The 144179-nt window shown below is 40.6% G+C and overlaps 3 protein-coding genes and 1 non-coding gene across 4 annotated transcripts in view; 3 read left to right on the top strand and 1 right to left on the bottom strand.

Annotated features, from left to right (window-relative positions):
- Positions 1-7673, top strand: part of LOC145402788 (uncharacterized) — a 41780-nt gene extending 34107 nt beyond the window's left edge. Inside the window, exons 14-20 of the mRNA XM_080274728.1 lie at positions 597-823; positions 2593-2676; positions 4628-4819; positions 5501-5569; positions 6426-6519; positions 6793-7198; positions 7469-7673. Of these exons, the coding sequence (XP_080130854.1) occupies positions 597-823; positions 2593-2676; positions 4628-4819; positions 5501-5569; positions 6426-6519; positions 6793-7198; positions 7469-7575 (1179 nt within the window). The 3' untranslated portion in view covers positions 7576-7673. The remainder of the gene's footprint in view (positions 1-596; positions 824-2592; positions 2677-4627; positions 4820-5500; positions 5570-6425; positions 6520-6792; positions 7199-7468) is intronic.
- Positions 7674-20950: 13277 nt separating this feature from the next.
- LOC145409158 (xaa-Pro aminopeptidase 3-like) lies at positions 20951-31483 on the top strand. The gene is made up of 7 exons (XM_080279686.1): positions 20951-21011; positions 23075-23238; positions 24214-24366; positions 26380-27022; positions 29331-29572; positions 29833-29953; positions 31144-31483. Exons 1-7 carry the CDS (start codon positions 20954-20956, stop codon positions 31314-31316), a joined length of 1554 nt encoding a protein of 517 aa, XP_080135812.1. The 5' UTR covers positions 20951-20953; the 3' UTR covers positions 31317-31483.
- Positions 31484-38042: 6559 nt separating this feature from the next.
- On the top strand, positions 38043-119421 carry Srrm234 (Serine-arginine repetitive matrix 2/3/4). Its single transcript, XM_080274674.1, has 14 exons — positions 38043-38106; positions 38249-38354; positions 39982-40124; positions 52199-52318; positions 65167-65463; positions 66680-66736; positions 72522-72665; positions 73427-73508; positions 85094-85149; positions 91632-92207; positions 95056-95226; positions 96013-96252; positions 117657-117700; positions 119201-119421. The coding sequence occupies exons 2-14, from the start codon at positions 38259-38261 to the stop codon at positions 119419-119421; spliced, it is 2247 nt and encodes a 748-aa protein (XP_080130800.1). The 5' UTR covers positions 38043-38106; positions 38249-38258.
- On the bottom strand, positions 53227-53329 carry LOC145390032 (U6atac minor spliceosomal RNA). The gene has a single exon (XR_013895566.1). It is a non-coding gene; the product is annotated as a U6atac minor spliceosomal RNA (small nuclear RNA).
- Positions 119422-144179: the final 24758 nt, after the last annotated feature.

Genomic DNA, 144179 nt, shown 5'->3' with positions numbered 1-144179 from the left:
ATTATACTGGCCTAGTCTGGAACCCACAAATCTAAGAGAGGGTAAGATGGAAAAAAAAGAATTATAACCATATTTGTAAAAGTACCTTTTGGTGGAGAACAGACAGGATTGACTTGCTAATATCATTTAATGTTTGTGCAGGATAAGTGTCAAGAAAACTGTTTAACTGTCTGGATTATAACTGTGATGAAATTTATGTAATCTATCTGCTGCACAAATGTGAATGTTTATGTGAAGCTGCAGAATGTGGTGAAAGTTTTTTGGCATATCAGATGGAGCCAGGATTCCGGGGGTTTGAATGATGAGTGAGTGGAAGCGTGGCCCATTGGATTGGGCAAACTTTGGCTGTCTGGATGTTGCTGCTCCTCACCCTGCCCTAGGGTGGGAAAGGAGGTAGGGATGATGATGGTGATGATGATGATGATGAACAGTGTGTGCAGGATGAGAGTGAAGAAAAAATGTAACTATGTGCCAGATAAGTGCTATGAGTACCATTTGTGTGGAGGATACATGTAAAGAATACCATTTAATCTCTGCAGGATAAGTGTTCCTATCATTTATAAAGGCTCCAAAGTATCATTTAACTTTGTGTACAGGATAAGTGTGATGAGAGTGGGACAACACCTGGGGCTGAGAGCACTGGCTACGGTTCTCATCCTGCCTCTGAGCACGAGTCCAGGGCGGGTGGGGGAGAGCCTTGCCAGTCTGCCACTCAGGGGTCCGAGGCTGGGTCAGCAATGGGAGCACCGCAGAGACAAGCCACCGCCAACGCTGCTGCCAATGCTGCTGCCACGTTACCCACCTCACGCTCACCCACGGAACAGTGCGTTTACCCTGCATTGCTTGTTCTCTGGAATGCTTTCTACATGCACATTTTGGGTCACATTTTAAGAGGCTATAGAGATTTTATAACACATCTCTCTTATTGATTTATTTTGCACATTACTCCTCAGTATCATCCTGTATGTTATTAATGCAATCTGTGTTAATTTTAAGCAACATAAATCACATACAACAGAATGGTAAGGTAATATGCAAAATAAATTGTTAACAAAGAGGTGCCATAAAGCCTTCTGTGCCACTGTAGAATATGGCTCATTATTACACATGGATTTAACATGGTCATGTTACACAAAGTCCTCATTATAAGTCAGAGATGTGTAATAATTATATTATTAACAATCTTGTCTTTTGTCTTTCAAAAGCACCAGTTCTTCTTCAAGGCATTCACTTGTGCTTGACACTTGTTTACATTAAAAAATTATGGTATCACAGCCTTCATCAGTGGCAGCAGTTAAGCCCTATAATCATCCATCATAGCACGTCTCTCCAAATTGTACCTTTGTAATAAGAGAAAGGCCCTGAGCCGCCCCTTACAAGAGTGAACAGAAGGCAACTATACCAGAATGTCAGTTTTTTCCGTGCATTTGGTGCTGTAAATTCTGGGACATCGTATATCAATTTTATTGGTAGAAATGGAACTTTTAATACTTTTTTAAATATATTAATGGCAAATGATAATAATAGAAAAAAACAAACAAAAACAGGTGACTTGTATTGAGGACCACACATTTTCCCAGCACTCTCGTCAGATCTTTTATTATTGGTGTTTTTCTCCAGCTTATGATAGTTTTATTTTCACATAAATTTTCTGTCCACATCACACACACACACACAAAGAAAGAAAGAGAGAGAGAGAGAGAGAGGAGTTTATGCATTGAAAGGCTTAACTCACTCTTAGCTTGTATGAGTAATGTTTTCAAACACCAGTTTTGCCATTGTTGTTATCCATCAGTATAATACTTGGAAGCCCACTTGATGGCATACTTGGGAGCTTACTAATAGATGCCTAATCAACATGGTTTTAGTAATTGGCTGCTAAATATGCAGCAACCCCTAAACAGCAGAGCATATCACCTGGGTTACATTTCTGGATCATGTTTTAATTTTTTTCTTCAATGCCATGCTATATGGCTGCTCTCCTATCATCCAAGCCAGTCTTGTTGGGCCAGTGGACAGTAAGATTGACTTGCTCCACCTCTGTTGAGTCTCAGGGACCCTCAGGCCTCCAAGATTACTTTTGCGTCAAAATAACTGAAAGTTACTTTGCTTCATCTCATTGCCACAGCAAGATAATGAAAGCTACGGAGATGTCCTCGGTGTCAGCAAAAAATTGTAGGCTTTATTCATTTTTTAACAGCAGAGTACCCCTTCCATGAAAGAAATATGAGTTGAAGGTGAGCTTACAACTATGCCTGCTGTTTAGGAGTTAACTAATCCCACAGATGTAATGTAAGTGCACTAGAACTCTGAAGTCAAGGTATTTTGAAACTAGATTTAATAGGGTAGTTACTTATTGTTTTTTGGCATTCCAAAGTTTTGAAGCTTGTGTTGAAAAGCTGTTTCTTCCTAACATACCCTCCCAGATTAGGATTTATAGTTGCAGCTTAAATTTTTCATTTTTTATTTTTTTCTGCATTTTAGTCCTTATATTGCAATTTTTTTTAGGGGATCATTTGAATATAAAGTATTTTTATCTTGCTTTATTTTTTTATTTCATTTTTTATTAAGTGAGTGCTGTCCTCTTTGCAGGGCAATACTGCCTGGACACTATGCAAATCTACAAGAGAGACTTTATGCATCCTATTTTGAGAGGAGAATGCCAGAGATTAATAGGTAAAGTGTCCCCAAGTTTGTATTGAGCCTTCCCACCTCACTGTGTCATAGGCCTGTATTTCTTTCTTGACTTAGGAGTTTTTATTACCTCTTTCTCAGCTGTGTATTTGTTATACAACGGCATAATATTCTTCAGCGTGTTATTTATGTTCATATCGGTAATATCATCATCATCCAATCCTATTTAGCCCCATAAGGAACGTAGGAGCCCAGGGCCAGGCATATGGTAACTTACAAAAGAATAATGAAGCTGTATAGTGGAAAGTGTATCGCAGAGGCAGAAATGTTATAAAAGCTCCAAAGACAAATAAAGGCCATAGCTACCAGGGGAGCCAAACTTAGGTCCATTCCATGAATATGCAACATCCTGCACTATCCCTTTGACTGTGCATTTCTTTTACTATAATTAATAGTATTTGCTTTTTATTATTATATATGAAGAAATGTACCGACTAGAATATCTTCATGGTTTAACGTAGTACCTAACCAGCTCAGCTGTGCGCTTGGTACTAAGGCTAGCAAAAGTTTGCGTATTAAGAATTTCATGTACTGTACTCTACAAAGACAGAAATATTTCTCCTCAGAATTTCAAGACTATTTGAATACACAGTTCTGTCCTGTTCATAATTTTGGTTATTTATATGGCTCTTGTTAACCTTTTCAATCTGGGTGGTGTCCCCCCTCCCTCTGCCCCCATATTTTTTTTTTTTTTACCAAACAATTTTATTCAGCTCAGTAATGGCCTTTTTTTATTATTATTATTTTTTTTTTTTTTAATTTTTTTTTTTCCGAACAACTTTATTCAGCTCAGTAATGGCCTCTTGTACTGACTGGGTATATGAAAACTGTACTTGTATCTAAATCCTCCAATTGAAAATATACGGTATATGTACATACGAGTTATTTTAGTCTGAGTCAACCATCACAAGGTGGTAAGAATAATTTAGTGAGGATACCCCTGGGTTCAGAGGGTCATTGGATTTGTCAGTGGGGGTCACAGTAGGGTGGAACTGTTGATTTTTTCTTGGTTATTGTTATTTTAACAAACTTAAATTGGATAATCAGATGCATATTGCATCCTCAGTTGTAGCTTTACTCTCAGATTTAAAGCATCACTACAAACTTCATGCAGATGCTTGAACATGAAATGGAATATATTGAGTAATGGTTTATAATGAGTCAGTTGCTTGGGTTAGCTTCTTTCAGTGTGTATTATTTAATTTTCTTGTGGTTGGAATTCACAGGTCACATTTCACTGGATACTCTCTTCATAGTTTTAGGATGATGGTGATGATTGTAGAATGAACCAGTTGTTGTCCAAAGATGCTAATAACTTTTATTATAGCTAACAGTTTTATCTCCACAATTACTACCCAGCTGATGCATTTTGACTGTTGTCATCATGATTGATTTCACTTTCCACTAGAAGTTAGGGGTCTAGAAGTAACCATACTCTTAGGAAAAAGCATAGTCAGTCAGCATTGAAGTAATTATAACAAAGATTAACTCGGCCATAATCAGGTATAACCTCCTAGCTTTTGACTGTTATATGTCTCATTACCCTGCTGTCACCACTCTCAGAGATGAAGACTATTGGCAGTTCTCATGACCATCCGCATATTGTAGTTGATAATTCATGTCGGTGGACTAGTGTCATGTTGTTCTTTATGTATTGCATGATAGAAAACATGAGCCAGTATTTAGTTCAATGTTCACAGATAGTGTAACCCATCTTGCACCCATATATCCACCCTTCTCCATCATGGCGGGTGTTTGCTCAGTTTGTCTGCCTATCTGTTCTTGCTTCTTTTTATAATCCCTTGAAAAATAAGTTGCCTCATGTTTGCCCTGCCCTTCTGTTTTTGCTTGTGTGATAGTGTGCGTACAAATTCTTAATGGCCATTCATTTTTAACTCTGCTTGGTCTGCATCAGCCTTCTTTTTATACGCAGGGACTATGGACAGTACCTTCGCATGGCCAAGGAGTTGAAGCACATTGCCGATGGGGAGACGGATAGGTCCATGCAAGCAATGAAGTACTTGGAGGCCGCACTGTACTTCATACTCAGCGGACAAGCCATGGAAAGTGACCATGACCAGAATGCCTCTCTTACCATGTACCGGGATACACTGAACTTCATCAAGTGAGTGACGATGAATATTTGGTAGCCTTCGGAATGTATTAAGATGAGTAGCATGCTGTACTGGGTTAAAGTTAATTTGTGGGCTCATAGAGGATTGCTAATGATAACACAAATTAGAAAGTACGAATTAGACAATGAAGGATGACTCAGGCTGTGTCCACAGTAAATGCATGCTGGCAGGGGTGGGTGTGGCAGGAACTTTGCATCACTGAAACCCAGTTGGACACTGGTGAGAACTTAAATGAATTACTGTGATATGGAACCCCTACCCTTGTCAGTCAGTTTTTGATTTGGACATGGTCTTGCACATGCTAATGGTAGTAGGACAGTCAGATAATTAGGAGCTTCGAGATAACAATTTCACTATGCTGTACAGCACACAGATTGATCAGGTGGGTTGTTTCGAGGATTGGAAGGTAATTAGACTAGGTATATGAAGGGGAAAAGTTAAAGAACTTCAAATACAGTTTCTCTCATGCACTCCACTACAGTATTTGATAGTTAAAAGCACAGGCAAGAGAAAGTTTTATAGAGGCATATATGTTTGACTGTACCCATTACTTATCAGAGTATGGAACTAGGTGTACATATTGCATAGAACATGTGTATTATGAGAAAATCAGTTGTGTCAGATTATTACATCATTTCAGTCCGTCTGATGCAATGTAATTTATCTTTCAGGTGGGTGTCAAGTGTATTCAGACGAGAGAACCAGGAGAGTTCCATAAACATAAAATTAGCTGTCTTGAGGTAACCATGATATATTGTTACGTTTGGGATATTGATTTGAGAAATTTCTCATTGTATTAGTAGTAATAGTAGTTGCAGTTGCCACCCCAGGCTCACCTGGATGTGATCCCAGTGGACTGTAGGTTGAAGTTGCCCTCCTCCTGCGGTCCACCATCCTTTAGGGGGACAGGGATGGAGGTGAGGGCCTTTTGTTGAAACGGTTGGTGAAGCTGCCTGGCCCTATCAGTGCTACCACGTGAAGGCCTCCCTCTCCACCACCCTGTCTTTTGTTAATGGATGTGAAGTTAACAGTGCAGTGAAGCCTCACAAGTCATACGTTTTATTTTTTTAACATGTATTTTATAAGTAGAGTAAATAACAAAAAATATTGCTTTTATTTGTGTGTGTTTGTAACTGATTTGCCAGTTTTTCCTAATTTACAATGCCTTTTAGTTTCTTGGGGTTTGAATGGTGAATACATTGGCGTATGGCATATTCTGAGTGAACTTTGATTAGTATCTCATTCCATAAAGATTTTTCTGGCTCTGAACCCTACTTCACCCCACCTTGGAGTGGGAAAGGAGATCTGGATAATGATGTGATAGTTCATAACACGCTGGAATTATAGAGAGGACTTCTTTTAAAACTACTCTCCTCATGACTGAAATTTTTCCCATAATTGTTCCATTGGTACGGCTTGTTTAAAGAAAATGAAGTTTGATGGAGGTTAAGCAAGTTTAATATGGAATTTTTTGAATAACCTTAAAATCCTGGTAGTATACAGTGATGCCAGATTCAAAACTACACAGTTGTAGCTAATCAGTGATGATAACTTAGTTTCCCTTGTCCATTTCCTAATTCATGAATATTATTGCAGTCTTAGGTGTCGGAGTTTGCTGTCACTACAGATCTACAAAATGTTGCGGAATGAACACAGGGAAAACCAGAGCAAACTCAACGTCTACTTTCAGGTAAGCCACACTGCTTTCTGTAACCATTTTACTTAGCTGAGAAATGATTTTAGTGAAGTGGAGGAGTTAGGTAAAGTCAAGTACTCCTTCATAATTAGAGGTGTCTCATAAACAATATCTTCTGGAGGCAGCAAGAATAAAATAAAAAATATCACTTTGGATTGAAGTACAGTAATTAGCTACTTTGCTGTTTGAGAGAATGCTGGTGTTACTGTTGTGGATTTATAAGCATTGATGAAGAAAAAGTTTATCATTGTACTATTTGTTCCACAGAACCACAGCCGAACAGAAGGTGTTGAAGGTGGAGGAGGCAACGGGGGAGGGCAGCAGTGGTCAGGAGGGAGTAGTCGTGCAACAAGCTCCCCATCCCACCTCTCCCAGACCCCATCACCTGCTGGGTCTGTGGGGTCTGAGGGGTCTCAGTCGTCTGGGTATACCACCAGTACTGAAGGGACACGTTACAGACGTAACGGCATCCATCACCCTCCTGTTGGCAGCACCCCGCCCCACCCCCAGCCACCCCAGGGGGCCCACACCCCAGCTGTGCCAACTGTTGCAGTCCCAGTTCACATACATTCATTGATGGTCAGGCAGCACCAGATCGCCTCACACCTCGCATCGGCACATGAAATGTGGATGGAGGCTGACCGTTTCGTCTTTCATAAGAGCATGATACAAGGTGAGTCCTTAGGCCTTGCCTGGGATAATTTTGTGTAAGTTTATCATTGAGTCATTTTTACTTCATGTTTAGAGAAACTTTGTTTGTTAGCTGTTGATACCTCATCATGCATTGTTGTAGACACGGCTAGGTTTGTAATTAATGGACTGCACTTGTTCCGTAATTTACTATAGACTTGATGGCAAAAAAAGAACATTAAAAAAAAATGACAACTTGTAGGAAAGATTTACGGTATTGAGTTTATACTGAGATGTTGTTTTTACTTTGCAGATTTCTTCATCGAGCTGGACCGGCATATAAGCCCACTAACCCTGCACTCACATCTTTATGACCTGGTGTGCTATGTGCAGTATGGACTTCAGCGCCTTAAGGACTAGCCCCCTCCCACACCCTAGCTCCTCTGTCCCCTCTCTAGCCCCCACCCTGCTTTAATGTTCAATAAGTCAGCCTCTTGCCTTGTTTTATCCCATGTCTCATCCACCTAATAATGTGTTTCACATAAATTTTATATATTAATAACCATCTCTTCCACACTTTCTTACAGTATGTCCTTGCTCTTTCTGCCCTTGACCTGTTGACCTTTGACTTGTTTGCTTTTGCTTAGTTTTTGCTTTGCCCCTTTATTTTTCTTGTACTCTACCTTAAGACTTATATACCATGTTATATCAGTGTTACTGTCATTGTATTATGCTTACTATTTCCTACCTTCCCTTCTTCACTCAGCCTTGTCATCATATTTGTTTATTCTTAGTTTTTATTTTACCATCTCCTCATTTTTCTTGATCCCTTTACCTAATTATTTCAACTTGATTGTGGGTGGGGGTGTAACATGCATCTGGAACCAGATGCTTCCCCTTCTTGATGCCTTGTTGCCGAAACGATTCACCTCAGAGAATCACCTCGTTGTGTAGATACTCAAGGAAGGATAATCTCCCAACAGTCCCGACTGTGCAATCACTCGGCACGAGGCCTCCACAGGTTGTCTAGATCTCACGTCACTGCTGCAACAAAAATGAAATCTGCGAAGCTGCAGTGTTTTGAAGTGTGGCTGAGCGGGCCGACATTTTGGTTGCCGGCAGTCCTCTGAGGGGCCCAGAAGAATTCATCTGAAACCTGGTGGCTTCCTTGTGTGTCAACTGTGATGCCTTATGATTAAATTTAGTTATGAATGGTTTTTATACAAATAGTCTCAAGTGTTTTTATTATTATTATAATTATTATTGTTATTATATCTGATTATTGTTTCTATTTTTTTTCTTTGTGTTATACTTCCCACCCAAAATGTACAAATTTGCTGAGAGGTCCATGTGTGTTAAGGCGATGCCTCGTGTGCTCTTAGGAAATCCTGAAGTGCGTTCGTTGTACAGACCAGTGCCGCACAACTGTAGAAAAAAGCAGAAATTCCAACTTGGGGCTGTGTGGCATCTGTAAAGATTTTGCCACTTACAGCCAACTGGAGATTATAGGAATATGTTGGTCGCCTGAGCAGAAGAAGTATACAGTATCTTGTTTACCTACCAGATATACAGTTTATAAGAACTGTTTATAAATAGTGGCCAGCAAAGTGATACAGACATTCTGGAGGAAGAAATAAGATACCTCAGTGAATTTTTTTTTTTTTTTTTTTTTTTTACTGTGAGGCAGTAAAGGAAGGTGTTTCCGGACCTCAGGACAAGCAATAAACAGTGTGAGAGGATGTGGTGGTGTAATATGTGGTAGAGATGCGGTGTGACTGGCCGCCATGCCACGCCACACCTGCTGCGCCTCCACACACACCTGTCCCGCACCTGTCTGCCTCCACACCAGCCCGGCTCGCTCTGTGGCCACCGCTGACGTCGTGTAACTGAGCACACACTCCCTGCCAGATGTATATTTTTGTACATATTTTGAAATTTAATAATGGTATTGACCATAACTATGTTATTGAAGAAGTACTTTCTACTGGGCTTTAATTCCCACAAACCCTTGAACTTTTGTATGAAACAAAAGTTGATAAATCGAATTTGCAATGTTTTTGAATAATTTTGTCCTTTTGGACAATATTGTTAAGTATACTTAATTTTATGGATGCTCATATGCCCCGTTATAGATGATATAAAGTTGATATTTGTACTTGTAGATTAAATTATATTGAACCATGAATGCATTAAATTATTTTCATGTCACAAACCCTGATGAGATTCACTCTCATTCATAGATGAAAAGTACATTTGTTTTAATTTTTTTTCTGGTTGTTTGAATTAATATCTTGGACTGTGGCAGCCACGTGTACACCAGACCCCTCCACTCGTCCCCTCCCCACCTCACATGCACACATGTGTTGACACGTGCATACACAAAAACACACGTTTTCTCTTGAAAACTTACTGTACAGGTTAATATCAGTGTGAAGAAATTGTGCAATACAGAAAGTCCTTATATGTCACCTTTCTCATTATTTTTTATTCTCCATTAGTCTGATGATATATATTTAGTTTTATTCATGCTATTATCAAACAGTTTTATTCACCTCATAGAGACTTCTTTAGCAAAAGAGGTCAGTGGAGTTTGTTTCTAATCCCTGCTCCATCAAACGTCCATCCTTAGCTGAGTAAAATCATCTGGTGGTCACTAGATTGGCAGAGTCGTTGTAGCCCCAGATTTATCTGAAACATGCACCTGATACACTTAAGGTTTTTGCCTTTCTCCAGCAGTCTACCTTCCCCTTTTTAAGAGTAGGGAAGGGGTTGAGGGATGTTTTCATAACGGGGTAGAGGATCCACCCAGTTACCTCTGCCACCTCATGAAAGCCTCCCTCCTAGAACCATAGCTAGAATACAACAGAAAATACATCATCAGACTGGCCGGGTAATGGCAAGAGTAAATTACAGAAAAGTTTTATGTCAGAGTTCCATTGCTGCCTCTAAAGGTGATTGGCCAGTTTCACCACCACAATTTTTAGTACCAGTTGTATGGGTAAATGTTTTGTGATTTTTGAACACGTCTGTTGTACATACAAGGTTGGCTGTAAGTAGCGCTCCTCTAGATTCACATGGCAGTGTCTTTGTTGCAGGGATGGCTCATCACCTGGTGTTGGCGTGGTTGTGGCAATGGGAGTGAGAAATGAATGAATGATGCATGGGATGATAACACTGAGCCATCTCAAGAGAAATTGCCCACAGGAGTGTAAGGGGAGTGGGTTATATGGACCATCCTGTACATGTTTAGCATTGCCTGTACTTATGGATATTAGGCCATATTAACACATCTTTCTTTTTCAAAATTTGATGAAATGCATTGTAACATAGATGAATTGTTTTGGTAGTGTAAATGAACGCGTGTGTGACCCATTTCTTATGCATGCTGTTGCTTAGTTCTCCCATTGTCATATTCCTTTGCTTTCCTGGCCTGCTGTACCCTACCCACCATTTCCTGGCCTTAATTACCCTACACCACCTTTTCTTAGCCATAACTTCTTTTTTTCCTGGCCTCCGTTACCCTACCCACCATTTCCTGGCTTCAAGTATCCTACCCACCATTTCCTGGCCTCCAGTATCCTACCCACCATTTCCTGGCCATCTGTACCCTACCTTATGTTTTCCTGGCCTACTGTACTCTACCTCACACCATCTGCAAATGGGAAAAGAGAGATCAGATGATGTGGAAGTGGATGAGTGATGTTGGAAATGTGCATACTGTCATTTTGTCATTATAAGTAAGAGATATGCTTTGGGATATTGCAACTTTTTAAGCACAAAAATGAGAAGGTAAAATGAAAGAAAACTGGCAATTTGACTTTATGGGTAGCAGTGCAACTTGTCCTTAGGACTTCCTGTGCTATGATTTTATAAAGTGTATTCAGGGTATGTCTGTCTTTAATTTCTGCAGGAAACAAAAAATGCCATTCATTTCCTGTCACAAAATTTCTCATGGTTTTTTTCCCCATTGTGTAGCACAGTTTCACAAGTGACATGATAAGGTGTGCAAAAACAGCAGTACAGTACTTACATAATTTCATTTCCGAGTATTGTTTGTCGCATGTTTACTTTTTCAGCCTAGTGAATTTTCAGCTTTTGTTGTCATGTTCTTCTTAAAAAGAAAGGGTATGTTCTTCAGAAGGGAGAAAATTTATGAATCCTCTTGTATCATATGTTCTTCACAAAGAAAAGAAATTATGATTTATTTTTATTTTTTTTATTTTTTTTTTTTTTAGGGAAAAAGATTTTGAGTCCTTTTATGTCTTCATCTTCATCACAGAGATTGTAAGTTTATTGTTTCATAATGTAAATGTAGTTCATAAATTGGAAAAAAATTGAATCCCTTTGCATCTTGTGTTTCGTAAAGGAAAAAAAAAATGTAATCTTTTATATCTTCATAGCAAAGAGTTTCAGTTTAATGTTTCATGATGTAAAATGTGTTTTAGCCAATGGTCCTGTGAAAGCCTTTTTTTTTTCCCCCAATCTCTGTTAATGGGTCTTATGTATTTGTATAGAGAGAACCCTCGTTATATGTTATTTTTAAAATTCCAGTAAGTTATTTATTTATTTTTTTCAGTCCAGTAAGTTAAAGAAATTTTTTTTTTTCCTTATAAGGTGTACAGAAAAATGCCTATTGTTTCCCAGTTAATTCCAGATAAATACCATTATGTTACTTCTTTTTCCTTATCAAGTCCAGTAACTAACAGAAAAAGAAAAAAAAATTGTTACTTTTTTGTTTTATGTCCAGCAACTTACAGAAAAATAATGCCTAATATTTTTTTTCCCTGTTGCAGTAAGTTAAAGGTAAAGTACTTGTTATTTTTTCCTCGTTAATTCCAGTAAGTTGCAGAATAACAAACTGGTGTTACTTTTTTCTGTGTTAGTCCAATAGCTTACGGGGAAAAAAAGAAAAAAGTGTTGCTTTCCCCTTGTATGTCAGATAAGTTACTGAAAAACAATCTTATTTTTTTCCCCTGTGAAGTCCATTATGTTACTGAAAAAAGTATTTCCCTGTAATTTCCCCAAGGCCACAGAAAAATGCCTACTGTTTTCCTATTAATTCCAGTTCCTTATGGAAAGCACTTATTTTATCACTTTTTCTTCCCATGAAACCCTGTATCTTACAGAAAAAGCACTTATTATATTACTTTTTCTTCCCATTAAATCTAGTACATTATGGAAAAAAATGCCCATTAAATCTCTGTTGTTGCCTGTGAAGCTGGATTTTGATGTACAGAGAAAATGGTAATATTTTCGAACCCATCACTGGCATATAACGAGGGACTTAGAGTATGGTACCGGTGTCAAATTTGTTGTGATAGTTTGGTTGTCCCCTGAGGAGGATCCGATGTGGAGGGAGTCTCGGTAAATCACTAGGAGCCCTGTTTTGAGGCTGAATAGCACCATGTGGGTCAGGTTACACTCAGCTCTCCAAAGCATCTGTGTATTTGATTGTCTGTATGAGGCTTGTGTCATGAGTCAGAGATTTCCTTCACACACATTTCTTGGTGATTTAGTCTGCATATAGGACTCTGTATGCTCATGTATTGGCTGAAAACTACATTGATTATTTGGAGCCATATAAATAACCTACAGGAGAAGGATAAGGTATACGAGTAATATGCAAAATAAATTACTGAGAAAGCGGTATGAAATCTCCAAAGGCACTTAGGTCAAGGATGCTAGGTTCACCAAGAGGCAGTAATCTTGTCACCTTACAAGGTATTCTAATTTTTCATATTACTCTTCTATGATCCCTTGGTTATTGCGCAAAATTGGCACCGCGCTTAGTGCATGATGAAGTTGCATGATGATGAAAGCACAAAACTATTGGGATTTATCCTAATTGTTACCAGGCACCTCACTTGTAAACCCAAATTTTCCCTGTAACAACAATTTAGACCCACTAAACACACAGATACTGTTATTGTATCAGAAACACACACAGGCATTGGTAGATGAATAGAAAATGATGAACAGGAAGAAACACATAGAATATAGAGACCTGAAATGGGCTTGAGGTAAGGGGTTCTGGGGCTGGGTGATGGGGAGCTATATAGTGGCCTCCACCACTTGGGACTGACTCTTCAGGTAAGGTCTCATCGTTGAATTCCTCTGAGCCATCGGATTTTGCACCATTATTATTGGCAGAAACCACCTTATGTGAGCGATAACAAGCTTTTTTATAGCCAAAAACCAAGTGCGCAATAACCAAGAGATCACTATGGTAATACTTTTCTTTTGTATGATATTTGTACTGTATAATTTGAACATTGACAGAGTAATAGTAGCTACAACCCCAGGCTCATCTGAATGTGAACCCAGTGGACTGCTGGTTGAAGTTGCCCCTCACCTGTAGCCCACCATCATCTTTTTGTAGGATAGGAAGGGAATGAAGGGAAGTAAGTATAATTGGGCAGCACCACCCAGTTATATCGGTGCCACCACAAGACGGCATCACTCCCCAGCAACAACATTGGCATAAATTGTGCAAATAACATACAAGAGATTATTATATTACCATATGCAGAAATAAACAGTTGAAGAAGAGGTACTAGGAAGCCTGGTTGACCCACTGTTTGCCGGGGATGTTTCTTTCATCTTTTTGACATCTGATTATTTTGTTCAACTTAGGGAGATTTTTGACCTGTTGGGGTTATGCTAGGTGTACACCCATTAAAATAAAATTTAACCCCTGGGTGTGATGAGCTTTGAAATTATTTGTAAAAGTGAAATGGTATTTATTTGGTACTGCTGGTAGTTCAGAATCCTTGGTCTGTGTCTCATATTGTATCACATCACAAAGGAATCTCTCTCTCTCTCTCTCTGTCTCTCTCTCTCTCTCTCTCTCTCTTTTTTTTTTTTTTTTTTTTTTTAGTGGGTGTGCACAAATATCAGCAAACTCTTTCGGTACAAGAGGCCTGTCATGAGTTAAGATATGGGGTGTTTGCAAGGAGAGTTTAGTGAACATAGGGATCATATTCTTAGTGGCACTGGAGAGTTCCAGACACCTATTCCACAGTAGTTTACTGTGCACATTACACCTCAGTATCCTCTTATACTTTACTGCTGGAAACTGTGTCAGTATTGAAATGTTATAGGTATTATAGAAGAAAATGTTGAGGTGTATATGCAAGGTAAAGGTAAGGAAGAGGTGCTGTGAAGCCCCCTGTACCAGCTACAGTATGGTTCAAGGACCCAGCAGATGGTGCTTTCCAGTCTGGTACACTGTAGGGTAACTAGTCATCATGTGTTGGCAATTGTCTTCCTTAACCAGCCCAAGCACTCAAGAAAAAGACCACCCTTCCCTGTCCTGTCCCTGTCGGAATCACACACAGAACACCAGTTTACATGTGTTTGTGTGATTGGTAACTTTCCAAAATGTGAAAAGCTATTTTTTGTGTTATTAGGTGTACAAACCACAGTTAGATAATAAAATCCAGTTTGTATTAAAAAAATTACATTTGTTATAAGATATTGTGCAGCTTACTTGTTTAATAAAACTAACATGGTTGAACAAGATTCAAAGAAGGGTGTAATGTTTGGCCACTTCAGCAGTTGGTTGGTGTTTGGTGACATGTGTACAAGTAGCTACCAAGGAAGCTGAAATGTAAACAACTTTGAGTGCATTTGTGACTTAATGCAGCCGCTGCAAGATGTAATGCAGGTAATAGCATCACAGGTACAGTAGTAGAAGCAGGTTTTCAAAAATTGGCTTTCTTGTGTTGATAGAAAGACAAATGTAAATGTATTATCCAGTTGAGGTGAGGTTTAATACATGTGTTACTTAATTTGGGGATGATGTGAAATTGGCAGCATCTGTATCCTGTTAATGTTGAACTAATTAGAAAATTTGGATATTTTATTTAGCTTATTATCTGTGTGGTTGATTCTTTTATTTTTCTATTTATTTGGTTTATTAGTTGTCCCTGGTATTGTATGTTCCAGGGATCGAGTTGCCTGAAGTGCGGCTTTTCTGTGTTGGTGTTTGTGGTGGTGGTGGGTGGTGGTGGTTGTGGTTGTGGTGGCAGTAGTATTGGGTTGTGGTTTAAGTTTGTATTTTATTTTTGTACAGTTGCTCAAAAAAGTATCTGAAGTTTTTCCATCTTTTACATATTGAAACAGTGGATGAAATGTTCGAAATCTCCAGTAACTTCTTATGAATCCGTATGCGTGCTGATATTTTGAAATAGTGAATGAAGTGTTTGAAAATAATCTCCAGTAACGTTTCTTGAATGTATTTGCCAGCTGTTTTTATCAACACACGATGAAGATGGAACTTCATGTAGCATACGAAATGCAGGTGTGATAAAGGGACAGGATGGTGTAAAATGCACTGTCCAGTCAAACATATTTGCCATATGAACTTGAGGAACATCAGCAGCACTCAGCAAAACCACTGATGACATGATTAAAGATATTTTTTTGACTGAGTGTACATCCAGCTTGAACCACAGCCCTCTTAAGCTGCTGCCCGGTTTCAAAATGGTTGATATATGATATTCCTGGAAGGAATTTCAAGTCATTGGGATGTTCTCCAGAAGAAAACCCAAATCTTCAGCACAACATAGGGTTATCTCTGATAGACTCTGAAGTACAGATATGTTACAAAAACAAAATTTATACATTTAATATGGTCCCTGACATTTCCAGTGCTCTGTGGTATTTGCAGTCATTGTACATTGCCAAATTTATGTCACCAGTCACTGAGTTAGTTGTAATTCTGGTTTGTGCCTCTTTTTGTGTTAATTTTTTCAGTATAAAATTTTTTTTATTATTCCTATCATCATGAAAATTAATTCTTCATAAATTGTTTGTATTATCAGGAGGACAATTTTACAGTTGTGGTGTATATGGTTGTTTTCTGACATATCTCTTTAATTCAGAGCCAGTGTGGGATACCTACAGTATCTGTCACCACGCCCTGTCACCAGTCGCTCATTTCCACTTTCCAGTCTCCCATTTCCACTTTCCAGTCTCCTTATACAGTACTCCGTTTATTTCTTCATTATTTCTTCTTTGTTTTGGTTTCTGGGGAGGAAAGTGTGTTGAGGGGGTGAGCTGTCTCTTGTTTCCTTTTGTTTGAAACCTTTATCACCGTCTTCCATAGATTGTTTCTGAGCTATACCTGCATTGAATTAACTCTTATTTACATTCTTTCTTAGTTTCCATTTCATTTTATTTTTGCATGTAATATTTTCTCATTCAATTCAGACAGTTTTTTTCTATGATACTGTACTTGAGCTTTATAAAGGTTGTCACCACCTTGATCAGTACCTTCACAGCATAAACTTATGCCCTTGCTTTCCATCGAGTAGTATCTTCCCATTGGCATTGTTTTCCCTTTTCTATCTACTCCGGTTCTACTCATGCATTAAGTGCCCTTTCTACTTGTCATCTTGCATGTGGTATTCATCCATCCATCCATCCATTCATCCATCCTTCACCCAGTCATCCCTCATTTCACCCAGATCATTTTTGTCTTGAACTCCTCAGTCACACAAGCATATAAAAGTGTCCTTCCAACTCATCTCCTTCCTCACCTCCCCTCATGTTGCCCTACCGTGGTCTTGAAGAACATGTTATCATTTCATGTGCTTGGGCACCTAAAAGAGGAACCCAGAAATTGTACAAAAATGGTGAAAATGGACAGTCTTATTTCAAATCTATGCCAAGAATGTATCTACAGTAAGTAAGTAAATAATAACACATGCACAGTTTGCCGTTTTACAGATATATCATGTAAATAATAAAGTATTTCTTATGTTAGACGTTTATACTGATTTCCTTAAAGTAATTGAATGAGAATGAATTATACAGCCTTGTAGGTGCTGAGCCCTGTACTCTCATTCACAACAACTTATTTTTCAAACTACTCATTAATATTCTCTTTTATGCTTCTTATATATTTTTAATAGCAACATATATTGCATCAATAAAATAATATAGCTATGCGGTAACTGCAGAAAGAAATTGGTAGGGAAGAAGTGTTAGTAAGCGAATACTGTACTGAATGTCTTTGTAGCCGAATAAAATTAGTCGATAGTATGCACAGAATAAAATCTTGGAGAAGCTAGCACTCAGCATCATAAGAACTAGATTATAAGTGGAGTTTTATGTAAACCACCTGCTTGGTAGTGGTAGGGGCACACCATTCACTCAGTTGATGTAGTGTTACCTGTTGGTGACTACACTGGATGATAAGCCAAAATGATGTAATACTAATATCCATTTAACGTGTTGGGTGGTAACTATGTAACCTAACTGAAGTCCAGTCTAGTGGGTGTACTGCAACTGCGTGTACCCCTTTAAGGTTTAATTTGAAATTATGGCTGGATTTTATTGCTAACGTAATGCCACTTGTTTAGTAAATGACTGGCCATCATCACCTTATAAGCACAGTACTATACTAAGTTCAGCCCTGGGCCTTTATACTCAAGATAGGGGAAAAAGTGTTGAATGGAAAATTGCATTCATCTCAAGAGTTGACCATTTTCAGAGGAGTTTACGTGCTTAGAGCCTACAAATTCTTTGCAGTCTGACTTAGTGTCCGTTGTGAAGATTGTGGGTTAAAAGTAAATCTAGATATGAATAAACTAATGGTTATTGTAAGAGAGTTGCTTTGGTGGAAACCTGTCACACATGAGGACTTTCCCTATTATGGAAGTCTTCTGATGCATGGAGGGAGATCAAAATAAGCCTTCATGCTGTGTGCTATTATAGGACAGTAGATGTGTTGCTCCTGTATAAGTCTGTAGGCTTGTGGTGATCAGGTCAGTTAGAGCACTCCCACTGGATTGGCCCATGTGGATCAGGGATGGCAGATGTTTATCGTGATGCCCAGGGAAACAACTGGTTCACCTGCCGTGTTTGGACTGATTATCCTCTTGCCGGGCCTTTTCGTTCCCACGGGGGCAATACTGAATTGGATAAGGAAAAGCTTCAAGTACAGTACTGTACCATAGTACTGCATAGCGATTGATAGGATGGAAAAATGTATAAATGAAACTGGGGAAAGGAGTGCTTTAAATGCAGGTGGCTGGCTCTATGAAGGTTTTGATTAAAAACAGAGGATTACTACATATTTTATTCAGCTTAGGAAAGATTCTGAACTGTAGAGATTAGGTCAAGGCTTCATTAACCCTTTCATTACAAGGAAAGCTTTCTTAAGCTGAATAAAAACTGGAGGGAGCTGAAATAAAATTTGCAATCACACTGTAGTCGTTACAACACCAACAAAGGCTGGCAGGAAAATGCGAGCCACTGTGAACTAGGGACTGAGGGCGGGTATTCCTTTCCAAGTTGCCACATTTGGGTGTTAAACAGGGACATATGTAAGACCATAAGAAGCGGGTGGAGAATCTGAAATTAACTAGTAGGTTGTATGTGAAATTGATGGATGCGACCGAGAGTGAGGTGGAGGGATGGAAATGAGGTAATATGAATGAGTGGTGAGGGGTGGAAAGGCAGCCTTATGGCAAGATGCTAAACTATAAAAGATTGGTGCAGAAGTGGGTAACTTAAGTACTTTTTATCCTATTTTAACCAGATTTATTTTGATGAAAAGGGTTAAGGGGCAGCCCATAACGATACTTCTTTGACCTGTTCTTAAAAAAAAAAAAAAAAATCAATGTCATGAAAACCGCAGAAAAATTAATTTCCCTTGTTCTGTTGATTTCATAATATAAGCGACCACAATTTGATGACATATTTATCGTCTTAAGTGTTCCTTAGTTTATTATACCTGCGTAGTTTAGTTCGGAAAATAACGGATTAACGGTATGCCTGATCAGTTCGGATCAGTAAGTCAACCTATAGTCGCGGCGCATGACTCTGAGGTCATTATCGTACCCTGGCAACCTACCATTCAAAAGTGCGTCCGATCTCGTATAATATACACGAATCATTATTATGCACGGATATATCATACACGAATGTTATTATACACAAACATTATACACGAATCACATGCGTCTCATATTTTACACAATCAGACGCATTCGAATGAAAGGTTGCCAGGGCACGATAATAACAACCTCAGTCACGCGCCGCGAGTAGTAAACAGTGAAGGAGTGCTTTAGTCAGACGGCGGTAGGTTTGACGTCTCCGTAATATTTTTCATATTTCATTATCAGGTGGTTTGGAGGTATACGTAACATGTTAGGTGCATGAAGAAATGAAGAGGAAGTCCAGAAAAATACGAGAAGAGGGATAGGCGTGTGTCAAAAGAAATCGGGACCAGCAACAGGTGCCTTTTTGTAAGTTGGATATTTTTGCTTTGTCAACATCTCATTCATGGTCTTCATTATCCTTCCCCCCCCAAAAAAAAAAAAAAGTAATTAGTAAGGCCACGGTGAGTGATCCTTACTCCCCAAGTTGGCTTTTGTAGTTCAAATCATTAACACAAAGACGCCTTGAGGCCGGTGACCGAGGTATCGGTCTTCCGTGGTGGTGAAGAGCGACGCTCAGAGGAGCATACATGTGGTGTCATTGTGCACTGTGGGTGGAAGCAGCTTTAGTGTCCATCCAGGAGCCAAGCCTCCTCATATATCCCTGTACCTCGCCGTGGGAAAGAACCAATTCAAACCAGGCAAGGCGCTGTCTACTACAAGTGGGGCGCCGCGCCGGTTCCCCACAGGGTTTATGTGTACTGTACTGTATTGTATCTGTATCAGACTGTATGACGTCCCTACAGGAGCAGTTACTTTCTTGTCATCTTCCCATGGGAGAGATGGAAAGAATTCTTCCCCAGTATCCCGGCTTCTCGTGTGAGGCGACCAAAAGGGGCCCTTTTGTCTCCAATCTTTCGCCCAACTGTTTTCTTCTCTTCTGTCGAACCACCTCTCTTCTTGGTGTCTCGATTAAAAGGGGCCACTTCGTCTCCAGTCTTTATCTTCCAACTGTTTTCTGTCCTACCTCTTTTTGGTGTTTCTTCTGACTTTATTTTCCTACTTTTTGTCAGGTTAGATATTTGGTTTCATAACTTCAAAAGTTTACGAATCTCCCATTGACGTTGACCCTCCCTGAGTCTGGCTTCTCGACCAACTGACCAATCAAGCCACTACATCGCCTTGCCAGCTTCATCAGCAAGCCGCTTCAACCCCAGCCTAGTGCCATAGTATGGTTTGGTGCTAGTTCTTCGCTATTCCTTCCTTCCCACTGTCCTCACTTTCTTGCTGTGTCCATATTTCTTCAGACTTTTATTTTTCCTCTATTCCAATTAGGTTGGACAAAACGTTTCATGGTTGGATAGTTGGGGATCTCCCATTGATATCGGAAGGGTCAAGCCTGCCGACTTATCAGCGCCGACCCTGCCAACGCCGACTCTATCAGCGTTGGCTCTGTCGATGCCGACTCTGTCACCATGCCTCAGCCATCGACTTCGTGCCATTTAACCAATTTTCGGCTGGGTGCTATTATTCCTTCCTTTCCTGTGGTCGTCGGGTCTGCTGGCCTGGCAGACCGCGGTTAAGCAACAACCCGAAACTATCTTGAAACAGATGGAAGGTTCTCAGTCACATATGCCGAAAAGTTAATGACAAGGCTAAGGTTCATTACAGTGCAATTAGTTAAAACATTCTCTCTAGTAGTTCTAAGGTCAGAACCAGTGAGTGTTGTTTTCACGGTTTACGTCAAGTCCCGTCCGAAAATATAGGAGATATAGATGTGGCTATTTGAAAGAAATGTGCAGCATTACATAAAACTGCGGGACTGCGAAAACAAGAAAAAAATAATAATAAGCGTTCGGGTGAGTAAACGACCTTGTGAACAGCTGATGAACCAAAACAAACAGACTATCATGGACGTCTTACGAGCTGGTTTGCGTTTATGTGTCGGGTCGAGAAAACGCTCATTAGGTGAGTAGATGTAATTTTTCCCACGTAAATCTTTGGTGCCCTACCATAATGATAATTTATTCTTGTTTGTATATTATTATAATCGCTACAGTTCAGGGTCTGAGCTTTCAAATGGGAGTAAACATTACCATAAACGTTGTTGCTGGACCTATTGTCGGCTTATTTTCATCTAACAGAACCTAGCCATTCCCACAACTTGAATAAGCTGTCACTGATATGTGACATTCGCCGAACCGTGGTTGTGAGGTAAGAATGAATCTGATTACTAGTCAAATCAAGATTCCAGTCGGACTACACTTCATCAGCCTAGATAAAGGGATATGAATCTTTTTCAGATGAAAACAGACCAGTACTAATTTACACTAGCTGATGGTTTAGCTGCTTATTAAATACAAATGATTTCATGGTATTATGAGGACCATATATTATTTTCACACACACACACACACACACATATATATATATATATATATATATATATATATATATATATATATATATATATATATATTACATATATATATACAGGTATATACTGTACAGTATATACACACATATACACATACGTATACGGTATATATTTCACCTTACAGAAAAAAAAGGGTAAGGTAGGACTACATTAGAGCACCTGTTATTCAGAACAACTGTATTTCTATAAGTAATCCATCAGTAATCAGCTGTATATTGGAAGTTGTTTTAAGTTTCTAGTTTCAGCCCATACTGGTACTCTAGGTGACATTAATCAGTTGTTTTCCCACTTTTTATAATTCATTAAATTCTTCATTCATTTCTGTTTTTATAGATCTAGTTCCCCCCAAATGAATTAATAAATAGCCATTTTAGGGATTAATTTACCCTGGTCCCATTTAACCAAACCTAGGCCCCGAGCAGTCCACTCCTGACCAAAATTAAGTTCTAACCTTACATTACCCTACCTTAGAGAGGCTGCCAAGGTCAAGCCGCCTGGAGAGCCACATGAGGTGACCAAGGATATTGCGTGCAAGTATGGTGGAGCCTATAAACAAACCAAACCAAATTGTGGGGGGGGGAGGATCTGGAGAGGGCAAAGCCTCATCAGTTAGGTTGATTTATGTTAAATTTGGTTAGGTTAGTAGAGTGATTTTATTCTTAGATGATTTTAGTTGATTGCTTTTTCTTGGGATAAATGGCCAAGCTGTCTGCAATTTCATGATAGTTTTGAACTTCCCCTCCCACATCTTATTCAGAGTTTCATCACTGTCTAAAAGGTATGTGGAAAGAAAAATCTATCCGTCTATCTATAGCCAGATGCCTTAATCCTGTAAGGGGTGGCTGTTTGACTTAGAGTTGTTTTATGAGGAGGGACACTAACCCTCTGCCAACCCACACATAGGGAACATGTATGGGTTGGTTGTTTGGCTACCACTCAGTGTTGTAAATGGTTTCTTATGGATAACCAGCAGTGTTATAAATGGTTTCTTATGGGAAACCTTTAGGCATGTCACTCAATGTAAAGCCACCTGAAAGGGAAAGAAGAGTAATAAAAAGTGACAGGAAAGATGGGAGAAATAGGAAGACAGGAGGGCTCACACACACACACACACACACACACACACAGATGAAGGTGAAAGAAGTAGTAGGCAACACAACATAAAGTGAGTGGATGATGGTTGTCATCACCTACCACAAAAAAGAAAAAAGAAAAAAAATTAAAAAGATACCGGTACAGTGGGCAAGGAACCTTTCCCACTGTATTTTTTAGATACCTGGTATTTACATTTGTTCACCTCTGCACTACATTCCTTATTCTGATCTGCAATTTGTATGATTCTCATTTGTTACCGGTACCCTATACCCATAGTTAGACAGTATGTATAGTATACATTTACTAAGAACTGTTTAATGGTACCGTACTTTAAGAACAGCAGAGTGTGCTAGATGTTATGGAAACATGTTGTATGATCCTGTGTGGTTATTACAGTAGTATTTTTATGATTACAGTATTATTATTGCTGTTAATGTTTATTATTTTTATTTATTTTATTTATTTATTTTTTGTGTAACCAGCTGCAGTTGTTCAACAGGGCTTTCAACAGTGAGAAGGTGCAACTGTCATTCTGTAAGTCAGATTGGAGAAGAGAAGCAAGATGTGGGGCGGGCAGGGAAGGAAGGAAAGGATGGGAGGAGTGAGATTAGTGCAGGCCAGCCCCTTCCCCACACACACCCTCACCTGCTTAAGCCAGGCCAGGTATATAATGTTTTACAAGTCTTTCAGTGTTGAGAGTCAGACATAAGACCATATTACAGTATTAAAACTGAGTGCAGAGGTGTGGACAATCCCTCATTTTTTAGGATAATTTCAGAAGCATGTGATGATGACTTAGTACGTCAGACCTTTATGTTTTGTTGCTGGTTTTACTGCTGTATTGAATACAAGGTGGCTAAGTCTTACAACTACAGGTGTTTTGTAAGTGATGCTAAAAATTAGGGGCTTGTTTGAGCTTCTGTGACAAAAAATTAGGGGCTTGTTTACGCTTCTGTGCTCTCAGTTTTCATATAGCTGTAAAACAATTAACTCTAAGCCCTTGGCCACCCTGTTTGGGATACATGGCATCTGGCAATGAATGAATGGTATTGTATGGTGGCTTCCTCTTCTGTTGTTATTTCATGGCTTGCTGCTCTTCATAACTGTCTGCTTGCATCCTTCCTCCATTATGGCATGCAGTAGCTACCTGTCTGGCAGCATATTCTACCCCTTTCTTGTTCAGCTCATTAATTGCAAAAGTCAGCCATACATTCAGGTCTTCATATGATGCTGGCGAGGGATCTTTTAGTGGTACCAGTATGGCTGGGTAACTCCCCTGCTTGAATGTACAAATATTCCAAATCTCCCTCCCTATTCCCTGGAAGGATGATGGTGGATAGCAGTAAAATCACAACCTCATCATGCAGTCCACTGGGTTGATATCCAGATGAGTCTGGGTTTGCAACCACTACCTTACCGTACTACCACTACTAGGTCTTCACATGTGCCACTGATCATCTTTGAAACTGTCATCTGCAGACTGTACATGTATTTTCCTTTGCCTCTGACCCCGAGTCTTTTAAATTCATTCTGAATTGAATCAGTCGTGATTTAGTTCCTCTTTTGTTCATTTCTTCCTGTTATGAGTATGGTAAGAGTTTAAGGAGAATGAAACTGACCCGTATATTGTTACCACAGGTGACGTTTGGCCTGAATGCTGATGAGTACCGTCAGCGTCGAGAGAGCCTGATGGAGAGGCTTGGCTGGGAAGAAGGGAGGCACCATGTGGTCATCCTACCTGCTACACCCAGGCGCTATATGATTGACAAGATACCATATTTGTATCGTCAGGTGAGTCACATGTACTGATTTGATCAAGATCTATGTGTTATCATTGGTATATTTTCCTCAACTTGAAAATAACAATGCATGATATACAGGCATGAAATAGCAAAGTACATTTAATAAGTTATAGTACTGCTGTATAATATATACAGTGCTGTGTATATTCATTTATGGTTCACTGTAAACATTAGTATTGTCAGTTTAAATTAATTATTCCTCATAGAACATTTTTTATATGTGTCTTATATACACAGATATAGTTCAGTAACATACTTGCATGCTTTGGTCTTTGTCACCTAATGGTGGCTGTCCTTGCTGCTTGATCTCTGACAGCTTCCCTATTTAGTCCCCTAACCCTGAGGTCACACCCAATGACCTCGTCCTAGTTCTTTTAAGGTCTGCCTCTCGCTACGCTACCGCCAACATTAACACTTCTCACTTTCTGCACCCAGTTATCATTCCGCATCATCTCCACATTGCCCAAACCATTTCAGTCTACCTCTCCTCCTTACAACACCAATACACTCCAGTTCCATCCAACCTCTCAACTCTTTCATCATAAACGTAGCCCCCCAGGCCTTGCACCCAAGGATGCATTGCACATCCACCCAATCATTGCTATTTCTGCACGTTTGAGCCTGCGAATATCCCCTTCCTCTACTGCACAGGTCTCACTACCATAAAGCAATACACTTCTAACACATGCTGCATACAAAGATCTCCTAGCATGGAGGGAGAGCCCCCTCAATGTCAGGAGAGACAACAGATCCCTGAATTTCTTCCAACCACTCCTCACTCTAGCCACAGAGCTAGCTCCTGCCCCACCTCCAGCACATAACATCTCACCTAAATGACAAAACTCTTCCGCTCACTCAAAAGACTCACCAGCAAGTTCATTGCTTTCACGCCTGGCAATATCCACATGCTTTCCCCATCATATCTCACACATGAAATCAGGATTATCTTGCTGTCTACCTCCAATACTGTTACATCCCATATGCACCCACTTATCACAAACAGGATGGAATTACTTCCCACGCCCTTGTGACAAATCGCACGTGGCCACTGTCTCTCTTTGACAGTACCACCTGCAGCCCTGGATACCATCACTTTCGTTTTATATGCATTTACTCTTACTCTCTTGTGCCCCGTACCATCTCTCCACTTCCTAAATTTTTCCTGTGCCTTCCTTTCATTCTTTGCAGCCAACACCAAATCATCAGCATACAGTAACCCCCATGTGAGTTCATTTCTGAAGTCATGTGAGAGTGCTTCAGGTACCATGATAAACAACAAGGGGCTCAAGACTGACCCCTGATTCACACCAGCATTCATGGAAAACTCATCACTCAAATCTCCATTCACCCATACCTGGGTTTAATCACCCACATACATGGCCATAACAACCCTAACCAGCCATCTCTCAGTCCCAAGCTTTCTCATTGTCCACCTCACCACTTATTAAGGGACTTTGTCGAAGACCTTCAAATCAACAAAAACAAAGTACAGTTCCCTTTTCTTTCCTGCATATTTTTGCAGAAGCTGTCGCACAATGACTATGGCATCAGTGGTCCCTTTGCCTGGCATAAACCCAAACTGCATCTTATTAATATTCACTCTTTCTCTAATCATACCTTCTAGAACTCTCTCCATTACCTTCATTATCTGGTCTAAAAGCTTTATGCCCCTATAATTTCCTCTTTCCAGGGCATCACCCTTCCTCATGTACACATTTACAATTACTGGCACAGTTACACAGATACAGTATAGTGTACTATTTTACGAAAACACTAGTGGCTATCAAAAGTTCATTGTTTTGTTTGTTTATTTGGGTTTTGAGCTGAGGATATTAATCAGAAAGGACTGGGAAGATCTTATGTACATAAGATCTTCCCAGTCCATGAACTGGAGTAATTGCCATCATATAGAGGGAAAGTGACGCAGTTATATCTTAATCAGTATTAAGGTGTTTGATACCGGGATATTGTATTGTAGTTCATGTTTTTCACTCATGCTTAGGACACAGACATGCTTTACCTGTGTGGGTGTCAGGAAGCAGACTGTGTACTGGTGATGCACACCATCCCAGGCCTCCGCACACCACACCACCGTTCTGTCATGTTCACCCCACGCCACGACCCAGCTCAGGAGCTTTGGGATGGTCCTCGCACTGCCCCGGACTCTGCCCCAGATGTGTGGGGAGTCGACACAGGGCTTCCACTCACTGAGCTGACGCGCTACCTGACTCACCTAGAGCATGATCTCGGCCACCCAGTGTTGTGGTATCATGCCGACAAACCCCCTCACAGAGACCTCCACCGCCGCATCCAGTCGTGGCTGGCTGGGGGTAGGCAGGGTGGTACTAACTCACCAAAGCCCTACATCCACGACCTCCGGTTAATCAAGTCTCCGTCAGAAGTTGAGTTAATGAGGGCCTCATGTAGAGTCAGTGGGGAGGCCATTGCAGCCACCATGAGGGCCACACGTGCACCAGTGGCTGAGCACCAACTGTTTGCCATGGTTGACTACCATGCACGCATGAGAGGTGCGGACCACCTTGCCTACCCCCCTGTGGTGGCTGGTGGACCCAGAGCCAACATCATACATTATATCAGCAACAACCAACTCATACACCCTGGCCAGATGGTACTCATGGATGCAGGTAAGAATTTTTGATGTACTGTAAATGCCAAAACTTTCTTTTTTTTATTAGTTTAGAACCATGGTATACTGTAGAGAGAGAGAGAGAGAGAGAGTGTGGTAGGTGGTGGCAACCATCATCCTCTCACTTGATATAGTGCTGCCTACTTCTTCCTTAGCCTTTATCATTTTTTTTCTGTGCCTGCCCTCCCCTCGTCCTCTATTTCTTCCATTTTTCCTGTCACTTCTTATTGCTTTTCTTTTCTTTACAGGTGGCTTTACATTGAGTGACAAGCCAAATGGTTTCCTGTAAGCCAGGAAACCTTTTACAATGCTGGGTGGTAACCATATAACCAAACCATACGTGCTTCCTACGTGTCAACAAGTGGGTTGGTGGAGGGTTAGTGCCCCTCCCCTTAAAACAAATAACTCAAAGTCAGTGGCCACCCCTTACAGGATAATTGCATCTGGTAATAGATAGTTAGATAGACAGATATATATATATATACTGTATAAATGTATCCATCCATCCATTATCCAATCCTATGTTGCCGCATGAGGAGCGGAGGAGTCCGGAGCTAGGCAAGTTGGTCCTGACATTTAAGATCAGAGTGACAAGCCTCATTCATCCCTGGGTGGCATTACATGAGCAATAAACCCCAACCACCCTATGGATATAAACCAACACAGGCTCAGTCTGATTGGAGCGCCTTAATTACCAACTAAACCACAAGGCTCCATAATTTGGTTATATGGTTACCACCCAGCATAGTACATGGTTTCCTGGTGTAGGCTACAGGAAATCATTTGGCTTGTCACTCAGTGTAGAGTCACCCATAAGCAGAATGAAGGAAAGAGAGACGGAAGAGGGAGTGATAAGTCACTCGTAGGCAGAAGGAAGTGGTAAGAATGAAGGAAAGAAAGAAAGGAGAGGAAGGAAGGGCGAAAGGAAAGGGCAGACACCCAATGTGCACTGCATCAAGTGAGTGGATGGTGAGCACCCCGACCAATAAATATACAGTATATATATATATATATATATATAGTATATATATATATATATATATATATATATATATATATATATATATATATATATATATATATATATATATATATATATATGTATATGTATATATATATATATATATATATATATATATATATATATATATATGTATCATCATCATCCAGACCTCCTTTCTCGCCTTAGGGCAGGATGAGTAGCACCAATGTCCAGACAACCCAAATTTTCCCAAGCCAATGGGCCACGCAGCCCCGCGGAATCCAGGTTCTACAGTATCTGATGTGCCAAAAACATCACCATGTTCTGTAGCTTCACATAAATGCATCCGATATATATATATATATATATAATTTATTTCCAGTTTATTTGTAAATTAACACTTTCACAATCTTTGGACACGGATCCGAATCCAACATGAAAGTCTCCAAGCAGCTCTTTAGATGCAGATCTGCGTCCAATAAAAGAAACATTCACCATAAATCAGGAATTGTGTCTAGTGTCCTGAAATATGATCTTATATTAGCCTGATGGAATTTCCAGTTCAATGATATTTTCATTCATGGGAAAATTTGAAAATGTGACCAAAAAACACTGTAGAAAAAAAAAAAAAGTGGTCTAAACATTCTATTGCACCCTTTCATATTATAGTCATCATAACTATTTTACTTTGTGCAGTATTACTTTCTATTTTCTTTAATCTACAAAGTCACAGCTTTTTAACGGTATAAAAACAAGTCCACTAATCCAAATATTTCAGGGTGAAAGAATGATCAGAATAGAAAAAAACTCGTGGGCGTGGATATGGTATAAACATTCTTATGCTCTCATTCAACTTATACTCGTCATAACTATTTTACTTTATGCAGGAGCACTTTCTTTTTTCTTTCATTTTATTGTACAAAGTCTCAACTTTCTAATGGTATAAAAACAAATCTACTGATCCAAATATTTTTGGGTTAAAAAATGATTGGAAAAGAAAAAACTTCAGCACACTGCAGGGGAGGAGAGAGGCAGAGCAGGATGGGGGGAAAGCTGGAGGGTTCTGCTGGCTGCAGGGGGAGGGGTCAGACCACAAAAGTGTTAACCTGGAAGCAGTTTTGTCATGTCCATCCCTTGTTGGAGGGGGATGGAGATTCCCAAGAGAGTGAGAATAGTTTCATTGTATCAGTAGTTTCTGTAGTTACCATAAAATATAGCTTGGCCGAAAAAAAATAATAGTAATAAAGTTTGTGTGCAGTAGCCCCTCTCCTCACCCACTCATTTCATGCATAGCACTGCTGACCTGATGTATGTTTCTGTGCAGGTAGTGAGTTGGGAGGGTACAGTGGTGATGTGACCAGAACATGGCCGGTGAGTGGAGAGTTCACGGCAGCGCAGCGTGATGTGTACGAGGCAGTGTTGGAGGTGCAGCAGGCGGTGATATCGGCAGCTACGCACCACCCCACACTGGACCAGCTGTTCTCCGCCATGTGTGCCAAGCTGGGCAAGGTGTTGCAGGAACTGTGTATCCTCCCACTTAGCTACTCCGACTCACAGCTCATGAGGGTCAGCATCAGTGCATTTTTTTTTTTCTCTCTCTCTATCCATCTGTTTATTTATGAATTTTATTTATTTATTTATTTATTTTTTCTCCTCTTTGGACTCAGCTTAATTCCACTTTTAGTTGGGAAAATAGGTACCGGTATGGATAATGATGATGACGTGGACAATGATGATGATGAGGGGAAAGTAAGGAGGTGATGAGAGAGAGAGAGAATGATGATATAATTTTTCCAGCCTTATCCTGTACACTGTTGTTTTTGCAGGCTGCGTACAGTTTTTGTCCACACCATGTGAGTCATTACCTGGGCATGGATGTTCATGACACACCTCTCGTGCCTCGCAATAAACCCCTCAAGCCAGGTTGCATCATTACCATCGAACCAGGTAAATTCATATGTACCTAAGGAAATGCTAACTTTGTCTGTGTCTGTGGCTTGTATTCTCAGCAGTTAAGGAAGCTGCCTAACACCGCATCCTTACCAGTTTATTTTTGGATATGGCTGACTAATATTGTTGCGTATGTTACTGAGTCAGAGTATGGTGATAGTAGAATGATTTAAGCAGTATAGAAGAGGAACGCAAAGTGTAGTAAGCAAAATAAGTTGCTTACGAAGAAATGTTAGGGAGCTTCCTTAACCAGCGACAATACAGGGCTATATCTTTGTCAATCTGTCTGTCCGCTGTGTCTGTCTATCTAGTGCCAGATGCCGTAATCTACTATTGAACCAAGTAACCTCACACACAATTGAGGCTGTGTAAACTTCATCTGCCTGTATGTCTTTTATCTCTTGCCAGATGCCTTAATCTCAAATAAGGTGGCCACAAGCTAAATATCCTCCGTGTCATCCTGTCCTCTGCCATCAGGCTACTTTTTCTCCAACACACTCCCTTTTCTCATATACCTCTCTGTCTCCACCTCATTCGTACTCATGATAAGGTATAAGTTATGTGTTATATTGATCTTCGTAAATATCTGTACCAGTATTTATCTTTATGTTTGTCTCTCAGTGCTACATTCTTTTAGAGCAATAGGCTGGTAACCAAGCCTCGTTCCCATACAGCTTAAGAGAGGTAAGGTGATATTGGCTGTTACCATTTTAATAAACTTTTAGCTAGACATGTTGCTGTTGATAAACCTATTCTCTTCTTATATTGTACTAATGTTTGTAATTCCATTTTTAGACTACACATTTTTTATTGACTGTGATGCAAGTTCTTTATCATCATCAGCTTTGAATTTATGTGGAGAGGATGGAGAATGAGTGGCTGACTAGAAGAGTGTACAATGTGCGTAAGGTGGAAAGGGAAAGGGGGAGGAGGTGACTGAGGATGAATTGGAGGAATGGGGTGGAGAGATTTATGAGAGATGGATGTATGAGCTAGAGGGAGGGCAGCCAAACAGCAGAAAATGGGTGATATGGAGATGATTTGTTTGTGGTCACCCCTGACATGATTAAGGCATCGTATATCAATACGTGGTAGATAGAATGTATAAACCTACTGTTTCCTGTACTTTTTTTTTTCTCACTTTCTCTCCCTAGTGCAGCAAATCATTGCTTTCTTTCACCTTGCAGGTATCTATATTAGTGAAACCAACACAACAGTTCCCTCTCGTTATCTTGGCCTGGGTGTGCGGATAGAAGACGACGTACTGATAACAGAAGATGGAGTTGAAGTGCTGAGTGATACATGTCCTAAACACCCAGATGAGATAGAGGCCATTGTGGGAGCAGATTATAAAAAATGAATCACCTAGGCTTGTGTTCTGGTTAACATAGGAGGCTTTTTGTAGTATAGTTACCTCCACTTACAAGTACTGTACATGTACTGTAATACAGGGGGATGTGTGTGTTGGTAATTTTATGTGACACCAGTGTTTCATGTTTATGACTTTCATCTGCTGTGGTTTGACAAGTGGGGTTGTTTCAGCTTGTCAGATGTGAGACCTAAGCTAATACATGTAGTATCACAGGTAACCTCCAACACATCATTCCCTGTAGTACTTATAAGTGGAACTTGTAATGATTTATTTTGACTATTACAACTCTGTATTCTCATTCATGCAGTTTATATGTTGGGGAGTTTCTAGTGCCTCATTCATGGCAGTTTTTCTTGAATATTATACATTAACATTTTCTTTCTTGCTGTTTAAACATTTTAATATCATTATAGTGTGTATATACAGGGTGGTCTCTATATAATTCCCCTCATCCACCCTGCTGAGCAATTCCATGTGTGTTGTGGGGTCAGTTCAGTCAGCATTATCTATGTCTCTCCTCATCATTGATTCATGTACTGCTCCCACTGCCACAATTTCTCCTCCTCATTTATTCATTTACTGCTCCCACTGCCACAATCTCTCCTCATCATTTATTCATTTACTGCTCCCACTGCCACACCCATGCTCACAGCAGCAGACTGAGCCATTTCCACAGCACATTGGATATTGCCAAGTGATTTTTCAGTGGAGTGCGGTTTTTGATGTGCTTTCATTTCATTTATGAAGGCTTCAGTATGCATGCATCAACCACCGTGTAGAGCGTGCAGAATATTAATGTGCCATACGCAGAAATTCACTAGTAAGGCACAAGTTCTAGTGGGCCTTGTTCACCAGTGGGAATTTGCTTTGGTACCGTATAGGTTTCATGGATGGACTTTTTTAAATGATGAGAAAGGTCAGTGTGTGTGTGTGTGTGTGTGTGTGTGTAAAACTGAGTCCCATTTGTGCTGCATTTAATTCCTATTTTTACTATTCCTTTTCCTACAACATCTATATCAAAATTTGGACCACATTGTGCAACACTAAAGCAATAATAGGTATCCATCCCCAGCAGACAAGAGCAAGGGACAGTCACTGCCTCATTTATGCTAAGGTGAAACAAACACTATTGGAAAATGATAAACTCTTTTTACTTTAACTTGGCCTAAAAATTGTCATCTCACTATCTTAATGTGAAGAGTAACAACAGGATGTGATGCTTGTTACAAAAGCGTTATGGAGAGATTGTACAATTGTAGTATGGTCCCTTTCTGCCATTGAGCTGTGTGAAATGTGCTGTGATAGGATGAAAGTCTGGGCCAAGTTAAGGTGAAAAGGGTATAGTGAAGGCATGTTTATGATGAGATGTTGGGGAAGTCAGTGGAATAAGATAAACATCATTGGTCCATGTTTTGTTGTGTTGGGATGAATACTGATTATTTTTTTCAGCAGTACATCACTGTAATAATGAAATGCATGTACAGTATAGCCAGATCTCATCAAGAGAATCATGGCTGGGTGTAAAGGGCCAAAAACTGAGAGTGCAGAAGTGTTGAGAAGCTCCTAGTTTTTATGATATTTTCTGAAGGATGCGATGATGATAGAAATTACATGACATTTCGGTATTGCTGTTCACTCTAATGTAGAATGCAGGCCGATCACATTTAACCGTTGTAGAGGTTTCATAAATGGCTGTCAAAACTTAGGAGCTTGCATCCATATTTACTCACTCAGTTTTGGTCATATATTACACCACATAACTCTTGCTTATAGAACTGGTGCAACAAATTGTAAATAGAGAACAGTACAGTATTTTTTATAGTACTGTTTATTATAGCTGCAGTCCTGTGAATACCTAATTAAAGTTGAGCTCAAGTATACATGCATATTTGTATAGATTTTTGCATAAACTTAAGATTAACACTAGAAAAGTTTTGTTAGTACAGGTACCTCTGAATTTCTATGTGGTGTGTGGATAGACTTCATTATTGGATTCAGTAAATCTTTGGGTCTGTTTAATATGACTCTTCTTGTACTTCATTACTGTATTCAGTGAATCTTTGGGTCTGTTTAATATGACTCTCTTGTGCTATTGTGATTATAATTTCATGGACAATTCTTTGCTGGCTGTGAGGATGAGACTGTTACATGGAAATATGATTGTGGAGAGTGCTACATGGAAATATGATTGTGATAACAATATGAAACATGTGACAGGAAAGTAAGAGATGAAAGAATACTCCTGGAGATTCAGGGAGGAATGAGAAATAGGGAATGCAGGACACAGTACTGAAAGGGGTTTCTCAGTAAACTTTTGCTCATGCAAGTACAGTACTAGATTGTTTAGAAGTTTGTAACCGAGAGATGCCAATTACTGAAGCAATGATGCTTAGTTATTAAATGCTCACTTATCATTATCCTAACTTTTTTCACTGTAATGAATGGGTTGGGTTGGATCTAGAAGTAGGAAAAGGAATGCAGCTATAGTAGGAGAATGGTCATCCAGATTTTTTAAATTAGTAAATGGATTTGACCCAGAAACAGGAAGAAAAGGGCAATAATAATAGGAAAATTATTATCAGTGTCCAGTGAAATGAGCCACACATCCATTCACTCACTGTTTGAGCCTTTTAAATTCTTATCTGCACCTCCTGTGCTTCTGATCCCCACACTTCTTTTGTAACACATCTCTGACTAATGAGGAGAACTGCCTGTGTCTTTGATGACGGCCTTCAGTACTATGCTGTCACATTGGAAGTGTTAAAATTCACAAATTAATCATTGTGAGAAATTAATGGCCAAAGTAGTGGTGGTGGTAATGGAAGTGGTTGCAATGCCATGCTCATCAGAATATGAGCCTGGTGGACTGCAGGCCAAAGTTGCCCTTCTGCAGTTCAGCATCTTCCTTTCAGGGTTAGTGATGCTATGACATGAAGGAAAACCCAGGAACATGGTAGGCAGGTGGAGTATTTCTTGTAATTCTGTGACTACATTGTGCACTGAGATTCATAAAGCCTTGATTTGGTTCCTATCTCTGACTTTGATCAGTTTATCAAGTTTCATTTCATTTATTCCAGTAGGGTAGGTTATACTGTATATATTTTACCTCAAGGGTGATCCATATATACTGCATCTCTTCTACTCTGCCTGGCAGTTTCTCATGTGTTGTGGGGATGGTTAAGTCAGCATTGTTAGTGTTTCTCTTGCGTGATTTACTAATTTTGTATACCCATTTGCACAGCCATTCCCATATTAGCAAATTGAGTCCCCCTTTCCCTCTTTCCCACTCTCTCTCTCTCTCTCTCTCTCTCTCTCTCTCTCTTTCTCTCTCTCTCTCACTTCCCCTGTCTTCCCCATCCCTCCCCTCTCTCCCCTTCCATTCCTTCCCACTCCCACCCATCCCCTCTCTTCTTCCACCACCCATCCTCTCCCTTCCTTCACACAGTGTGAAGCATACCATCAGGTGAGATTCAGGTGGAGTATGGATCACTTTGTATAGGCAGTGAGTCAGGTTTTGTCCATGAACCCACTACTTGACAATCCTCCAGACTGACTGAAAACCCTTCATTGTACAGTTTAGCATTTACTCTTCCTCCTGATTCTATGGCAGTTTATATTTGATGTGGCATTTTTACACTGTGATGGTAGAAGACATAGTTGGATTGTTCTGTGTTCAGTGTGTCATGGAGAAATATGAGAGTATTTTCTTTTGTTAGTCCTTTTACCAGTCTGTAATTAGTGTGTTATTGCTTTTCTTTCCTTTACGGGTGGCTTTACGTTGAGTGACAAGCCAAATGGTTTCCTGTAAGCCAGGAAACCATTTACAGCGCTGGGTGGTAACCATATAACCAAACCATACGTGCTCCCTACGTGTCAACAAGTGGGTTGGTGGAGGGTTAGTGCCCCTCCCCGTAAAACAAATAACTCAAAGTCAAATGGCCACCCCTTACAGGATTATGGCGTCTGGCAATAAATAGATAGATAGAATAAGTGTGTATTTTGTAAATATTGAATACATACTGTATGGGTAAGTTGGACTGTCCTGCATTTTTATGCCCATATTATATCCATGTGTACTTTATTTTTTGCAATATACTTTATTTTTTGATGTTTGTAATTCTAGTCTTAAGAATATTACCTGTAGTTTAGATTTTGTCAGTGCCATAATCCAGCTTAGAAGCATGCAGAGTGATACTCAGGATATTGTAGTGATGTCTGACCTGCCTGAACATAAATCCAGTGGACTGCAGGCAGACATACCCATTTTTATTCAGTCCTCTTTAAAGGGTAGAGAGAAACTGAGTAGGGCAGTGAAATGGCAGGGGACAGGGCAACATGAAGGCAATTTCGTTTGTGGCGACCCCTTACGGGATTAGGGCATCTGGCAATAGAATATATATATATAAATCGGTGCCAGCACATGAAGGAGCCCATCACCAATACTTGAGAGCGATATACAGCCCCGTAAGTCAGGAGTGGAGCCTCTGTGGTACAGTGGTAGAGTGTGCGTCTCGCACGCTGGTGAGTGCGGGTTCGCCTCCCGTCAGAGTTGTAAAAACTTTGGGAAGCGTTCACCAAGCCACTTGCTACTCTGGTGGACACAAGGGGTGCTGTGGTTGAACCCGTGTCGCATACTAACATGCTTGCACCCAATCGGCTTAAGGCGGGCTGATTACACTTGTTTAATAGACTACATACACATCCAAAGCCACTACAACACTACAGTCACACTCAAGCATTTCTCACCCTACATACAGTCTCTGCCAGACAGCCTAAGCCACTGGGTAGAGATACGTTGGCTGTATCGTCCCTGCTTCGGTAGGGATAGGCCGGTCCGACAGTGGACCTCAACGGCTGATGATGATGATGAAGTCAGGAGTATTATCAGTCAACTTCAGACAGCAAGCCACTGGTGATGCTACTCACCCATTCCTTGGTCATTATTGTCACTGACTTTGGAGTCTTTGTAGTACCTCTTCCTCGTGGTATAAGCTCTAGAATCCAATGATGTATTTTTCATTTTATTCTTGCTATTGGTAGATGATTTTATTCAGCTCAGGAGAGAATTCAAATGAGATGTTAGGTATGGCCTTCATTTACCTCTCCACTACCAGATATCTCTACTAAGCTGAATAGAATAGTCTGTAGGTGTCATAATTGAAGTATAGAAATACACCATTGGAGTGAAAATGTTAATATGCCTCTAACCACCTCATTGAGATTCAAACCTGTGCATGCAAAGCACATTGCTATCACTCTGACTGGTGCTTCAAGCCATTAGATCATCAGCTGTCTAAGGTTGTTTCCTTTTAAAGTTTGGTGTAAATGCCATTTTGTGTAAGTTATTACTATGCAGACATAACAGAGTAAGTGAATACATTTTGTGACTTAAGTGTGAAGACTAACTCATAAGGAACCTATTGTCAGCCTACTGTATACACTTTTTAAGCTTTTGTAAGAGTGAATCCCCTGGACTGAGTCTTTCTGTAATCTTTGGAATGTAACCTACAACCCATAGTGTAGAAAATATAGCAGATCTTTAGAACTGGTATTTGGTTATATTCTTAGAGATTGGTGAAGTACATGCTGTAATTTCAGTGACAACACAACACTGATTATACTTTCTTTACTTGTTTTAGCCTCAGTTGCTATCACTCCATCCTGACCACTGAGATGGAATACTGTAATGGATGTTGTGGTAGGTGGGGGTGCTCACCATCCACTCACTCGATATAGTGCTCCTCTTGTGTGTCTGCCCTTTCCTCTCCTCCATCCTTCTTTCCTTCCATCCTCTTCTGTCTTTCTTTCTTTCAGTCTTTCCTCATCCTTCTGCCTATGGGTGACTTGACACTCCCTCTCCTGTCTTTCTTTCCTTCATTCTTTCCTCTCCCTTCTGCCTATGGGTGATTCTACTCTGACAAGCTAACTGGTTTCCTGTACACCAGGAGACCATTTACTACACTGGATGTAAGCATATAACCAAATTTTGGCACCTGGTGGTTTAGTGGATAATTATTGCACTCCACTCGGATTGAGCTGGTGAAAGTTTATATCCAAGGAGTGGTTGGAGTTTATTGCTCACGTAATGCCACTCAGGGATGAGTGAGGCTGGTCACTCTCATCTTAAATGTCAGAACCAACTTGCCTAGCGCCTGGCTCCTACGCTCCTCATGTGGCAGCGTTGGATTAGATGATGAATGAATAAATGAATGAAAAGGTTTATAACAGAGGATTGTTTGATTGTTCATATTTGGTCCAGTGACTGTTGTCTTTCGGGGGTCATTAGTGTATACCCGTATTTTTTAACATTACCATTTCGCGTGTGTGTGTGTTTTACATATATATTTTTTACCCGGTGCCATATTTAGGGCCTTGAATGTTCAAACAGCATGGTATTTTTATTTTGAGACATTTCCAGGGTTGCAGTGCAATGTGGAGTGTATATATCAAGATATGCTCTTTATCAAAATTGTGTACTACACAATACTAATCAATATGTCAAAGAAAAAAAAATATCCAGCAAATCGGCGATCTTTAGCTCTGTACAGTCGTTTCTGAATGTATTGGTTTTAAAATTTTTGTCTCCATTACACTTACCAGATCATCAATAAATTTGCAAGTAAATTCATTGACATTGGCTTTTCGATTAATGATTTATGTAAAATGTTAAGAGGCCTCCAAAAACGAGAGTGTCCTTAGTGCCACAACAACAACAAGCGTCAGGAGGGGACCGTTTGGGGAACGCATTTAGAATATAATGCAGTAATTCGCTTTACAGGTAAGGTATTGTAGTTTTTTATCATTCAGCTCAATTCATGTTACGTGAACTAAGATATTGATATAGTATTTGATTATAAAACACAACCTCAGTTACGAGAAGCGAACTCCTAACCTACGAACGTTTGACAGCATCCTATCAGCAACGCCAAAATGTATAATGGAATAGGACTGCAGACGGCCAGAGGCTCAGGCACCAATGGTTATGTGCAGCGGAACTTGGCGTTGGTTAGAAACACCAAAAATAAGGTAAGACTGAAATGCAAGTATTGTACTGTATTAGTGCCTTCTCAGTGACATTTAGTTCTGGTCATTAATATGTACATTACATTCGTGTGTCTATGTAAGTCGTATTTTTACATAACACTGCTATGGATCAATTGCAATTCCATTAGAACAATGTTGTTTCTTAACACTGCAAGCAACATCCAACGTATAGGCAGTTAGCAATCCTTTCCAGAGATGCTAATATGGGTTAGGTTAATGTATTCTTTGGTATTGATGCATGACAATTGTGTCTATAAGTAATAGTGGTGCACATAATGGAATACAGCTGTACCGTAGGAGTCATTAAATTTGACAAGACCCAGTTGACTAATACCAGCTGTACTGGTTTTATTTATTGTGGTGGATTGCTCATGCTTAACTTTACCACATGGAATATTGTTAGAAGTTTTATTCAATTCCCTTGTTGGAGAAATTGCTGTGTAACCTTCTTAATGTATAAAGCAGTGTCACTTTGAAAGATCTTGGCTGTTGGTGGTTTCATTCATTCATTCATTGCCAGATGCCATGTATCCCAGATGGGGTGGCCAATGGCTTAGAGTTAATTGTTTTACAGGGAGGGGCACTAATCCTCCACCAACCCCACTTGACATGTAGGGATGCCAACAGCATCTGGTGTTCCCAGGCGGTCACCCATCCAAGTACTGACCAGACCCAGCGTTGCTTAATCTGCTTTATTTTTAGAGGATTCATAAACGGGAAGCCCGAGCCTGCCTTTAAAAAACCAAGTAGAGAAATATGAAAGCTGGAAAGTTGAACTGTATTTCAGTCATGAAAATGAAAGCTAGAAAACAAATAATTCAAATCGCATTCTTCTGTCCTAATCTTGGCATTCATCATTCTTAACTGTTTTTATTATTTATTTATTTCTGATCCTAACTTGGGCAGTCTCCCTTTCTGATCTTCTTACTGTTCAAAGGGTCATTTACTGGCAAAATGCCCGTCCAGCCTACCAGTGACTGGACCTAATTTATCTGAAGAAGCAACATCCTATGGTCATAATTTTTGTATCCTTCATTCCTGATGGTCCAAAGCTCAGAGTTGCTGGTTCCTGAGTTGGATATTTTTTTTAAGGGTTATGTTAATCAATTTATGAACAGCCAGATGCCCTAATCCTATAAAGGGTGGCCACAAACAAGTCGCCTCCATGTTGTCTTGTCCCCAGTCATTTCACTCTCCTCCCCCCAACTTACACTCCCATGTGCATTGTGCAAACGAAATCTAGCAGGGCCAAGTTATTCCAAGCAAGACGGATCCATCACTTTTAATCTAGGCATATTTTGGTCTTAACATCAATACCCTTGGCTCCTAACCTGTACATTGTTGAGTCCTAATATTGACTACAGTAGCTACCAAACCTACATTCACTGCTTTCCTGTTTATTTAATTTTACTTTTTAAAAGGTAAGTTAGGTTATCCAGATTCTGAGGTTCTTTATTTCTTCACGTCCATTCATTTCATTTTGCCACTTTTAGCCTGTTTGCCCAGAGCTTCAAAGTCATCTCCATTTTTATGGGTACAGTGATTTATATATTTAACTAAAAGGGTATCCTGTATGCTCAGAGAAATTGTATTATCTTTTGTTACACAGATTGATTTTCGCACGGAAGAAGAACTTCAGAAATTGGAGGACCAGCGCACACGTGGCCCCAATGCCGAGATCCGTGAACATGCTCGTAAACGTGCCATCGAACTGAAGTGTGCTGAGATGGAGGATGTGATGAAAGAGCAGGGGTGAGTGTTACAGTAAGGTATATGTTATATAGTACTTTATATAAAGCGAGTTCCTTATTTAAAGGAGCGTTGTGGTGTGGATGTGGATGTGATAGGAAGCGTTAGGAGGAATACAGTGAGGTGGTTTGGCCATGTGGAGAGGACGGAGGGTGAAAGACCGACGAAGAGAGTGTATGTGAGTGAAGTGGAGGGGGGGAAGAGGGAGGGAGAGGCCAAGGATGAGATGGAGGGATGGGGTGGAGAGGTATATGAGAGAAGTGGGGGCTGAGTTGGGAGCGGGGCAGTGAAATGGTGGGGGACAGGGCGACGTGAAGGCAATTTGTTTGTGGCCACCCCGAACGGGATTGAGGTGTCTGGCAGTAGATAGATAGAGTTCCTTATACAGTACTGTATTGTGTATCCCAGTCAGTGTTACCAGTTCTTACTGTACATTAGTTTTTCTGTAACCCAGTATCATATGTTACAGTGTTTTTCACATTCATTCATTCATTGATGATGGTAGTAATTTCACAACACAGCCAAATAACAATGCAAGCACATAACAAGTAGTGGCATGTGGTTTTTTTTTTTTTTTTTTTTTTTTTTTTTTTTTTTTGAAATACTGAAACTTGTGACTTGGAAATTATGTCTGGCAAGGATACAACCCCTTGTGGCAAATGTGCTACTGAGGTTGCCAAGGGCAAGCCTTATTTTTTTTTATAGTTTTATTATTATTATTATTATTTTTATAAAGGTTATGTTGTCATACGCTCCCCTTCCACATGAACCCATGTTATATAGACTGCTATGCTATAAATCACTACGCAGTGGGTTTTCACTTAATATAATCACAGTGAGGGGCAACTGTAATTTCAAGTGATGTAACCAAAAGGAGATACACATGGAGTACAGCGTCTGGGAACATTTATTCCTGATGACGTAAAATATCACCTGGGCAACATCTTACCCTTCCCTACTCAATTCTGTTGTTAATCTGTTGGTACACCTCAGCATTCAGGATGGAGAGGAGGCAAGTTTAAGTCAAGTGAGAGCAAAAAGGGTATAATAAAGTAGTACCGGTACTTTCCCAGTACAGTAACAAGTATGGTGACCCAAATCAGCTCTAACAGGATAAGCTAAACTTCTTGAGTTTGGACCATGCTCCTGCAGTGGCATTGTTTGTGAAATGTATGTGTGTGTGTGAGAGAGAGAGAGAGAGAGAGAGAGAGATGGCTTCTGATGGGTGCATGCCTCCTTTTGCCCTCCTGTGATGGTAAAACTGTCCCACCCCCGGCAGGGTAAGCACCGTTACATATGCAGAGAGGTGGTTTGATCATGTGGAGTGGAAGGGAAATGAGAGATTGACTAGAGGTGTAGACCTACCATATGTGAGAAGTATGGGGAAGGAAGAGACCCGGGATGAGATAGAAGAATGAGATATAGAGGTATATGAATGAGAATGGAGAGACTTTGGATGAGATGGAGGGATGGAATAAAGATGTATACGAATGAGGATGGTGTGAGTTGGAGGTAGGGCAACCTGATAGCATTGAACAGGGTGACATGGAGGAGGCGATTTGTTTGTGGCCACCCTCTCCAGGATTAAGGCATAAGGTATATTCATACATACATAGGTAGAGTACATATAGATAGATATATAAATCGAAATTGATAACGATGCGTATACAGTAGATGAATCAAAATTGATAATAGCACCTTCAGCCTCGAACAGTTCATTATAGATTCATCACGAGAACACGGTGAAAAGGAATGGTAAAAGTTAAATATTGGCCACAGAAATCCCAGAGTCAACAACAACAGGACAAGTAGCTTCTCATCAGCTCATATTAGAGGGGAGGAAGGAAGAATGGCTTCGGCCGCTATTATCGATTTTCCCGCCAAACCATTGTGTACAATGTTGCCATATGTAGTGCTATGTCTCGGTCATGGGGAACTTCAGAAGGCTAGCTAATGGGATAATGGGAACGGTAAAATATAAACTTACTAATGAAAGTGAGGATAAATTATTCTTGGAAGGTATCGAATTAAGAAATGAAATGTGATGGCTGATAAACGCGACAGTGAGGTTGGAGTAAATATTGAAATAAAATGGGTGAAAGCTGGAAGAAAAACGTATTGAAACTGGATTACTTATTGGAAGGCATCGATTTGGAAAGGACTGTGAAACTGTGGATTAATTATCAGAAATGTATCGAACTGAAAAGAAATTAGATGTGACGTTATCAGCATGAAATCAGGAACGATACCGGTATGAAGAACTGGAGATTGAACACTTTACGCAAGGAAAAAACAAAACTATAATGAAGATGAGACCAAAGTTTAGGTAAATGTCAAGAATACTAGGGGTAGGAAGGGGAAAAAGTGGAAAAGTTTGTTTCAAAGTTTTTAGGGATTGTGGGACTTGCCCAGATTAAAAGGCGTGCTTTGAGATTGTTCTTCAATTAATGAAAAGTTGACGAGAGAAATGTGTGTTGGCGTTCATTTTGCGGTGCTTACTGTGCAAAATTTAATTAGATGTCATTATTTGTTGTTCCACCAACACCACTACTATTGCTACCACATCATCGACATCATTATACTGTACCCAAGTTAATGGTCTTATATTCGTATATTTTAGGAGATAAACAGTGTGTTCCATGCTTATTAGGCGCGTAATGTACAGGTTAATGACAAGGTGAGCAGCCCTGTGGGAGAATTATATCCTCTCACTCTAATTTTCCAGTAGAATGGAAAACGAGAGAGAGGGGGGGGGTAAATGGATTGGAGGGAAGTGTGGGAGATAAGGAAGTAAAGAGGGGGAAGGAGGGGTTATGGAGGTTAAGAGGAGGAGGAGAGAAGGGGGGAGGGGAGGAAGATAAAGGAGAGAAAGGAGACGGGGGAGAGGAGTGGTGGAAAGGAGACAAGGAAATAGAAGGGTAACGGAGGAATATAAAAGAAAGGAAGGGTGGGGGAGGGAGTACATTGAGAGAGATGAGGAGGAAGAAAAGATACAGCAGAGATAATGCAGAACAGTTCCTTCTCCCCCTTTCTCCCTCCCTGTTCTCTCTCCCTTCTGTCTTCTCTCCTCCTCCAGCCTCCTTCACACCCTTCTCTCTCCCCCCCCCCCTTCCGTTGAGTTCATTCTGAAACTTCCTTCTTCCTTTCCTATTCTCTGTTCTCCATTCTCTCTTCCCTCCCCCTCCTTTCGCTTCTGCTACACCACTCCCTTCCTCTTCTTCCCTTCGCTACCCCTTCTGCTGCTCCACTCCCTTCCCCTTCTGCTACTCAACTCCCTTCCCCTTCTTCCTTTCCCTTCCCCTTCTGCTACTCCCTTCCCCTTCTGCTACTCCCTTCCCCTTCTGCTACTCCCTTCCCCTTCTGCTACTCCACTCCCTTCCCCTTCTTCCTTTCCCTTCCCCTTCTGCTACTCCACTCCCTTCTTCTTGCACTCCTCCTTTGCCTTCACCTCCTGTCCTCCCCTTCTTTCACGCCTTCCCTCCCCTCTTCTCTTCGTCCAGTTCCCCTCCCCTCCCATATCTTCCCTCTCCATCGACTTTTAATTCCCTCTTCCCTCATAATACCTCCTCATTCCTTCCCTCCCTCTCTCCCTTCTTGATATTCACTCTTCTCACCTCTTCCTCCCATCTTCCTTGTGTCTCCTCGTCCTCTGTTTACGCCATCCAATTTCTGTGCCATCCTTCACTCTTTCATCACCCCCTTCCCTTCTTTTATCGCTCCTTCCTCTTTCCCTTTACTCTCTCTCTCTCTCTCTCTCTCTCTCTCTCTCTCTCTCGCCATCCTCCTCCTCCTCATTCCCTTTTTGCTGTCTTCCCATCCCATTCCATAGTGAGTGAGAGTGAGAGGATGACATTGGGAGATGATCACCTAGGAGAGAGCCACACGCCAACGCACTCATACCCTCTCTTCCACACGCACATAGGGGGGCATTGAGTGCGAGTGATTAGGTTGACCCGGAGAGAGAGCGAGAGAACCCAAACGCCTGCGCACTCAAAAACTCTGGCAATCCACACGCGCGCCGAGGCAGTGAGTGTGCGAGTGAGTGAGTGAGTGGCCATGGGTGTTGCGTGAGTGGGTGCGTCAGTGCGGGCTCACACTCTCCACCGCACTCACACACACGCCGTTCCTTCGCCTCACTTCGCCACACACACCTGAAGGAAGTCAAGATCTGGAAGGTGCCTTGAACCAGACACCCTCTCTCACTGCCTCGTCGGGTTTATTGATCGGTGAGCTAGTTGCCTGCCTGCCTGCCTTCCTTCCTACCCAGCTGCCTAACCCCACACTCTCTGACTCTCACTCTCACTCTCTCAGCCTGGCAACCATACCTCCCCCCCCTACTCGTTCTTCTGCATACTCCTATCATCTGTCTCATCAGTGTTGCTCGTATTGTTGCCTTCTAAGCCTGCCTACCTGCCTACGTGCCTACCTAGCTGTATCCTGCCTTCATGCCAACTTACCTGTGCACCTGCTTAACTGCCTACCTACCTGTTTACTTACCTACCGGCCTGCCTATGTTGCCTTTCTGCCTCACCATCTTTCTTGCCTTCGTGTCTCTTGCCCAACCTTAATGCATGTCTGCCTCTCCTGCCTTTCAGTCTACATTACCCCCTGCCTACCTCCTCCCACATGCTGTCAGCGTCCGCTGCCTACCTACTTATGCTGCTAAATTTTTACTACCTTCCTACCTACTTGTGCTGCTTATTTTAGTGCCTACCTGTCATCTACGTACCTATCTACCTACTTCCTTTTTTGCTGTATATTCTACCCTTAACATACTGTCTTGTGTCATTTTTGTATACAGCCTACGGTACTAACCAGCCTTGTTATAATATCTTGCAGCCTACCTACCTACCGACCTGCCTACCTACCTGCCTACCTACCTACCTGCCTACCTACCTACCTACCTACCTGCCTACTTACCTACCTACCTTCCTGCCTACTTACCTACCTACCTTCCAGCAGATGTACCTACTACCTTCCCACCTTCTTCCTTCCGACAGGCCTGCGTACCTACCTAATAACAAACCTGCTTAATACCCGTCTCTTTGCACAGATTTTTCCTACCTACCTACCTGTCTACCTGCCAACCTGATTACTTGCACACCATTTTACTTACCTGCCTATCGCCGTACCAACCTACATAAGTACATACCTACCTACCTGTCTCCTAACCTTCCTACCAGCTCACCATGGACGCGCTGCACCCATATAAATTCACCAGCTCAGAAAAATCCAGATACTTATATTTGGTGACATTTCCGGAGATGCTCCCGCGTTTTACTTCAGCGTGGCTTAACATTGCCACCTTTCCATCTTAAATTGCTGAGTTATAACGAGAGATTAATACTAGAATATGAAACTAGTCACGAAGAAGTGACATGGAAAGGGTGTAGAGCCATAGCAGTCTTTCTACCACTGAACTACGTGAAATATATCGCAAAGGGACGAAAACCTGGGCCAGGCTTATGTGAAAATTTCTTTGGTCGGTGTTCATTCGTCCTTAAAAAGTCTGTGTGTATGAACCGAATTCAAGTGTCAGTAGCCGTTTTTTTAAGTAATCCGACTTCAAGCGTCTTAGGTCATTTTTTCGCAGTGATCGGGTTTCAGATATATGGTCGCTTTTGCTGTAATCCTTATTCAAATGATGCCGTTTTTCCAGTGATCGGAAATTTGAAATTATGGTCGATTTTGCAGCGATCGTTTTTGTACTTTTTGCATTCTGGTGGCAGTGTACAAGTTATACTAGTGTTCGTCTTAATTCTGATCCAGTAATGCTGATTGATATTGATCTCTTTGCCTTGGTTCTTCTATATCGGTGCGCCGGCTTATAAATAGACATGGCCATTGATTATCGTACCTGTGGCAACCAGTTCTCCCAGCATTTTACGTAATGTCGGCTGCGGCAAACGTTTGGGGGTGATAATTAGTGTTTGATATTCGGTGTTTGGTTGAGAGAGAGAGAGAGAGAGAGAGAGAGAGAGACCTCAAAATAATTTCTAAAACATTTGTGTCCAGTGCATTTTCTTTTTCACGTCCGTCAGATGTTGAGATGAGTGATTTTTGCGTAGTGCCCATCATTCAATGCATGTTTGTAGATTTTAGCCCTTGTTTACCTGGGCAGGGAGGGAGAAGAATCGTACGTCAGGCAACAGAGACCCCTGCCGAAAATAATTTGAGTTGTCTTCCGTTCTTTTGATATATCCTCCAATTCTGATTAAATTACCCGTACTTCAGACATTTAGTGTGGCTGTATGAGTGTCCATGTCTATAGTTGTGTTACTGTAATATCGATCTCGTTCTCCATGCAGGTTGTCTATAAAAAAAGAAAAAAAAAAAAGCTTGCTGTCAGAAGGGATAAAATATGGAAATCGAAAAAAAAATAAATCCACAAACTCGCCAGATAAAGTGAAATTCCTAGAATATTGGTGATGCTTTGCGAAAATTCTCCAAAATGTAATGTCTATTGTCGCTAAATTAAACAAATTGTCCGTAAATATAGCAAAAAGCACTAACCAGGCATCTGTCTCCCTGTCGTTCAGAAACTCAGCGGACTACTGCATCTTGAATATTCCAGGAGCTTTATTTATATTATTTATGAGATACAGGGCTGCTAAGTAATAATAATATAAAAAAAAAATGCCCAAAATGCATCCGGTAGCTCCAAATCTAGCAAAACGCGCTAACCACGCAACTGTGTCTCCCTGTGTTGTCTAGAAACCCAACTGATCGTACTGCACCTTGAATATTTTGTGTATTTTTGGATTATTCATGAGTTAAAGGGAATTGATTGGAAGAATGGTATAGGAGTGTGAAGGAGATGGATGAGGGAGTGGAAAGAAGAGGAATACAGGGTGTGGATGGAGGAATAGCAATAAAAAAGCGGAGAGATGCGGTACGAGAATGAGATGATTGTGATAGGTGTGGAAATGGATCAATAAGGGGATGAAATATGGGGAGTGGGGATGGAGGGGTAAGGAAGGAAGGGAGAGAGAGAGAGAGAGAAAAGGGGTGGGGGCAGCTTCCTCTAGTCGTTTCCTGGTATTATGTTACTTCCCTAGTTGAACCCTTTCCTCTTCCTCTCATCCTCTCTCCCCCTCCCCTCCTCCCCTCCCCTCCTCTCCTCCTCCCCTCCCCTCACACACACACACACACACACACACACACCAGTTCTCATCCTCCCTCCTTATCTCTCCCTCACTTCCACCTCTCCTCTCCATCATCCCTCCCAATCACTTCCGTCTCTCTCTCTCTCTCTCTCTCTCTCTCTCTCTCTCTCTCTCTCTCTCTCATAGTAATCTTCTTATCATTTCCCCTCATTTATCACTCTCCCTTTCCCCCTCTTTATTTACCTCCCTTCTGGTTCCTCTATCTTTTCTCTACCCTGCATAAATAACGTAAAAACTGACGTTAACCCGCCATATCCAAAAATAAATCGCCAAAGAAGAGGTGTTAGGGAGCATCCTTAACCGAACCGACGAGAGCAGTGGCCTTTATGTCAGTACAGTTGACATTAGGGTTATTATACTCGCTTCATCTTAACTTGGCCTAAGTTTTCGGCCGTACGTCAGTTCCGTAACACTTCTTAGTGACTAGCATCATATGCTAGTTAAAGTACTGTTACAGGTCAGCATTGAAGATAGAGAGATCGCAATTTTAGGCCAAGTAAGAATAAAGAAAATGCTGCAGGAATGTAAAGTACAGTAGTTCCCATAGCACTTCTTCGTGACTAGCATCATTTCTAGAGTTAAACTAATGCCACAACTCAGCATTCAAGATAAATGATAATTTTAGGCCAAGTAAAAGTAAAAAGAAAAAAAAAAATGGTATAGGGGTATTATCTACAGTGTAACTTCAATGACAAATGTGTAGGTTGACCTGGTAAACTTAGCAACTTCCTGATCCATCGTTACGGGGAAGCGGGAATACATTACACCCCTTCAGTACGATGTCTTGATGGTGGAGAGGGATGCCTTCACGTAGTGGCATTGATGATATCGGGTGGCTGAACTGTCACGTTATACAAACGTTCCTCTCCCCCTTCTCCGTCTCCCCAAAAGATGATGAACTGCAGAAGGGCAATATGATCTACAGTATACCTTACCGTTGACCTCTTATACGATACTGTTGACCTCTTATACGATACTGTTAACCTCTTATACGATTCCGTTGACCTCTTATACGATTCCGTTGACCATATACGACACTAATGACCTCTTACACGATACCAGTGACCTCTGCTCGCCTTTAGTCCAGAACACGACCCAACTCATGGGAATTCGGACGGGAGGATATACACCGAAGGGGATTGAGTTGCACAGAGGTGAAGGGGTGCATCATAGACTGTGATTTGGTGATAACGTTGCCTGGAGATGTTTTGTTGCCCCCTACAGTGAAAGGACTGAGAGATGAGGTTAGATTTTATGGCTGTGTTACTCTGTTTACTTAACTGATTATGTAACTCACTCTCTCTCTCTCTCTCTCTCTCACACACACACACACACACACACACACACACACACACACACACACAGATTCAGCACTCTTTGCATCCCTTTCCCTCCTCTATTCTCCTCAGTCTATCTCCCTTTTCTCGTCTCTTTCTTCTCCTTCCATTTTTTCTTCCACCTCTTCTCCCATCTTCCCGATATCCTGGTCTGCCCTCCTCCCCACATTATCTCACTTCCCCTCCCTTTCCCCTCCCTCTCCCTCTTATCTCCCTCCCATACTTTTCTTCCCGTGTGTGTGTGTGTGTGTGTGTGTGTGTGTGTGTGTGTGTGTGTGTGTGTGTGTGTGTGTGTGTGTGTCCCATTCTTTCTAGGGCAGGCATTTTGTTTCCTTTCCGTTTATGTTCATTGTGGTGGTGGAGAGGACGCCTTCACGTGATGGCACCGATATAACCAGGTGTTTCTACTGTCCGGCTATATAAACGTCCCTCAGCTTCCTCCCTATCACTCGAAAGGAGGATTTTGAACTGTAAGGGAAGAGCAACAAGCCTGTGGTCCACCAAGTTCACATTCAGATAAACAGAAGCATAAACAGCAGCCATTTCTTTGTGTTTACTTCCCCTCCTCTCTCTGTCTCTCCCCTCCTTCCTCCTCTCCCTCCCTCTCTCCAGTCATTCCTTCTTCACTTTTTTTTCTCTCCAGTCCTTCTTCCTCCTCTGCTTTTCTCTTCAGTCCCTCCTCCTCCTCCTCCTCCTCCTCTCCTTTTCTCACCAGTCTTCTTCCTCTTCTTTTATCTTCAGTCCTTCCCCCTCGTATCTTTTCCATTCTCTTCATTTCTGTTCCTTTCCCTTCCTTTATATTCTGTTTCTTCTTTATTACTTCTTTACTGTCCCTTCCCTCCCCTCCCCTCCCCTCCCCTTCCAGTAAGCCATTTCGTATAACATAACGTGGGAGTGTTAGAGAAATGTCATTGCTTATCTAATTTGTTTTTTGTCTCGAATATTTTTTAGGTAAACCATCAGATACTGTGTGTGTGTGTGTGTGTGTGTGTGTGTGTGTGTGTGTGTGTGTGAGAGAGAGAGAGAGATCCATTATCTCGTGTGTGTGTGTGTGTGTGTGTGTGTGTGTGTGTGTGTGTGTGTGTGTGATCCATTAGTTTGTGTGTGTTTTATGTGTTGATTTTAGCCGACCGTCATTCCCCTCCCCTTCCATATCCCTTCCCTTCCCTTCTTATTCTTCCCTTTTATCCCCTCCCCCGTCTCCTCCCTACCATCATTTCCCTTCCCTTCCCTTCCATTCTCTTTCTCGTCCCACTTCTTTCCATAGCTTCTTTTCTCCTTCCCTTCCCTTCCATTTTCTCCTCGCACCTTCTCGTGTCCTTCCCTCAATATTCTCTATCCTTTTCTCCTTTCCCTTCTCTTCCCTTCCGTTCTTTTCCATCCTTTCCCTTCCCTTCTCTTCGCCGACGTATTCAAGTCATTTATTCAATTTTTACTCAGACTCCATAGAACTGCCGTCTCCCCATCATGAATGCAGTGTTGTACAATTGATTATCATGACTTACCTATGTGTATACCTTTGCGTGTTGTAGTTTGCGACTGTGCATGCTAACCTTTGTGTGTGTGTGTGTGTGTGTGTAGTATGCCTTATTGTGTCGGGATGTGTATACCTTTGCGTGTTACGTTTATGACGATGTATGCTAGCCATGTGTGTGTGTGTGTGTGTGTGTGTGTGTGTGTGTGTGTGTGTGTGTGTGTGTTTGTCCTGTACATATGTATATACTTTACGTACGTTTAAGCATGTGATCATGTTTTGAAGTATATTTACATGAGTTTAAGAGTAGGCCATTTTAAAACTAATTTGTCATAGGTGTGTGGACGGTAATTTACACGATCAACTTATAACAGATAGTAGGGACGTAATGTGCAGAATTAATCGCTGAGGAAGAGGTGTTACGAAAGCTGCTGAATGCCAAGTAGGTAATTGGCAGGTAAAGGGTTTAACTGAGTGGCTGATGAGGTACTGTACCGCACAAGTGTTTTGAGAGAGACACGTATATCGCATATGGTGCTCCTTATACAGCCTAGTGCATCTGTAACACTCCCCTTATACTCCCCCGGGCAATATCTATCTGTCTGTCTACCTGTCTATTTGGCTTTGTTTTTCTATATGTCTACTTATCTGTCAGTTTATATATCCGTCTGTGTTTGAGTCTGTCCAAACCCGTCCATCTGTCCATTCATTCATCTCTCTGTCTATCTATCTGTCTGTCTACCTACCTACTTGCTTATCAGTCTATTGCCCAAACTGTCCATATCATTCTATCTACCCAGAGCTGCTAAGTGTGGATGGTTGGGTTTGTGGCGTGAAGCTCGAGAAATTCCTAAGGCTTGATCGATGAGTCAGGCGTGTTGGCCACATTTTTTGCTAGAAAGTCTGGTTGGTAGCTAATGTGTGTGTGTGTGTGTGTGTGTGTGTGTGTGTGTGTGTGTGTGTGTGTGTGTGTGTGTGTGTGTGTGTGTGTGTGTGAGAGAGAGAGAGAGAGAGAGAGAATTACATGGAGGAGGAAAAGTGTTCACTGGTGTATGACGGCTGGTGAAAGGTTAACAGTATTGAGAGAGAGAGAGAGAGAGAGAGAGAGAGAGAGAGAGAGAGAGAGAGATTATAAAAGAAGGAAGAAGAAGGGGAAAAAGTGAGAAAAAGAAGATTGTAAGATGGGAAGATGAAAGAAGAAAGGGAAGGACAGAATGACACAATTAAAGAAGGAAATATGAGGAAATAAATAAAGGTTGGGATGAAAAAGAATTTGGAGAGGTAAGGAAAGGAAGGAGGAGGGAAGGATAATAATGAAGACTTAATTATGAGACGGAAATAAAGGTGGGTGATGAAAATGGGATTGAGGGATGGAAAAGGTGAAAGTTAAGAAGGGAAGGAGGAGGGAAGGGTAAAGGTAAATGAAGAAAGTAGTAAAGGTGGGGTGATAAAAACGAGTGAGGGAGGGATAGGGTTAAGACTGCGTGAAGCTGCATGGCACCTTGATTAGATATATGGCTGGCTGGCACGACACACACACACACACACACACACACACACACACACACACACACACACACACACACACATTTAAGCATTAATTTATATATATAGAACCATTCACCTCCATATATTGCTACCCGTAAACACACACATACACACACACTCTCTTAGATATTAAAGACTATGAGAAATATTCATAATTTATGTAATACGCGAGAGAGAGAGAGAGAGAGAGAGAGAGAGAGAGAGAGAGAGGAATGTAGGTGTAGAGAGCGATCAGAGAAAGAGAGCATTGGTGATGGAAGGGAGAGATGGAGAGCACTAGTGTAGGTTGAGAGAGAGAGAGAGAGGTGTAACTAAAGGTATTGTTCACATCAGCACACACAGATACAGCAGTAAGGTGAAGGTGGTGGTGTCTGTTCTTACATATAATAGATATGGTGTTAATTGAAGGTGTTATGTATTGCTCCAGGTACAGCAGTAGTAAGGAGGAGGTGGTGGCGGTGTTGAGTTATCCGGGTTCCAGCCATACATTTAGATAGATAGGTAGATAGATAGAGTACAGGTGTTAATTAAAGGTGCTATATCTTCATCCAGGTACAGCAGTAAGGAGGTGGAGGAGAAGGTGGGGGTGTACAGAACCATGCTGATGGAGAGAGACCAGACGCAAGCCAGTCGAACCTCACTCATTACAACTGACCAGTACGGCAGGCCAAAGTAAGTACAGTGATCTATCTGTGCATCTATCTGTTTGTATGTGTGTCTGTCTGTCTGTCAGTGTACATATATCTGTCTGTCTGTCTATGCATGTGTATGGATATATATTTAATCTGCATGCTTTTCTCTGTAACTGTCCCTTATCTGTCTATGTTCTCTGTCTATTTGCCCATCTGTTGATCTATCTGTCACTTTTACAGTATTATAGTATTGTATCCGGAGCCTTCGTAGCAGATCTTCCTCTGCAAATGTTTAATATGTTACATGTATTGTGTTAATAGCGACACAGTTTGTCGATAACATTCTTGAGTTAAAGTGTAGTTCGTAAAATAAATCACATAGGAAGAGGTGTTGCGAAGTATTACCATATTTATTGTGTATTTTTTTCATATTGGTTAGAGTACATTTATGCCTCTTGTGTTTAATTATGTACTTTTAGTGGGTGATACTAATTACTATTTAGCTTTTGTATTTTTTTCTGGTTTTATTTTGCCAAGTTACAGGTTTATATTTAATATGCGATATATATTACCGCGTTCGCTATTTATCTGTCTCCCTGCCTACCTGTTTATCTATCTATCTACCTACTTACCTACCTACCTACCTGTCTGTAAGGAAATGATTTATATAACGTCATGGTTTTCTTTTACGCTATATATTTCACTTTTTATCCACGACAAATGGCGTTCTACAACAAAATTTGGTATAAGTAACGCCATGTATGTTGAAAAAACATTACTAAAAATCGCTCTGAAAATAAGGAGTATCGGTCGGGACTCGAACCCACGTCGCGCCGTCCAGCGCCCAAGGTTGAGGGAAGAAAGTAATGTCTCAATTTTCCACAGTATTTCGCTCAGTATTATTGATCTCTATGTCTCCTGTTATCGTGTGAGTTATTGCGGTCTCTGAAAAAAATGTGTCAGCTGCCGCCGAAGCGACTGTGCCTTGACATATATGTGTTGTCCGTCCTTATCAAGGGGAGTGCTAACCTTCTCTCCTTTCGTACAACACAAGGGGAATGTGCGGATTAAGGGAGGAAATGGTTCTGCCCGGTAAGATGTGATTTATTTTGAAGGAAAATGGAGGGAGGGTACGGTTCGGTCCACAGTGTGTATTAATTTGCAGTAAGTGTAAGAAATACTTTCATACATTTAGGTCGGTAGCTATTTTGTTCCATTAACATTTTTTTTCGTAATATCTAACCGCTTTATGCGTACTATAATGAATCTGTCACCACTTCACCATGAAATTATTTCGAGGGTTATGCTAAATGAAAATATAGTAATGGTGCCATGATAATGCTATAGAATAATGTATGCAATGATTTGGGTTCACAAACATTCATTTAGCACTTAACAAGCACCCTGTTGCTTCTTGGTGATAACACTTTGTTTAGAGACAAGACAATCCTGTAGAGATGTTACCTGACCATTTGATGTTCATAATTGAACTTAGATTTCCCTGTTAATCGAGTTCGTAGAGTACATTTCTCGCACCCACTGCGTACTCCTATGTTGTCTGCTGGCAGCTTCTTGATCCGAGATTGCTACAGGCTTTTGTGTGTGTGTGTGCGTGGTGGTGGTGGTGGTGGCCTTAGCAGGTCGCTTTGCAGATCTCTTGCATATTGTTCCGAGCTGAAATGCCTTACACAGACACGGCCATGGGAAGAAACCTTGCCCCTTAGTCCATACAAATGTGTCTACTTTAGTCTGGTGATCTTTATCACTTAGCATGTGAAAGCGTGTCAGAAAATGACCGTGGGGTGTCTTCCCAGAACACCCATACGCACTGCATATAGTGAAAAGTACTATAACCTCGTGAAATGTATAAAATAAAGCAGGCTCTGCGTCACACTGGCTGCTTAAAACAGTTGTCCTGGCTCCGTTACCCAGGTGAGTGCCCTGGTGACGTCTCGGCTCAAGGCAACCAATCATACAGTACATGACCTGCTCAAATCCTACCTTCCTAACGTTTTAATCTTCTTTACTCCACGTATTGAAGCGTTTGTTTTCCACGGGATGTATTTGTTGTGTTGAGACTATGACGGTGTGGCGTTATGAATATGGTGATTGCAGAGATAACTCTTCCCAGACCACCACTCCATTGCATCACCTCTTTTACGAATTTTTCACTATCACTGTCCATCTGTCAATATATCTGTGTCTGTCTTTATAAAGCATTGTGCAGTATTCTTAGCTGTCTCAAAGTTATACTCTTGAAACTGCTGAATTGGGTGTATATTTGTTTCTGAAAAGTAGTGTAGTTTCCCTGATGGGGAGATGACGTCATGTAGAAAACGAGAGTAGTGTGTTTTCCTGGCGGTAGATGGCGTGAGCTGCCGTGTAGACGAGAGAGGGGAGGGAGGAGGATATTGTGAAAGGGATATGAGATGGAGGGAGGGTTTAGGGGAGGAAGGAAAGTGGGTTGGATGGAGAACAGTGAGTTGGAGAGAGGTAGGAAGAGGAGTAAGAGAGAGAGAGTAATGGGATAAAGAGTGAGACGATTATTCTCTTTAGCCAGAGGATGGTTTTGCTCAGCTCAGGGTTGACTTTTGAAACTGGAGGAGTTCAGGGAAAGGAGGGGGAAGGAGGGTAGGATACGGGAAGGATAGTGAAAGGAGATGAAAAGGGCACCGAAAAGAGGGGAAAGGGTGGGAAAAAGGCAGGGAAAGGAGAGGGGGGGGAAAGATTGAAGGGGAGATGGAAGGATATTGGGAAAGGGGAGAGAAAAAGAGAGAAGGGAGTAGTAAGGAGAGGGGAAAAGAGTGAAGGGGACGAGGAAATGGACTGAATATTAAGGAATTCTTTTAGGCGTAATAAAATGATCCGGTAGTAGCAGAGAGAGCAAGGGGAGGGGTGAGTGGGGGAGGGTTAGGGGGAGGAGGGAGGGAAAGGGGGAGGAGGGATAGGAAGAGGGAGAAGAGAGGGCAAGGAAAAAAAGGGAGGGAAGAGGAAGTGAAAAGAAGCTGGAAGGGGTAAACAGGGTAGAAGGGAGAAGAGGTAGAGGATGGGGGAAGAGAAAGAGAGGGGAAGGGGTTAGGGGGAAGGAAGGGGGGGTTAGGTAAGCCTGGGAAAGCCGCTCAGACCGGCTTAGCGTCAAGCCAGCCTCTCAGCCCTTCTCACCTGCACCAATTACCCAACTCACCTGTCCTTTCCCACAACCCAGCCTTATTTTCACACGCGCTCTCTCTCTCTCTCTCTCTCACACACACACACACACACACACACACACACACACACACACACACACACACACACACAAGGGGGGGGTAGAAAATACGAAGGAAATTACGGTGGGATTGGAAAGCTTATGTAAAGGAAGATGTATTTACAAATAGGTAAGTACATCTTCCTTTACATATGCTTTCCAATCCCACCGTAATTTCCTTCGTATTTTCTACCCCTCCTTACTTTTCTCCACTCCCTGCTTTTCTTCCACTCCCTCTTTTTCTCCGTCACTTCCTTCTGCCTACTCCTCCCCCCTTCCCCTTCCTCTCCTCTCCTCTCCTCTCCTCTCCTCCTCACCTACCTTTTCCCTCCCCGTCACCGTCTTTCTTCCTCAACACTCCCCCTTCCCCTTTCTGTCTTCTGTTTCCCTCCGCCTTTCTCGCGTTTCTTCTCCCGTCCTCCTCCTCTTCCTTTTCTCTCCCCCTTCCCCCTCATCCCCTTCCTCCTACGTCTCACCTCCTCCTACCGCTTTCTCCTCCCTTCCCCCTCCTCTCGCCTCTGTTGCCCCTGCATTCCATCACATTTTTCCCTCCCTCTTCGCTCGATAACAGGCCTCTCCCTCCCCCTTCCCTCCCTTCCTCTCTCTCTCTCTCTCTCTCTCTCTCTCTCTCTCTCTCTCTCTCTCTCTCTCCTTTCCAGTTCTCATACCATTCATTTCCCAAGTCCCTTCCATTTCCTGTCTTCCATTCCAGTCTTTCGTTCCTTCCCTTTCACCTTCCGTTCCATTTTTCTTCCTCCATATCTCATTTCTTCTTCCATCCTGTTATCCTCTCCCCTTTGCATCCCTTGCCTTCCCTTCCCTTTCCATTTCATTCCTTCCCTCTCTTCTCTCTCATCCTTTATTCCCTTCATTCCTCCCTCTCTTTTCCCTCCCTCCCTCCTCCTTCTTCCCTTCCACCCTCCCTCCCTCCTCTCTTTTCCCTCCCTCCATCCCTCCTCTCTTTTCCCTCCCTCCATCCCTCCTGTTTTCTCTCCCACAATCCGAGATTTTAACCCAGTGTCACCTTTACAGATGGAGGGGATTTGGAGAGAGAGAGAGAGAGAGAGAGAGAGAATTATTTCTTCAATGCCAGTTCAGTTATACTTGATATGAATAATGTATTATAAGTTTCACATTTCAGTAATTACGAGAGAGAGAGATTGCAAAAATGCCCCTAACATCTTTTCTTTGCCTCCTTCCTTCCTCACTCTTCCCATCGCACATACACTTTAACTAGGCAATGGATTTCGTACATTTCCAGCCCATGTCCCGTAGCTCAGTGGCATAATAAGACAATCTTCTACCTATTCATTTCTGTGTGTTCCCTCTCATACTCTTTCCTTCATCTTTGTTTTTTCCCTGTTGCTCCACCCCATTCTCGCCTTTCCCTTCTTCCGTTTGTCCCCCCTGACCTCTCTTGTTTCTCTCCTCTCCTCCCCTCTTTCTCCTCCCTCCTCATTTACTGTCCTTCCTTTTTTTTCCATTCTCTTCTTTTTTTCCTTCCCCCTTTTTGCCTTCCATTCTGCTTTCTGTCATCCTCCCCATTCTTTTTTCCCTTTCTTCCCTCTCCCTCTGCCTTCTCTCACCTTTCCTTTACCCCTCCCCTCCTCCTCTCTCCTTTCCTTGCTCTTCCCTCACTCTTCCTTCCTCCCCTCCTCTCCCCCTTCCTATTCTCACTCCCTTCCCTCCTCATCTCTCCCACTCTCTCCACTCTTTTCCTTCCCCCCCCTCTCTCTCTCTCTCTCTCTCTCTCTCTCTCTCTCTCTCTCTCTCTCTCTCTCTCTCTACCCCCCTCCCTCCCTCCCTCCCTCCCTCCCTCCCTTGCACTGTCTCCCTCCCAGCCTCCCTCTTGCCTTCTCTAATCAATACAACAGCTGTCCTCTTCCTCCTCCTCCTCTTCCTCCTCCTCCTCTATTTTCTCCTTTCCTTCTTCCTTCTCCCTCACTTACTGAAATTCCATCTCTTTGTCCTCCTCGCTTTTGATCTCCCTGCACCGCTGTCTTCATCTCCCCCTTTTCTCTGTTTTCATCCCTCCTCCTCCTCCTCCTCCTCCATACCATTGTCTTCCTTCTCTTCCTGTATTTCCATCTCTCCATCCTCCTCCTGCTCCCCCACTTGCTCTTTTTCAGCTTAGGAGAACCCTGTAGTAGAGATGAAGTATTTGAAGACTGTATTTTACTCCTCCAAGTTGAAAACTTGTTCCATAGATGAATAAAACCATGTGGGGAAAGCAGTAAGAAAATACATAATAAAGTACCATATCAAATTGAAAGGGTGAATTTCCAGTGCCTAATTTAAGTAGATTTGGCAGGTACCCTTAATTTACAGCAGCAGTTGTTGTTGTTCATATTTGTTGTTGTTGTTGTTGGTGTTAAGATTTTGTTATTTAACCCCGGTCTGTTTAGCTTAGCAAACCTATTGACCATAGGTGACCAACTGCCGTGGGGCCATCCTGCAGATACAGTAGAGTACACTATGTAGGGGTCTAGTTCCCCCTCGTGGCAGACAGCACCTTTGCTAGGATATCAGGGTCTGTCCTCACACTAAGGTGTATGGAGGCATGAGGAGGTTTGGCTCCTGGCTGGACACAGAAGCTTATTTGCTCCACTCAGTGACCAGAGCACCACCACATATAGGCTGCTCATCAGTGCCACAGCAGCAGTTGTATTGGAAAAAATGTGATGTTGATGACGGCTGGCCTCATTATACTGTAGGTCAGGGGTTTTATTCCATGTCTTCATGACTTTTTCCATTCTTATTGTGTAATTTGGAAGTAAAATTAACCTCAGAGTAGCAATTGGTTACTACGGTACGGACATAATAACGAAAAAAGAATATAAGAAGATAAGAGATATATTGGTAGACAGGTAGTTACAATTAGATACTGTACAGTATGGGTAGGCAGATAAATATTCAGTAAAAAATGGCCTCTGGCTATGGATGGTTGGAGAGGTAGCAGCTAGGCAGGTAGGTAGATAGGCTGATAGGTAAGTAGATAGATAGATTGAGAGGTAGGTAGGTAGATTGATTGATAGTTAAGTAGATAGTCTGATATATATAGGTGGGCAGGTACCATAGATAGGTCGATAACTAGTTACCGTATGTCAATATTTTTCAATAGATTTGGTGAAGACTGGCAGTATGTGAGAGAAACTAGACAGGCCAGGTAGGAGGCTGGACAGGTGAGAGACGGTAATTAGGTTCCAGGCGTATTTGAGTCACCTGTGTTACCTGGAGGGAAGGTGGGAGGGAGAAAATTGGAGAGAGAAATGATGGAGTAAAAAGGAAATAGGATGGAGAAGACGAGAAAGAAGGGAAGGAGAATAGAGGGAAGAATGGAAAAGAGAGGAGTAAAAAGGAAACAGAACAGTGTGAAAGAGGGAAGAAGAGAAAATGTGATAGTAGCATAGAATGAAGGATGGAGAAAAGGAGAAAAGAGAATGAAGAAGAGAAAGATTGGTAGGAATATAAAGTGAAGGATGGTGAAAGAAAGGAGAACAGGAATGAAGGCGAGGAGAAAGTTGGAGAGGAGCAGGAGTGAAGAATAAAGAAGGAGTGGAGGAAGAGTAAAGAAAGGAGGGAGCATAAAATGAAGGATGGAGAAAGGCGGAGTGGTGAAGTAAAGAATGGATGAAGGTGGCGTTTGCAATGGAGATATAAACGACCGTAAAGAGAAGGATGGAGAAGAGGGAGAAAAAGAGGGAAAGGAGTATAAAGAGAAGGAGGAGGAAAAGAGGGAAAAGAGCATTGAGTGAAGGTTGGAGAAGAGGGAGTAAAAGAAGGAAAGGAGCCCTAAGAGAAGGATGTAGAAAAGTGATGTGGTGGAGGGATGAAGAATGGATAGAAGTGGAGGAAGTGGTGGAGAGAGGTGCTCCACTGCCCGGGGGCTTGCAAGAGTTATGCTCAAAGTTTGCCTTCCTCCCGTGATTTATGGAGAGGTAGCAAAGAATGCGAGGGAAGGAGGGAGGGGAAAAATTAGTGGCGGGAGAAAAGTAAATAGTGCAACTGAAAGACTGGCAGAAGAAAGGAGAAAGAGGGGGAAATGAAGGGAAGGGAAAGAAAAAATAGCATAACTGAAATACGGTGAAGAATGAGTGGGAGGAAAAAAGTGAAAGGAGGTAAAGAAGGAAGCAGGATCAATGAAAGAGCAACAAAAGAAAGATGGCGAAGAAGCAAACAGAATAAGTGAAACAGCAGCAGAAAAAAAAGAGGTGCAGAAGACAGAAGAACAAATGAACTGTAATGGGAAAAAGGAAGAGGAAAATGGAAAAAGGAGGGGAAAGATATTGGGAGGCAATTCAGTTCACAGATCTCCAGTAATTGGTGTGCAGTATGAGCCACCTGCTGACCTCAGTGTGTGGGACAAGCATCCTGACATTTGAGGTGGTACAATGGACAGCAAGAATTTGTTTTAACTTTCTCTGTTTGATTATGAGCCTAGTAGAACTGCTTGGCAAAGAGTTGATGGATACACTCCTGTTCCACTCCACAGCCATTATTTTGTATTTCAGGGGTGGCATACTCATTGTTATCAATGTTGATCCTGCATCATTTATACCTCACCCTTACCAGCAGACTGACCCATCTCTGCAACAACTGTAAGTTTCTATTGAAGGGCTATTTCCTGATCACCCTGTATTTTATTCATCTTAGGACAGACTTGCTGTACTGTAAGGGTTGGATATAGCCTTCATTAATTCCATTATTGAATAAAAGAATCTGGTAGCCACAAGAATAAACTGCAAAAAGACAGAGAGAGAGAGAGAGAGAGACGAGGAGGCTGGGAGGGAGGACAAATGTGCGGGGATGATCCTAGCTTAGGCCACCACACAGCCACCACCATTGCCCTCCTCCTCCTGCCCCAGTCTCTCTCTCTCTCCCTCTCTTTCTTTCTTTTTTTTCTTTTTTTTCCGTTTTTTTTTTTTTTTCCCAGTTTTTTTTTTCCTTCTACTTTGACTTTCTTCCGCAAGTTCTTAGCTCTATTCTCCCATCTCTGTTTCCTTCTCAGTCTCTGCCTTATACTGTACACCCACATCTCATAGTTTTCTTCCTGTCTCCCCTTTCTCTCTTATCATCTTTAGCTCTACACCATTTTTCTCATTCTCAGTGACATTTCTTCCTCCATTCACTCATCTTTGTTTTTGCTCCACCACATCTTTTCATCTTTGACTCTTCTGGATTTTTTCTGCCTCCATGCTTGGCTACCCGGCTTCATTTCACCCTTCAGTTCAGAATCTCCCCTTTTTTTCTCTCTTTCCCATCTTGGTCAGTTTTGTCCTCTCTGTTGCCTCATAATTCTTATATCTTCTTTCTTTAATATCTTACCTCTTCCTGTCCTGTCTTCTTTCTCAGATAACTTACCTCTCCCTTTCCAGTCTTTTTTCTCAGATAACTTACCTTTTCCTTTACTGTCCTTATCTTTCATCTCTCATTTGTGTCTTCTTCTTTACCTCTGCTTCTCAGATATCTTCATTTTCAGTATCATTCATTTTCATTTTCAACTTTTCCCCTCTCCTTTTTATCATTTTCTTCTCTTCACTTTTGCTTCTTCATTTGCCTTTCTCTTCTTATTGGCTCTGAAGTGACGGCCTTCTCAGGATTAGCTCACTCTTACCCTCTTCAAGACTTTGGCAACTAAACTGGTGACTTTAGTATCTGGATTATTAAAGTGGCATCTTTATTTGGAATATTTGAAATACACTGTGTTCTCATATGATTTCCAGATTTTGTTTTTAAATTTTTTTTTAGGGTCTTTTACAAAATCCTTGAATCTCTTTTAGGTTTGTGGTAAGTCCTATGAAAAACATCATGTACTCATTTCTTTGATGGTAGAAAAATCGAGCCTGGAAAGTTGTCTTACTACCATTGGAGAGATGTTGAGAGGGAGAGGGGTGAGAGGAGGGGAGAGAAGGGTGAGAGAATGGCAGAGAGAGCGGGTGGGCAAGAGTGAGGGGAGAGGAGGCCAGAGTGAGGGGAGAGGAAGGGAAGGTGAGGGGAAGGGGAAAGGGGAGCCTGCCACTATTGATTATAAACAGTGGTGTGGAAGGGAGTGGAGGGAGAGGGGAGGCAGGGAGGGAGAACTGTGAGCGGCGGGCGAGATAAAACCCTGCCAGTCGTCACCCAGCTTGTGCCGCACGCCCTGCCACCTTGCTGCCCTGCCCGTGCCGCCCGCCTCAGCCACTGCCCACCACCACCCGCCACACTGCCCACCACCCTGCCTGTGGCCATTACATCCATTGTCATAGTGACATCACAGCTGTTGAAATTCTAGTAACAACACAGTGCCAGGAGCCTGGCCTGGCCTGGCCACCAGGGCCACAATGATGAGTGTGGCATCAGTGAGGGCCAGGCAGCAGTTGAGAGATTAACATGGCCTGTAGATGGCCCGGCAGGCAGGACTATGAAGCTACTGGGTAGTATGGCTTCACAGATGCCAGAGGCCGGGTGTGAGGGCAGGGCAGGGCAGGGTAGGGCTGGTGGGGTAGGCGGCAGCTACTCTTTGGTCCATGGGCTTCCTGCTACCATGTTCAGGCCTACCGGACAACCATTGTGATGTAGCAGAACCATACATCACCTCAACAACCAAGTCTTCCAACACTTGTGATGTAGTTTAAGTCTGACTCCAACCACAACCAAGTCTTCCATACTTGCCTTAGTGTAGTTTTGTTTGTAGTTCAGACTTTTGAGTTTACTGACTTGCCAAGCAACTGAACTAGCTGATCCACTACCTTGAGCACAATATTAGTCTTATGCCTACGTGTGCTTTGTACCCCCATGTGTCGTACTCTCTGCCCCTGCCATGTTACGGTGTTTGCTGTGCCTGAGTGCCATGTTGTGTGGACTTTAAGTCAAGAGGGCTGTGTTGAGTTCCACTAAAGAGCCGTGATATGTTCCACTAAAGGGTCGTGTTATATTCCACAAGAGGACTGTGTTATGACCTCACCTTCAGGGTCTGGGGGTGCGGGGAGCAGTGAGGGACCAGGTGTGGGTGGGGGGCCATGGGAACAACTAGTAGCCTCCCTCCTGGCACAGCACACTGCCCTGCTGCACAAGCTGGCTGCTGCTGCCCCCCTCACATGTGCTGCCGATGCTCTTGCACACCCACACCCACATACACGTTCCCCTGCCCTTAGTCTTGGACATTACGCTCGCAGAAATTGGCGAAATAGACGAAACAGACAGCGCAAGAAGTTACGAAGGCTATACAACAGTAGCCACCTCCAGCCAAACCATAAGAAGGGGTGGCATGAAGGTTGGCAGGGAGGGCAACAAACCACATCCCAACCTGCTACCGCCACTACCACAACCACCACACATGTTCGTCGTACCTTGCGCTCGGTTATAAGGTACCTAACAGAGCCTTGTTGCACTATTGGCATTATTGGCTTTGGATGGAGTGGAGAGATAAACAAATGAGGTGTTGTTAGTTAGAGGAAGGATGCATGATAATGGAGGACAGGGTGATGTGAAGCAGTTTGTTGTGGCTGCCTCTTGGGGGAATAAGCCATCTGGATATTGATAGATTTTGGATTAATCTGCTTGATCCTATAATACATTTTTGTTTTTAATTCTTGCTTTTTCATTATAATTCTCCTCAACGTGCGAGAGCACCACAGCACTGGAGGGAGTAATGAAGAATATATCAAACAATTCCAGGATGAAAAGTGTGTTGTGAGCTAAATCCGATTGCCTGGAGAAAGCAAGAATTTAATTTTAAAAAATCTGAGTGAGGGAGGTTAAGAGAGAAGAAGTACTGTAGAGAGATGGGTAGTGAAAGAGGACTTATGAGGAAGGTTAACCAGATGAGTCAGGGAAATGTTCTCTGAAGTTCATTTTTGTTGCTATCCAGAGATTGTATGCCACTTTGAAGAAGCCTCTCATATTATAATAAGCATAAAGTATTAAGGTTGTTTCTAACCTCTCCAGTTCAAAAAGTCTATCCTAAGCTGAATAAAATTAAAAAATAACAAGAATGATATTAAAAAAGACATCCATGAGATCAGTTGATTGAGAACAAGTTGTTGTTGCTTAACCCTGGTCTGTCTGGCTGAGCAGACCCATTAGTCACAGATAATTAGCTGTATCTCTGGAATCGCCTTACGGTGCAGTTCAGTACGTACTCTGTGTAGGGATCCGGCATCCCCTTGTGGTAGAAAGCACCTCACCAGGGTCCTTCCCACAGTGATGTGCAGGGAAATATGAGGTTTGGCTCCTGGGTAAACACTGCATCTTCTCCATCCATATTGCATAGTGGCAGTAATATAAGCTTCTCATCAGCACTGAAAACAAAGTTGGGATGGGAAGTGGAAGTGAGAGAAGAAAGAGTAGGAATGGAGGAATGGGATATGAAAGGGATAACACATAAGGAAAGGAAAAAATAAGAGAATTAGGATTTTAAAAGGGAAATAGAAGAGAAGATAGAAAAGCACAGAAAGTAATGTGAAGTATAGGTGCATGAGAGAGAGAGGATAACTAGAGAAGTAGAGAAAAGAAATCAATATTCACTCATTGATTTCTCTGGCATCAGTTCATTTCATCCCATAATGGTCTCTGGGGGTTGGGTAGAAAGAACAATGTCCATGTATTCCTTGCATGTTGTAACATTATCATCATTAACCATGATTTTTCCCATATAAGAATAGGATGAGGTAGGATAAGAAAATTAAAAGATAAAGTATGCAAGTGAGAGAACTGTCGACAGCTAGTGAAGTGGACCGGGCTCATTCACACATCATTTACTCCCGTGGTGTAATGGCATCATTAATCCCATGATGTATTGGCTCCACCTTACAAGCTTAACCAGATGTACATATGTTTTTATGCCCTGCCATGTATATGGCCAGGGCGTATAGTGTTGGTTATGTCTGCCCTTCCCGTCCTGTTTTGCTTTTAGTTTATTTCCGAAGAAACTGTTAAAGATACCCTCTTTAAAATTATACACAGATACATTTTGGTGAGAGCATTTCAGCCATGCCAAACTTTGATGTCCTTGACCTTGTGTTTGACCTTGACCTCACATTTCTTTATTTTGCATTTAGCTCATTTTCCTGAACACTATAAAGGAAGCCTTCATGTAACTGTATATACAGATGCATCTTGGCAAGAGCACTTTAACTATGCCAAAATTTGATGACCTTGACCTTCTGTTAGTATTTATTTTACAGATGTGCTTCAGATGTGTGTAGTAGCAGGCAGCTAGTCAGAGGGGTTGGAGTAGGGGTTAGACTCCCCCACATGATAAGCGTGTATTGGCATGGATCATAAATATGGAATAGAAAAACCCTGCTACTTCCATCTGTCATGTCCTGCCACCCATCTTGCCACACCATTTTTCCCTTCCACCCTTTTTATCATGCCCTGTTTCCCTGCCACCCTTCATGCTTGTGTCATGTTATTTTTCCCTGCCACCCTTCTTGCTTGTGTCATGTTATTTTTCCCTACCACCCTTCTTGCTTGTGTCATGTTATTTTTCCCTGCCACCCTTCTTGCTTGTGTCATGTTATTTTTCCCTGCCACCCTTCTTGCTTGTGTCATGTTATTTTTCCCTGCCACCCTTCTTTTCATTTTTTTTCTTCCACCCTTCTCATCATACCCTGATTTCCAGCCGCCTTTCTCATGTCACCCTTTTTCCATCCTTACAGTGTGCGGGAGACTCATGCGGTGGCAGAGGCCCAACAAGAGAAAAACTCCCGCCTGAAGGAAGCATTTGGGATCTCAGAGTACTTTGTGGAGGGCTCATCACTCGACCCAAACAGGCGAGCAAAGGAGGAACTAGCTCGGGCCGCAGCAGAGAAGGCACGGGGGGCAGAAAAGGCAGGGGCTGAGGCTGGGGGCGGGAAGAAGTACGGCTGGGTGCACACTCCCTCGCCCTCACCCGAACCAACAACTAAAAAGGAGAAGAAGGAAAAGAAGAAAAAGAAGAAGAGGAGCAGAGATCGGTGAGTTTAGATTCCCCCTTTTTGTTGTTTGTACATTGGAGGGAAGGAGGAGGGTATAAAAAAAAAAGGGGGAAAAAAGCAGAGGAGAAGGAGGGTGGGTGAAATGAAACAAAAAGGAGGAGCAGATAAGGAGAAAGGGTGAGGTGAGTGATGATGTATTGTAGAGGTGTGTGCAGATTTGAGAGGACATTTTGTCTGTGTATATGTTAGTGAGATGATGTGTACCCAGAAGGAAAAGTTTGCCAATATGGCAGTGGAAGGTTTCACATGAAATATATTGATGTGATAGAAATATGAAGCATATAAAAGGTGGCCGTGAGAAATATGAAGCACATAACAGGCGGCCGTGGGAAGGAAGAATACCCACTGATATTAGGCAAGGGGTGAGAAATATGGAATTCAGGACACAGTGGAGGGAAAGGACTGTCAAATAACTTTTGCTCATGGCTATACATGAGTAGACTGGGGTGGTTTGGACATCTGTAGGGAGTGTGTAAGAGTAAATAACCAAGGAGCAGCACTGAACAGACCTGGAAGTTTGAAGAGACATTCCATGCTGGTAGGCCAGGAAAAACTGAGGAGGATGACTGATGAAGGGACCTCAGGGTTAAGGAATTAGACAGGAATGTTGCAAGGGACTGTGAAGCCTTGAATGCAGCCATTAGGAAGAAAAAGGGGGGGGGGGACTGATCTGTTAAAAAAGGGGGGGGGGACATCTCTGTAGGCCTGGGACACTGTCTTATAGAAAGTTTGTATGTGTATCCTGGTCTTTCAGAATTTCTTATTGATACACTGAGTCTGATACAAGGTTAAAAGTGTAGAAAATAAGATAGGTTTAAAGTGCCTGTTGTTGTGGCGCTCAGTGTCATCTGGATGGTAGACATAAACCCAGTGGGCTGGAGGCTGAAGTTGCCATTTTTCTGCAGCTCACCGTCCTCCTTTTGGGTGATATTGAAGGAGGCGGTGGACAAGGAGGGAACTGTGGGGTTCATCCTCCTTCTTTTGGGTGGTATTTAAGGAGGTGGTGGACAAGAAGGGAACTGTGGGGATTTTGTATGACTGTGCAGCTTTTCTCAGTGATTATATCAGTGCCATCTTTTAAAGCCTTCCTTCTCTAGCACCTCAAGTGTCTAATAAATGCTGATATAAGTGAGTCCATTGTAGGTAGGATTGTGCCGTACTAACCCTGGTACTTATACTTTTTTCACATTCACAGTTCATCAAGCCCAGAGTCACGCAAGAAGCACAAGTCCAAGAAGAGTAAACACAACAGGTAAGTTATGCACCTGCTTCCTCTTGTTAACCCGTATCATAGTTTATTTTGTGTTCAGCAGATATCGTAAAGGTTCCATCATTCTTGTATCATTGTACAAGATTCTGTATTGAGCTCAGGCCCATTGCAACACTCACTTATCGCTGTAGAGGATTCAGTATTAAGTTCAAGTCCTTTTTTGTTAGAGGTTCCTGTATTGTTTTGCAGTGTTAATAGAGGTAAATCTAAGCTCTGTGATATTATTACATGTAGGTTTAGCCACGTCTGTTGCACGGCATTATACAAGTTTTACCCTTAACTAATTTACACTGAAGATTCTGTACTCTGAACAAGGTGGTCCATAAGTAGCAGTCCACCAGAAATCTACCTGGAGATATTTTATGTGTTTCTGGAATGGCCCAGCTTGCTGATATGGGTGTGGGTGTGGCAGTGGGGGTAGGAAGTGAATAAGTGATGCAGGATAGAGTGTGATAATGCTGACTAAGGAATCCCTGCAGCATATGAGAAATCACCGGGCAGAGTAGAAGAGGAGTGTTATGTATGGACTACCCTGTGTATCATTATCATTTTTAGGGGGCAGAACACTTGTATAGTAATTTATCAAGGCTGCCAAATTGTTTTGGATTTTCATACATCTCTCATCATGTATGTTTTTAGGTGATTATATGGTTACCTGAGTTATGGTATAAGATATAACACTTCTTTTCTCTCTAAAATCCTACATCTAACACCATGTACAAGCAGGCAAATTACCAGGTTAAATCTTTTAGATGTATTTTGAATATGATTAATTCTGTCAGTTTTGCTTCTGTAGCCATTTCTCAGTACTGTATTGTATATGAGGATGTACCATATTCTCAGTAGGTCATGTTGTGTACCGGTAGCCTCTTTCACCTTATTTCATGGCAGTTATGAGTTAGAAGCATGAGGAAGGGTTGGTACAGCTTTCTTAATTAATTCCTCGTATGTACTAAATTGATGAGAGGCACTTTAGTTTGAGCTCCTCACTCTCGGACATAATGAATCTTAGAACATACAGTTTAAATCTATTAACAAAATCTCCTGGGATCATATTACCAAAATTGTACTTGAGGAACATTGCCAGTCAAGTCAAATCAACTGAATGCTGCTTTTAGAAATTGTGAGTGGTCGAGTTTCAGTTTCAAAAGGTAATGTTCATTTGCATATTATTTGTAGATGCTGGGCATAAATTTTTGGAAATATGGTCTCTAGCCATAAGCTCTCAAACATGAAAACTTAAGGTTAGAGTTAAATCCATAACTGCATGATAATTAGCCAGTCACTAATGCCGAATATATATATACTGTATTGCTCATCATGTACTCATAAGACTGTGTTGTCATGTATAAAGTATATATACCTATACTATATATATATTTATATATATACATATTGATGAATCTGCCATGTATATGTACTTGTCATCTATATATTTATAAACATGCATATTGACAAAAGTGTATAAACTGCCTCAGGTGACATTGTGAGTACAGACTAATGATGATATATTCTTCTTATTTTTTCCTTTGCCAAGTCTCACCTTTGCCAGGGTATTGAGAAAAGGTAAAACACTCGAAGCACCGTCAATGTTTGCCAATATATATTAATAATCACTTAACCCAACTGACTCAGCATTCATTGACCATCATGTAAAGGTCTGATTATATATATATTGACTGTCCCGACATTTAGTATGTGCAGAATCTCCCTTGTGTTGCTGCCTTGGCTACTGTGGGTGTAATGCAGTATTTAAAAAAAAAAAAAGCTATGTAAGTACATCATCACCATCAGAAAAAAATTAATAAGTAAAAAATACTAAGGTTCCTTTTTTAAACCCACTGAGTCTAGAGATGTCTTTTTCATTTTGTTCTTGCCATCTCATGGAGATTTTATTCAGCTTAGCATAGACTTTATAAACTGGATAAGTTACCTTTAGCTTTAATAAAACCCATTAATAGAAGATGGGTGCTGGAGAGGGATGCCTTCATGTGGTGGCACTGATATAACTGGGCTGAGGAACTACCCAGTTATACAAACATCCCTCAGTTTTTTTCCTGCCCCCCAAAAGGAGCATGGTGGACTGCAGGAGAACTTCAGCCTGCTGTCCAGTGGGTTCATATTTCAGATGAAGGTGACTCTACAACTACTTGTACTAGTACTAGTAAAAAAGGACTTTCCTGACCTGAGTAAAATGCCTGGTTTTAGTAAGAATAAACTGTTCATGGAGAGGAGGGCCTTCACACGGTGGCATCTATATAACTGGGTGGCTCTGCTGCCGGATTGTACAAATAACCATCAGCTTCCATCCTGTCCCCGCAAATAAGCATCCCTTATCATCTTCCCTGCCCCCACAGGGGGAAAATGGTGGACTGCAGGAGAAAGGCAACTTCAGCCTGCAGTCCACCAGGTTTATGTTCAGTTGGCCTAGGGCCACAGCATGGACAGCAACAACAAGAATAAACTTAAAAGGATGTCACCAGGATTCTTTGGGTTGCTGTTTTAGCTGTGTCTGTCAAGTTGAGGTTATAAGATTTTGTGAAATCATTTAGTACATTAGAAGTCATGTCACCTCTCCTGCATGTTTCCATGGACTTAGCTACATAACTAGTCTGGTAAATGCACAGCAGCCGTTATTGATGACATTGAACCATGGCCCTATAATGTCATCATTGCCGGTTGCTGCAGATTCACCCCACTGGTTTCTAGAGTATGTGGAGAGAAAAGCATGAGAGGTGACAGGACTTTTGATGCTGATTACATTCTAATGTGTTGGTGATGCTTGCCAGAAATTTAACCCTTTCAGTTCCAGTCATTTCAGAACTTAATGTTATCTTGTGGTAGTGGGAATAAAACTAACAAATTACCAACAGAGTGATGGAGGTGATTGAGATTGTTTTAAGTCTTTCATTTGCAGCAGTTGTTCTGGAACTGAATTAAATCTTAATAGTAGTATGGTAGTGGGAATTAAAAATGAGGTGTCCTCTAACTGAAAAAGTTTACGGCAACTTTCTTTCCATAGATCTGAGACAGTCTTTTTCTCTTGGATTAATCCTTTTCTTCTTGTGATGTGGTAAGTTGGGTTCTTTGTGCTGTAGTACTTTTTACTCTAACTTGAACTAATATTGCCATCTGTCCATCTTGAATGCTGAGGTTAATGCAAGAATATGGTGCTGATTATGAAGAAGTGCTGTGAAAAGGATGTAGACTTGCAGCACTGTCCTTTTATGCCACTGAGCAGTGGGAAAAGAGCTACAAAACAGTGAAAAACTTGGCCAGGTTAATGTAAAAGAACCATATCTCCAGCTGATTTTATTCACTTCCAGCAAGATTTCTTGTTGTGAAGGGGTTAGAGAAGGTTGCATCTAACGCCTCTGGTGTGAAAATCTCTCATGAGTTGAATAGAATTGCATAGAGGCAGCAAGGAGAATATATAAAGTACATTATTAGTTTGTTTTGGCTAAATTATGTGGAGGTAAGCAACATACTATGATTCCTCCACCTTAACTTGGCCCCAAATTTTTGTCCCATTACACCTTATTTCATGCAATGCAGTGGCATTATATTCTGTTGTTACTCTATTGCTACAGCTCAGAATACAAGATGGAAAGTTGTTATTTTTAGTCCATGGTAAAGTGAAAAATGCTTAGTAAGCAAAATAAGTAAATAAATAAAATAGATGAATAAATAGACAAAAAGGTATTGAAAGGGTTAATTGGTGTAATCCATTATGTACATGAAGCAAGTGCACCCACATTAGCCAGCAGCGTGTGTCAGTAAGTGAATGCAGTAACACATTAAGGCAGGTACTTTACTCTATATGCTACAGTGTACACATTTTGCCTTACACTCTCGGGCGTGGGTAAGTAAGTTGCCTCGCTGCTTGACTCTCCCTTCCTCTTTGCATGACGTGAGTGGTGGACAGAGCGGTACATATATATTTCACACTAATTCATCCCTCTAATTCACTTCCCAAAGTGATATATCATTGTCAGTGTCCAGAGTTTGAAGAGAAATTCATCATTTCCTTTAGAAGACATTCAGAAGAATTAAATCCTGTAAGCTTTATTAAAATTTACACTTTTACTTGATGCCTGTACAGCATCAGAAGTGCAGCTAAAGGTTTGGCCATTTGAGATTACCTTCCCTTCCAGTCATTATTGAACAGCATCAAAGAAGTTATGAGTAGCTGTAATATTAGGTTTGACTTGGTCTTTCACCCATTTTACAAAGTTAATCACAGTTCATGGTGCTTACACCCATTTTACAAAGTTAATCACAATTCATGGTGCTTAGTGATATACACCCATTTTACAAAGTTCTTTCACCCATTTTACAAAGTTAATCACAGTTCATGGTGCTTACACCCATTTTACAAAGTTAATCACAATTCATGGTGCTTAGTGATATACACCCATTTTACAAAGTTAATCACAATTCATGATGCTTAGTGATATACACCCATTTTACAAAGTTAATCACAATTCATGGTGCTTAGTGATATACACCCATTTTACAAAGTTAATCACAATTCATGATGCTTAGTGATATACACCCATTTTACAAAGTTAATCACAATTCATGGTGCTTAGTGATATACACCCATTTTACAAAGTTAATCACAATTCATGGTGCTTAGTGATATACACCCATTTTACAAAGTTAATCACAGTTCATGATGCTCAGTGCCACATTTTATGTAGAATATATTAATCTGGACACCCTGGATGATGTATGGATCATGGTACTAAAGTTGTAGTGTGGTATTATTGTGGTACATGTATTACCACATAGCAGTCAGACTAAATTTATTTTAATCAAATAGCTGCACCTTACTTTTTTTTTTTTTTTATTATTATTATCTCTCAATGCAAAATACAGTACACTATAGGTAACCTTGTTAGTAGCGAGATGATTCACCAAAACACAAATTTTAGCATTGGTATAAGCTGTGGAAGCCTCTGTGAATTACTGTTTGTCATCATCATCATCATCCTGTCCCTGATTCCCAAAGAAAAATAAGTCCTTTTCGGTATGTAATGTTTATGCAACCTGGCAGCAACACATTATGCTTAATACCTGTGTGTGATTAGCTGGTTGAATATTACAGTGAAGTAAATTAAGTATCAGTCATTGCTTCTCCCTTCCTCCACCCCCTTATTCCTGCTTCCTCACACAGTTCTTGATCCCCTCGATGAGTTACCTCTCTGTCCATAGACTTGGTTTTTGTTTTATAGTTATGTCTTCTCATTTTTAGAGTCCTCTTATTCTTTATTTTGTCTCATGGGTGCGATTCTGATAAACATCTGATGTTTGTCATGCATTAGGTAATTGATGGATGAGTTTTTATGATGGATAATAAAAAGTGCAGATGTTTTTGCAGAACCTCACTTGTCTCTTTGAATTATTAGTTCATAGAGTGAACATTTAGATATCCAGTTTGAGAATTGTGTATTAATATTTGATTTTCATTCCCAAAGTGATGCCTACCCCATAAATTTTTTCAAGCCAGAGTACTCCTGAATCAACCTCACAGTAGGGCTGTCACTCTTTCTTTGGTTTCTCTGTCGTCGTGTGTGTGAGAAAGAGAGTGCACAAGAGTGAAGAGTAGTGCATGCTTCCTCGCTTCTATACCCAGTGGTTGTTTTTGTTTACTTTTGTGCTTCCTGAGGTGAGTATGAATGAACGTAAACAATAGTAGAATCCAGCACGACCCCAACTCCAGGCCAGCCTCCCTGATAACGTGAAAACTTATCATGTTTTTCAGGAGTGGATCACCAAAACGCAAGAAGCGAGATAAGAAAAAGAGGAAGGAGCGCTCCAAGAGACGCCACAGATCCTCTTCGACATCCTCATCCTCTTCCTCATCATCTTCCTCATCTTCATCATCTTCAGAGTCAGACTCTGATAGGTAAGTGGAAAAAAGGATCCTGGGTATTTCTCCAAGAACACTGTGCTTGTTATGCATCTAATTGTGCTCTTGATCAGTTAATCAATCACTTTTTGCCATATTTCCTTCTAAAGAAATTTTCTTTGTTAGACTAGTGATTATGAAACTAGTAAAGCCCCTTCAAGGCAGACTTCTCTTAAGGCACACAAGGAAGCATACTCCTAAGAAAGGTATCAAGCATTGGCCCAAAGCCTTACCATTGTTTGTTTACTTACCCTTTCTTTTGTTGCTGATTGAATAAAACTGTTGTTGTTGCTGTTGTTTTTGTTGTCTGACCGCCCCTGCAGGATCATCATGTGCAGGGAATTGATGTTCCCTTGAGGTAGACTGTGCCTTGCCACAACAAGGCGTGGGGAAGAGTATGGGGGTTTGGTTCCAGGATGGATGCTGCATTTGTCCAGTTAACCTGGACACCTATGTAGGCTCCACATCACCTTGTGTCAATTGTTAAGTGCTGAAAAATGAACTGGTATACAGTTAAACTGCTAAATTCAGGTGTCATAAAATAAATATGATATATGACAGACTGGCTGTTATGATGGACCCCCATCTCCCAGTTAGTCTGCCTTAAAGGGGTTTTACTATGCAGTGTTCTAAAAAACTTTAAGTGATGGTAAAGTAAAAAATGGATATATTGTCTTGTTGTTGGGAAAAGGTGGCTGAATGATGATGATGATGATGATGTTTACAACAAACTCTCTAATTTTGTCACTGTTTACTAGTGGTGTGAGAGGCAAGTCCAGCAAGCGTCGTCGTTCACGCAGCCCAGGAGGTCCCCGTGAAAGCTCCGACCAACGCAGGAAGGTACGTCACCCTCCACATCCCTTGGCCTCCTCCATTCCCATCACATAGCCTAGCATTGACCGTCACAGAACTATTTTTTGCTGTACCGTTCTTGACCTGAGAGGAAGCTTAACACTGAGAGTGGCTTGGCTTACAGTGTCGTCAAGTTTGGTGGCTGTAAGCTGTACTAGGGCACTGAGGGGGGATGGGGTGAGGGTGAGTGTTTAGAGGTACTTCAGTAGTGAATATAAAATCCTTGTATTTTCTTTATCTAGTACTGATATTATGTTTGAAAGTTTCTGCATTAAATAACACATTGCAACTGGTGTAATCAAGCCTTTGTACATTGCAGAATGTTGTTAAAATTCTTGTACAGTAATATTTTGAGAACAAAAAAGCAGTATTATCAGTACAGTAAGTTGCAGTTAAATGTAACTGTGTGATACAGGTTAAAGTGTGTCTGCATTTCAAAACTGAGATATATATGTCCTGTATTAAACATGTACCATCTCTCTCACATCTCACACCATCTCTTTCCCTGTGACCTAAATGGAGCCGAGTAGGACTTTCATCCCGTCAGCCAGGTTGTTAAATTGTCCCTATGGCTATATCATAACCCCATTAAAAGGCAGTATAATGTATGTTGAATGTGAAGTAGCAAGTTCATTTTGTTTTTGCTAATAGACATCAGTCATAATACAAGGGACTTCTGAGGACATCTAAGTTTAGGATAATAGGCCACATACACACACACATGTGCACACACTTTTTTTTTTTTCTTTTTTTCTGGGTCTTGGCTGGTACCTCCATCCTTTAAAGGATCACTCCCAAAGTCTAGCAGCATCTAATATCCCTGGACCTTCTTTCTACTGTTTCTTATAGCTCATTATATATGGTGTGCTTGGCAGCAGGCTTCATAGCTTGCATGCACTGGGTGAGTTCTTCCATCAGACTAATAATGGAATTGGCTCACCCATCTCACAGTGCTTCCTCCACTGTGCCTCTCCTTGGCTCCACCGTTAATGTAATTAGTGGTGCATTATGAGTATCAGGTCTTTCCCCCCCCCTCCCAACCACTTAAAATCAAACCACGAGAGATAGTTACAACATTCCTTGTGCCCATGAGACACTGCCAGGGGGTCTTCCATATGTCAGTGCTTCTGTTCCCTAATGCAGTGCATCGTTTGATATAAAGTTGTAAAGAGAAAAAAAACTCCCTTCAAGTAACTGTTTCATTTTCTTTTGAAATGTAAATTTATCTCACATGGAATTTATTACATTATCTTCTTCTTTTGAAAATTAATGCTATTCCCACTTTTCTGTAAGTATTGGCCACACTGACTATAACCTGCAATTTGCTACAAACTCCAGTAGAGGATGGTGTTAAGATAACAACATACCTTTATAGAGACCAATTAACTTCAAATTTCTTGCCCATTTATGTTGTTGGTGGCCATTACAGGTAATGTGTAGCTATGTAGTAGATACTGACCTGGAAATTTGTATTTCTTTGTGAATCATATATTTCATCACATTGTCTATGAGCCAGTATGACCAGAAATTGTTAGAATTTTTTTTTTTATAAATATATACAGTATGTATAGATAGATAGATAGATAGATATAGATATAGAAATACAGTATATATACTGTACTGGAAGAGGATCACCAGGCAGAACATAATCATTGTGGCAAAGTTAGGGTCTTTATTTGCTGATGTTTCGGAAATTGCTTATACCATCTTCAGAGCAAAATCTACTTATCTGTCTATCTATCTATTGCCAGATGCCTCAGTCCCTTATATGGGGTGGCCATAAAAAAATTGCCTTCACGTCACCCTGACCTCCGCCATTTCACTGCCCTGCTCCCAACTCACATCCCCCTCTCTCATATACCTCTCCACTCCATCCCTCCATCTCATCGTTGGACTTTCCTTCCCTCCCTCCCCCTGCACCTCACTCACATATACTCTCCTCATCAGTCTCTCACTCTTCATCCTCTCCACATGGCCAAACCACCTCAGTGTGTTTCTCCTAATGCTTCCTATCACATCCACATCCACACCACAATGCTCCTTCACATCCTCATTTGTCAGTCTGTCTCTCCATGTGACTCCACAGGCTTCTCTCAAATGACTCATTTCCACTGCTTTCACTCTTGATTGTGTCCTTCCAACAATGTCCAAGCTTCACTTCCATGCGTTAGAGTTGGTATCACAATACTGTCATGTAATAACTTTTTCACCTCCATGCTTCAATAGAGAAATATACACTGTTAAGATATATATATGATGAGGTGAAACGAGCTGTGGAACAAAAGAAGAAGGCATATAGTGAATGGCTAGTGAGTAGAGGTAGGGGAGAAGATGAGCGAGAGGTATATGTGAGCAGGAGAAGGGAGGTGATGAGATTGGTGAAGGAGAGTAAGAAGAAAGTGGATGAAGAATTTGGGAGGAATCTGAGTGTGAAATGGAGGGAGAGTAAGAAATTGTCTTGGCAGGAGGTAAAGAAAGTAAGGCATTGTGAAAGGGGAAATAGTAGGGGAGTGAAAGATAGGAATAATAGATTGTTGGTGGAGAAGACAGAGAAATTGAGGAGATGGAAGGAGCACTTGAAGGATTTGTTGAATGTAGAGAGTGAGAGCAGTGCGAGTATAAGTGGTTGGGGAATGGCTGTGAGAAGGAGATGAGAGGAGGGAGGAAGAGATCAGTAGGGCGGAAATAGTAGAAGCAGTGAAGAAGATCAAGATGGGAAAGGCTCCAGGAATTGATGGAGTGTGTGGTGAAATGCTGAGGTATGGGGGTGAGATTGTAGTGGAGTGGATATGGAAGTTATGTAGACTGGCTTGGGAAGAGGGTAGGGTTCTGGAGGACTGAAAATCAGGTAAAATTGTTCCTTTATACAAAGGAAAAGGGGAGAGAGAAGTATGTGGTAACCATGGGGGTATTTGCCTTCTTAGTGTGACTGGAAAAATATATGGTAGAATACTCATTGATAGGGTTAGGCATATAACAGAGAGGCTAGTTGGAGAAGAACAAGGGGGATTTAGGAAGGGAAAAGGGTGTGTAGATCAGATATTTGTTCTAAGATGTTTAGTGGAGAAGTATCTAGAGAAGGGAAAGAAAGTGTATGCTGCCTTCATGGACTTGGAGAAAGCTTATGACAGAATAGATAGACAAGGTATGTGGAAGGTATTGAGAATATATGGAGTGGAGGGGAAATTGTTGAGTGCTGTGAAGAGTATGTACAAAGGAGCTAGGGCTACAGTGCGAGTGGATGGTGAGCTGAGTGAGTGCTTTGATCTCAGTGTGGGACTGAAACAGTGTTGTGTGATGTCTCCATGGCTGTTTAATATATACATGGATGGCATTGTAAAGGAGGTGCAAGGTAGGGCAGTGGATGTGGGGCTGGCTCTAATGAATGAGGGTGAGATTTGGAAGATTCCGGTGTTGTTGTTTGCTGATGATACAGTGTTGTTGAGTGAAGGTGAATGGGAGTTGCAAGGTTTGGTGAATGAATTTGGGACAGTGTGTAGGAGGAGGAATCTGAAAGTTAATGTAAACAAGAGTAAAGTTATGGTGTTTAAGAGGAATGAAGTCACAGAATGCATGGTGAGGTTGGATGGCGAGGATATGAAGAATGTGAGTGCATTCAAGTATTTGGGTAGTGTGATGAGTAAGGATGGAACCTTGAGGGATGAAGTGCGTGAAAGGGTACAGCAGGGAAGGAAGGTTGTTGGTTCACTGAAAGAAGTGATGAGAAATAGGGGGGTGCGTATGGAAGTTAAGAAGTCACTGCATGATAGTATTGTGATCCCTACCCTGACGTATGGAAGTGAGGTATGGACCTTGCAAGAGGGGAACAAGTCAAGAGTGAGAGCAGTGGAAATGAGCTACTTGAGAGGAGCATGTGGAGTAACATGAAGGGACAGGTTGACGAATGAAGAAGTGAAAGAACGTTGTATATTTATTGTAGATTTTGCTCTGAAGATGGAATAAGCAATTTCCGAAAAATCAGCAAATAAAGACCCTAACTGTGCCACGATGTTTGTGTTCTGCCAGGTAATACTTTTCCTATTACGTCTGTGATTTCCATGCTCCAAGTCTATACTGTACTGTATGTATAATAAATCACAAGCATTTCAGTTTTCCCTAACCTGCAAAGGCTTTCAACACCAGGGTTCTGAAGTGCCATGTGGTACATATATTTTTCCTCAGACCTGAGTTGTCTTAAGTTACCTTTCACCCTGTACAGTTTTGTTCATATTACTTTTGTCAGTGATTTTCATAAGAAATTTGGCTGTTCTTTCTCTAATTACAGGTTATTTGTAGTGAACCTTATTGAAATTGATGACAGGCTCTTATTTTGAGTTTCCTTAAATTCAGTGTATTTCACAATAAATAACCAGTTGTTGTGTGTCTGTGGCCTAATCAGGTATTGGAAGGAGTACGTTTAGTACATATAAATTTATTTCACAAGCATTTCACATATCCCAGCTTACATCATTGCCATTAGGCACAGTAAATTGCATGTAAAACAATTTATCATGAATATCATAGCGTAATTGTCGACAACATTTGTATTGTCTTTTTTAATCTGAAGATCTGTAACCAGATATCTCTCTGATTCTTCTGTATTTTCTCTCCCTTTGTCTTCTCATTGGTATCAGTGTCCTATTATATCTTTAGCTTTTCTTACCTTTTCCAACAATTCATTCCTCTTTGATGACAGTTTCCATTACTTCTTGGATTTTCTTACCTTTCCCCACGATACATACTTCTCTGATGTCAAGTTCCATATGGATCTTGAATTTCCCTCAACTTTCCTGATGATACATTCCTCTGATGTCAGTTTTCTTCAACATCCTGAATTTTCCTCACCTTTGCTGAAGATACATTTCATCCATCCATCCATCATCTAATCCTACGTTGCCCCATGAGGAGCGTAGGAGCCCGGGGCTAGGAAAGTTGGTCCTGGCATATAAGATGAGAGTGACCAGCCTCACTCATCCCTGAGTGGCATTACATGAGCAATAAACCCCAACCACCCCTTGGATATAAACCTTCACTGGCTCAATCCGATTGGAGCACCTTTATTAGCCACTAAACCACCAGGAGCCAAAATTTGGTTATATGGTTACCACCCAGCATAGTGAATGGTTTCCTGGTGTACAGGAAACCATTTGGCTTGTCACTCAGTGTAGAGTCACCCACAGGCAGAAGGAAGAGGAAAGAATGAAGGAAAGAAAGACAGAAGAGGATGGATGGAAAGAAGGATGGAGGTGAGGAAAGGGCAGACACCCGAGAGCAGCACTACATCAAGTGAGTGGATGGTGAGTGCCTCCACCTACTACAAGATACATTTCCTCCTCATAATTTGCTTTTCACATTCTCTCTCTCTCTCTCTCTCTCTGTTTGAACTCAGCCCCTTTCAGTGTGATGACGTATTGTTCAGTATTATCAGACCAACACTGGATGATTTTATTCACTTTCAGAAGGAGATCTAGTACTGGAAGAGTTAATAAAGGCTGTATCTAACCCTTCCTGTTCAGAGAGTCTCTTTGCAGCTGAATCAAGTCATTGGGTGACAGTAGTAGTAGTAGTAGTAGTAGTTCCAGGTACTGTAGCTGTAGCCTCAGGTAGCCATAGTCCCATGTTTATCTGAAGCATGAACCCAGTGGACTGCAGACTGAAGTTGCCCATCTCCTGCAGTCCACCGTCCTCGTTTCAAGGGATAGGGAGGGCATTGACGGACATTTTAATCTCTCATCTGAGCTGTCTGGTTATATTTGTGCCACCAGGCGAAGGTATCTCACTCCAGATGCTGAGTAAGAACATAATGAAAAATACATCATCAAATTGAGCGGGTTAACATCTGCTTCTCACCTCCTCATCTGGTTTCAGCGTTCTTCAGTGGAGTAGAAAAGAAAACAGAGCATTAATTTACTCTGTATTTGACAAACTTTGAAGTCCCAGAGTTGCTCGTATGGCTGGTCTATTATTGAACAGTGTCACCTGTGCTAAAGAATTAAGAAGAGCGTTTTTCCCCATGAGATTGTCCTGTACTAGACCTAAGTGTACTATAACTCTTAATGACGGTTTACTTACCAAAGCTGTTAGTGGCTGTGAGGTAAGCCAATATTTTTTCTACTCTGAATTAATGCATCAGTTGCTTATCATCAGAAAGTAAAGTTGTTTCAGTTTGTGAAAGCAAAATAATTTTCATTTATGTGGTGTATATATATATATTTATCAAGTCGATCAGATGATAGAAGTATTTTTTCTTTTTGCTTTCTTGTCTAATAAATCATGCATTATATTTAAATAAACTCATTAAAATATCATAGAAAACTGTATTTGTTTAAAAAGATAATACAGTATTTGGTTTATCTTGAGTGTAATCGAGTGATTGGTGAAATGCCATGTTAGCTTAGTTGTGGTTAAACTGTTATTATTATTATCATACCATGCACCCTTGTAGGAGCGGGGCGCGAGAAGTAAGTATGGCAGCGGAGGAGTCGCCCCGCTGCTGCGGTCATGCCGGGGCAGGGCAGGGCGGGGCGGGGTGTAGGGGGTGGGCTGGGGGTGTAGGGGGTGGGGGGACACACCACTGCCCACAACAGTAGGCTGATACCACCACCACCCTCCCATCACATCACCATAACACCACCAGGCACACTGCTTTCTTCACTACAACCTGTGGTGTAGCACAGTCATTGTCACGGAATATTTTAGTATGAATGTGCTGCTGTAGGACTGTATGTATTTTATTTTTCAATACTTTTGTACGGTATGTGATTGTCAGAATATGCTGCATGTAATCATCCTTTGAATACAGACTCAGTTACCCTGTATTAGTAGAACTGATACAGTAAGGGCATAAGGTCATCAAAAAAACTTGCCCCAGGCTGTTTATTGGTGGCAAGCTTTGCTTGGCCAGGGTCATCAAAACTGTAAGCATACACATTTCTTGGAAGTGTTTCTTTTTTTAGAGATAAAAAATATATAGTTTAGTAGATGATTATATTTCAAACTTACTTTGATAATGTGACCAGAGCAACATTTTGCCAATAGGGAATTATAATGAACTCATTGGTGGTGGTGTTGTGATGGGAGGATGGGGTAAGCATGATCCCGTGTCAACACTGCGTTGGACCCTAGCACACTTAAGCTTCTGTCGTGCCGTCTGTCTGTCCTCTCCACCCTCTCTTCTGGGGCTGTATTCTCGTCTGTTTGGGAGGTTTATTACCACCTCTTCCTTCGTGACAATTTTGCATTCTGAACCTTAATATTCTCTAGTGTATTATTGGTATCTCTTTAGCATCAACATATATTTGCATAAATAACATTGAAGAGAATATTAGTGTGTCATATGCAAAATTAAACCAGTTAGGAAGAGGTGTTATGAAGCATCCTATGGCACCTAGAATACAGCTCCTGGTGACATGCCATTTCTCTAGTATCATTGCCACTGAGACCCCATTCCTCCTTGGGGCTGAGACAAGATGTCAGTATCAGGCTGCCTCCACACTACAGCCTCACCTTGTTGCTTCATCCTGCCTTAGTCACACCATGTCACTAGGCTTAACCCCTTCTATCTGCAGATGTGCAACATTTAGTCATTTATTCATGCTATTTTGAGATGAGTTTATTCAGCATAGGATAACTTGGGTGGGGGTAGCTACCATCCATTCACGTGGTGTAGTGTTGCCTTCAGGGGATACTTCTTGGAGTGGCAAGCCTAATGGTTTCATGTAGTGCAGGAAACCATTTACAATGCCATGTTTATGAACCCTGTAGCCCAGGGTATCAGTAAGGGCATACAGCCCCATAACTGCCAGCTGAATAATACTGTATGTGGTGGTTGTGCACACCTGCCATCACGAGAGAAGACTTATACGTGATAGTATGTGCATTTTCCCCTCAATCAGTCCACAACTAAATTATGTTATTCAGCTTCAGAGAGAGAAGTGTTATAGTTAGGACAATTTAAAGACTATATCGAACCTCACCATTTAGAGAGGTCTCTCCTAAGCCGAGTAACATCTTCTCGAGACACAAAGAGGAAGCTTAAAAATACATGTCACCAGATGTAAGGGGTAAGCTTGATGAATTTAGCTCCACTCCACATTCCATGAAATCCCTGCACTGTATCTCCAAACTGGTATATCTCTAGTTCACTCATTGATCATCTGTATATAGTGTATTTTTTCAGAACACTTGCATACTCAGCGAAGCACAAAATGGTAATCATATCGGAAATGTTTTTGATTGAACAGTAACCCAAGAATTTGCCAGTCCACTTGACACCTCTTTGCCAGTAGAAATATGTGCCTGTACAGTCACTTCATATTTGTGCTATTTTTGATTGATTATTGACCTAGGCATGAACTTTTATTTCATGTAGTATTGTAATTTTTTAAGTAATTGTGTTTTTTGGCTGAAAAGTCTCCAGATGCCAGATAAGTACAGTGAAGTGTCTTAAAATGAGTCTCTCTCTCTCTCTCTCTCTCTCTCTCTCTCGTGTCTCATTCACATTTAATAAATTTTTAAGTTATTGAAGCCTTGCTAGAATGCCGACATAATCTAGATGTGTGGAGGTGGCAGAATATTTACATCTTGTCTCTGAGTTGTGCTACCCATGTATTTCTAACACACTTTTATGGAGTGAATTAGTTGACTGTAGATTGTATTATTACACTTAATTTCATGTTTTTAATCTATGCTCATGATTTATCTTAGCATATACGTACATGGTAAAGTCTGAAAGGTATGCTACCAGTTTGCATTGTTGGTGTTGGTAAAGTTCAGGGCCCAGACCCATCAACACACTTAGTCATATTCTCGTTGGCTCACAGAGCATCTTAGAACCTCATCCTTACTGATACATTTTTGCATACTACACCTTTGCTATTCTTGTTTATGATATTTGTGTGCTTTTAGTCATGACCCCAGTACACTGTGTTCCGCCCATACCACAGTACAAAATCTCTACCAAATGATGGCAAGGAATTTGACTCCTGTTTACTCCCCCTTCCTGCCCCACAAACACCTCACCCTCCCTTCCTACCAAATTTCTGCTGTTCTAACCTTATTCAATAGAGATGCTTGTTTTGACGGGGAGTGGGACATGCCATTTGGCTTCCAGTGTACACAATTATCATGGCTGGGAATATTAGCATACCATTTGCTGATGTCAACTGGTAAGGAAGAAGTGCTGGGAGCCTCTGTAACTGGCAAGAATACAGGCCTTACAATCAGCTATGTCCTAACTGTGGTTTGTTTTCCCATTAAAGACAAAGAAAGGAAACTGCAAAAACTTCTATCTCTTGTTCTTCCTGCAAACTGCTGCTGGAGAGGGACATCTTCACATGGTAGCACCAACATGACCTGGTGGATCTACTGCCGGGGTATACATGTGTCTCTCAACTTACTCTCTATCCCCAAGAAGGAGAGTGGGTGATGCAGGAGATGAGTAACTTCAGCCTGCAGTCCACTGGGTCCACATTCAGATGAGCCTGGGATTTCAACTACTACTACTGCTACTACCACTACTACTACTACTACCACTACTACTACTACTACTACCACCACTACTTCTGCTACTTCTACTGCTACTACTTTTTCTCCTCCCTCCTGTGAATCAAAATCAGAGTCAGGACAGGGAGTTGATAGTAAATGTGTTTGTGGTTCTGGGCCCAGGAGGTGCCTTTACATACGTAGCACAGCATCGGTCAGCTATTCTCATAAACACACCAGCTGGCCTTCTCAGCAGTACTGGGGCTTTCACACAAACTCACTTTATCGTTTGTTCAGTCTGCCAAACAGACATTTTGGCGGTAAAGTCATTAGGTATCAGTACTAAATTATTTTTAATCAAATGTGGCCAAAAATTGCCATCTTGCCATTTATCAGTACCATATTGTTTTTTAGTCTAACTTGGTCAAAAATTGCCATCTTTCCATTTATCAGTATTGTATTGTTCTTTAGTCTAACTTGGTCTAAAATTGCCATATTGCCATTTATTGGTACCATATTGTTTTTTAGTCTACCTTGGCCTAAAATTGCCATCTTTCCATTTATCGGTATTGCTCTTTAGTCTAACTTGGTCTAAAATTGCCATCTCGCCAATTATTAGTACCATATTGTTTTCTAGTCTGCCATGGCCTAAAATTGCCATCTCATCATTAATCAGTACTATATTGTCTCATTTTAAAGTCTAACGTGGCCTAAAATTGCAATCTTCTCATCTTGAATACCGAGTTGTAACAATAGACTATCACTACAGTATGATGCTAGTCACAAAGAAATACTATGGAAAGGATGAAGAGCAGTTGCGCTGTCTTATTCTGCCACTGAGAGATCTGAAAAGCACTGCAAAAGGAAAAAAATCTGGACCAAGTTTAGTTAACAGAACCATATACTAGATGAGTTTTGAAATGTACTATAATTAAGTTGGTGTTGGGTTGCCCATGTCATATAAGTAAAGTTATCTCATTACAAGAACTTTGAAGTGCACTGAAGATTATGAATACTTTGTGTATAAGCTGATGTTATTATTTATTTATTTTTTAATTTTTGGTGAATTTTGGACTTCTGTTGCAACTTGTATACTAAGGTTGGTAGGCCCCCCTTTATTTTTATTTTTTATTTTTTTTTATGCAAGGAAGAAGGAACCAAATGCCAGAATCCCACAAGATTGTTCCCTCCCAGCAAAAACAAAGACAATATAACCGTGATCCAGATTCTAGATCCGTTCATTTTGAGATGCCTGGACATAGTGTTTAAAAGACTGGAGACCATAGGCAGTACTGCATCATGACCTAGCAGTATGTTCTTCCTGATATTTTAACCCATTAAGCTGGGGTACATCTTTGTCATTAAATTTTTTCAATCTCCTCAACAGTTTTATTAAGCTTACAACTGAAAAGGTCAGATATTGCCACAGTAAACCACAAACCCCTTCAGTACAAGAAGTCTTTCCAATGCTGAGTAAATTTACCTATAGATGGTTTGTTTTCATCTGACAGTGATCCATAACTCTGTTCAGCTCAGTTGATGACCAGGTGTAGTCAGATTGAAGGGTGAATTTGATATTTAACCAAGGAGGCATTCTCACCTCATAACCAAGGCCCATTGTGCAACCATGACTTAGTACAGTACTGTATAGAAGATAATGGAGTGGCCCAGTTCTGTCAGATGAAAACATTATCGCAACTGCAAGAATAAACTCAGAAAGAATGCCACTCAGATTCTAGGGGTTTCTTCATTGTTTGTAGATTGAAAATGGCAGGTTTGTCCTGTCTCACAGCTCAGTCTCCACTCTTGCCATATGTAATGTTTATCAGGGTGATCAAATGCGTGGTGGTGAGTTTGTGTGTTTGACCTGTAAACCTCTGACATTCCATCCTTGAATCCATTGCTTTTGACCCTTTAGTATTGTCACCTTGTATAATATGGGGAAAGAGTCATGGCAGATTTTGTTTATTTTTCTCACATTAAAAAAAAAAAAGCTATATCATACCTCATGGCTATGTTGTGGTTTGTCTTTTGTTTATATTTTGTGTATGTACTGACTCTGATTTTCTGTGTTGGTGCTGCTCCCACAGAGAAGTAGGAGTGCTGAGAAGGTATCCCACAAGCGGTCCCACCATCATGCTGAGAGGTGAGGTCCTGTCTGCCACACCCTGCCTGCCAGCCTCTCTCTGCAACGCCACTTGTACTTTGGCTCATCTTATTTTTTGTGTGACTTTTGCTGTCATTACTGGATTATTTTTTAGCCCATGGCTGTAGCACGTCTTTTGGAAGGTGTTTCCAGCAGCCCACAGCTTGCCTTCTAGCACTTTGCCTATATTGTCACTCCCCCCCCCCCAGTGTGTGTGTGTGTGTGTGTGTGTGTGTGTGTGTGTGTGTGTGTATTTCATGATTTGGCAAACATGGCATAACGCAACTGTATAGTGATTGTGGTGGATATTTGTCATCCACCTAAGTGCCTGTGGGTCAAAACATCCTACAGCAGCTGAAAACAGCCAAATACAACTCACTATCTAGTTTGTTTTATATGCAAGTTGTCAGGTTGATTTATTTTTGTTTTTGGTAGTATTTCAATGAAGAAGTAAAAAATTCAGTTTTCCCTAAAGCTCCCTCACCATGAACATCCCACATGACAGGTATGCTGCAACCTTCGGATTAATGTTCACAGTAAAAGTATTATATGTTATTAATTCCCACCTTTCCCCCGAATTGGTGAATGAAATACTATAATATGACATTAGAATGTAGGGTGGTAAAAGTTTCCCAAGAATTTAGCTATCAGTTCCTAATTAAACACACTTTCGCTTAGCACATTTTTCACAGTAAAGTTGCCAAAGAACAAAGAAATGCCTTTCATATCACGTGCCATTGTTCATTGATAAGCAGTCAGGATCTGCAATGAAGGGTTATGGTTGATGCAACTCGTACTAGTATTTAAAAAGTCACATTTGTTTAAATTCTTTATTGGAATTGAATGTGTAGCACTTACATTTATGTATAGATACTTATAGCTCTAATTTTTTTTTTTAAAATTATGTTTCGTTGAACATAGAGAATGAAAGTAATGTGAATATAGGTAGCTGGGGAATGGGTGGAGGAGGGAGGTAAGAAGAGAGGAAGGATTCAGTAGGATGGAAATGTGGAAGCACTGAAGAAAGTCAAAATGGGGAAAGCCCCAGGAATTGATGGAGTGTGTGGTGAAGTCCTGAAGTACTGGGGAGAGATAGTAGTAGAATGGATATGGAAGTTGTGCAGATTTGCCTGGGAGGAAGATAGAGTCCCAGAGGGGTAGAAGTAAGGTGTAATTATGCCCCTGTACAAAGGAAAAAGGGAAAAAAAGTGTGTGGTAATCATAGGGGCATTTGTCTTCTTAGTGTAATAGGAAAAGTATATGGTAGGATAATTATTAACAAAGTTAGGGAAATAACAGAGGAATTAGTTGGAGAAGAACAGGGAGGTTTTAGGAAGGGAAAGAAGTTGTATGCAGCCTTCATGGATTTGGAGAAAGCATATGACAGGGTAGATAGAGAAGGAATGTGGAAAGTATTAAAGATATATGGAGTAAATGAGAAGTTGTTGAATACCACGAAGAGTATGTATGGGGGTGCTAAGGCTGCAGTTCGTGTGGATAGCGAACTGATTGAATTTTCAGTCTGAAAGTTGGATTGAAACAGAGATGTGTCATGTCCCCATGGTTGTTCAATGTGAATATGGATGAGGTTTTAAAAGAGATACAAGGTAGGTCAGTGGATGTTGGAGCAACCCTAATGAGAGAGGGCAGTGTTTAGAAACTCTCTGTACTGTTGTTCGCAGATGATACCATATTGTTAAGTGAAGATGAAGAGGAACTGCAAGGCATGGTGAATGAGTTTGGGAGTGTGTGTAAGAAATGAAATCTAAAGGTCAATGTAGGGAAGAGTAAAGTTATGGTCTTTGAGAGAAATGAAGTCTCTGGATTTACAATGAGGCTGGATGAGGCGGAAATGGCAAATGTGAGTGCATTTAAGTACTTGGGTAGTGTGATGCTTAAGGATGGAAGTTTAAAGGATGAAGTGCTTGATAGGGTACAACAGGGAAGAAAGGCTGCCAGTTCTTTGAAAGCAGTGATAAGGAACAGGGAAGCGAGCATGGAAGTAAAAAAGTTGCTGCCTGACAGTATTGTGATACCAACTCTAACCTATGGAAGTGAAGCTGGAAGGAAACAAGTCAAGAGTGAGAGCAGTGAAAATAAGTTATTTGAGAGGAGCATGTGGAGTTACTTGGAGAGACAGACTCACAAATGAGGAAATGAAGGAGGGCTGTGGTGTTTGATGTGGACGTAATAGAAAACGTTAGGAGAAATACATGGAGGTGGTTTGGCTGTGCAGAGAGGATGGAGAGCAAGAGACTAACGAGGAGAATGTATGCAAGTGAGGTAGAGGGGAGGAGAAGAAGGGGGAGGCTGAGGATGAGATGGAGGGATGGAATGAAGAGGTGTAGGAGAGAGAGGTATGTGAGCTGGGAGCAAGGCAGTGAAATGGTATTGGACAGGGTGACATGGAGGCGATTTGTTTGTGGCCACCCCTTACAGGATTGAGGAATCTGGCAATGGATAGATAGAAGAATAATGATTTTAGCTGAGATAATTTTCACTTAATCCGATAGTTTTAGGAACCTAACTGCAATGTTGAGGTGAGGAATTACTTAGGAACCTAAATGCGATGTTGAAGTGAGGAATCACTTAGCCCCTATGCGTCTGTTGACATGTATAGCCGTCACAAATTTGGGCGCAGAGCAACGCCGGTCGACTTGCATAGGTACAAGTATCTTCCCGCCACCCTCTAAACTTTTACTTATCATTATTCATCGACAGGACTACATGGAGATGTAGGGATACTTTCATTTGAAAGAGGAAGAGTTGGTGAGTCTTATGTCTTCTGTATCTTTAGCTGTTATGACACTCTCTAGCTGTTATAGTTTGGTAGATATTAGGGTTTGAAGTAAGGATATTTTTTCCAAAATCACGAAATCCCCCATAGGGAGGAGCGTGCTACGTCAGAAATTCCCCAACATGTAGGGGTTAGGAACCTAAATGCGATATTGAAGTGAGGAATTACTTAGTAACCTAAATGCATTGTTGAGGTGAGAAATTACTTAGAAACCTAAATGCGATGTAGAAATGTGGAATTACTTAGGAACCTAACTGCACTGTTGAGGTGACAAATTACTTAGGAACCTAAGTACGATGTTGAAGTGAGGAATCACTTAGTAACCCAGCTACAATGTTGACGTGAGGAAATACTAGGACCCTAAGTGCAATGTTGAAGTGAGGAATTACTTAGGAACCTACAGTAACTACAGTGTTGAGATGAGGAATTACTTAGGAACCTAAGTGCGATGTTGAAGTGAGGAATTACTTAGGAACCTAACTACAGCGTTGAGGTGAGGAATTACTTAGGAACCTAAGTGTGATGCTGAAGTGAGGAATTACTTGGGAACCTAACTTCAGTGTTCAGGTGAGGAATTTCTCAGGAGCACAGCAGAGGTGAGGAATTACTGTACTAGTTAGAGGTTTGCCTAAGTTTTCAGGCATAAATTTTTCCCCATTCTAGTTTATTTATACAGTGTGAGAAAATTCATATTATTCTTGGACTAATATTAACCGAAAAGTGCTGTATTAACATGAGTACAATTCTCAGCTGTTATTTAGCAGCGATTACTGATAACTCTTTGATTACGTAATGTAGACCATTTTTAGCTGTAAGATCATCGGTGCAGTAATTGTAGCACTGTTAGGGTTGAGAATTGGACTAGTGTTGATATAACATTTTTACTTAAAATTCTCCCAAGAACAGTTTCTCACATATTTCCTGGGATTAACTGTATATATAGCAGGTAGTGTTGCTCAGTGTTTTTGTGATCATACATGCATGCTGTTGTCATTATGTATGCCAGTGACCATGCTGTAGCATTTTACAACTATTGTCAGGTATATTTGAGTGTACAGTACTTAGTTGGTATTGGGACTTGGATTAACTTCCAGTCCTTAGAAAAAAATCATCAGTACCATTGCCAGATTCATTATTAAGTATATGTTTACATATTTATCTTTGCTTGTAGAAGCAGTGAAGTGGTAATGTTCAGTGATGCTCAAAGTTCAAGATATCAATCTTAATTCTGTGATAAGTCGTTTTATTGGGAATTACAGCTTAAGTGTCACATAAGCTTGAATAAAGAAAAAAAAGGGAAAAGTCACTTGCAGTGTATACATTTGAATATACAGTAACTGTGATATTAATGAACATAGTGCATGTATTACTGTATATTATAACTTAATTTTTTTTCAGTTGTCTGTGCAGTATACTGTATCAAAGCTATAACTCTCAGATAAGAGAAAAAGCAGCATAAAGTACATTCTTTTCACTGACTTTTGTGGTGTATTTGCAACAGAACTGTTGATCACTGATGTTGCCAGTTCTTAAACCTGATTTTGGTAGTGTTGTTTTTTAGTTTTGCTTAGTTGATATAGTTTTGTAGGATTCACTTGACCTACACTGCAGTGTATAATCAGGCAGATCGTTACAAAGAATTTATTTTTCTCTTTAGTTTTTACAGATCATGTATCTGCTTACCAATAAAGGATTGTTCATATTTATTTTTTATTTATTTTTGTTCCTTAGATGTTCTTGTTATTATTTTTATGTAAGCTAATATTAGAATGCATGTGTAAGTACAGTATTCCTCACTTAACACTGTTGAGTAAAAATCATTTCAAGGGATGGGCATGTCCCATGAAGAATTAGTAATTTTCACATTAACGAATCATATTAAAGCCAACAAATTGCTCTAAAAATGTATCTAATGTTGAGGTGTATTAATTTAATGCAGGAGTCCATAGCCACAAGAATCTGGGTGACATCCTTGCTAATTTATTCCTGCTATCTTTTAGACAACTTGACTAAGCTTTAGAAAGACCTGTTGTAATGAAGGGGTTTATTGAGGCCCTATCAAACCCATCCTGTTAAGGAAAATCCCTTGTGAACTTAGTAAAATCTGAAATGGAAAGAAAAAAATTAAAGGAGACCTCGCCAGGTTCAGTGGGTTTAAGTACTTTGAAACAAAACTTTTTTTACTTTTTGAGAAAATGCTAGTATAATTTGTTGGCTTGACCCTTTACTGTAATCCTGAAATAATAGTGTCTGGTATGGGAAAACTCCTGTAGTTGAAAGGCAGCTTCACTGTGAAAAGTGAATTAAGTAACAGTATGTTAACTAAGGAACCACTGTGCATACATTATAATTTTCATAGAAAATATAGGATAGGAAAATAGGTGCAGTACTGCATGTTAGTTTAGTTGCTACTTTCTTTTAGATGTACAACTTTTCTCTGCTGTGTATTTTCTTTCCATACTGACATGCACAGCACTTAGTTTACTCAATCCATTCATCCCAGCAAAGTTATTTAGTTTAATTTTATTCTGGTTAACACATGACAATGTGATTCAGTTTAGAAAAAATATCTCTGGTCTGAAGAGGTAAAAGCTTCTCTGTACTGTTTATATGCTTTGTAAACAGTGCTGGAGAAGAACACTTGTGTAGTGCCGCTGCCATGACTCTGAGGTGGGAGATGCTCATTTCTAGAAATGTCCCTCAATTCCTTCCCTCCCTGTCCCCTAAAAGTAGGATGGTGGACTGCAGGAGAAGGACAGATTTAGTGTGTAGTCCACTGGATTCACATTTCAGATGAACCTGGAGATACAGCTACTACTACAACTACTGTACTCCTACTACTGCAGAACCAGTTGTATGGATTTTTTTTTTTATACATCTTTGACATAATTAGGACTGCCTCTGTACAGTATGTTAGCACTGCATGCATGATATATTGTTATATAAGCTTGTTCTCTTCTTCATTTTGGTTGCAATGGGTATGCAGTAAGTCTTCTTCATGTGTCAGGGATTTGTTCCAAAATGCAAATGGCATTATGGGTTGAGAGAAATTGGCAATTTGACTTTGTAGGTAGCAATAGAACCTTCATATGTGTGAGGAGTTGTTTATAAAGTGCTGTGAGCTTACTATCAAAAGAGGCAACTTAAATGAGGATTGTCAATACTTCTTTCCCCTTTGTGGGCCACTTATAGTGAGTATTGTGTATACTTTTTTCACCTTTGTGAGCCAGTCCTCTGATACATTCAGGGAGATCTAGGGTGGGTCTTTGTGCTAGGACCTGGCGTAATGCTTCAGCCCTGTTACCACCGTACAAATATTTAGATTCCAGGTGGTCCAGAGAGTAAAGGTTCATCAGATGGATGTGGCCTGTAATGGTCTGCTTCCAAGAAGTTGTCGGGATTTATCGCTAATGTTATGTCACTCAGGGATGAGCAGCTGGCCACTACCTTAAATGTCTGGACTTCAGCCTAGCCCCAGACCCCTACACTTGTTTTAGGGCAACACTGGCATAGATGATGGATTTGTTATAGAGTTCTCAGTCCATCAGGTTCTTTCTTACTTTCTAGACCCTGCCTCACCCCATCCTTAGGTGAGAAATGATGTCTGGATGCTGATGACAGTGATGTGATGCATGTCTCATAATGGTGTTGGTGATGTGTTGTGACAGTGTTGTGTTGCCGGCAGCTCCCCAGAGGCTGTGGATCGGCCCTCCCGACACCACAATGATGACTCCCCCAGCCCTTCCTCCCCTCAACACTCCTCTTCCAAGGTGCGCCGGGAGCGGGAGAGGCAGCGGAGCAAAACGGAGGCAGGAGGCGGCAGGGAGAGGCGCGCTAGCAGTGACATGAGTCTCTCGCCACCCCTCTCTCACCATTCGCCACCCTCTGCCAATGAGAGCTGTAAATCAGAGACAGTCTCAGCCGGCAGGTCCCCAAAGAGTAAGTCACCAATACATAAATCACCAGCAAACAAGTCACCAGTCAGCAAGTCACCGGTTAACAAGTCCTCAGGCAGCAGCACCAACCTTCAGTGCAGCTTCATTCCCCTGCCCAGTCCCAGCCCCAGCAAGGACAAGCAGCCCCTGAGGCCACTCGCTAATGCTCAGCCAGTCGTGTTTCGCCTAAATACAGATACCAACGATGGCCTGAGAAGACCTGAGGCCAGGAGTGGTGGGCTGCTGGAGCTGCCACGGCTACCGCAAAATGGTCGCCTGGCTGGACGCAGTTTTCCACTGGCCAAGTCTTCAGCAACACACTCAAGGTGAGACACACTCAGGACTGTATTTGAAGTGGCATTGGAGGCTTAACAGTACTTCTTCCTCAGAGATGGCTTCTGCACATTACTCTTAATGTTTCTTGCATGGTTTTATATAATTTTAATATTGACATATTTTTTGTCAGTAGCATGGGAATACTGAGGTGTAAGGTGCAGAATATATTGTGCAGGAAGAGATGTTTTGATATCACTGAGGCCACTTAGGGTACAACTCTGCTTCACACCTTTTGGATACCTGTTCAGCCAGCTAGGTTTCTTTAATGGATGAAGTTTTATGATCATGGAAGAAGTATACCCACTTTTGTAAATATTTATTAGGAAGATACTGTGAGTTGCCTCCAGATGATAGGTAATATGAAGTGCCTAAGTGTGGACATTTGATGCCCGTGAGGTGGAGTCAGGATTCCAGGGGCTTGATTGGTGGGTGAATGAGGGTGTGGTCCATTGGAAATGAGCAGACTTTTGCTACTTATTTATTTGATGTGTTATTACTTTACCTCCTATTCTTTGGTGGTAAAAGAGTTATGAATGATGATGATGATGATGATGGTGTAGTGGTTTCAGCCTGATTTGGTTCCACTGAATTTCTGTATGTGGTTATAATTCTTCCCTTTCAGTGATTCACAGCACTGAAATATCAAGGAATGTTATTACTTTTGTTTAAGAGAAATTAAGGATTTTAGCTTTTTTTTTTTTTTTTAATGCAAGAAAGAAGGAACCAAAGGCCAGAGCCCGCAAACCGTTCCTTCCAAGAAAGAACAAAAACAATACAAAAGAGAGCCAAATTCAAGATCCGTTCATTTTGAGATGCCTGGACACGCTTCGTTTGAAAGACTGGAGATCATAGGAAGTAGGAAATACAGACAGAGGGAGACAGTTCCAGAGTTGACCTCTTGCATAAATGAAGGACTGAGTAACGGTTAACTCCTGCATTAAAGAGTTGGACAGAAAAGGGATGGGAGTTTGTTGCTAGACTGGTGCTACGCACCCATCATAGAGGTGGAGGGATGCAAGCAGACAGTTCAGAGGAGCAGTGACCATTGAAGTAGCAATTGAAAAGAGATAAGGATGCAACAGTGCGGTGAAGATGGAAACTGTACAGTGTGCACTGGATATGATGCACAGTGTGTAACTGATGATGATGATTATTATTATTAGTCATTGCAAATAATCCTAGGGGTACCACTTTTAGCAAAAAATCTTTGGACTGATCTGTTAAAAAGAGTTGAAAATATTGAATTAAAACACTAAATTTACCCAGACAAACCTTTTATTCAGTACTTTGACATTTCTCCATTATTGTTCAATACATTTTGAATGCACTTCAACATAGAATGTGCCAAAGCAGCAAAATATTGCTTGTCCAGCTTGACGCACCAAAGTCACTTGGTGGCCTCAGTCACACAGACCCACGTGGACATCTAACCTTCATTCTGGCACTCCTTGTTACACAGAAGCACATCGCTGAAAATGACAGTTTCCAATCCTCTTCTGTCCACAATTTATATTTCTTGCAGAATTCAATCCGGTTCTTTTTCATGGCCGGGGTCAGGAAAGGCCTCTTGGAGGCAGTGTGGCAGTGAAGTCCAAGCATTGTCTGTAGCCAACGTTGGATTGTCCCTGTAGACACGTTGGCAACCACATTTGGGTTTTCATCCTTCAGTTGCGTACTTGTTATTGATGGCTGATTCATAACCATCCTTTTGAGCAGGTTGATCATCTTCCCAGTTGTTTTCTTCGGTTGTCCAGATCCTTTCTTTCGCACCAGCGCTGTTTCGAGATAGCTGTGTTGGGCACGATTGCACCAGATCAAAATGGTGTTTTGAGAAACTCCCAGCTCCTCTGTTATTTGAGTCATAGACTTGCTTTGTTTATACAGTACATGGTGACAAATCTGTGTCTTCTTGGCGATGGATAGCAGTTTACCCTGCATAATGCTTCTGTCGTCACGAGGAAGGGCGTGGAGCTACATGGGTAAAAATGCAGTGATGAACAGAGATGAACAAAACGCAACACCTCTCCCTTGCATGGCTACGTTACCACTGAGTGGGCTGAGTGAGGCAGCGGTCTTCCTCGGGTAGCCACTGAGTTGCTAAATGTGCGAGAATCTTGGAAAAATTAATTTGGTCCTGTTGAGAATAGCAGAAACTGTTAGGATTTTCCAGTCCCATTTTTTTTTTGCATCCTAGGTTTATTTCCGGTGACTGTATTATTAAAATTGATTATTGTGTATAGCAGCCTTTTCTTGCTAAGTCAGGGGATGTCTCACCTAGGCCCATATTTTCTTCACGTAAGGAAGCTCTGTAGCACCTCACCTTTACCAGTTTATTTCAATATGAGACATTAATACAGGCTTACTCATATACAGTATACAGTAATGCTCTTCGTCCACTCCACTGGGTGATTGTCTGTGTGTTCCGTGGATAGCTCAGTCTTTGTTATCAGTATCTACCTTGTATCAGTTTCTTATTTCCTATTTCCCACACTCCCTGCCACACTGAAATCAACAGACTGAGCCATCCATTAAGCACATAAGACACTGTCATGTGAGTTTCTGTTGGAGCAGTGTTTATGGGTCACCTTGTATTCTCTTATTTGCTATATGTGAAACCTACAGTACAGTGAACCGTTGTTCTAATGAGCTTTGTTCTGTCAGACTGCCCTTCCTTCCAACATGTTTGGTAAAATGAGGGTTTACTGTGTGGCCATGTCAGAACCACAAACCTGTAAATAACATGGAAGATAGTAAGGTGTAATAAAATAAACCATTAAGGAAGAGGTGCTAGAAAGCTTTGCTGTGCTGTTGAGAATACCACCCATAATTTCATTGCAGTGTTGCCAAGTCTGAATCACCAAGCAGCAGGAGGAGGCGATACTCTCGGAGTTCCTCTCGTGGTTCCTCTTCCGCCTCCTCCCGATCATCCCGTTCCCCATCCTCAACGCCCTCACGCTCCCCTTCTCCACGCTCCCGCTCACCCTCTAGGTCTCGTTCTAGATCTCCCAGGTATGTTGATTACATCAATAATTTAATGTTTTATGTGTAAGACAGAAGGGTCTGGAAGTTAGTGAGGCTTGGTAACTAACAGGGGATCAAGTTGATTAGATGAATAATTTACAGATGAGCAAATGACAGGAGTTTAACACCCCATTTTTTTACTTGACAGCCGACAGATTGACTCTGGTAGGTAATGTTGAAGTGTGTCTATAAGGAAAATTATAAATGTGGTGTAGGCCGGGCCTGTGAGGTGGTGCCAGGATTCTGGGAACTTGAATGATTTTTGAATGATTGTCTGGCTCATTTCACTGGGCATGCTGCTGATAGTTGTCACTCTGTCATGCTTCCTCTTCCTTATTTTCTGAATCCCTCACCCTGTCCTTAAATGGGAAAAAGCTCTTGATGATGATGATGGTTATAATAAAGACGTTTGTGCTGAGTAAAAACAATGCAATATAACTTGATTTTTTTTAATGAATCAGTATTTTGTATCAGGGTCATACTGTAATCATGGTCACCAAGGTGCATATGCTTACATAAATGTGCAATAAGCAGATTTTTTTTTTTTAACTTAAAATTACTTGGTTAAGAGATGCTATAAGAAGCATTTATATACAGTATTTGAAGTTTCTTGTTTTCTTGGCCTTACCTCACCCCATCCTTAATTGCAAAAAAAAAAAAACCTAGGTTGATGATGGTAGTAACGGTGCATTTTCTTTGCTTGTTCTGTTTTTTTCATGAAGATATTGTACTGTGAGTAAGGCACATCAGTTAGAATAATTTTTGTGCCAGCAGATCACGATTGCCCCGGTCGCATTCACGCTCCAGATCACACTCCAGGTCACGCTCTAGAACACGATCCTACTCCAGATCCAGATCTCGCTCCAGGTCGTACACCAGGTCCCCCTCCAGGTCACGATCAAGGTCTAGGTCAAGAACAAGATCAAGGTCACGTTCTAGGACTCGATCCAGGTCGCTCTCCATCCCACGCAGGAGAGGGTCACCATCTTTCCTGGACAAAAGAAGGATAACAAGGTTAGTTTAAGTGCATTAAGATGACTTCATTTAGGTCATGTCATGCCAGCTTACGTTATAATTAATTTGGTTTAGGTGTGAATTAAATTGCCACTGAACAAAGTCTAGTTTGGTCACATCCTTTCTGGTAATTGGTTGGTCATGTCAGATAGGTTCAAATTAGAGCCTGGTAAGGTATGTCATGGTTTTTATGCATTTGTATGGCTTTGTAAGTAATTTTGTCATCTTAACCCCTTCCATCCAATGTGGTATTATTTAATTATTATTATTGTTATTATTTGTACCTCTTTAAGATTTTATTCAGCCATTGCAATTAGAGCTAGCCTTGACTACTATAGTTGGTTCATTTTCATCAGAGAGAACTGGATTCATTCATTCATTGCCAGACGCCATGTATCCCAAACGGGGTGTCACAATTTGAGAACAAAAGTGTGGTTACGTGAAATTTGATTTGCCGTTGTTATGAGGAAGGAGTGGTTCTCCTTGGTTAATACCCCAATCCGCCCTTCAACATGACCACAGCTGGCCATAAACTGAGCTGAAATGGGTTAGGAATCTTTCTCAAATGAAAATAAATCAAGTATAGTGGGGCTTTCCTAAGATGAAAGAAATTGTTTGCAGGTAGCCAGAAAGTAAAAAATATATATAATTGGATGGTGGAGGGTTTAATTAAGTTCGGCCTGGCATGCTTTATATACTGGTAATATATATTTTACATGTTATCTTCTTTTTTTATACCATATACTATATTCCCCCCAACCTCTTCACTACAGGAGGGCTCATCTAAATATAATTCTCTGACGAACCACAATATAATAAGATAATAAATAAATAAGAATATAATAAGCAAAATTGTACTGAAGGGGTTTATTCAGTATATAAGCTAATCTTTTGTTGAAGCATGTTGTTTAGAAACTTTATGTTTATTTTGCAGTACTGTGTTCCGTTAATTTACCTTTACCATCATTTTGTTTGCATATACAGTGAAATGTACCTGAGACTGGTTCAGCTGTAGTATACCTGTACTGACTGCAAATGTAATGGTGTAAAGACCACTGTTGTTGTGTGCTTTGTATGCATTCATTTTGTTTTATGGTTGGATGGATGTTTTATTTACCAACTGATTGCTATGTTTTTATTTCTTTTGAACAGTCGCCTCCAGTGAAGAGCACACACAGTTTTATTGTCATGCTAGAGGTACTGTAGTTGGTAAGTCATAGTGTTTGAGCCATGCAAAGAAACAGATTCACCTGGTATTACTAATTATAAATAACATGCATTAAACAATGGTGCCATTTTGTAAAAGCTGTAGTAGGAAGTTGGGTTAGAATGATGATGTAATTGTTTCTGTTTAATACTTGGTACACAAACAGTGGAAATGTATTTGTCCATTGTGTTTGTTTTGTTACCTTATTTTTTGGAGATGGATGCCTTCACATGGCTACACCATTGTATCGAGGCAGTTTTGCTGCCCGGCTTTACAAAAGTCCCTTAACTCTCCCTATCCTTTGGAAAAGAGGATGGTGGACTGCAGGAGAAGAGCAGCTTCAGCCTGCAGTCCACAAGTTCACATTCACATGAACCTGGGACAACACCAAGAACAGCAACAACGTGATCTCATTTCAGCCATAACATTAACTTGCCATACTGTTACAGTAATTGTGTGTCTGCATGCTGTAATGTTTTTATCAAAGGCAAAATAACTGAATAACCACAGCTTGTTTACATACATGAAGCTGCTCATCATTCCAACCGAGACACCTCTCAGACATCGCTTTTTTTTTTTCATTGCATTATTGAGGATGTTACCACTAACATTTCCCTAGTCTTCATGATGAATACTGTACATACCTGGTGAAGAGTTATGGTTGACCTTAATCTACTTCTGGAGATGGTAAGTTGCCATTGCTATTTGTTGTTGACTAAATACAGCCAGCTAGTGTCATATTGCACCCTTTGTGGTGGATGGGTCAAGACCTGGCTGTTGTGATTCAGAACATACAAGAATAGTTGACTGCGTAATGCCCCTTTGGAACAGGCTGCTCATCATCTCCTGAATGTTCTGGACTTCAGTAATTTAACTTGGAACTTCTACAGTTTGAAGAGTGTGCTGTGGAACTGAGTATGTAACATCTATGAAATCTTGCTTGTTTTGTTTGGGCATGCTGTGCTGTAGTGCTAGTGTAGTTAGAAAGGATTGTATTGTAGCTGTGATGGAGAATTATATGATAAGTCTGTCACAAAAAAGCTAGTGTCATGAGGTATACATATTACAAGGTGTGATAACTTAGACTGAATGTACAGTCAATTATTATTATTTATTTTAAAGGATTTGTTACATAATCATCTAGATATTCCAAGTAATTTCATTAACCATACTTGTCAGGCGCTTAATATTCCAGCCAAAATCTAACGCAGGTATATGGGTGTGGATATTCTGTTCCCTTGCTGCACCTGAGTAATTCTCTCTCTATGGGGCAGTTTTTGATGCTTATAGGGAGATCGTGGGTAGGTCCTTATGCTGTGTCCTGATGTAGTGCATTAACCCCATTCCCCTTGTACACTTTTTAGATGCCTGATGGTTTAGTGAGTTGAGGGCTGCCAATAGGATGTGGCCCACTAAGGTCAATTTATAAGGTGTGGTTGGAGTTTATCCATTGCTCACATAGTGCCACTTGGGAGAGCAGCTGATCACTTGCCTAGAACGCCTGAACTGGGTAGAATAGCCTTGGGCTTGTATGCTCATGACAAGGCAAGACTGTATTAGAGTGGAAGATGGATGGTTGAGTACATTATATATCTGAGAATCTTCTATATTTTTAGTATGAGTTGCTGTTTGCTGCAGAAGCATATCAAAAACCACTAGCTGATAGAATGTGAAATGTTTTTTGTGTGTTTCAATAACATTCTAATATCTCTTAATCTAACATCTCCTTGTGTGTTATGATTAATTATCTCTACTAACCAGTGGCTTCCTTCACCCCCTCCCTCCCTCCCTCCTTCTCTTCTTTCTTGCTTCCCTCTCTCCATTCCTACCATTGTTCTTCTTATAATACTTCCCTTCCCCCCATTCATTCCTGCATTCTTCCCTACTCCTCTCCCTGTTTTCATCCCCCCACTTCCTTCTCCTCTCATCATCCTTTTTTCCCTCAATCCTATTCCCATTTTCTCCCTCCCCCCTTAATTCTTTCCATTCATCCTCTCCCTTGTTTGTGTCCTTGCATTCCTCCACTCAATCATTTCTCTTTATTGTTTGCATTTCCAACTTCTCCTTTACCTTCTTCATTATATTCCACCACATTCATTGTTTCCTATTATTCCCATCCTTCTTATTATTCCGCTGTGTATTATTTCGCCATCACATTTTCCTCTTATTCATCCAATTTTTTCCTTTTTCCATCCTCCTGTCTCCTCATCCATTATTTCTTTACCATGCTGTTACTTCTGATTTTTTCATTATTCCATTCTCCATTTTCTTGTCCATGTCCTTTCATCCCATCATCGTGCTGTTACCTTACCTCTGTTCTTCCTTGCATTGTCTCTCCTTTTACCACACTGTTATCCTTGTCTTCACTTGCTTCCATCATCCCTCCATCCTAACCTTATCTCTAACCTAACCAAACCTAACCCAACCCAACTATCATCCTTGCACTATCCTCGTACCCGAACCTATCCCATCTACCATCCTTTCTTGCACTATCCTCCTGCCAAAACCTAACCCATCCCAACTATTATCCTTCCTTGCGCTGTCATCCTAACTGACTCCAGTGCCCGAAAACGGCCTGTCCCTTACCACCGACCCACCCCACCTCCCTCCCCCTCATCGTCAGAGTCATCGTTTTGGTCCGCCAGCCGATCTCGCAGCCGCTCGTGGAGTCACACTCGTTCTCCTTCATACAGCAGGTAATGTTAACCCCTTCACTGCAATGACATACTCTGATATTTTACTCCTGTTGTCTCCAGACACTTTTATTCAGCTTAGGAAGGACGCGTAACAGTGAAGGGTTAAGGATTGAACAGGGAAATGGCTTTAAATTGTGACATAGAGAGTGGCCATCATGTGAAAAGACCTACATACACTATACCCTTTTACTCTAACTTGGCCTGAAATTCCTGTATATCCATCATGAATACTGAGTCATAACAGTGATTTAGCACTAGAATATGGTACTAGTCATGAAGAAGTGCAATGGAAAGGTTGTAGACTTACAGTATTGTCATATTCTGCCATTGAGCTATGTGCAATAAACAGCAAAAGGACAAAAATCTGGGCCAAGTTAAGGTGAAACGACTGTAGTTTCGTCAGGAGTCTCTAAATGTAAAAATAAATGTAACAAAATATATATATTTAATCCCCAGTGCAAAAATATACCCTAAACTGAATATAATTGCCTGAAAATAGCATGATTAATATATACAGTACATTGGCAGATACAAGGGGTTAAGCTGAGAAATCACCATTGTTTACGGTTGGAAAAGCCCCAGTTTTTACATTTAGTGGTAATATTTATTGTTGCCTGTAAAGATAGATTATACAGCATTAAGAAGGAACATGTCATTAAGTCAGTAGGGAAAGTTAAAGAAAGATTATGTTGAGTATGTTCATGACATGAGAAAGGATAGTAAATTATTATGAAGAACGAGTGGAAAATTTGGAAAACAGTGTGTCTGAAAAATATTGCATTATTTTGAGGAAATGGAAGTCCTATGTATGGTATATACAGTACTGTAGAAATTTGAAAGTAGCTTTGATACCAAAGACAATATGAAACATATTTAGATAACCGATACATATATTTTTTTTAAATCAAAGGTGTCTGCATAACTTATATGAAGGAGGTTCATAAAAGTTGGACTTTATTATATACAGAACAGTAGATCCTTACAAGGAGTTGAAGGCTAAATGATACAAGAGCTAAAAAATGAAAAGGGTAAATTCAAATGATTTTTAATAGGTAAGCTACATAACAAGATATCATTTACCCCATACAGCAGTATGGAACAAATTTGTGAAGGATGGGAAGAAAACAACAGTTTTATCAGTTCATGCAAAGTATTTAAATGGATGTCATAAATACTATGAAGAAGTTAAAAGTGTAGTGACATAAAATACTTGTGCAGGTATTGTGTTACTGTAGTGTTTGTAAAATTCTTTCTATGTCTAGAACTGAGTAAGTGCAAAAATATGCAAATAGAGTGATTCAGAGATTAGTGCAATAGTTAACAGTATTGTACTTGATTGGAAAAATTTAATTGGACATATGTGTTGCTAGTCAAGCCTAAATTGGTACCTGTAAAAAGCCTCAGACATATTTTTATTGCTCTATAAAAGGGTTGATATATTGCATCACTAATAGCCTTGTTGTTAGTCCCCACAGAGCTAGTCATATCATGTACAATTTAATGTTACATGTTGCATTCCATTCCGAGAGATTTTTGGCAATGTTACATCAGATGTTATATAGTATTACCTTATATTTGTCACTTTAAATACTACATCCATAAATTATTAGCTAAGATAATGGCATAACAGTATTGAAGCAATTCTTGTACGTTTGTTATCGCTCGTAGCATAGATCAGACCCTGTTAAAAATCACTAGATAGTTACCTATGACTCTGGGAAGATTAGTCATGATTTTATATTTTTTTCTTGTCGACAAACACTCCTGCTGTGAGAAGGAAGATCAGGTGTAGAGGAGCAGAAGAGGAATCCAGTCTTGTTAACATAACAGTAATGGACAGTTGCGATATACAGCACAGTACAGTATATACTGTACCAGTTATGTACTGTAATGCTTACACACTCATGAGACATTAATTTTTCTTATACCCTAAGTAGTCCTCCCCCTGACTGAGAGATTGTAGCCAGGGTTTCACACTGAATAAAATTTTGTTGGGTTTATTCATCTGGACATGAACCCAGTGGACTTCAGGTTGAAGTTGCCCTTTTCCTATGCTCCATCATCTTCCTTTTGAGGATAGGGAGGAACATCTGCTTAATTTGGCATTTTTCCCTGGTCATACTGTTGCCACCATGTGAAAGTGTCCCTCTCCAGTACTAATGTTTTGCTACATGGCTTGAGAAAAAGTTTGCAGTGCCACATATGCAGAATAGAAAAACTTCAGGTCACCAGCAGCAGGTCCATATTTGGCATTACCCTGGCTACAACTTCTTCTCAGCCAGGAATTAGACAGAGGCAGAGAAGTAACAGTGACTTACAAGCTTACAGTCAAATTCTGTCTGTTTCCTCTCCTGTCTGTATTTTCAACACTGAATCCACAGATGCTTGAATCTGTGGGTGTTAATATTCACTGCTGTCCACTACTCCCAGTCCAGCACCTTTGAATCCAGCAGTGAGAAAGAGGTAAAGCAGGCAAACAGACTTTTGCATTTGTACATGTCGTTGTTCATTATGATATGGAGGAAAAGTGGGGGAAAGTCACTTATTGCATGTACTTGTCTCATACATAGGAACTTTGGGCAAGAGATGTGAGAAAAGAAAAAAGTTAGGCTGAAATGAAATAGTCTTGATTCTGAATAGAGCTTTGCTAATGTACGGTAATAAGGCTTTGTTATTTCAGCCAGTCAGAGCTGTAATTCTCTTCTGAAATTAAACTGTTATGGTCACAGTAAGGCTCAGAGACTCATACAGCATTTGCAGTAAACACAATTACTGTTGGACAAGACTGGTTCCTCTCTGGTGCTCCTGCAATATTAATGGTGGATCTTAATGTCTTGTGGTGGAACCTCTGATGCTTTCACAGTTTTTGTTTGTGTGGAGTGTTATACCTATAGTCTTTTCACTTCAACTTAGTCCAAAATTGCCATCTTTAGAAGGCTGAGTTATAAAAAGAGATTATCACAAGAACATTGCACTAGTCACAAAGAAGTGCTATAGAATAGATATAGAGCTGTAGTATTGCATAATTCTGCTATCAAGCTGCAGGATATATCCTGAAGAAGGCAAAAATGTCTTTCAAGTTAAAGTGAAAGATCTATAGTCATTCCACCAAGTCACTTAGAGAATGAGAAGTGCAATGCTTTGATTCTAGACTTAGGTAAGGGAAATTGCAAAGTAGGAGATTTGTATTTCCAATATTTTACTGTAGGTATGAGAGGTGCAGTGTACTAATTTCAGACTCCTGAATAAGAAATAGCCATTGCATAGTGAGATTTATTACTTAGATACTTTCTGTAGAGTTAAGAGTGGCATTATATGAAGGTTGGCTGAATGAAGGCCCAATACTCAAGCCCTGTGTTACAGTATGTGGTGTCTGTAAGATGCTGCGATATATTCCATGTGGCAGTGAAGATTTGGTAACACCCCTTCCTCAGTGAGTTATTCTGTTTATTATGCCTCCAAACTATGTTGTTATTAAAGTGAAAAATTACACACTGTACAAAAAGACGTCAAGGTGTAGTGTGCAAGATAAAATGCCAAATAAGAGCTACAAAATAATATACAAAAATGTTAAGGTGTATGATGGAAACTGTTTTAGTGTTAAAGAAATGTAAAATTACATATGAGAAAATATTGAGGTGCAAAGTATTTTGTAAAATAAAATGCTAAATAAGAGCTGCTGAATGACAAAAAATAAGTACCGAGTGCTAAATAAGAGCAGCTAGATAAAAAATAAATAAATAAAAGTTAAGGTGTATTATGCAGAATATAGCATTAAGTAAGAGGTGGTATGAAGCCTCCAACCACCTTGAATACATCCCTCTGTTGCTAGATTGATGGGAGGTAAAATGAAACTTTGTATGTTATAGTTGTTCACAGTTCATAGACCCACTGTTGGCACTTCGAAAAGCTACTCACTCTCTCTCTCTCTTGGTGAAGGCTTTATAAATATACTGGTTACAAGGTGTGCTACTGTGCTTTTTGTATGGCAGATCATGTTAAGCAATACACCACTGCGATGTTAACCCCTTCACTACTGGATTTTTTAAAATAATAATTGTTATTAATTATGTGACCACTGCCACTTGAGTTTATTCAGCCTGCATTAACCCCTGACACTATAGTCAGTTTGCTTTCACCTGACAGAATGAAGCCATTCCCACAGCTTGAATAACGAGTTGTGGTATCATGAAATTTGATGAGCCAAAGTTATGAGGCAGGAATGAGTCTCCTTGGTTGCTAGTCAGATTTATCTTCCAGTCTGACTGCACATACTCATCACCTGAGTTGATAGGGGTTTGGAATCTTTGTCAGGTTAAGAGTTGTTGTTGTTGTTGTAGCCCCAGGTTCATGTAAAACTTAAACCTGATAGACTGCAGGTTTCTGTTGTCCTCCGACAGTCCACCATCAATCTACCTGTCTGGGGATATGGAGAGAGATGAGAAATGTTCATTAAGTGGGTAGGAGAACTGCCCATTTGTATCAGTACCACCACATGAAGGCAGCCCTCTTCAGCACCAGATTGAAGGGGTTAACTAGTTGAATGACAGAATGATGATGCTTGTATGAACACCCTAATACAGTAATGCTACTTATTTCTATGTGCAGGGTGCATACAGTACAGTACATGGGTAGTCATTAGTATGTACGGTTTATTGCACTTTGAATTTTTGGTACTGTGTGTAGAGATGGTCTTTACAACGATGATACTTAACAAAGCCTAAAGTATTAGACAACACTAGTAAACATTTTTATGCTCCCTGTGTGCACCCTCAAAGAAGATGTCACAAAATTGGAGGACTTTTCTAGTCATAAAAAGGAATTTAACTGTAATATGCAATTGAATATAATTATAATTGAAAAATTTTCTAGGCCTGTAATATTGCTCAATGCAGTTATGCTAGTTATATATTAATAAAATTTGTACTTAAAAGATAACTAATGAAAATGTATATTAATTTTGTAGGTGTATTGTGGTTATTGACTCCACAAACAGTGTTATAGATCAGCCATGATTCTCTACTTCCAGAATACTCATCTCAACTTGGTGCAATACTTTAGGTAGTTATAGTGAGTTTGTTTTCACCTAATGGAACTAGGTCACTCCTACAGCTTGAAACCAAGTCATGGTTGCCAGAATTTGATAAGCCCTAGTTAGTAAGTTAGAAATGAGTCTCCTTGGTTACTAGTCAAACTGACCCTCCACTCTGACTACCTTTGGACATCAGTTGAATTGAAAAGGCGTTGGGATCTTTGTCAGGTTAGAACACACACACACACACACACACACACACATACTTATATACAGCTTTCAAATTCAGCACTCATGTACGTTTTAGTGGTCATGTGGTTAGAACATCCCCAATCTGAGTGACAGCCTTGAACTAGGTATAGGGTTCATTTTCCAAGAGGAGATTAGAAACTTTTCCATCATATAATGCAAAAGGAGTAGGCTGGTGATATATCCTTAAGTGTATTTGACTATTGAAGCCTAGCATGAAGCCTGTATGCCTGGAAAGGGATGTGTGCCTGTTCGTTTTATAACCTCTTCATTGATGGGGTTCACGGAGACCATTCTCGTCCCCCCGTAATGTGAGAGGTCTTTCCTTGTCTCAGTAAAATCTTCTTGTAGTTGTCAGAATAAAATTAAGCCTTCACCATTACTGATGCTCTTGGGTAATTTACATGCAGTAGTACAAGATTATTTTGTTCATAGAGAAGAAGAAAAATGTGCAGTCCTTTACAGTCCATAGCAAGACTGGACCTCTTCATTATTGATGATTGCAGTCAGAAAACTTCCCACGATGGCTTCGGTTGAGTTGGAAGGGGTGTGTAGGGAAGAGGTAGGGTGCATGTGATATAGTTGGTGTTGTGTGTGTGTGTGTGTGTGTGTGTGTGTGTGTGTGTGTGTGTGTGTGTGTGTATGTGTGTGTGTGTGTGTGTGTGTGAGATACGAGTCATGTTTCTTCCCCCAGAATATAACCTGCCTTGTCCATTTACATCCATGTCCCTATTTCAGTTCTAGGTACAAATAGAACCAGTGTATCCTACTTGTCAGAGGAGTCAGAATATCTCCAGTGACCCTTTTGACTGCAGGAATATCCTTCAGGTGGATAAAGCCATAAAGTTATAGCCTAATATACCCAGGGGTATCAGTAAGAATCATAAATGAATTATCTCCTTGTCACCCTGTTCTTGCCACCAGGCTGCCCTTTCTCCAACTCTTCAAGGAAAGGGTTAAACAATGCAGTAAGTCCTGATTATAAATCTCTATTCTTGATGTCCATTTTTGCTATATCTGATCCTTACATTTTGAAAAATCTCTCCTAAGCTGAATAAAATCATGGATAGATATATTGTTGTAACATGAGGCCCAACTGAGCATAAAGCTGGTGGACTGCCAGCTGAATTTGCTCTTCCTTTCAAGACATGGGGAAGGAGTTAAGGGGTATGTGTATAACAAGGCAGCAGAGCCACTACAAAGGCTGTCACTGGATTGAAGGTATTAATCACTCACCAGATCCCTCATATTTACCGTCGCATACTCACCGTTAGACTCTCGCGGCCCAGTACTTAATTAGTGTGTCCTGTTTTGAGTCAGATTTAAGCCAAAGCCTGTCTGTACTTAGCTACTTAATTGTACTTAATTTTAGACTAAGTTGTGCAAGTATACTTAATTTATTTTTATTAATTTATTTGCACAGTATTATTAAATACTGTACTTGTATTTGTACTTATTTATTTCAGTAAGGTAAGGTTAAACTTTAATTATGGTCGTTAATATATGCAGTGTCCTTTTTCCTATTCAAGCTTGATAAATACATCTGTATCATGTTATGGTTATTCCATGACCATGTATTGTAATGGTTCAGCATACTGTAATTTAATTATTTAAGACTTTCCAGAACATAGAATCAGCTTATTATTAAATTTATTACAGTGTTGAATGATCTTTAACAAAACTGACTTCATTAGTTGGATGAATCTTATATACTGTACTTAATATTCATTTTCTTTTCACCTTAGATTACCTTTTGCCACATCTTTTGGATGACCAAGAGTTAAGTGACCTCCAGGCAACCTTATGCAAACTACAAAATTTTCCAGATTATCCAAAATCCTAGGAATGTCATTGATATTATTATGCAGAGTCTGGAAAATGAGTCACTTTTCTCTAGTCTATTATATAAAATAATCTGTTGAGGACAGTATGACTGCACACTGCTTGTTGTGTGATATGTATGGCAATCTTTCTAGTCACCAAATCCAAGTTACAAATACAGTACTGCCCAGAATATATACTTATATTTAAGAACATTTGTTATTTTGAATTGGAGATTATGGAGGGCAAGCATCATTTAATAATGTAGTCATTAACCTACTGATATATTAACCACTCGGAGAAATTTGAATGTATTGTGTATGCACACTGTCATCCTGCATTCTCAAAACCATCCACTCCTGTACCTTTATGGAAAGCATTGGATGGGCACTGATCATCGCTCCAGTGACAAAGTAAGGTTTGTCAGCCCCATAGATCTGCTGCCTACAAAACATGGCTTGAACATATTTAGCAGGGCTACCTTTCATTTCAGGTGAATGCAAGCTGGCCATTACAACACATAACTGCATTTTTTTCTTTGTGATTTCTGTACAGTACAGTATGTCAGTTCATATTCTATGGTCATGAGAAGAGCAATAGTCTGCAGATTTAATCATTTACATCTGCCAGTGGTGTTTGTTCTTTTCCTCCATTCATAATAGTAAAGGTTAGTTAGCTATGCTTTGGATGTGTAATGATTGATGCCCATTGTATTTCAGTAGTACAGTAATAACTTGTGGTTACACTTTATATGCCTTTTCTCTCTCTCTCTCTCTCTCTCTCTCTCTCTCTCTGTGCTATCATTTCAGTTGTTTGTGTCTATATCAGTTTGAATATTTTCACTCATACAGTATCTGAAATTGTGACTTTAAATGTGTATTAATATTATTCTTAGTTCTCCTGGTGAGATTACAAAACAATGTATCCTATTTAATTATGAACTGACTGGTGATGAGTTACTGTATTTATGTCGTGTGGGTGACTACTATCCACTGTTATCAGAGTGTATGAATGGGTTAATTTGAACTACTGCAGTACAATGCCTAGCAGTGCAAGGATGCCTGATACAGTATCTTTTCTTAATATTATATTGCCAGTCTTTGTGCTGTATAGAGCACCATCAATGCACCATCAGAGGTAAAGAACAGGTGCTTAATACTCAAGAGAAAGTACATGTCTTGCAAATTCTATTCTTATGAAATCATTTATATGCAGTACATATTTCATTGTACCATATTTGTCATTTGTCCATTTTCATTTCACCTGCAACAAAATGGTATGTTTGTTAACCATATTAGCCTGCCTATTTATTTGTTACCTCACGTTATATTCTGAGAGTTCATCTGACGTGGCCATGAAAGGAAAATCTTGATTTGCAAACAGTCGTTCAGCCTATCCTAGTGCACCTTCCAACATAATTTCTGTCTCATCTCATCACTGTCTTGGTTGTTGTCACTGCAATGGTGAATCTGTGTTGCAAGAGAATTTACTGTACAAGAATCTGTCCCTAACCCCCCTGAAGCCAAGTGATGTCCCTTTGTTATTCCTGCCACTTCCAGATGATTTAATTCAGCTTAGCAAAGGCTCCTTGTATTGAAGAGGTTTATTAGATTTGCTGTATATCTAACCCCTCCAGTTCAAAAAGCCTGTCCTAAGCTGAATAAGATCATTGTGAGCTGGCAAAAATAAATTGGAAACATCCTTGAGCTGAGTGGGCTAAAATGTCCATGAGTCAGTCCTCCCCACCCCCCATCGCCCTTTACCCTCCACCCCAACACCAGCTTCATTGGTCAGCCCAGTGTAGAGTTGTGATTCATTATAGTAAATGGCAAGTTACATTCCGACTCTTGTTATCCTTGTAACTGAGGAAGCCCTCTGTCACAGTGAGGTATTTTTCCCATTTTCAAACAGTTCTCTAATGCACATAGGGAGACTAACGGTGGGGCTTTGTGCATTGGCCCCATTGCTCTTGTACAATATATAGATGCCTGATGGTCTGGCGAGTTAAAACACTTCAGCTGGATGTGGCCCATGTCGTGATGCTCAAGGGTAAACAATTAGTCACTCATCTTAAATGTCTTGACCAAGTAACCAATCCCTGGACCCCTGTGCACCTGATATGGGTCACTACTGGATGAGATTAAATGGATACAACTCAGGAAACCTTTATTACCTTGAGTATGTTTTGTAGAAAGTCATGGAAAGCTTATAAAAGAGTTGTATACTGAAGATGTCTAGGTTCAGTGGGTTAAGATATTGAACAGAGATACTTTGGTGCCAGAGACTTTGTAGCATTGAAAACCATCAGGGGAAGAATTAAGGGTGACACCCATAGGTACTAGAAAAAAGTATTGATAATGTTGTTGTATGATCTTGATGATGTGAAGTCTGATCTTAGCTAGATGAGAATTAGATATAGTATTATGTATTACATATTCTTGTGGTAGGTGAGGGCGCTCACCGTCCACTCACTCGATGTAGTGATACTCTCGGGTGACTGCCCTTTCGTCTCCTTCCTCCTTTCCTTCTTTCCTTCCTCTTCTATCTTTCTTTACTTCATTCTTTCCTCATTCTTGTGCCTATGGGTAACTTTACACTCCATCTTATGTCTTTCTTTCCTTCATTCTTTCCTGTTCCCTCTGCCTGTGGGTGACTACACTGAGTGACAAGTCGAATGGTTTCCTATACACCAGGAAACCATTGACTATGCTAGGTGGTAACCATATAACCAAATTATGGCACCTGGTGGTTTAGTGGGTAATTGTGGCGTTCCAATCGGATTGAGCTGGTGAACATTTATATCCAAGGGGTGGTTGGGGTTTATTGCTCATGTAATGCCACTTATAGATGAGTGAGGCTAGTCACTCTCGTCTTAAATCTCAGGACCAACTTGCCTAACCCCAGGCCCCTATGCCCCTCATGGGGCGACAGAGGATTGGATGACTGATGGATTATATATTTCTCTGACCAAGAAGAGAAAGGCAGTAGAAAAAGATACTAAACTCCGAGAAAACCACACGTTCAACTCTTTCACTACGATGTCATCATTGTTATTCTGAGTGAAGGGAATGAGAATTGTGTGCTGGGAAAGAGATCTAGAGGTGAAGCCAAAAAGTATATTGACCTGGTTTGGAAATATTGACAGGAGGGAGGATGATGACTGGTTGGGAAAGGTGATAGGTGATTATATGTGGGAGAGAATGCCTAGAGACAGGCCAAGGAAGAATTAGGACAAGGTTCTGCATGCATGGAAACCTCTGGGCTTGGAACATATTATTATTATTATTATGATGATGATGATGATGATTGATGATGATGATGATGATTAGTAGTAGTAGTAGTAGTACAGGTAGTACAGTAATAGGAGTAGCTACAACTCCAGGCTCAATTGAACGTGAACTTGGCTGAATGCTGGCTGAGCATTCTGCAGTCCATCATTCTCCTCTTTGGAGACAGAGTGGGTGTGGACTGGTGTTGGTGGGTGTGGACTGGTGTTGGTGGGTGTGGACAGGTGTGGGTGAGTGTAGACAGGTGTGAATGGGTATGGACAGGTGTAGGTGGGTGTGGACAGGTGCTGGTGGGTGTAGACAGGTGTTGGTTGTTGGACAGGTGTGGATGAGTGTAGATAGGTGTTGATGGGTACGGACAGGTGTAGGTGGGTGTGGACAGGTGTTGGTGGGTATGGACAGGTGTAGGTGGGTGTGGACAGGTGTTGGTGGGTGAAGACAGGTGTTAGTTGATGTAGACAGGTGTGGATGGGTATGGACAGGTGTTAGTGGGTGTAGACAGGTGTGGGTGGTGTAGGCAGGTGTGAATGGGTGTTGACATGTGGGTGCGTGTAGAAAGATGTGGATGGGTGTGCTGGTGTAGATGGTTGTGGACTGGTGTGGGTGGGTGTAGACTGGTGTGGGTGGGTGTAGACAGGTGTGAGTGGGTGTAGACAGGTGTGAGTGGGTGTATACGTCTGTGTGGGTATGGACAGGTGTGGGTGGGTGTAGAAATATGTGGGTGAGTGTAGACAGGTGTGGATGGCTGTGGACAAGTGTGGGTGGGTGTCGACAAATGGGGGTATGCGTGTGGACAGATGAGTGGGTGTAGACAGGTGTGGGTGGATACAAACGATTGTGGGTGGATGTGAACAGGTGTGGGTGGGTGTGGAGAAAGTGTGGTCGGGTATGAGTACGTGGGCGTGGACAGGTGTCAGTGGGTGTGGAACTCCAGGATAAGTTGTAGCTCAGTATAATGAAACGATATTTTCCACAATGCTTCGTATAATCATTTATATATCATTTAATGATGGAAGAAAAAATATATGTTTCTGTTAGCAGTGAAAGGAGTTAATCGCTCAACCTGTGCCTTGTGTCAAAATTTCTGTGTAAGTGAAATTTTGGCAATAGCAGGAGTGCAGTGACGGATGGAAGGATGCTGCAAGGTCGCATGGATGTTGCTCTCGCAATTATCTCGATTATCGCAACCAGGGAGTGACTGACTCAACTCAGAAGGTAAGAACATGAATAATTATTTGGTTAGTTACATTTTCTTGGCCAGATAGGCGGAATAGAAGCAAGGAGGGGATAAAATCATGTATGATGGCGAGTTAACATGTGCTACCAGAGCATCACAACTGACTGCATTAACATCTGAGGCAGCGTCTTGAGAACTTATTGATATAGAATGATAGTGAGAATTTCCATCCTTTGCAATCACTGAACATCATTATGCAGCTACCAGACAACATTTTTCAACTCTTGGAAGACGTTGAGGTGGAGTGGTTGGACACACTGTTCATTGGCGGTACCTCCTAGAATAAATGAATACCATGTAATTTTAAAAATCGTCAGGAAGTAGAAAGAACATTGTGTATAACGGAACACCATGATCATAATGGTGCCACCACATGAAGGCGTCTCTCCAGCACCAAGCACTGAAGTAATAAACTTTACGATTATTTCCTCAAACCAGGTTTATCATAGGAGGAACAAGAGATGTAGGAATATTTTGCACTACTTTCCTTTTCCTTTATTCTGAAATAAACATATCATAAAATAATTCCTCAGCCAAATTTATTACTGAAAAAAACAAGAAACGTAGGAAGATTCTACACATTTTTACTTTTCTGCAAAATAGCATTAATTTATGACGGGAAATGCATTGTAAATTCTTTCGTAGGTAGTGGTGGAGGTAAATTAAGATTTTTTGTTGTAGTATTATAGTATAAATATGGAAGAGGCAGGGGTGAGTTTTTTTGTTTGAGCTGGTTGACTGGTTTGAAAATCGCGCCTGTACTCAAATAGCAGCGTAACTCATAAATTATCAGCCTCGTCCTTTTATATTATTTTGTCCCTTTGTGTGTGTGTGTGTGTGTGTGTGTGTGTGTGTGTGTGAAATCGATGTACAAGGTTAATATTTGGATTTTATTCTTAAACATTTTAGATCTCATATTGACATCTGCGCATGTGCAGATTGACCAATGACGTCAGTAGAAGGAGGAAAGAGGAGGGCAAAATGGCGGCTAGGTTGCATTGTGATTTGTACGATTTTCGTATAATTTTACCACCTTCGAGAAGACCACGGCTAGCGTAGACGTTCCTGGCAGCCCACGAAGAATTACTGAAGGGCAACGAATGCCTAATCTACCAAAATACAGACTGTGTTCATTCTGCAAGACGTTTCAAAATGACACGCTGGGAGGCTATGAGAAGTCGGTGCCGGGTATTTAACTCGACCTCTGGTGCCGGGTATTTAACTCGACCTCTGCACTCCTCACCCTTCACTGGAACCGGTATTTAATGAGGATTTACTTGTAATTAATTGAGTTGTGAATATTTACTTACTGACATAGTAATAAGGTGCTGTAGTAAGTCATGAAGAGGGTTCGTAGACTAGGCCCTAACTTAAGGGCCGTTTTGACAAGCATTTAACATTTCTGGATTTACATGCACAGCAGTGATTTTTTTTTTCTTTTTTAATGTGAATTGGTATTTTTGTTGAGTACTTGCATAGACCAGGTTAATTAGATACCGTATACAAAGAAAGGGAACCCAGTTTTGAGGAATGCAGCAACAGCAACCCAAGTAGCCAAGGTTATATGCAGTAATTGTGTACCCATTTTGAAGGGCTCTGAAGATCAGAGGGTAAAATTATGCTTTAAGCCCCCAACCCCACAGATTTTTTTTTTTTTTTTTTTTCCAGAAATGCTGATTTTAACATTTGTCAGTTCGGAAAACTACATTTCCCCATTTCGAAACCAAAAATAATTTTTCAGGTCAATTTTTAGTGTAATTTGCATGAATTTGACCGTCATTTTTGTCAAAAGTCACTCGTTCTGGAGATAGGCCCACCCAAACCTATCTCCAAAACTAGTGATTTCTGACAAAAATGGACAAGTTCATTCAGATCACACTAAAATTTACCAGAAAAAATATTTTTGCTTTTGAAGTTGAGGATATGGGTTGAATTATACACCCTAACTGGGGGGGCTTCGCCCCTGCAGACCCCCATATTATTAACTGAACCGATCTTAACCTAACCATGCCTTAAGGGCCGTTTTCACAGTCGTCCCCAACAGCCTACTCGCCTCCAAACGTACGTTTTCGTTTTCACAGTCGCCCCCAACCAGCCTTCCGAGACCTCTGTTGGGGACGGCATTCGGGACGGCCCGAACAAATTACTGGAACATTCTTGGGGGGCCTGCAGCCTCCCCAGCAGACGGTCCCGAAAGTAAAAAAGTAAAAGAGTAATTACATGTTTCATATTTTCATTATCATTTCAATATTATATACCCAGTATAATATTTCTGGTGTAAAACACACACCCGATATTGAAAAAAAAAAAAATATATGTTTGTGTATTTTTATGAGACTTTCTACTACGTATCCGAATACTACCCTTTCGCAGGCAGGTGGAGGCTCCTCAACAAACGGACCTGAAAGAAATACAAGAATCGTTGTCTAATGCATACTTTCATGAAAATTCTAATATCTGATGCCCAATGTAAAAGTTGATGTAGCTAACACCCCATTTAGAAAAGAAAATGTTCATGTATTAATAGTATATCCGTTAATAAACCACACCATCACTCATTAGACGTTATACATGTTGCTTCATGGTTATTTTTTCTTGAGCCTTTTTTACAATACTTATGGATTCAGCTTACTTCCGATTTCAAGTAGGAGCGTGGTGAGGTTGCCGTTAGTTAGCTCTTCATTCCGATGACGTTTCCTCTTCGTTATTTTTGCTGCATTCTTACGAATATCATCACTCCTGAATATATTAGTAAGAACTGTGTGAAGTGGATGTTCCAGCCATGTTATTCATCACATTCATTACATTCCAATTTCTAAATATTCTCTACATATGGAAAGTGTTTTCTCCACCCAGAACTACCAACCCTACCGCATCAACACGGGCAGACGTCCCCACATTAGTAAGCTCCCGAAAGCCATTCAGAGCGACTGTGAAATCCAAAGGTGCCTTTGGTTTGGGCCCGACACACGTTCGGGCCCAAAAGGTTAGGGACGACTGTGAAAACGGCCCTAAATGTCATTGGAGGCGAACAGTAGCAGTAGGCGTCAAAATGGCAATTTTCATGAAAAGTTCCTGAATAATCTGATACACTAAACCCACATGCCCTCCACTTCTTTGAATTTGCGTAACTCTTGGAATTCTTACAGTTCCACCGACGAAGGTCCTGTCTATAATGTAGGTCACATCCACACTTCTTACACTTCGGGGAGGAAGGCAGAACATCTTGACTGCGTAGGAAATTCACACTTTCCTGATTATTAAAAAACTGAGCAATGTCCTCGTATTCAGTCACAGCACACCCACTACAAGTGGAAGCCGTCGTGGAACTGACTAAAATAAAAGATGTTTGAAATCTGAAAATCTCCTAATGCTATCAATGATTTGATCGGTCCACCTTCTGGCTGATTTTAATTTCATTGGGCGTGACATCCGAGCATGCTCTTTAGTGGCATGACATCCTGCCTGGGAGCTTCTGTGACAGGGAGAAAGACCAACGCGAAAGTTTGAAACTGAGGGGAGATCCAAGGTAATATTATATAGGATTTTTACGTTAAATATACGTTTCCGAAAACAAATGTATAGTGGAATAGATTCAGAATAACATGGTCTAAGTGTCAGATTTTGTGGGTCGAGAAATGTAGTTATCCGAAAATTGACCTTAATGTTTTCTGTAGGATTTTGATTGTCAGTTTTATCGCAAGTTACCTGTTTTCGAGTTTTGGCCCCCTCCCCCGTCTCCACTTCAGTTTCCTGAAATGTGCATTTTGCAGTATAATCGGCAAAAAAAATCCTATAGAAATCACTAAAACAGGTTAAAAAAAGAATTATATATTTCATTAACTGTTTTTTTTTTTTTTTTTTTTCATTAACCTAACCTAACCAATGAAACTTAACCTTATATAAAGCTGTGCTGTATTAACATAAGTAACTCAATTTTTTTTTTTTCCACTAATCTAATGCAACCTGACAAATCAAACCTAACCTTGTATGAGGCCGTACTGTATTAACTAACCTAAGTCAGTGGCTGTTGGCGTGCCTGCGTGGCTTGTAGAGACGTGCAGCAGTGTCGGAGAAGTGGAGGAGTGTAGCAGTAGTATGTTCCTTTAGGAATAAATATCTTGAGAAATACTGACGGAAGTATTCTGTCTTCATTCCTGGACGCTTCATCCAGGAATTTAATAGAAGCATGGTCGTTTTCGAAAAGATTTACATTGAATTTGTAAAACCTATAGTCACAACTCGGACAGCTGCACTGGACGGTCGCCATAGCTAGATTAAATTAAAATTCATTTGAAGGGTTTTCCTTTCCTATTTAGGCAAGTTAGGTTTGAAATGATTTGCCTAAAACAAAGGAAATTGTAAGGAGGTCTGTCATTGGCCATAGTCCATGATTCATTCAAAATGACCGCCCTTGACATCGGGTTGCTTATTGGCTGCCGCTCAAGACCAGTAAAGCGCGGTGGAAACCAACATATGCACGCACTCATAACTCATCACATCTGGCCACAAGGCCAGCTTCTGACTGAAATGTCAGAAAATAAAAAAAAAATCTATTGCCATTGTTACTGAGTTGCGGTGGTAAGTGTTGGTACTCAAAGTTATTGTCACTTAACTGTCCATTGGCAAACAGAAAAATAATGAATTCCTTTAGGGGTTGAAATGATAATAGAACCAATCAGAGATTTTCAGGAGCAAAGGTAAATTACATAGAATAATAGGCACTATAAATGGAGACCTGTGGCTTCTCCTGGCACGAGTTTGATGTAAAAAAATAAAAAGTGAAACCTTAGGAGAGCTGCCATACATAAAATTTACAGTTGTATTTTTTTTTTTTTTTTTTTTTTTTTTCCAAACTTATATATAGTAATTATCATTGTCAGTCCATCTATAGCCTAGCCAGATGCCCTAATCCCTTAAGGGTTGACCACAAACAAATCACCTCCATGCCGCTTTGTTCCCTGCCTTTTCGATGACCTCCCCCCAACTTACACCTCCTCTCACATACCTCTCCATTCCATCCTTTTATCTCATTGTGACAGCTTTAAAAAGTTGTGGAAAGGCATAAATTTTAAAATACTCCAAAACCACCACTTTTACATGTAAGCCGTGGCAAGCAGCCACTTTTAGGTTGGTTCAGCTCCAAAGTCAGTCTGTCACTGATCTTTCGACCCTACCAACGTAATTTCACTTAACCTAACCCAATTCAACCAAACCAATATTAATTTAACCTAACCTGAATGATATGAAAATTAATGAGTTCTAGGTCCGGAGCAACCCATTGCACTATGTAGAATGTCACTGTCATCATAGACCAGCCTATGTTCTTCCTCTTGAGGAATGTGGTATTTTACCAGAATTTGGGTGTCATGAATGAATTATAAGCTCTTAAGTAATAAACGATGTTCGTAATCTGGGTGTTATGAATTTACCATTATGAAAGATAATCGCAGTCATAATATTTTCAGCATTTGTTAATGGGAGCCCTCCTGCAGTTTGTAAAAAAAAAAAAAAATTAATGATAATAAGGTGCTATAATTGATGATGAACCTATCTCTTCTTATTCCCCTGGGGGTAGGTGTTGGGGGCCCTCAGCTACAGCAAAGCATCTATGGTACACCTCTGGCTTCGTCTGTAAATCTGGGGTGCTCTCTGCACCTAACCTGAGGCCCTAATCAGTTGACATCAGAAGGGCACTGGGCAATTGTTTTGCCTGTGTCCCTCAAACCTACCAGGTGATTTTGGCCATGGAGGGGTATCGTCTGGTAGGGGACTTTGAAATGCATGGCAATACTGTATGCACTTGTTTTCATCTTCTGACATAAGCTGCCATTCTAATAGCACTTACAATGTATTTGGTCCCTGTTGCTTTCAGAGTGGTGGAGGCTTGGACAGTGGAGATGCCGGGAGTGCTTAAAGGTGAAGAATCCTTGTGAATGTGGAAGGTTGATGACAAGGAACCAAATATGGAAGATGGAATGGTATCATGTTGCAGAGATAGAGGATGAGAAGGTTAAAGGATAAGGAGGAAGCATAGCTGAAACAGCACAATTCAAACAGCAGCACTAGATGAATTGTCTTCCCCACATAGCCTATATCACCATCAGTAATATTACACATTTTGGGTGAGAACTGTATTTCATCACTGTAATTTATTTTTACACATGCTGCCTATTGTGATATGGGGAAAACAGGTCTGGGCGATTGATTTTACCCATTAGTATTACTGATGTGGCGAAAATATCACCCAGCACTGTTGCAAACTGCCTCATACCTTCTACGGCCCAGGCTGGGGCTTCCTTTCTCCTCGGATTCATGTCCCTACAGATCCAAGAGCTTTGTTGAATCTCCTTCTGCCCCTTGTGAATATGGAAAATTGAGTTAGGATGATGTTGAGATGTTCACAAAGTTTGTTTCCAAAGGCTTTGTAGTTTTCTGTTATACAGTACATGTATATACTTTATTTTTTACCAGTCACTAGTAATCTATATTATATTGTGGATTAACCAGTAGGAATATAGGTTATTCTACCATTGTATGATGTGATCAGATTGGTATGGTGCAAAATAGAATTGTGGTAACCTCACAAGGTTGGGAAAAAGACATGGGGTGATTACTTAGAAATTAACAAGGAGAGTGTGTGTGTGTGAGGTGGCAAGGGGGGGGGGGTGAGACCAAGGATGAGATGGAGGGGAGAGGTATATGAGAGAGGGGGGTGTAAGTTGGGGGGAAGGGCATCAAAATGACAGGGGGCAGGACGACATTGAAATGCTTTGTTTGTAGCCACCCCTTACAAGATTAATGTGTCTAGCCATAGGTGGCTAGATGATTATTATTGTTATTACTGTTATTATTATGATATTTGTATAGAGTGTTAGTTAGATTGATGAGTATTAAAATTCATTTTCTGATTTTCCACATCCCCAGCCTGTAGTAATTGTTGTGGCCCCAGGCTTATCTGAAATGGGAACTCAGTGAAGTTGGCCATCTGCTGTAGTTCACCATCTTTGTTTCTGGGAAAAAAGAAGTACAGTTTTCAGGGACATTTCTATAACCGGGCATTAGCCAGACAGATGACATAAAATGGATCAGTTCATCTTGGCCTCCTGTACTAGTTGTTGTAGTACCTGCAGGCAACCTCAGGCTTATCAGAACATGATCCTAGTGGACTGCAGGCCAAAGTTTCTGCAGTTCACCATTCACCTGTTGGGGGATAGGGATGGAGTTGAGGAATGTTTATAGTATCAGGCAGGTCCTCCATCTTGTCATATCGGTGCTACCACTAGAAGGCTTCCCTCTCCAGCACCAGTACTATAAGGGATAATTAAGGTTGAATTGAACTCCACACACACAACGCACGGTTAATTTATTGGCAGACTTGAGAATACGTGTATCTCCTAAAAACTTGTAATTTTTCAGGGGTCACAAGTACTACTGATGGTGGTCGTGGTACTTCTGCGGTTCCTGCTGGTGCTGTTGCTTCTACTTCTGGGGTTCCTGTTGCTGCTACTACTACTGCTACATCTGGGGTTCCTGCTGCTGGTGTTTTGCAGGCAGTGGTGTACATGCTGGTGCATTTGTCTTCTTGGCGTGGCCAGGGTGGCACTGGCCACTTTAAATCTCTGGGGGAATACCACTGACCAGCATGACGAACTACTGCAAACTGTCATGGCCACCTTAATCTTTATTACTGGCTATGCCTCTGCAGCTACTGGTACAACTACAGCTGCGTCTACTCCTACTGCTGTATACTACTATCCTTCTGAGATGTGTGAGTCGCACATAATTTTATTTGTCTACTTTGACTTGGCTGAGATTTTTGTTCTTTGGCAACCGAATTCCCACAGCTCAGTTGCAGAATAAGTAAGGTGACCAGAGTCCTGCTTTTTTGGCGTCTGTTCCGCCTTTTAATTATGACTAAAATGTCCCCTTTTTTGAGCAAATTATCTTAAATGTCTCGCATATAGAAAATTACTAATACATTAGATATAACATGGCCTTCTTTTATGAATTAATGATGAATTAGCAAAATTATACATAATCCAAACCCAGTAAAATACCAAATTGTTAATACAAAATCTGTACTACTCACTAGCTGGTAACTTTGGTTGGCCCATTCACTGTACCTTACAGTATGTTCAGAGTTCATCTGAGACGTTAGTGTTTGATTAGCAATTTTGGAGCCTCAGGGTGAAGTGCAATGAAGCGGCAGTCGCTGTCATTCTCATGCCACACACACTATATATATATATATATATATATATATATATATATATACACATTCATCCATCCATCCATCATCCAATCCTACATTGCCCCATGAGGAGTGTTGGAGCCTGGGGCTAGGCAAGTTGGACCTGACATTTAAGATGAGAGTGACCAGCCTCACTCATCCCTGAGTGGCATTATGCGAGCAATAAACCCCAATCCAATTGGAGTGCCGTAATTACCCACTAAAGTATTAGGCGCCAAAATTTGGTTATATGGTTACCACCCAGCATAGTAAATGGTTCCTAGTGTACAGGAAACCATTTGGTGTGTCACTCAGTGTAGAGTCACTGACAGGCAGAAGGAAGAGGAAAGAATGAAGGAAAGAAAGACAGAAGAGGGAGTGCAAAGTCACCTGTAGGCAGAAGGATGAGGAAAGAATGAAGGAAAGAAAGACAGAAGAAGATGGATGGAAAGAAGGATGGAGGAGAGGAAAGGGCAGACACCCGAGAGCAGCACTACATCTAGTGAGTGGATGGCGAGTGCCCCCACCTACCACTTACAGAGTAACATTACGAAGTTAATGGTTGGTAGGTATATTGCTAGAATTTTTGTTATATAGACAAAGATTTAGAACTATGAAAGTCACAGAAAGGTTCACCTGATTATTTTTGATGCCTTAGACTGTTAGTACAGTATTTCTCTCAGTTGAAGAATGTCTGGTGTTAGTACAGTGAAAGTGGCTTGTCTTTGTGGTTGTGGTAACTTCCTTAAATAATTTCATAGCAAGGCTCTTATGTCACAGAGAAGATATCCTTGTGAATTGTGCATGTGATTATTGACATTATTATCATTACTCTAAGTATGTTTGTACACAATGTACAGTGGACGCAATACATTTTATAGCCTGTGGGTTTCCCATTTCTTTCACTTCAAGTAGCTACTTCAGTTTAGCGTACTGGATTAACATACTGTACTGGTATGTATTGCAACCTTCCAGATCTGATGATCAGTTTTCCAAAAACTTCCACTTACCAATATACACTTTCATTCAAATTTGCCTGCACCGGTATCTGTGTGTGAGATTCTTCACTGAACTTTCTGATATCGCTGCTGTGTTTTCCAGTTTCAGTTAGCCACACCACTTGACACTGTGGGGTAGGGATTGCTCATTTACATATCTCAGCCATGTGCAGTCAGTTCCTCCTTGAACTGAACAGTACTGAGAAAAGCAGTTACAATATGCTTAACATGGAACAGAAATTGGAAGTGCTTAAAATTTTTTGCTAAAAGGGTACCAGTAAGGTTACTGACTAGTATGGTGGAGGATTAACTATTATTTATTATATAAGGCAGTAGAGTAGTGTTAAAAGTTGTTAAAGTGTTATTCCAGCAGTAAGAATGATAAGTCTGCATCTGAAAAATTAGCTCCATTAAAACCAGATGAGAATGAAAAGATTACCGATGTAGTTTCATGTCACAGTAAATAAATGAAAAGCCCACAACTGGAAAATAAGTCCCAGCAAAATCATATCAAAATGGAAAAAAAAGAAAAATTGTCGAATTGTTTGTTGCCTTGTAGCATGATCCCAGGTCCCTTTGCTTCTTATGGAGTTTTCATGAATTGAGGGATAAAAGTTGGGTGGATAAAATCACTCACAATACACACAACCCACCATTGTGTACGACACATATCAATTACAGCATCGGTACCGTATGTGTAAGGCTTAGGAGTTCTCATGTTTACAAAGACAAGGAGTTCACTTGCACTGCTGGATGGATGAGTGGCACACAGAAGAGAGATTTGTAGGGACGTGCACGCAGCCCCTATTTGCGACTACCACATTGTCCTTGACTCTGTGGGGGCATCGTGCTTTTTGAGGGGGTTGCTGTTACAGCTCTTTTGTTCCTATATTCTTTCGTAGTCCATGCAATGCTTCAACGATGGGCTGACATCTTTATCTGGCTGTCGTCAATGGGACGCTGCACACTATGTTCACATCTATGAGATGATGGACATCATATTCTTATTCACCCATTCATTCACTAATTTTTTGTTTTCCCTTTTACAAAGAGGCTTGGGATTCGACTGCTCACTAATGTAATCGTAAATGGGCAACATCCATTTGGAGTGTCATAACTCCATACACCACCTTGTGTATGTCCGGTTGTATGTTACCACCAAGTGTACCATGGTAAATTGTTTCCTGGGTAACAAGAAGCCACTTGGCTTGTCACTCATTGTATTCACGAGATGTCAGCTTTGCATAAAACTCATCAAACCATAGATATTAGGTAGGAATAAGTCTCCATTAGTAGTCAAATCATACCTCCAATCTCATTACCTCCTGCTGTCAGTCAAGCTGAAAGGAGTTAGACATCTTTGCCATATTCAAATGAAGTGACTAAAGTTACGAACAACTGGTCAGCCATATGCTGCTGCAGGCTATAAAATGTGAACCAAGATTCCTGTCCAGAGCACAAGCAAAAGTATGTGACATTTCTTTGCCAGCTGTATCAGTGGAAGGTGTTATTTGAGATATTTTATGGCATGGGGTCTGCAGACCATAATTAATGTTATTTCGTAGCCCACCATCCTCCTGTTGGGGGATTGTAAGGGAATCAAGGGATGTTAGTACAATTTGGCAGCTTCATTACCTGGTCAGGTCCATATAAAGGTATTTGTTTCAGGCTCCAATAAAAAGAGAATGGGAACAAAATTTGTTGTCATTTGGGGGAGGATACTAAATGTGAAATACAAGAAAGTGCTGGCAGAGTATTGTTGGCAAACTTTTGCACATGCCTGTACATCACAGATGCAGTACCGGTAAGTCTGTTATATGAGACAGGTACTTGAAAATACAGGGGGGGCCCATATTTATAACATGTCCAGTTCTCGTGTGTTTTGTCTATGTTCTCCGAACCATACCTTACCCCATTCTGAGGTGGGAAGACGAGGCCAGGATGATTGTGATGATGATCATGCTTGTAATGATGATTGATGTGGGGAATGGCTCAGTCTGTATTACCAACACATCTTGCATTTTTTGTATTTCCTATAACCCTTCCATTCATAATACTTTAGTGATTTCTTGTTTGCATCCATTGAATGCACTCAGTATCAACTGCCTTACCAGTTATCTCGTATAACCCCCATCCTTATGCAGATTTAACAACCACAGTGACAGTAATTTGTGTCCCTGTGCAAGTTGATATCCCATACCTCACTGGTAGAATTAGATACGGTAACACTGTTGCTAACGTCCTTTCCGCAGAATTTCTTCATTACTTGCAGTACATTTCAAAATTGTTTCAACTCAGCTTCTACAAAGGAAAAATGGTAATTTAGTGCAAAATTAAATTGAACAAAGCATAGGCTAGTTGAGTATCTGTTGTTAGTCAAAATACCTGTGTTTCCTGCTTCAGCAAACTGAGCCATTCTCACAACACACCCAGTGTTTATGGGCAGCCCTGTATTATGTGAGGTTCAGTAAATTGTAGGTTGCTGTTGCTGTGGTCCCAGCCATCAGAAGTAGTTTTGTTACCAAACCACTTCTCTGAACAGATATGTCAGTTTCAGCATTTTTATCGGTGTAATATTTACTTCCTGACTAAGCAAAACGATGTTTGTTGTTTTTAGCTTATCTGTGTGTGCTCATCATCATTGATTTTATACATGAATACTCAGTGAATGAGGTTTTGCTAATAGAGGATGGTTGTTGTTGTAAGGAGAATTTTAGGGTTAACATCCATTTGAAGCTCATATTTCCTCGCATAAAATTCCATTACTGTATTTTGTTTCTGTACCATTCACTGTCGTTCTTGGGCATAGATTAGCCAGGGATCACAACAGCAGCAGCTATTAACTCCGATGATAAATAAATGTCTCATATAAAAAGACATACTGGTAATAGCCACAATTCCTTTTTATCAAACAGTAAATGTAGGTGTTTTGCTTATTCCTACCTGAAATATTGGTATTTGTTTTGGTACTTTCTTTTGCCAAAATCTTGTAATGATATGGTATTTGTTCATATTTATTAATTATTGCCATGCCATTGTGATGTACTGCACAGTCCACCACAGGAAAAAGTAAAATGTTTACGCCTATAGTCCTCATTATGGAAGATTTTAATATTTCCCTCTGCCAATGACCTCCAGTCTTTTAAATGCAGTGTGTACAAGAATCTCAAAATTATTGTATTTTGATATTGGCCCTTCTTTTAATTTTATTTCTTGGAGGGAGCAACATTGCAGTCTTCCAGTCTTTAGTTCCTCCACATTCAAGAAAAGGAAAATACTGCCCTGAATAGCACTGAGAAATGAAAGAATACTGCATTGAATATCTGTAGTTAATATCCCCTCATTTATCTATCTATCTATCTATATACCTAGGCTGCTTCCCCCAAGGAAAGGGAGGTAGCCGAGACAGGACGACTCACTCTCCATTTACTCATCCATTCAAACACATTTATTCGCATCTTAGCCCCAAAGGGGAGAACGGACAGATCCTCACTGCATCACAACGCACAAGGGTCAACTGCGCAATGCAATCAGTGACATCCACAGCAGGGCCCGACAGCAGAACTGGTTTACCCCTGCCACATCATAACAGACCCATCCCCTTACCCGCACCTGACCTGACTAGCTGATCAGACCAAAAGCGGGAGAATATCCCCTCAGGGCTGCGTCATCACTTATTCATTCACAATTTCTCTCCATTTATTTCTGTCACGCACAGCCACTCTTCCTTGCTCAACAGACATCCCTCTCGCATCCAGCGCTCTCTTCACACTGTCCATCCATCCTATTCGTGGTCTTCCTCTCAGTCTTACACCTCTCACATCAGATCTAGTTATCTTTTTCACCAATCGCTCATTATCCATTCTCTCCATATGCCCAAACCATTGCAACACCCTCTGCTCAACTCTACCAGCCATCTCCCGAACAACTCCAGTTCTCCTTCGCACTTCATCATTTCGCACTCGATCCATACGCGTCACTCCACACATACTCCTCAGACATCTCATCTCAAAGATTTATGAGCATCTTGAATTTGTTTCCCTTCAATTATTTCAGGTTAACAAGTATTGCACCCCTTCATTTGTCAAAGATTAATGAACATACTGAATTGTCTCCCTCAAGTTATGTCGAAGATAACAAACATTCTGAGTTGTCTCTATTCATTAATGTTAAATTAATGAGCATGCTTAGTCGTTTCCCTTTATTTATAAAAACGTTTGTTGTTAATATGGTTTATGTTTTTTGTGTTAATATTTTTTTTCCTGTGTTCGACTGTACGTTTATTTGTATAGTGATGTGAGTTTGTGTTTTTATCTCTGTTGATGTATACTATAGTCAGTATGTGTGTTTACATTATTATTGACCTGTAATATGATTTCTTCTACATTTATATTCCAATTGAATTATAATACAGTAATCCCCAATTGTCCAGCACCGCATTAACTGGCAGACATTATCTGAGAAGCAAAAATCTTGGTGAATTAAAGCCATATTTTTTTTTTTTTTTTTTATAATGGCATAAACTGACAGCACGCCAGTAACCACAAGGAAATAATCAACATAGTCTTTTGCAATACCACAGTGTGATGAGTGCAGTATACAGTAACTATATTTTACAATAAAATGCTGTATTGTTAATTAATCAGGAAATCTATTTGAGGTTGTTTTCTTTATGTTCAAAGTTATGCAGAATCAAGTAAGATTTTGTAAAGGTTATGTCCTCCCCCCCCAGAGGAGAATTTTGGCTTAATTATGACATAATCAGGGATTACTGTATTCCTATTGAAGTGTTGTATCCATTGTTTTTACATTCTTATTCTTTATGATTTGTTATGATGTGAGAAAACGTGTCTGTCTTGTCATCTTCATCTGTTAAATAGTGAATTGATCTTGTGGTGCTCCAGTGGACCGAAATGTTTTCTTATACTGTATGAGCTTCAAATCACATAATATAATAGAAATTCTTTTCCCAAGTTTGAAAGTTTGGTATATTTTCTGAAGTATGTTTAAGAAATTTGCTTGTTAGGGTCCCTAATGTTGTGTGATAGCTCAGAAATATGCAGTATATAAATTATGAAGGAGATTATAATAATAGAGTATGTTGTATAATATTGTAAGTGATTCAGAGTTCTGAGGTCTGTTCACTGTGTATGCTGTTTATATCTCACACTTTGATGTGCTGTCTTAGTTTTTGGATATTTTTAGTTCATTGTGGTGGTGACCATTATGCTCGTGTGGTGGAGTCAAGATTTCGAGGGCTAGTCATGTGTATGCTGTTGATAGTTTTCCACTTTTGAGGCTTGCTTTTTGTTTATGGATCTAAATTTATAGTTAATATTGGTTATTATGTAAGCTACTTTGCATATATGAGACTTAGAAGGAGCTGCAAAAATTAGGTAAGGAAAATGTGCAAGTAGAATGATGAAATTCGAACAGATTGAGGTTAATTATTAAATAGAATGAACAGGTTGCAAGGCTGATGAATGTGAGTAATGAGAGAAGACTGGTATTGTAAACATCTGTGTGTGTGTGTGTGTGTGTGTGAACTGAAGATTCTGGGGCTTGAATGTTCAGTGAATGAGTGTCGGAACCATTTTGTGGGCTTGCATTTTGCTAGCTTTTCCTTCTATTGTGTTTTTCTTTTCTTTCTTTTTTCTGGAGCCAGTTGCACTTTATCCATATGTGGAAAAATGGATTGGGTGTATTGAAGAAAAAAATAAATCGTTAATGTGGTGACCGAAAAGTATGGGTTAGGATGATATTTTCCACAGGGCATGGTAATGATAGTTCTCCCACTTTAATGCTTGCTCATTCGTTGTCCCCAGCTTCTACCTCAAGTGGTTTTATCTGGAAATATAAGTTGGGATGATGGTATGGTCATATGGATAGATTCAGGGCTTGGGAGAGAGACTCGGGGACCCCAGTGCTAAGAATCATTACAGGCCTCTGACCCTGCCATCACCTGTGCTGACCCCCCTCCCTTTTCCTTTGAAGCAGAAATATAAATTTCTTATGATATATTTTATTCTTAATGTGTGATTTGATATTATATGAACTCAAGATTATGCAGTTTTGAAGAATATATACTACATATTGGTAAATCTTGGCTTGGCTTGTGGGTCCCCTCAGGGTTCAGGCTCTGGTGTTTTGGCACCAATAACACCCTCCTCCCCCAGGCGCTGAATGAAGTAGATGTAAATCGGTTGATGTGGTAGTTGCAGCTCCAGGTTCATCTAAACTTAAACCCAGTGGACTGATTATACAGAAATCCTGCCAGCCCCAAAGATGTATGTTGAAGGATAGTATATTGTGATGATGTTCATGAGGTGAGTGTGTTGTAGTATGGGAGGAGACATTTCATTGTGGACATAGTGGATTGCTATGAGTCGTATTTTGTGTTGGCACCGAATTAGAGGAAGGTGATGGCTGTGTTGGAGTCTGGTTATTCTTGTTTAACTTGTAACTTGGAACAGATTTTCATATTTTTGCAGGTTATTTTCACATTGCTCAGTGGCAGAAAAAGAGAATGTTGCAGACCTGCATTTTTTTCAATGGCATTTCTTCTTTACAAGTATCATGTTTCAGTGCTAATGTACTGTATTCTTACAGCTCAGCATTCATGATAGAAGACAATTTTAGACCAAGTAAGAGTAAAAGAGCATAGGTGTGCTCATGTCTGTCAGGGTAAGGTAGTTTATGAGAGGTGGTGGTTGGATGAAGCAGGAAAGGTTGATGACCACATTGCAGTCGGCTAGGTGTACGTGTGTTTCTCTGGGTCGGGTTTTTTCTTAAGGATGGATGTCTGGTAATGGTTCATGTAGGCCCTTGCTTGGCTGGCAATTTTTGGGTGGCTGTGGTGGTCGTGTGGGTTAGGTAGTGGCTATGTAGAGTCTGGGGAAAAAAAAAATGGCTACTGCGGTCATTGGCAGATGGTCGGAGCTGATGACATGTGCTGTGAAATAGTATATGCTTTTCACAGCACAGTTCCTTTTGGATAGGGGTTGTTTAGGTAGAGTTTTGTATCATGGGTAGATGTCCAGTGATAAATTTTGATAGACTTTCCTCAGCTGGAGCTTTTGGATGGCTGTAGTGGCCATGTACGTCTTTGTAAACTCTGGAGAGAGAAAAAAAAAAGTTGACGACCCCAGTCATTAGCAGGTGATCAGGGCCACTGACCTGGGCTGTAAAACTCCATAAGCTTTTCACAGCATAGTTCTTTTGGAATGGAGGTCGTTTGGGGGGGGGGGAATTGTGTGAGGTGTTGTGTTTGATAGAGGAGGAAGAGAGAGAGATGGAGGCACTTCTTGTAGTGTAGTAGGCTTTGAATGGCTGTAGTGGCTAGGTGTCCAGTATGTACAGGATTAAATACTTCTAGAAAAAAATAAAGAAAAAATGGGACACAAAAAAAAAAATGATAATATGAATTTCATAATGCAGCTCCATTCACATTTCATTTGGATTGAGGTCACAAAGTTAATTGGAGTCAGACTTGAGGGTCAGTTTAACTAGCAACCAAGGAGACTTATTCCTGTCTTGTAACTAAGGTTCATGAATTTCCCTACAGCCATGGCAGGCTTCAAGTAGTGGGACTGGTCCAATTGTCAAATAAATATGAAAACCTATTGGGAAGCGGTACATAGTGAGGCTGGAGGGGGGAGGCAGCCTCATTGATCTGTGTTGAAGTCTTGTTGGAGTCTGCTCATTGTTTAAGATGTTTATGTGTTCTTGTTTTTCTTGACTGAAAGTACCTCTGTTGTCTTGTGTCCGTGTTTTGTGATGGATCTTTGTCTGTGTTTTGTCATGAGGGATCTTTTGCATTGAGAACACCAGCTGTTATTGCTGGGAAAATCATGGAGCAGATAATTATGAAGTGCTTATGTAGAGAGAATATTTGCAGATAGTTAGACCTTTGAAGTAGAGTCAGAATTCCAAGGGCTTATATGGTCAGTGAATGAGCGTCTGACCCTTTTCACTGGAGTTAGGCCAGTTATATTAGCTCCACCACATGAGCATATTTCCAGCACCACCTTTGCATGGACTACTGAGCTCTGTAGTATGGAGAGGCTTTCTCATGGGTAGTGCTGCATAGTTTGTGTGTCTGCCGCCAGGGGCCAGGGCGGCGCTGACGTTTATGCAGTACACCCGACGCCCGTGCCCTTTGAAATCAGCTGATGAATTCGGAAAATATTGTGCCATGGTCCACTGTGCATCTTAAATATAGTGCCATGGCCCACTTCTTAGCTTATGTAAGCAACAGCAAAACCGAGGCAGCAAGCTAAAGAACAGTGTTCCAATTGCAATACCACGGTGGAGGCAACGAGTGCGAGCGTTTCAGTGTGGCAGCGAAAGTCACATGCTCGCTGCAGAGATAGCCCCTCCATACTATAGAGCTCAGTGGCATGTATGCACACTATGTTTAACGAAAACACCTCACCACTACTACAGGCTCATCGTGCACTCTGAATTTCAAGATTTTATATGTATATAAGATAGATAGATGCATAGGATTGAAATATATTTAAATGCATTCAGCTGAGATCTAACGACACGTTTTCCACATTATAAACTGAATATTTAAAATTGTGATTTCCTTATGTATACAATGCCAACAAAAAGTAATTCCTCATTTAACAGTTTGTATATATTCCTGTAAATTGTTAAGTGAAAATTCCTTTGAAGGCTAGGTCCCAGCAAGAAGGATTTTTTCTCAGGTACTTAAGGATCATATTCAAAGCTTCAAATAAGTATCAGTGTGTTGGAAAGATAATTTAAATTTGTAATAATTGTAGAATCATGTAGAAAGTGTTACTTGTTTAGACTGACATTTATAGTGAAAGTGTACTTACTGAAAGTACACTGTCTTAAACTAGGAATTACTTATTTGGGTTTCACAGCATATTATATATATATATATATATATATATATAACAAAAGCAAGAACTGGAGAAAAGTATCAGTTACATCCATTCTCAAATTTAAAAATTATAAAACTAAGTCATTCATACTTTTTGTAGGCATTATACCATAAGTGAAAAGCTGTTTGTGTTATTTTCTGTGTTTTAGTATAATGTGTCATGTATATAGTTGCGTATTGTATTAGGCACCCCCCACCCATTCAATCCCTCATCCTCTTCCTTTCCTCCTTATCTTCTCCCTTTCCTTTCCTCTTCCTTCCACCCTTTCTTGCATCTTTCCTTGTCCCTCCTCCTCTTCCATACTTTCCCATCCTGCTACCCTCCCTGCCACAACCACCATTTTACCCTCCCTACCACTACCATTACCCTGCTACCCTCCCTACCACCATCACCACTACTATGTGAATTTCGTCATAAAAGTTGAAAGAGATAAAATTTGGATTTAATATTAATGATGTTATGAGCTCTAAGTTTCACACAATGTTTAGAACACTGTCATGATTTGCAATTTCTGGTTAACCTTACAATTGTCTATTAATATGACAGTCATACCAAGACTACCACAGCAACCACTACCATGCCGACCATACTACCATTATTAGCATAATACCCCCAGCTCCATTATCATACAAGTATACCTCCTCTCTGTCTCACCTGCCAGCCTCATTCTACCTCTCACATGTTGTCCTTTCTTTTGTCATACTTTTTCTTGTCCCGTACATATCACACAGCGATGGTACCTGCTTAATTTTGAGTTATGGATTAGCAGCCAGAAAATACCATTTAGGAAGGCATCTCTTATCCTAAAATTCTTGGTCAGCTGGGTTCATATTCTTCATCCAGTCCTATATTGCCCCATGAGGAGCGTAGGAGCCTGGGGCTAGGCAGTTGGTCCTGACATTTAAGATGAGAGTGACCAGCCTCACTCATCTCTGAGTGGCATTACATGAGCAATCAACCCCAACCACCCCTTGGTTATAGACCTTCACCAGCTCAATCTGACTGTAGCGCAATAATTACTCTTTCATTATAATATAGGATTTAACTGCCAGATTTGAAGTTATGGGGAAGCATCTTTTCATCTCAGGGTTGCAAGTCAGCAATGCTTACTGCTTTCCGACCTTCTGTTTGAGTTGAGTTTCCAGGAACTAAGTTTCAGAAAAGTATCCTGTCATCCTCATGATTTGCCCTCATTGAGTTCTGCATCCAAAAACTAAGTTTCAGAAAAGTATCCTGTCATCCTCGTGATTTGCCCTCATTGAGTTCTGCATCCAAAAACTAAGTTTCAGAAAAGTATCCTGTCATCCTCATGATTTGCCCTCATTGAGTTCTGCATCCAAAAACTAAGTTTCAGAAAAGTATCCTGTCATCCTCGTGATTTGCCCTCATTGAGTTCTGCATCCAAAAACTAAGTTTTAGACATCTATTCACCTTGCATTTTGTGCTTTTGCTTCAAATTTATAATGCCCTTCGTCTTGCTTCTCGTTTATGATGCTCTTTGTCTTTCTTACTGTGGTTTGATTTGAGCTTCCAGAAACAAAGTTTTAGAGAAGCATCTTTTCATTTCATGATGTGTTTTGCTTTGCTTCTCATCTCATTTATGATGCTCTTTGCCTTGCTTCCTATGTTTTGACTTGAGCTTCCCAAAACTAAGTTTTAGAGAAGCATCCATTCATCACAGTTGTCAGGTATATTAAAAGGCACAGATTTCAGATTCAGTTTAACTTGCTTCTTCCTTTCTTCATACTCCATTCATTCACTTTGCTATCTTTTATATGTTCTTTCGTAATGGCCTTCCAAAGTCTTATCTTAATGCATAGCCTGAAGATGAGCGACATAGCATTACGATGAGAAGATGAGACTTGGACTTAGACTTTGGAAGGCCAAATCCAAGACATTCATTGTAAGGTATGAGGCATATTAAAGACAGTGTTCTGTTAACTCCTTTTATTATTGTAGCTTAATATACATAGAACAGAAGCATAAGAATGAAAATGGCAAATCAGTTGTGATAGTTTCTGCTCACTCTGCCTTTTCCTAACTTATTTTACTTGTCCATACATTACCTACTTGTCCATACATTACCTTACTGTGTCCTGTATCTGCCTACACTGCCATCCCCCCCCCCCCCCGGGCCATTCCCTGAACCAGCTTAATTGGCATCTCTTTACTATACCATGTCCTGCCAAGCATCTCCTTACCATCATGTCTTCCCCTTCCCTACTCTGCTGTGCCACTCTGAGCTTTGCCACAACCTTCACTTCATCTGTCAACTTTATTCATTCCTTTCTCTCTCCTGGCTCTTTCCAGCCTTTCTTTGTATCAGTGTGCCTTACCTTGCTTCTTCCTGCTTCTCGATACCCCTCTTTTCATTTTCCTGCCCCTGCTTTACATTCTCTGCCTTTTCCCCCTCCCTCTCCCCTATCCATCTCTTCTCTACACTTTTCATTCACCTGCCCTTTACTCAGCTCCTCCTCAACCCTCTCCCTTCCCCACTTCTACCTTGCACATTACCTTCTTCCACCTACGTCCCTCGCATCGACCTTTCTCCTTGTCCCCTACTCCCCATTCCCCTTTTTTATTGTCCTTATCTCTCTCCTGCCTCCCCTCTACCATTACCACACCATTTCCATATCTACCTCCCCTTCCACCATCACACTACTATTCCCCACCCCCACCCTCTCTCTCTCTCTAACCACAGCACCCTACCTTCCCCCACTTGTACTGTACCATCCGTGAAACATTGTAAATAAATTTTCTTGAAAAAGAAGTTATACAGGCTACATCTATAGATCCATAAGGGAATTTAAAATTTTGTCATATAAAGATGTTTAAGGGGCAGTGGGCTATATTTTTGGGTAAGTATAAAAATTACTGACCAGTTTTCATGGAAATTAAACCATAAATTTTCTTTGTATGTGAACAAATATAGCACTGGTAGTTTAAAAAAATGATCATATAGTAGAATAGTTTGGGTATGTCAGTAATTTTTATACTCACCCCAAGTATATAGCCCATTGCCCCTTAATATGAAACTATAGTCCTTCCCTTTTGTGAAGTATTGTAAATAAAGGAATGAAATAAAGTATTTTATGGTATTGTAGTGTTTATATAAGACCCTTTTACTTATAGGGGACCCCCAACAGAATTTTTCAGATTTGCAGAGTGGACTGCACCAGAAAATTTTTGAGAGCTCGGGAAAAAATCGGTATTTATAAAGATTTTTAAGGGGTTTATTTATAAAGATTCTTAAGAATCTTTATAAATGTTACTTAGTCGAATTTACGACTAAGCCATATTTATAAAGATTCTCAACTTAAGAATCTTTATAAATATGACTTAGGGAAAGAAAAGTCATATTTATAAAGATTCTTAACTTGAGAATCTTTATAAATATGGCTTAAATTAAGTCATATTTATAAAGATTCTTAAGAATCTTTATAAATAAACCCCTTAAAAATCTTTATAAATACCGATTTTTACCCGAGCTCTCAAAAATTTTCTGGTGCAGTCCACTCTGCAAATCTGAAAAATTCTGTTGGGGGTCCCCTATAAGTAAAAGGGTCTTATATAAACACTACAATACCATAAAATACTTTATTTCATTCCTTTATTTACAATACTTCACAAAAGGGAAGGACTATAGTTTCATATTAAGGGGCAATGGGCTATATACTTGGGGTGAGTATAAAAATTACTGACATACCCAAACTATTCTACTATATGATCATTTTTTTAAACTACCAGTGCTATATTTGTTCACATACAAAGAAAATTTATGGTTTAATTTCCATGAAAACTAGTCAGTAATTTTTATACTTACCCAAAAATATAGCCCACTGCCCCTTAAACATCTTTATATGACAAAATTTTAAATTCCCTTATGGATCTATAGATGTAGCCTGTATAACTTCTTTTTTCAAGAAAATTTATTTACAATGTTTCACGGATGGTACAGTACAAGTGGGGGAAGGTAGGGTGCTGTGGTTAGAGAGAGAGAGAGAGGGTGGGGGTGGGGAATAGTAGTGTGATGGTGGAAGGGGAGGTAGATATGGAAATGGTGTGGTAATGGTAGAGATTCATACACAAGTGTACAAAGATCGGTTATTAATATAATTTTGGACATTTGAAAATGAACTTTATTAGAGACAGGGAGTGGTGATAAGGGAAGAGAAGTGAGAGATGGGGGCGGGGTGTATGAGGGAAAGAATGGGAAAGGGTTAGGATTGAGGGGAGGGTGTGGGTGTCGATGGAGTATAAGGGGTGAGGCAGGGGATTAGGTTGTAGAACAGAGGTTCAGGGGGTGAGATGGGGTGGTGTGAGTGGGAGGTTAGGATGTTGGATACTGGATAAGGGTCTGGAAGTGGGCAAGGATGTGGTCATGGGATACCTTGTGAAGGTGTGGGCCTGGAGGTGGGGATGAGGGTCATTGTGTGGGATGAGGGGTGGGGGGTGAGGACGCAAGGTAAGTGGTAAGAGGGAAAGTGTGAGACAGGGGATAAAAGGCTCGTGGGAAAAAGGGTGACAGTGTATGAGGGGTGGTAAGCTGGACCGTGGAATAGTGGGTGAGGATGTGAAGTAGGATGGGGTGTGGGATAGGGTGTTAATTAAAGGTTTAAGGGTGTAGGATAGGGGATGGGAATGTGATAGCAGGGTGAGGGGGCACAATGGGGGGCAGGTGAAGGACTGAGCATGGGATGAGGGTGTGGAATAGGGGGTGACTGTGTGGGACAGAGCATGTGGGTATGAAATAGTACCCTAGGAGCACGTTCTAGGACTTACTTCTAGGGTGTGAGGTAGAAAATTAGGGTGAAGCTTACCATTTGTGTGTGCGTGTTGAATATGGGGTGCAGGTGTGGGTGGGGGATACTATGTGAGGGTGTATGACTGGGTTTTTGGTGAGGGTGTAGGATAGGATACAAGGATGTGGGATGGAGGTGAGGGTTAGGGTGTGGTATAAGGTGGTGAGTGGCATAATGAGTGAAGATGTGGATATGGGCTAGAACGTGAGGATACGGGTATGGGACAGGTGTGGGTTTGGTATAGGGGGGTGAGGGTGGAGTTGTGGAATACAGGGTGTGGGATAGGAGGTGAGGGAGGAGGAAGGGAGAGGCAGTGAGGGGGAGGAGAGAGAGAAGGAAGAAAAATGGGGAGGAGGTGAAAAAGGAAGAGGAGGAGGAGGAAGAAAATGAGAAGGGAGAAGAAAAAAAAAGGGGGATGGAATTAATTTATATCTATATATATATATGAGAAAAGGGCATAGTAGTAAAACTGAGAAGGTGAAAATGGACAAGCATCAAATTTAATACAATCTGATTCAGAAGCCTGATGTACTGTAGTATAATACTCTAATTTCATTTGACATTATGTAGCAATATCTGATTCGCCTTCATATAAATGACCATTTTCATTCTCAGTTCTATTAGTACAGCCACAAGCAGGGCACATGAACTACTACATTTCTCGCCTTCAAGACATTTAACATCTTCAAAAACCGTCTATGACAGAGCAGGGGTTACCAAAGAACACCCTTGTACAGGATTACTTCCTTTAATATATCCATTTACTCAATATAAGTATCTAGTATTAACTGTCAATTTGTCATTCAAAAATTTTACCAGATATTTAAAGACCGACTTTAGTACTTATCAATTTCTTATTACAGCACTTTACTGATAAATATTTTAAGATTACTATTAAGAAAAAAAAAATCAAAATCATATGAATTCTAACACAATGCAGTTGTCATAATGATCACTTTACTCTTGTCTATCTATTGCCAGATGCCCTAATCCCTTAAGGGTTGGCCACAAATTGCCTCCATGTTGCCCTGTCCCCTACCAAGTCGATGCCCTCCCCCTAACTTACACCTATACCTCTCCACTCCATCTCACCCTTGGTCTCCTCCTCCCTCGCCCCCCATCCACCCCACTCATATACAATCTCCTCGTTAATTTCTCATCTCCACATGGCCAAACTACCTCACAGTATTTCTCCTAATGCTTTCTATCACATCCACACCACAATGCTCCTTCACTTCCTCATTTCTCACAATGCAACTCCACTTCTCTCACATACAGTAACTCCTTTCCACTGCTCTCACTCTGGGCAACACAAAGTCCAAGTTTCACTTCCATTCATTAGAGTGGGTATCACAATACCGCCTTTTTACGTCCATACTTATCACTGCTTTCAATGATCCAGCAACCTTTTTTCCTTGTAGTACCCTTTCAAGCACTTTATCCTCTAAACTTCCATCCTTACTTATCACACTACCCAAGTACAGTACTTAACTGCACTCATTTTCCACTTCCTCACCATCCAGCCTCACTGTGCATTCACTGACTTCATTTCCCTCGAAAACCACAACTTTACTCCTCCCTATATTCACCTTCAGATTCCGTTTCTTACATTCTCTTAGAAACTCATTCACCAGGCCTTGCAGTTCCCCTGTGTCTTCACTTAACAGCATCTTCTGCAAACAACAGAAAACGAAGTTCCCAAACAATGCCCTCTCTCCTATGGGCCACTCCAACATCCACTGTCCTACCTTGTATCTCTTATAACTCCATCCATATAAAAACTGAACCACCATGGAGACATGACATCCCCGCTTCAATCCAACATTCAGAAAGAAAAATTCACTTGGTTTGCCATCCATACATCCTGCAGCCCTAATGCCCTCATACATATTCTTCACAGCATTCAACAGCTTCCCATTCACTCCATATATTTTCAATACTTTCCACATTCCTTGTCTATCAACTCTGTCATATACTTTCTCCAAATCCAAGAAGGACACATACAACTTCTTTCCTTTATCTAGAAACTTTTCCAGTAAACACCTTACAATGAATATATGACTTACACAACCCTTGCTTTTCATAATCCAGCCAATTCATCATATACAGCATCCTAACTTCACTCCCATGATTCATCAGGTTGCATTACATTGAGTGACGAGTCTAACGGTTTCCTGTAAGCCATGAAACCATTTACAATGCTGGGTGGTAACCATATAACCAACCTACACATGTTCCCTATGTGGGTTGGCAGAGGGTTTGTGCTCCTCCCTGTAACACAACCCAGTAAATACGGCCACCCCTTATGGAGTTATGGCATCTGGCTATAGATATATTCCTCAAACAAATTATAAATCAAATCAAGTCATTAGACTAATAATCTAGTAATAAATAAATTATAAATCAAATCAGTCATTAGACTAACAATCTAGTAATAAACAAATTATAAATCAAATCAGTCATTAGACTAATAATCTAGTAATAAGATTTAACTAAGTCTTGTAATGGCAAAAAATATAGTACCAGTACTGTTCTGTACCTTACTGCATAAGCAAAGTCCATATACATATAAGAATACACATACAAATACAGTAGAACCTCTTTGGTCCGGACCCCTTTAATCTGGATTTCTGTTAATTTGGACAAAATCTAAAAATAATAAGCTCCAGAAATATGTTGAAAGTAATTCTAAAGTCATTTTCAGTATCGGCACGGAAAGCGATCGTTATTCGTTTAGTTTCGAATCACGCTAGGTCGCAACATGGGCGACTGTTTAAACACACGCTAGCATTCGTTCCATCAACTAGTTCACCAACCATTTATATTTTTATGCTGTATTTCAAAAGTTAATCCTTCTTACCATGCCCCTTAATGCAAGTGTAGCTACTGCAATAAATAAAGGTGTTAAAAGGAGGAGTTTGCTTACACAAAAATGGGTCAGAATATTCTGCGGTGTTTAGTGATTACTGTAGGTTATTTTTTGTACTTAAATGTGCTTTACTTGTACATCAAACATTAGCTTCTTGCCCATATGGGCGTTATCAATATGCCAAAGATGACAATGTATTTTTTGCCTACGTAAGTTTTATTTTTATTCCAAATATTACAGTTAATTAATTAATTTATTTTTTTGCCTACACGGGCCTTAGTCACTTACTACAATTCAAAATGTAGGCTAGTTTCTTGTCATGGCCTTACCTGTAAATTATGCAATACAAAACTATCGTACATGATTAGTTTTGTTATTTTAGTATCCTTTCATCTTTTGCAGTTACATAGGGTTGACATATGCCACATACGTTAATAATTAACATACCTTATGTAGATAGTTTTTGGTATGAACTGGAGATTACCCTGATGGTCCGGACAATCTGCTAATTCGGACAACCCTTCCCCCCATATAGTCCGAATGAGAGAGGTTCTACTGTACTATACAAATATAGTACATAATACCATATACTCAAAACTTTTATTGGAAAAATGTAATTCTTTTAAGCACAGCAATGTAGAAAATATTCAGTACGTAAACAGCCTGTCCTCATATAGTCTTTAAATACAGTCCTTCACCCTGCAAGATTCTTTCCAGGATAGCATCAATTCTCCTATTAGTCAAAGCTGGGCACCAAACCGTTAATCGTTAACTGTCAAAGTTAACTTTTTCATTACCGATTTAACTTTTAAAATAACTGTGAAAATCATTATCGGACTAATTAACTTCTGTTACATCAAACTCAAGTACATATCCCAAAAAACATTAGATAATCAGTAACACTTTTGTTCTATTTACTTTACCTCAGCCTAGCCACAGCCGCGGACATACCCAAATTTTGTGCGTCATATGAGACTGAATTTTGTGTTTGTGTACATTGTGGATTTGTTGTATCGGATTACAAAGGCTCTTTGCCTCTTAGGTCTTTGCTAACTACCAATAACAGCCACAGTTTCACAAGTCATCTACTACACTACATACTGGTACATTCTATCGCATTTCCATCTTGTGTGTGTGTTTAGCATATTATATTCTCTTACGTATATCTATAGAGTAGTACTCAACATTTCATAAACTTTTAAAAGTTTCTATTATCATCAGATTTTCAATACAGACACTTGTGTGACTTTGATTTTTGTGAGTCATCATGGCATGGTGACATCTCAAGAACTTGAATCTGTTGACAGTGACAATGTTGTTGAGAATGAAACTATCAGTGCCACTGGAACTCAGCAGAAGCTGGCTCAGAACCCCTGGCACCACCTGGACAACTTCTTGTTCAAGTCAAGGGAAGGAGACAAGTTGATTTTCAACTGCAAGTTGTGCCGGCCCAAGACAGTGATAAGCCTTAACATCCTCAAGCACCACATCAAGAAGACCCACCCAGACAAATTCATGCAGTTTGAGGTCAAGGCAGGTTCATCTTGTGGAAAAACCAAGCAGAGGTTTTCAGCGTTTTCTAACTCTAAAGCAAAAAAATTATAGTCTGGGTTCCAAAGCCCTTGAAAAACACCCCAAAATGTTAATTTTATACTTTTGGCACTTTTTAAAGTAGTTTTAGGGCAAAAAACGTATTTCCTTTTGTTTTTTTATATTACACAATGTTAATGGTTTACAGATAACTTCTGTCACATTTTTAACACATTAACTGATTAACGGTTATCGAAGTTAACTTTTTGGTTACCGAATTAACGGTTAACGAAGTTAACTATTTGATTAACGGTGGCCAACTCTGCTATTAATCCATTATTAGCTGTGCATTCAAGACAAGATTTGGCTATTTTGTCAAGTCAATGAAATGATCAATATGCAACCGCTGGTATTCTTGATGTAACTTGTTTTCGCCTACACATGGGCCAGTCTTGAACCCAACTTGACAGATGGCAACTCACCTGCAAAAACAGAAAAATGAGTTAGTCTTTCGGCAGGTAAAAGGACTACAGTAAACAGAAAATCAACGGGTAGAAGGAATACAGATGTTAAAAACTGTGGGTGGAGGGTTAGTCAAACAATATCTCTTTGGATGGGAGGAGGGTTACAGTAAAACACACATTATGCTTTGGGGTGGAATGGTGGATTACAGCCTAGATATGAACCTCCTTGACTCCTGAGTCAAGTTTATTCTTGCTGCCTCCATGTTTTATTCAGCTAAAAATTACATACTTGAATATAGTATATATAAATTAACTCAATTATCTGACATAGCTGCCAAGGAGGGTGTTGGAAGGTGACAAACAGCAACACAGTACCCAACCACCCCCCAAGAATGTTAAATCCGTATAAAACCTATACCTGTACTGTTTAACTTTTCAGGCAGAAAAACACCCTTAATGCCGTAATAAGCACAACAGCCATTACAATGTGAAGCTGTCTAAGAAACTGTGTCAGTAGTTTCCAATTTTTAAAAATTCCTAGGGAAAATTCTTTTTTTTTTTCCTGTGGCCTAATGACATGCTGGAATATGTGACAACATATCTGAAAGTTTACTGTATCCAATGCTTTCTACACTTGTCAGTGGAATAAAACTGAAACCAAAGACTGGTCTGAAAGGGTTGACTTCACTACCACATATAGAATGCAATGACTGTCAGAAACCAGTTATGCAGTCTGAATTATACTTGGAGGGACAGTTGGCAGAACACTCTAGTCAGAACACCATAGCCCATGTGTTACAGTTCAGGTCAAAGAAATTACACAAGGCTATGTCAATGCTACGAGAAGCATACATCTCTACCCTTAAATATTCTGCTCTACCCTCTGACCATATGCTCTGAAGGGGGACAAAATGGGATCTGGCTTTTACTGCAGTTATAGAGTTAATTTATTGCAATTTCAAAGGTGTCTATGGAACTAGGCAAATTTTAAACATGACAATGAAAATTTTTTAAAAATTACTATAAATCTATATCCATACACCATCCTGGAAGGTGTGATCACAAATAAAACTGCAATAATGAATACGATATCTGCACTTGAACCACTCACTCCCAGTTTAGAAACTTTCCTAGTCAGATCATTACAGACTACCTTTTATGAGAAAAAGCAAAACTGACGCCATTACCGCGGACAGCAAATTACATCTTTAAAACAAGCCAAGGCTCATCTTCACAAACACAGGAAAATGTACCTTTGACAACCAGGTCAAAATATGCCTGACACCAAAACAGGTCTTTATGCCATAAAAATTGACCTTTACGACACACCAAAATTGACCTTTACGTATAGTGCAACATTTACCTCTACAAACATAGCAAAAGTAACCTCTTAATAAGCAGAGCAACATCGACCTTCATGAATAGCACAACTGACCTTCATGCAAAGCAAAACAATTTCATGAACAAAACTGACCTCTATGAACAAGACATTCAGTAATATTAGGTGGATGTGCGGTGCGCCCTTGAATGTGGGGCCTGGGGGTACTTAGTTTACGATAGAAAAGTTGACAGGAAGGATGGAACTGGAGTGCACTGGTGTTGTGATGGGGTGGGGTAGACTAAGATAGTTTGGGCATGTGGAGAGGTTGGAGGATAACAATTTGATGCACAAAGTGAGAAAAGTGAGCACTGGAGGTGGGGTTGTGACAGGCAGACTGAAAAAGACACTGAATAAGGAAGCTGCCTGACACCATGCAGCATAGAAAACTGCCATTAGGTGACCAAGGCTGATGCATACAAACATGGAGTCTTTATAAACGAACGAACGAAAACACAAGGTGGTGAGGGCGGTGTAAAAGACGCACCTAAGGAGAAAAGACTTTCCCAAGAATGGTAAAGGGGTGGTAACAGGAATACATGGCTGCCAAGCATAGGGCTAGAAAGGAGGTATAGAAGACAACAGAGTCACAGACTTTTACTGGATAACTAATACCGCTTTGAAAAGAACAGGTATTTAAGGCTGCAAATCATTTGATAAAGGAAAACAAAGTTGAGCAGTGTGTGAAGAATGATGCAAGGTACCGGTGGACATTGTGGATATTAAAGACGCTTGGAAAGAGCATTAAAATTGGTTCTGGAAGGAGGAGTTTGGCTGCAACATGGAAGCTTTGGAGTCTGCAAATCCAGTGTCTCATCCTTGGTCTTTGATTGACACTGCTACTGTAAGCAAGGCAATAGAAGGGATACATATAATTAGGTAGGAGTGTCTGGGTTGACAAATGATGAAGGGCTCATGAGTGGGCTTCGTTATGGATTTGATAAATACAATTATATATGAGTGTTTTGTCCCAGATGACTGGCTGAAGAGTAATTGTAAATCTGTACAAGGGGAAGTGTGAAGCTCTGGAAAGATGCAACTAATGAGGCATAAAACTTTTAGATCACATAATGAAGGTAATGGAGAGTTCTACAAGGTACCTGCATGATAAGGGAAAGAGTGTATTAATATGCAGTTCTGGTTTATACGTGTTAAACGGACCACTGATGCATTATTCATTGTCCGACATCTTTAGGAAAATACGTTGGAAAGAAAAGGGAGCTGTGCTTTGACTGTTGATCCATAGAAAGCCTTTAACAGAATCCCTAAGGGTATGAGAAGGAAGTATCTTGTGCAGCATTTGTGATAAGTGGGTGCTTAAGAGATGTGGTGGTATTAAGAGGCAGACAGTGAAATAACGATTTCGTGTGTGTGGTGCGCAAGGGAGATCGTGCAGAAAGCCACGCATGAAAGACTGATCTTGCTGGATCAGGCATGAGAAAGTTTGGGATTGACGAGTGGCTGGTCAGCGGTTATGGCTGTGTATGTAGGTGCTGCTCGCACCAAGGTGAGTGAATGGAGATTTGACTGATCAGTTTTCCATGAATGCTGGTGTGCATCGGGGGTCAGTCTCGAGCCCCTTATTGTCAAGGTGCTTAAAGTTCTCACATAACTTAAGAAATGGACTTCCATGGGAAATAGATGCTGATGACCTGGTGTTGATTACAGAATGAAATGGAGGCGGAAGAAGGATTTAGGAAATGGAGACTGAATGGGGCAGAAGGGTTTGAGAGTAAATGCAAAAAAAATATATACATGATATTTTGGGCTGGTGGCAGTACCGCCAAAGCAGTGTGTGTGTGGCCACATTTGCAGTTTGCCACAAGGGTATGAGAAGGAAGTAGCTTGTGCAGCATTTGTGATAAGTGGGTGCTTCAGAGATGTGGTGGTATTAAGAGGCAGACAGCGAAATAATGATTTCGTGTGTGTGGTGCGCAAGGGAGATCATTCAGAAAGCCACACATGAAAGACTGATCTTGCTGGAGAAAGCATGGGGAAGAGTTTTGTTATTTGGGAGAAATATGTGCTGAAGGTGGGGCTGGAACTAGCTCTGTGGCTAGGGTAAGAAGTAGTTGAAGTTCTGAGAGATGTTGCCTTTCCTGACATTGGGAGGGCTCTCCCTCCATGCTAAGAGATCTTTGTAGCATGTGTTAGGAGTGTAATGCTGTATGGTATCGAGATATGGGGGGTAATGAATAAGGATATTCATAGGCTCAAACGTACAGAAATGACAATGATTACACATATGTGTAGTGTGTCCCTGAATGCAAAACATGGAGGGCCTCGGATTACAATTGCAGAGTTGAGAGGATGGATGGGACAAGAATGTATTTTGTTGTGATGTGTGGTAGACTGGGATGGTCTGGGCATGTTGAGAGGATGGAGGATGACAACTGAGTGCACAATGTAAGAAGTGTGAACATCAGGGATAGGGCTGAGAGAAGCTGCCCAAAAACAGACCTGGGACGAGGTCGCAGAGTGAGAATTCAGGGATAAGCGACTGAACAGGGAGGCTGCCAGAGACCAAGCAGTGTGGATAGCTGCCATTAGGTGACCAAGGCAGACACATGCAAGTATGTTAGTTGGAGTCTTTATAAATGATATGACATGAAATATACTGCAGTATAAGATTACAATACAGTATTTACCTTGTTGCAATTTTACCTTCTTACAAACTGGGCAATTTTTACCGCTGTGACCAGAGCAATAGCTCTTTACGATTGCATGAAGATATCTTCCAGGAACTGCTTTTAAAAATACAAAGCTAACAGATCAAACATACCACTGACAAGCCAAACATCCCCCATACAAAATTATCAATAACCACCATGAAATGCTCTACACCAGATCCAAAAAAACCTACACCAAAATACCATACACACCACTGCTAAAAGCAACTTACTAAAATACCATGAACTACCATACACACCACCATCCAAACATGCCACATTAACATCCCATGAAATACCCAATACCATCCCTATCCACATCAACTCCATACCCTGTGAATTAATAGGACACTTTCAATGTTTTTTTAAATGATCTCTATTAAGTATTCTGGACTCTCTAAACACCTAGGCTCGTATTTTCAACATGTAAAAGAAAGCTCCTTTAAACCTCTTTCTTACCGATTTATTTTCAGATACAGCTGGTTAATATGCACATCAGCAATGATTTACATAATACCATGATGGACAACAAGGTGTAAC

The sequence above is a fragment of the Coenobita brevimanus genome, chromosome 1 (assembly GCF_032717465.1).
Source record: "Coenobita brevimanus isolate Jiangsu-jjx chromosome 1, ASM3271746v2, whole genome shotgun sequence".
In the NCBI taxonomy this organism is placed as follows: domain Eukaryota; kingdom Metazoa; phylum Arthropoda; class Malacostraca; order Decapoda; family Coenobitidae; genus Coenobita; species Coenobita brevimanus.
Note: the sequence above shows the minus strand (reverse complement) of the source record. Positions and strands in the feature narration are given on the sequence as shown.

What these genes read in the sequence shown, in the direction of transcription:
- LOC145409158 (XM_080279686.1), top strand. Translation starts at nt 20,954, where the DNA reads ATGGACGTCTTACGAGCTGGTTTGCGTTTATGTGTCGGGTCGAGAAAA. An exon ending in ACCTGCTTAAGCCAGGCCAG is followed by an intron (nt 23,239 to 24,213) that starts GTATATAATGTT and finishes TTGTTACCACAG; the next exon opens with GTGACGTTTGGCCTGAATGC. An exon ending in CCGACTCACAGCTCATGAGG is followed by an intron (nt 29,573 to 29,832) that starts GTCAGCATCAGT and finishes TTGTTTTTGCAG; the next exon opens with GCTGCGTACAGTTTTTGTCC.
- Srrm234 (XM_080274674.1), top strand. Translation starts at nt 38,259, where the DNA reads ATGTATAATGGAATAGGACTGCAGACGGCCAGAGGCTCAGGCACCAAT. An exon ending in AAGAAGAGTAAACACAACAG is followed by an intron (nt 66,737 to 72,521) that starts GTAAGTTATGCA and finishes CATGTTTTTCAG; the next exon opens with GAGTGGATCACCAAAACGCA. An exon ending in GATGCCGGGAGTGCTTAAAG is followed by an intron (nt 117,701 to 119,200) that starts GTGAAGAATCCT and finishes GTAATTTTTCAG; the next exon opens with GGGTCACAAGTACTACTGAT.